A 144179-nucleotide genomic window follows, 5' to 3' on the forward strand; every position below is an offset into this window, starting at 1 on the left:
GTCCTGCAGGCCATGTCACTGGCAATTCTGACGAGTCCTCTCCTGCCTGGGATTCCTCCGATGCATCCTTGCGTGTAACGCCTACTGCTGCTGGCGCTGCTGTTGTTGCTGCTGGGAGTCGATGGTCATCCCAGAGGGGAAGTCGTAAGACCACTTTTACTACTTCCACCAAGCAATTGACTATCCAACAGTCCTTTGCGAGGAAGATGAAATATCACAGCAGTCATCCTGCTGCAAAGCGGATAACTGAGGCCTTGGCAGCCTGGGTGGTGAGAAACGTGGTTCCGGTATCCATCATTACTGCAGAGGCAACTAGAGACTTGTTGGAGGTACTGTGTCCCCGGTACCAAATACCATCTAGGTTCCATTTCTCTAGGCAGGCGATACCGAAAATGTACACAGACCTCAGAAAAAGACTCACCAGTGTCCTAAAAAATGCAGTTGTACCCAATGTCCACTTAACCACGGACATGTGGACAAGTGGAGCTGGGCAGACTCAGGACTATATGACTGTGACAGCCCACTGGGTAGATATATGGACTCCCGCCGCAAGAACAGCAGCGGCGGCACCAGTAGCAGCATCTCGCAAACGCCAACTCTTTCCTAGGCAGGCTACGCTTTGTATCACCGCTTTCCAGAATACGCACACAGCTAAAAACCTCTTACGGCAACTGAGGAAGATCATCGCAGAATGGCTTACCCCAATTGGACTCTCCTGTGGATTTGTGGCATCGGACAACGCCAGCAATATTGTGTGTGCATTAAATATGGGCAAATTCCAGCACGTCCCATGTTTTGCACATACCTTGAATTTGGTGGTGCAGAATTATTTAAAAAACGAGAGGGGCGTGCAAGAGATGCTGTCGGTGGCCAAAAGAATTGCGGGACACTTTCGGCGTACAGGCACCACGTACAGAAGACTGGAGCAACACCAAAAACGCCTGAACCTGCCCTGCCATCATCTGAAGCAAGAAGTGGTAACGAGGTGGAATTCAACCCTCTATATGCTTCAGAGGTTGGAGGAGCAGCAAAAGGCCATTCAAGCCTATACAACTGAGCACGATATAGGAGGTGGAATGCACCTGTCTCAAGCGCAGTGGAAAATGATTTCAACGTTGTGCAAGGTTCTGCAACCTTTTGAACTTGCCACACGTGAAGTCAGTTCAGACACTGCCAGCCTGAGTCAGGTCATTCCCCTCATCAGGCTTTTGCAGAAGAAGCTGAAGACATTGAAGGAGGAGCTAACACAGAGCGATTCCGCTAGGCATGTGGAACTTGTGGATGGAGCCCTTAATTCGCTTAACAAGGATTCACGGGTGGTCAATCTGTTGAAATCAGAGCACTACATTTTGGCCACCGTGCTCGATCCTAGATTTAAAACCTACCTTGGATCTCTCTTTCCGGCAGACACAAGTCTGCAGGGGTTCAAAGAACTGCTGGTGAGAAAATTGTCAAGTCAAGCGGAACGCGACCTGTCAACATCTCCTCCTTCACATTCTCCCGCAACTGGGGGTGCGAGGAAAAGGCTCAGAATTCCGAGCCCACCCGCTGGCGGTGATGCAGGGCAGTCTGGAGCGACTGCTGATGCTGACATCTGGTCCGGACTGAAGGACCTGCCAACGATTACGGATGTGAGGTCTACTGTCACTGCATATGATTCTCTCCCCATTGAAAGAATGGTGGAGGATTATATGAGTGACCGCATCCAAGTAGGCACGTCAGACAGTCCGTACGTATACTGGCAGGAAAAAGAGGCAATTTGGAGGCCCTTGCACAAACTGGCTTTATTCTAGCTAAGTTGCCCTCCCACAAGTGTGTACTCCGAAAGAGTGTTTAGTGCCGCCGCTCACCTTGTCAGCAATCGGCGTACGAGGTTACTTCCAGAAAATGTGGAGAAGATGATGTTCATTAAAATGAATTATAATCAATTCCTCCATGGAGACATTCACCAGCAGCAATTGCCTCCACAAAGTACACAGGGAGCTGTGATGGTGGATTCCAGTGGGGACGAATTGATAATCTGTGAGGAGGGGGATGTACACGGTGATGAATCGGAGGATGATGATGAGGTGGACATCTTGCCTCTGTAGAGCCAGTTTGTGCAAGGAGAGATTAAATGCTTCTTTTTTGGTGGGGGTCCAAACCAACCCGTCATTTCAGTCACAGTCGTGAGGCATACCCTGTCACTGAAATGATGGGTTTGTTAAAGTGTGCATGTCCTGTTTATACAACATAAGGGTGGATGGAATTGTCCCAAGGACAATTCCATCTTGCACCTCTTTTTTCTTTCATTTTTCTTTGCGTCATGTGCTGTTTGGGGAGTGTTTTTTGGAAGGGCCAGCCTGCCTGACACTGCAGTGCCACTCCTAGATGGGCCAGGTGTTTGTATCGGCCACTTGGGTCGCTGAGCTTAGTCACACAGCTACCTCATTGCGCCTCTTTTTTTCTTTGCGTCATGTGCTGTTTGGGGAGTGTTTTTTGGAAGGGCCATCCTGCGTGACACTGCAGTGCCACTCCTAGATGGGCCAGGTGTTTGTGTCGGCCACTTGGGTCGCTGAGCTTAGTCACACAGCTACCTCATTGAGCCTCTTTTTTTCTTTGCGTCATGTGCTGTTTGGGGAGTATTTTTTGGAAGGGCCATCCTGCCTGACACTGCAGTGCCACTCCTAGATGGGCCAGGTGTTTGTGTCGGCCACTTGGGTCGCTGAGCTTAGTCACACAGCTACCTCATTGCGCCTCTTTTTTTCTTTGCGTCATGTGCTGTTTGGGGAGTGTTTTTTGGAAGGGCCATCCTGCGTGACACTGCAGTGCCACTCCTAGATGGGCCAGGTGTTTGTGTCGGCCACTAGGGTCGCTTAGCTTACTCACACAGCTACCTCATTGCGCCTCTTTTTTTTCTTCTTTGCGTCATGTGCTGTTTGGGGAGTATTTTTTGGAAGGGCCATCCTGCCTGACACTGCAGTGCCACTCCTAGATGGGCCAGGTGTTTGTGTCGGCCACTTGGGTCGCTGAGCTTAGTCACACAGCTACCTCATTGCGCCTCTTTTTTTCTTTGCGTCATGTGCTGTTTGGGGAGTGTTTTTTGGAAGGGCCATCCTGCGTGACACTGCAGTGCCACTCCTAGATGGGCCAGGTGTTTGTGTCGGCCACTTGGGTCGCTGAGCTTAGTCACACAGCTACCTCATTGCGCCTCTTTTTTTCTTTGCGTCATGTGCTGTTTGGGGAGTGTTTTTTGGAAGGGCCATCCTGCGTGACACTGCAGTGCCACTCCTAGATGAGCCAGGTGTTTGTGTCGGCCACTAGGGTCGCTTAGCTTACTCACACAGCTACCTCATTGCGCCTCTTTTTTTTCTTCTTTGCGTCATGTGCTGTTTGGGGAGTATTTTTTGGAAGGGCCATCCTGCCTGACACTGCAGTGCCACTCCTAGATGGGCCAGGTGTTTGTGTCGGCCACTTTGGTCGCTGAGCTTAGTCACACAGCTATCTCATTGCGCCTCTTTTTTTCTTTGCGTCATGTGCTGTTTGGGGAGTGTTTTTTGGAAGGGCCATCCTGCGTGACACTGCAGTGCCACTCCTAGATGGGCCAGGTGTTTGTGTCGGCCACTTGGGTCGCTGAGCTTAGTCATCCAGCGACCTCGGTGCAAATTTTAGGACTAAAAATAATATTGTGAGGTGTGAGGTGTTCAGAATAGACTGAAAATGAGTGGAAATTATGGTTATTGAGGTTAATAATACTTTGGGATCAAAATGACCCCCAAATTCTATGATTTAAGCTGTTTTTTAGGGTTTTTTGAAAAAAACACCCGAATCCAAAACTCACCCGAATCCGACAAAAAAAATTCGGTGAGGTTTTGCCAAAACGCGTTCGAACCCAAAACACGGCCACGGAACCGAACCCAAAACCAAAACACAAAACCCGAAAAATTTCCGGTGCACATCTCTAATTATTACTAGGAATCAGCATGGATTTGTGAAGGACAGATCCTGTCAAAATAACTTAATAAGCTTCTATTAGAAAGTGAGCGATAATATTGATCAGGGTCATGCAGTGGATGTGATCTTTTTGGACATCGCTAAGGCCTTTGACAAAGTTCCACATATGAGACTAATTCTCAAATTAAGGGAGCTTGAGGCAGGGGATACTATTTGTACTTGGGTGAATAATTGGCTGTTCAATAGGGAACAGCGAATGGGGATTAATGGGATGTACTCTGAATGGGCTTCAGTGCTCAGTGGAATACCACAGGGTTCAGTACTCGGACCATTGTTGTTTAATATATTCATTAATGACCTAGGAAAGGGACTGGAAAGCACAGTGTCAATTTTCGCAGATGATACTAAGCTATGTAGAGTAATTAATTCAGACAAGGATGTTGAGTCTCTACAGAATGACTTATCTAGACTTGAGGTCTGGGCGGATAAATGGAGAATGAGGTTCAATACAGACAAATGTTAAATCATTCACTTTGGGACTAAGAACAATCAGACAGCCTATAAACTAAATGGGGAAAATGTAGGGATAACAGTAGTTGAAAAAGATTTGGGAGTGCTCATCGACAATAAACTTGGTAGCAGTATGCAGGGCCGTAACTACGTGTGTGCCAAGTGGGCTTGGCACACAGCGCAGTTGCCCTGAGGGCGCACGGCCAGCGGCATGTAATGAGTCAAATTGACTCATTACATGCCGCCTCTGCTGTGTGCGCCGCGCTGGAGGGAGAAGAGACCAGCGCCGGGCAGCGGACAAGGAGGAGGAGGGAGGGGGAGCAGGGAGCCGCAGCAGCGCTATTTCATTGGTAGTAAGCGCCGCTGCAGCATCCCCCTCTCCTTCTGTATTGGCTTCCCGGCGCTGCTATGGAATGGATGCTGGGATGCGGTTCCTTCATCCCAGCATCCACAGCAGTGCCAGGCAGCCAATACGGAAGGAGAGGGGGATGCTGCAGGGGTGCTTACTACCAATGAAATAGCGCTGCTGCGGCTCCCTGCTCCCCCTCCCTCCTCCTCCTTCTCACCTCACTGCCTGCACCAAGAGGGAGATGCCAGCACGAGGAGCCTGTCAGCGGGGAGAAGGTAAGTATATCCCTCTCTCTCTCTCTCTCTCTCTCTCTCTCAGGGGGACACCGTCTGCCGCAATGTGTAAAAAGGGGTCCTAGCTGCCGCAATGTGTAAAAAGGGGTCCTGGCTGCCGCAATGTGTAAAAAGGGGTCCTGGCTGCCGCAATGTGTAAAAAGGGGTCCTGGCTGCCGCAATGTGTAAAGAGGGGGCCTGGCTGCTGCAATGTGTAAAAAGGGGGACTGGCTGCCGCAATGTGTAAAAAGGGGGACTGGCTGCCGCAATGTGTAAAAAGTTGGCCTGGCTGCCACAATGTGTAAAAAGGGGGACTGGCTGCCGCAATGTGTAAAGAGGGGGCCTGGCTGCCGCAATGTGTAAAAAGGGGGACTGGCTGCCGCAATGTGTAAAAAGGGGGCCTGGCTGCCGCAATGTGTAAAAAGGGGGACTTGCTGCCGCAATGTGTAAAAAGGGGGACTGTCTGCTGTAATGTGTAAAAAGGGGGACGCTGTCTGCTGTAATGTATAAAAGGGGCTCTACCTGGTGTAGTGGCGCTACTGTGCAGCGTAATTTGAATAATGTAGACTACTGTGCACCGTAGTATGAATTGCTATTATTTTGTGGCCACGCCCCTTCCCCGTGAAGCCACGCCCCTATAAATTTTTCGCGCGCCTATAACGCGCACTGCCCCTATCTTACATGGGGGGGGGGGGGGGCGCCACTGTCGTTTCTTGCACACAGCGCTAAAATGCCTAGTTACGGCACTGGCAGTAAGCAATGTAAAAATGCAGCAACAAAAGCAAATAAGGTGTTAGCATGCATTAAACGGGGAATAGAGACAAGGGATGAGAGTGTAATCCTGCCACTGTATAAATCATTGGTGCAGCCGCACCTGGAATATTGTGTACAGTTCTGGGCACCTCACTATAAAAAAGATATCTTGTACTCGAAAAGGTTCAGAGGCGAGCCTCCAATCTGGTTAAGGGGTTAGAGGCACTGGATTATGAGGAAAGACTTTAAAGGTTAGATTTGTTTACACTGGAAAAGAGGCGACTGAGAGGAGACACTATTAATATTTTTATATACATTAAGGGACAATACAAGGATTTATCAAATGATTTGTTTATAAAAAAACACTACATAGGACACGAGGGCATCCCCTGGGGTTAGAATAAAACAAATTCCATACACAATGAAGAAAAGGGTTCTTCACAGTAAGAACAGTAGATATTTGGAATTCTTTGCCAGAGAAGGTAGTAATGGTGGACTCAATCAATAAGTTTAAAAATGGATTAGATAAATTCCTAGCGGAAAAAATATCCAAGCATACAGCATTTAATTAAGATTAAAAAACCAAAACCAAAACATTTATTATACAGGTTGAACTCGATGGACATCTGTCTTTTTTCAATCTCAACAACTATGTAACTATAACTATATCCGGAAGCGGCTAGACAAGATGCCAAAAGTGTTCTCTATAATTCGGCGTGCCCTGGATAGCCTATAATTGTAGATCTGCTTCTTCCTTGTCAGGTGCCTTTGGGGGTACGGCTTCATAATGTTTTTGTGGAGTGCGAAAATTGAAGCCGTGCTTGGTTTGCTCCATAGATGGCAATTTCAGGGTCTTTGTGGTGAGCCGCTCGTAGAAGGTGGTATTCTTCAGCGAGCCACTGTCTGATGCACGTCCGTTTTTTGCCAACGTCAGTGAAGATGAATTCATAGTTGGCATTCACCACTGCCATCAGCACGATGCTGAAAAACCCTTTATAATTAAAATAAAGGGAACCGCTGTTTGCAGGAGGGTTGATGCGGACGTGTTTACCATCTATCGCTCCCTCACAGTTAGAGAATTGCCAGGTGGTGGCAAATTCCTCTGCCACGGCTTGCCATTCTGATGTACTTGCAGGGAGCTATAAAAAAAGTAGAAATAAAAAATTAAAACATGTATTTGAACTAGTGATGAGCGGGTTCGGATCCTCGGGATCCGAACCCGCCCGAACTTCACCTTTTTTTGCACGGGTCCAAGCAACTTGGATCCTCCCGAACGTCATCATCCCGCGGTCGGATTCTCGCGAGAATCGTATTCTATATAAGGAGCCGCGCGTCGCCGCCATTTTTCACTCGTGCATTGGAGATGATCGTGAGAGGACGTGGCTGGCGTCCTCTCAGTTTCTATGTTCAGTGGGCTGCAAATATCTGTGCTCAGTGTGCTGCAAATATCTGTGCTCAGTGTGCTGCAAATATCTGTGCTCAGTGTGCTGCAAGTGCAAATATCTACGTTCTCTGCCTGAAAAACGCTCCATATCTGTGCTCAGTGTGCTGCAAATATCTGTGCTCAGTGTGCTAATTGCTTTATTGTGGGGACTGGGGACCAGCAGTATTATATAGTAGGAGGACAGTGCAGAGTTTTGCTGACCAGTGACCACCAGTATTATACGTTCTCTGCCTGAAAAACGCTCCATATCTGTGCTGCATTGTAGTATATAGTAGGAGGACAGTGCAGAATTTTGCTGACCACCAGTATAACTATATATATAGCAGTACGGTACAGTAGTCCACTGCTCTACCTCTGTGTCGTCAAGTATACTATCCCATCCATACCTGTGGTGCATTTCAGTTTTCCACAGTTTGCTGACCACCAGTATATAATATATAGCAGTACGGTACAGTAGGCCACTGCTCTACCTACCTCTGTGTCGTCAAGTATACTATCCATCCATACCTGTGGTGCATTTCAGTTTTGCACAGTTTGCTGACCACCAGTATATAATATATAGCAGTACGGTACAGTAGGCCACTGCTCTACCTACCTCTGTGTCGTCAAGTATACTATCCATCCATACCTGTGGTGCATTTCAGTTTTGCACAGTTTGCTGACCACCAGTATATAATTTATAGCAGTACGGTACAGTAGGCCACTGCTCTACCTACCTCTGTGTCGTCAAGTATACTATCCATCCATACATGTGGTGCATTTCAGTTTTGCACAGTTTGCTGACCACCAGTATATAATATATAGCAGTACGGTACAGTAGGCCACTGCTCTACCTACCTCTGTGTCGTCAAGTATACTATCCATCCATACATGTGGTGCATTTCAGTTTTGCACAGTTTGCTGACCACCAGTATATAATATATAGCAGTACGGTACAGTAGGCCACTGCTCTACCTACCTCTGTGTCGTCAAGTATACTATCCATCCATACCTGTGGTGCATTTCAGTTGTGCGCAGTATATATAGTAGTAGGCCATTGCTATTGATATATTACTGGCATATAATTCCACACATTAAAAAATGGAGAACAAAAATGTGGAGGGTAAAATAGGGAAAGATCAAGATCCACTTCCACCTCATGCTGAAGCTGCTGCCACTAGTCATGGCCGAGACGATGAAATGCCATCAACGTCGTCTGCCAAGGCCGATGCCCAATGTCATAGTAGAGAGCATGTAAAATCCAAAAAAATAAAGCTCAGTAAAATGACCCAAAAATCTAAATCAAATTCGTCTGAGGAGAAGCGTAAACTTGCCAATGTGCCATTTACGACACGGAGTGGCAAGGAACGGCTGAGGGCCTGGCCTATGTTCATGGCTAGTGGTTCAGCTTCACATGAGGATGGAAGCACTCATCCTCTTGCTAGAAAACTTAAAAGAGTTAAGATGGCAAAAGCACAGCAAAGAACTGTGCATTCTTCTAAATCACAAATCCCCAAGGAGTGTCCAATTGTGACGGTTGCGAAGCCTGACCTTCCCAACACTGGATGGGAAGAGGTGGTGCCTTCCACCATTTGCACGCCCCCTGCAAATGCTGGAAGGAGCACCCGCAGTCCAGTTCCTGATAGTCAAACTGAAGATGTCACTGTTGAAGTACACCAGGATGAGGATATGGGTGTTGCTGGCTCTGGGGAGGAAATTGACAAGGAGGATTCTGATGGTGAGGTGGTTTGTTTAAGTCAGGCACCCGATTAGACACCTGTTGTCCGTGGGACGAATATGGCCATTGACATGCCTTGTCAAATTACAAAAAAAATCACCTCGTCGGTGTGGAATTATTTTAACAGAAATGCGGACAACATTTGTCAAGCCGTGTGTTGCCTTTGTCAAGCTGTAATAAGTAGGGGTAAGGACGTTATCCACCTAGGAACATCCTCCCTTATACGTCACCTGGAGCGCATTCATCAGAAGTAATTGACAAGTTCAAAAACTTTGGGTGACAGTGGAAGCAGTCCACTGACAACTAAATCCCTTCCTCTTGTAACCAAGCTCCTGCAAACCACACCACCAACTCCCTCAGTGTCAATTTCCTCCTTAGACAGGAACGCCAATAGTCCTGCAGGCCATGTCACTGTCAAGTCTGACGAGTCCTCTCCTGCCTGGGATTCCTCCGATGCATCCTTGAGTGTAACGCCTACTGCTGCTGGCGCTGCTGTTTGTCACACGCCATAGGCGGCGTTCACCGCGCTTACCCCTGCGTGCCTGCTGGTCTGTGTTGCGGCCTCCGCCTTCGGTGGTCCACGGGCTCCGGCATCTGGCCGGCGCGGCTCCCGGCGGTTCCCCGGGGCAGGGGCGCTGCCATGACACCCGGCATCACGTGGGCGGGGAGCAGGTGACGTCATCAGACTGTTCCGCCAATCCAGCGGAGGCGCGAGATTCAAAGTCAGACGCCGGGCAGAGCCTCAGCGCCTGAGTATCGTCTTTTCCCCTGACGTGGATGCCAGTGCTCTTGTTCCTGACGTATCTCTCTGCAGTCGTACCCCAGTATCTCCGGCACTTCCAGGTGCCAGTTGCTGCACAGTTCAGCGTAAACTGTGGCTGGTGTGTTTCTCTGCAATCCAGTCACCAGCGCTTCTTGGACTCAGCGTGTGCTGCGGGCTAAACGCCGCTCTCAAGTTCTACAAATCACCAGCGTCTTTAAACGCCGCTCTCAAGTTCTGCAAATAATCAGTGTCTTTAATCACCGCTCTCAAGTTCTACAAATCATCAGTGTCTTTAATCACCGCTCTCAAGTTCTACAAATCATCAGTGTCTTTAATCACCGCTCTCAAGTTCTACAAATCATCAGTGTCTTTAATCACCGCTCTCAAGTTCTACAAATCATCAGTGTCTTTAATCACCGCTCTCAAGTTCTACAAATCATCAGTGTCTTTAACCACCGCTCTCAAGTTTTATAAATCATCAGTATCTTCAGTCACCGCTCACAAGTCATACAAATCATCTGTGTCTTTAACCACCGCTCACAAGTGTTTCAAATCGTCAGAGTCTTTAACCACCGTTCACCAGTTCTTCAAATCACCAGTATCTTTCAAAAAACATCACTTACAAGTTCTTTAGTCATTATTATCTTGTACCAACACTCACAAGGACTTCTTTTCCTGGAATCCTTAGCATTGCTTACAAGTTCTCCTATAGGCCTGGACATTTCCCCATACGTTCCTTCTCTGCTATGTGACATTGTGTTGCTCTCTTCCTGCAATAAAGTTCTTTAATATTTTCACCAAGCTTTACTGTCAGAGTCCTGTATGAGGAAGACCTATATTAAGCCATCCCTGTTCCGACCATCGGGAGAACCCCCGAGTTCACAATACCCCCAACCTAGGTCAGTGACACTGTTGTTGCTGCTGGGAGTCGATCGTCATCCCAGAGGGGAAGTCGGAAGACCACTTGTACTACTTCCAGTAAGCAATTGACTGTCCAACAGTCCTTTGCAAGGAAGATGAAATATCACAGCAGTCATTCTGCTGCAAAGCGGATAACTCAGGCCTTGGCAGCCTGGGCGGTGTTAAACGTGTTTCCGGTATCCACCATTAATTCACAGGAAACTAGAGATTTGCTTGAGGTACTGTGTCCCCGGTACCAAATACCATCTAGGTTCCATTTCTCTAGGCAGGCGATACCGAGAATGTACACAGACCTCAGAAAAAGAGTCACCAGTGTCCTAAAAAATGCAGTTGTACCCAATGTCCACTTAACCACGGACATGTGGACAAGTGGAGCAGTGCAGACTCAGGACTATATGACTGTGACAGCCCACTGGGTAGATGTATTGCCTCCCGCAGCAAGAACAGCAGCGGCGGCACCAGTAGCAGCATCTCACAAACGCCAACTCATTCCTAGGCAGGCTACGCTTTGTATCACCGCTTTCCAGAAGAGGCACACAGCTGACAACCTTTTACGGAAACTGAGGAACAGCATCGCAGAATGGCTTACCCCAATTGGACTCTCCTGGGGATTTGTGACAACGGACAACGCCACCAATATTGTGCGTGCATTACATGTGGGCAAATTCCAGCACGTCCTATGTTTTGCACATACATTGAATTTGGTGGTGCAGAATTATTTAAAAAACGACAGGGGCGTGCAAGAGATGCTGTCGGTGGCCCGAAGAATTGCGGACCACTTTCGGCATTCAGCCACCGCGTGCCGAAGACTGGAGCACCAGCAAACACTCCTGAACCTGCCCCGCCATCATCTGAAGCAAGAGGTGGTAATGAGGTGGAATTCAACCCTCTATATGCTTCAGAGGATGGAGGAGCAGCAAAAGGCCATTCAAGCCTATACAGCTACCTACGATATAGGCAAAGGAGGGGGAATGCACCTGACACTGAATGATTTCAACGTTGTGCAAGGTTCTGCAACCCTTTGAACTTGCCACACGTGAAGTCAGTTCAGACACTGCCAGCCTGAGTCAGGTCATTCCCCTCATCAGGCTTTTGCAGAAGAAGCTGGAGAGATTGAAGGAGGAGCTAAAACAGAGCGATTCCGCTAGGCATGTGGGACTTGTGGATGGAGCCCTTAATTCGCTTAACCAGGATTCACGGGTGGTCAATCTGTTGAAATCAGAGCACTACATTTTGGCCACCGTGCTCGATCCTAGATTTAAAACCCATGTTGTATCTCTCTTTCCGGCAGACACAAGTCTGCAGAGGTTCAAAGACCTGCTGGTGAGAAAATTGTCAAGTCAAGCGGAACGTGACCTGTCAACAGCTCCTCCTTCACATTCTCCCGCAACTGGGGCTGCGAGGAAAAGGCTAAGAATTCCGAGCCCACCCGCTGGCGGTGATGCAGGGCAGTCTGGAGCGAGTGCTGACATCTGGTCCGGACTGAAGAACCTGCCAACGATTACTGACATGTCGTCTACTGTCACTGCATATGATTCTGTCACCATTGAAAGAATGGTGGAGGATTATATGAGTGACCGCATCCAAGTAGGTACGTATACTGGCAGGAAAAAGAGGCAATTTGGAGGCCCTTGCACAAACTGGCTTTATTTTACCTAAGTTGCCCCCCCTCCAGTGTGTACTCCGAAAGAGTGTTTAGTGCAGCCGCTCATCTTGTCAGCAATCGGCATACGAGGTTACTTCCAGAAAATGTGGAGAAGATTATGTTCATTAAAATGATTTATAATCAATTCCTCCGTGGAGACATTCACCAGCAATTGCCTCCAGAAAGTACACAGGGCCCTGAGATGGTGGATTCCAGTGGGTACGAATTAATAATCTGTGAGGAGGGGGATGTACACAGTGAAAGGGGTGAGGAATCGGACGATGAGGAGGAGGTAGACATCTTGCCTCTGTAGAGCCAGTTTGTGCAAGGAGAGATTGATTGCTTCTTTTTTGGTGGGGGCCCAAACCAACCAGTCATTTCAGTCACAGTTGTGTGGCAGACCCTGTCGCTGAAATGATGGGTTTGTTAAAGTGTGCATGTCCTGTTTATACAACATAAGGGTGGGTGGGAGGGCCCAAGGACAATTCCATCTTGCACCTCTTTTTTTCTTTAATTTATCTTTGCATCATGTGCTGTTTGGGGACTATTTTTTAAATCTGCCATCCTGTCTGACACTGCAGTGCCACTCCTATATGGGCCAGTTGTTTGTGTTGGCCACTTGGGTCGCTTAGCTTAACGATCCAGCGACCTTGGTGCACCTCTTTTTTTCTTTGCATCATGTGCTGTTTGGGGACTATTTTTTAAATCTGCCATCCTGTCTGACACTGCAGTGCCACTCCTAGATGGGCCAGTTGTTTGTTTCGGCCACTTGGGTCGCTTAGCTTAGCCACACAGCTACCTCATTGCACCTCTTTTTTCTTTGCATCATGTGCTGTTTGGGGACTATTTTTTAAATCTGCCATCCTGTCTGACACTGCAGTGCCACTACTAGATGGGCCAGGTGTTTGTGTCGGCCACTTGGGTCACTTAGCTTAGTCACACAGCGACCTTGGTGCACCTCTTTTTTTCTTTGCATCATGTGCTGTTTGGGGACTATTTTTTGAAGTGCCATCCTGTCTGACACTGCAGTGCCACTCCTAGATGGGCCAGGTGTTTGTGTCGGCCACTTAGGTCGCTTAGCTTAGTCATTCAGCGACCTCGGTGATAATTTTAGGACTAAAAATAATATTGTGAGGTGTGAGGTGTTCAGAATAGACTGGAAATGAGTGGAAATTATGGTTATTGAGGTTAATAATACTATGGGATCAAAATGACCCCCAAATTCTATGATTTAAGCTGTTTTTGAGGTTTTTTGTAAAAAAACACCCGAATCCAAAACACACCCGAATCCAACAAAAAGTTTTCAGGGAGGTTTTGCCAAAACGCGGCCGCGGAACCGAATCCAAAACCAAAACACATAACTCGAAAAATGTCCGGTGCACATCACTAATTTGAACAGTGCATTTAAAAAAAAAATCTGCTACAGAGTGGAAGTGTGGAGATTCCCACCACCCCAGAACTCAGTCTCATCCAGGATATGGAGGAATCCCAGACCCTTGATCCTACCCCTGAAGTACTAGCTACCCCTGTAGCACCAGATACCCCTGCAGCACCAGCTCCTCCGCCGCACCAACCCCAAGCCCCCAAGCGAACCCCCCCAAAAAATAAAATACAGAGCAGGAGGGCAAATACCTCATCTTTGAGGAGATCAAGGCAAGACTTGCCCAGCCCCGCGACCACTACACCAAATTTGGGGAATTCATGGCGATGCGAAACCTGCCACCTGGTCAAGCGGAGCAGATTGAGAGTCTCAATTTCAAGATGCTTGACAAGGCCCAAAAAGCGCAACTACGTGACAATGTTGTATTGTTTGACTGCCTTCCTGTCACTGCTCCTCCCACCCAACCCCATCTTATTCCGCCCACCCAACCCCATCCTATTCTACCCACCCAACCCCATCTGATTCTGCCCAGCCAACCCCATCTTATTCCGCCCACCCAACCACAGCCTATTCCACCCACCCAACCCCAGCCTACTCCCCCAACCCACCTGCTCCTCAGCCATATACTCTGCTATGCTGGTGGCAGGAGGAGGACATGCCTCAGTTTTAAGTTTTGTAGGCATCTTATAATTCCCAATAAATATGGTGCGGTATAAGCTATATGGTGTTTTGGGAGCACATTTTTGGCGGAGGATACATGAGTGCATAATAATGGGGCCAGGCCCATTCATTTTGTACTTTACAGCATGTTTGTATTCTCCCAATCAAATCTGTGACCAAAACACCATATAGCCCTCCATTTTAGGAGAGAAAGTACCGCACCATGGCCCTCATTCCGAGTTGTTCGCTCGTTCTTTTTCATCGCATCACAGCGATTTTCCACAAACTGCGCATGCGCAATGTTCGCACTGCGGCTGCGCCAAGTCAATTTGCTAAAAAGTTTGGTATTTTACTCACGGCATTACGAGGTTTTTTCTTCGTTCTGGTGATCGTTGTGTGATTGACAGGAAGTGGGTGTTTCTGGGCGGAAACTGGCCGTTTTATGGGAGTGTGTGAAAAAACGCTGCCGTTTCTGGGAAAAACGCGGGAGTGGCTGGAGAAACGGGGGAGTGTCTGGGCGTACGCTGGGTGTGTTTGTGACATCAAACCAGGAACGAAACTGACTGAACTGATCGCAGTGGCAGAGTAAGTGTCGAGCTACTCATAAACTGCTTAGAAATTTCTATTCGCAATTTTGAGAATCTTTCGTTCGCAATTTTGCTAAGCTAAGATTCACTCCCAGTAGGCGGCGGCTTAGCGTGTGCAATGCTGCTAAAAGCAGCTTGCGAGCGAACAACTCGGAATGAGGGCCCATATTTGTTGGGAATGAAAAGTAAAATAAACTGTTATTTAATAATTTTATCTATTTTATAACATATGTATCCAAATTTTGATGTCATGTTTCATATTTATATGTGCCATGTTGGCAAATCATTGCATAGTTTTTGCACAGTTGTTTAAAACAAAAAAAATAAAAACTACTTTTTTTCTATAAACAGTTTAACCACTTAACTGACGATTCATTTAACGGAAAACCGCTCCAAAATTGTCGTTTTTTTTTTAAATGAGTGAATTAGGTGAAGAACATGAATTTAACCCTATCCCAAATAGGGTTAAATTCATGTCCCTTCCGGTCCCTCTAACAGCAGCAGCGGAGGGAAGTTTCCCTTCCCTGCCGCTGCTAACACTCTCTTTCTGACTGGTCGCATCCTGTGCGACCAGGTCAGATAGAGCACTTGCAGGCATGGTCGCATCTGATGCGACCATGCCAGGCAAGTGGTTAAGTAACTAAACAGGTGTGGTGTGTATTTTATTTACTTTTAAATACTAGTCATGCAGCACCTTGACAATTGCCTTGCAGGCATCAGGGATAATCCGACCCAAAGCCTGGAGGGAGATGAGGATTCCGAACTTCAGGTCCTCCGGCGACTACCCTGTAGCCAGGTACCTCAGCGTAGCAGTCAGCCTCTCCTCAGCAGGGATGGCCCTCCGCATCTTGGTATCCTGCCTCTCGATGTAGGGAGTCACAAGGCCCAGCAACTCCTGAAAGGTATCGTCATCAATTTGCAGGTAGTTGCGATAATCTTCAGGGTTATTATCCTTAATCTCGGTCAGGAGCGACATGTGAGAGAGAGTCCCCCTCTTCAGCAGCCACTCTTTGCTCCTAACAGACCTCACCCACTTCCGTTTCAGATCCCTGTCACGTTTCAGCTTCATATAGCCATAGGCTAACAGAAGTTGATACCTGTAGGAAAAATCACAGAATAGGGTATAGCACTTTGTTGAAACAAGACAAACAAAGCAGGTAGCATAGTAGCAATGTGGAACGCTCAGAAGGTATAAACCAGCCTCACTAATCACTGATCAGCAGTGTGCACATGGCTAAAATGGCTGCTGCTATTTATATGCCTATTTGGGCCAGCCCCCCTAGCACCCTAATCCAGTCCATCAGATATATATGTGAATGCTTTGCGATAAATCGCATGCAATATGTCGCCGCGTGACATATCGCATGCGATAGATTGCATGCAAAAATAGCCATACATGTACCAAATCATATGGATTCGTGTGGAACCACTCCCAGGAAGCTCCCGGGAGAGATCAAGGGAAATCGCATCCAACTTCAGCCCTAGATATATCGTTGTAGTGTATGGGGCCCTTTAGTTTCTGACATCCTGATGATTATTTCAGTGTCTTGTGACTCCTGTCCTCTGATGCAGCAATGTTAATATACTATGTATTTGTCATACATTGTCTTGTACTGTAAGTCATTGATTTCTTGTTTTGCTCATATGTTTATATACTTTGTTAGGCGCTGCGGAACCCTTGTGGCACAATATAAATAAACAAACAATCATAATAAAAATTTAAATAAGATGTATCTCTAGAAGCCATTATGTTCATGGCTGATGTGAATGGCCAATACAGTATGTGTGCGCTATATAAATAATTGGTAATAAATAAATAATAAATAAATAATGTTTATTAGTCCACTGTAAGTCAAATTGTCTATAAATGGAGAGCATTAAACATTAAAAGCAAAATAATATTACTGGACGTTTAAAGATTGCTTAGGAGCTGGATGTTCTGTGGACAAACTAAATGAAAGTTGAGTTGTTTGGAAGGAGAACTGACCTTCCACTGTTCCTAAGCTTCTATTAAGTGGTACTGAGTTGTTACCATCACAAGTATACTTTTAATTAAGGGGTAAATGTACAGTATGAAGCAGTGATAAGAGTGGAGAAATGAGCCAGTGGAGAAGTTGCCCATGGCACCCACCGCGCTCTATGATTGTAGGTCGGTGGTTGGAAGTGCTGCATGCTCAATGTGAGCAATGTCACTTGTGACATCGTTCATCACGGCATGTGTGTATGGAGCCTCCCTGGCAGAGGCTCCTTCTCCGGCAGCAGCTCACCTCCCTGGCAGCGGCTTCCTCACCGTCAGCGGCTTCCATCCTGCCAGTGGCTGCCTCCCCGGCAGCAGCTCCATCCCCACCAATGGCTTTCTAGCTGAGCCGCTGATGGTAGCTCAGCGTCTCCGTCCACTGCCCCACCAATAAATTTTTTTATACCCACTGGCCTACCAATTATATTTCCACTGTGCCATCAATGTAACAAAAAATTAACTATAATGGGTTCAATATAATATATATATATATATATATATACTGTATATATATGAACCTATTATAATACATTTTTTATTAAGTTGGTGGCACAGTGGAAATTGGTGAGGCAGTGGGTGATAAAAAAACTTAATTGGTTCCCCCTTCTTTCGTCTTTCAAATTGTTTGAAAAATTGCTTATGGGCCCTACACATTTGTCGATCCGCCGCCGAGCTGCCCGACAGCAGATACGCCCGATGGGCGACCCAGCGGCGGGGGGCAGTGACGGGGGGAATTAATTTTTTTCACTCCCCCAATCACCCGGCTCTATAGCAGTGCAGGCAAATATGGACGAGATCGTCCATATTGGCCTGCATGCACAAGTGACGGGGCACCAGCGATGAACGAGCGCGGGGCCGCGCATCGTTCATCGCTGGTGACTCCACAATGAAAGATATGAACAGTATCTCGTTCATTAATGAACGAGATCGTTCATATTTTCAGAATTCTCGGCCAGTGTGTAGTGCCCATTAGTGTGTACACTCAATTTCGTTTGTCAGGGCACTGGGGAGTTCAAGGGAAATTGCTCATCTTCCACATTGTTCATCTTTCACATTGGTCATGTATTCTTAAGGGCCCTACACACTAGAAGACATGACCAATCTGAAAGATGAACAATGTGCAAGATGAGCAATTTCCCTTGAACTTTCAAGAGCCCTGACAAACAAAATTGAGTGTACACACTAAGGCGCCCTACACATTAGGCAATGTGCCGCTGAGGTGCCCGACGGCCGATACGGCCGACGGGCGACCCGGCGGCGGGGGGGCAGTGACGGGGGGAGTGAAGTTTCTTCACTCCCCCCGTCACCCGGCTCCATAGACGTGCAGGCAAATATGGACGATCTCGTCCATATTGGCCTGCATGCACAGCCGACATGTCACCAGCGAAGTACGAGCGCGGGGCCGCACATCGTTCATCGCTGGTGACTCCACACTGCACGATATGAACGTTATCTCGTTCATTAATGAACGAGATCATTCATATCGTGCAGTGATATCGGCATGTGTGTAGGGCCTATAAGCAATTTTTCAAACAATTTGAAAGACGAAAGATATCTTTGGAATTGGCACCTTTTTTACATATTTTAATATTGGGGAGGCATTTCTGGGTGTGTGGGCAGGGCTGTAGAAGGGGGAACCGATTAAGTTTTTTTATCACCCACTGCCCCACCAATTTCACTGTGCCACCACTTAATAAAAAATTCATTATAATGGGTTTATATATATATATATATATATATATATATATCATAATTGTGGCAGCACTCCTCACTCACAGTGATTACTTGCCTGGTGCCCTCCTAGGTACCTCAATAGCTGTAAGGTCCAATATAGCAGAAAGACGGGCGGCACTCAGAAATGATGACAAGCAACAAGCAGGGTATAGCTATACCCTGCTTGTTGCTTGTCATCATTTCTGAGTGCCGCCCGTCTTTCTGCTATATATATATATATATATATATTATATGTACCTCTCCTTGATCCTGTACCCTCACAAATAAGTAAAGCTCTGTCTCTAATGGGTCTACTATATATATATATATATATATATATATATATACCTCTCCTCTTGATCCTGTACCCTCACAAATAAGTAAAGCTCTGTCTCTGGTGCTCATCCCTACCTTAACTAACATCTGTAATCTCTCTCTCTCTACTGGTATCTTTCCTTCACTCTTTAAGCATGCAGTGATTACTCCTATTTTTAAAAAAACTAAATTCTTGTCTCTCTAAGCTACTTGAAAGACTTTCCTACACTCGACTCACACACTTTCTTAACTCATACACTTTACTGGACCCACTTCAGTCAGGCTTCCAGTCCCAACACTCCACAGAGACAGCACTGACTAAAGTGGTTAATGATTTGGTCACTACGAAGTCTAAAGGCCATTACTTACTACTTATTCTTCTAGATCTATCTGCTGCATTTGACACTGTAGACCACTCTCTTCTCATGCAGACACTACAATCCCTAGGTCTTAAAGACACAGCCCTTTCTTGGTTCCTGTGGTGTATATAGTTTCCATTGCTGTATATGTGTTCTGGTGGAAGGTTACAACGGATCTTATTTTGTATTTGTATTAGTTGGTGTATGAATCTAGTTCTGTGTTCTTTAGTTTCCTGTTCTTCTCCAGTAAAGAAGCATGCAACACTCCCTGTGTCCTGGTTACATTAAAAACTCTTATTGAAATATAAGTAACAGATTTAACAGTTCCTATCCTACATATCTAACCGCTCCTTCAGTGTTCGCTTCTCTGAATCTACCTCCTCTTCGGTACCTCTTTCAGTTAGAGTACCGCAAGGCTCAGTCCTGGGTCCTCTGCTTTTCTCTATCTATACCTCATCTTGGTAAACTAATCAGCTCTTTTGGATTTCAGTATCATCTGTACGCAGATGATACTCAAATCTACCTATCCTCCCCTGACTTGTCCCTATCTGTACTGGACCGTGTCACTGAATGCCTTTCTGCCATTTCATCCTGGATGACATCTCGCCACCTCAAACTTAATATTTCAAAGACAGAGTTAATTATATTTCCACCGCCCAATAGTAGGTACCAACCTGATATCTCTATCACTGTTGAAAACTCGACTATCTACCCTACCCCACAAGCTCACTGCCTAGGTGTCATCCTTGACTCTGATCTGTCCTTTGTTCCCCACATTCAATCTGTCTCAAGATCATGTTACATGCATATAAAAAACATATCCAAAATACGACCATACCTTACACAAGACACTGCTAAAACTCTAATCCACGCTCTTATTATCTCCCGCATTGATTATTGCAATAGTCTCCTAACTGGTCTTCCCAAAACGAGACTCTCACCACTACAATCCATTCTGAATGCAGCGGCGAGGCTAATCTTCCTCGCTAGACGTTCATTGTCTGCAGATCCACTCTGTCAGTCCCTCCATTGGTTACCTGTATTCTACCGCATTCAATATAAAATACTTTTACTCACACACAAGGCCATTAACCAAACTACACCAACGTACATCACTTCGCTTATCTCAAAATATCTCCCAACCAGATCTCTTCGCTCTTCACAAGACCTGCATCTCTCATCCACACTCATTACTCGCTCCCACTCACGATTGCAGGACTTTCATCGGGCTGCACCCACTCTGTTGAATGCCCTACCACGCACAATAAGACTCTCCTCTAGTCTCCAAACCTTCAAGCGTTCCCTAAAAACTCACCTCTTTAGGCAAGCATTTGAATTTGGTCCTGGACCACAGATCCAAGATACCCCTGCAACTGTCCCAGGCACCCCAGAGTGTCACGGCACACAGTTTGAGAACTAATGCCCTTACCTTGTCTGTAGTACCTTTCTCAGAGAGGTAGGATAGATTGAAAAGCAACAGGAATGAGACAATTCCAACAGGATGTCAGTAGGACCCGCATAACTGCGCTCCCGCCGCCACTGCTGTACTACCCCAGCTACTGTTGCTCACACATCCTGTACCTCCTACTCTCTGCCTCTCCGGAGTCCCAATGTCCTCTTGTGTGCCTGCAGTTGTAGAAGTACAGAGCGCGGGTGAAAGGCCGGCAGGTGAAAGCAGCTGCTCCGGAGGCGGGCGTAATTATAACAAACACTGACACACACACACACCCTGTTGTAAAAGGGGACTCTACCTGGTACATTGTGTAAAAGGGTTCTCTACCCTGTGCAATGTGTAAAAGGGGCTCTACCTGGTGCAGTGTGTAAAAGGAAAGGGGGCTCTACCTGGCACAGTGTGTAAAAGGGGGCTCTGCCTCTCCTGAGTCCTGATTTCCTCTTGTGTGCCTGCAGTTGGAGAAGAACAGAGTACGGGTGAAAGGCCGGCAGGCAAAAGCAGCTGCTCCGGAGGCAGATGTAAGTATAACAAACACTGACACACACACACACACACACACACACACACACACACACACACACACCCTGATGTAAAAAGGGACTCTACCTGGTACAATGTGTAAAAGGGTTCTCTACCTCGTGCAATGTGCAAAAGCCCCCTTAAGTTTCTAGAGCAGAAGACCAGTAAGCAGCAGTGTAACACACTTCATTGCGGGATTTCACGGTGCCCCCTTCTTCTCTCTCTACAGCCATGTATTGTTGGACTCTGCAGACAGATAGGGCATCAGCAGACCAAGCACTTGCTGAGCATGCACTGGATAAAAATTCAGAGTAGCTGCTCAAGTGAGCTGGGTGAGGGGTGAAGTGGCCCCGGGGGCAGTCCTCCATAGCTGAGCTCTGTGGGATGAAGTTAGCTGATGGCTGGTGAGTAGGCATTGGCAGCAGCTGAGCTTGATCCCCATAGACATGTTCTACTGTGAAAAGTGAGATGGATGCCAAGTGGAGGTGGCTCGATGTTGGTAGAAGTGGCCCAAAGAGATGTAGTCAAAATGTTGATTTTTACAATGTGTACATTCATAGTATCACATTGTTAAAATGTCAACATTGAACATGTCACCATGTGCAGAATGTCAGCAAGTTCACAATGTTTATATGTGAAATGTCGTCCTGTGAAATGCCGATATTCTGCATGGACCGGCAGCAGAGGGTTAGGGTTAGAATGCGGGAGGATAGGCTAGGTTAGGTACTGGGGAGAGGGTTAGACTACATGAGGGGAGGTTAGATTAGGTACTAGGGAGAGGGTTAGGGTTAGGCTACGGGAGGGTAGTCTAGGGTTAGGCACTAGGGTGAGGTTTAGTGGTTAGGGTTTGTGACATTGCTGGAAGCACAGTTGACTGCCGGACTGGAAAGATATCACTGGAGCCGCCGTGCCAGAGAAGTCACCACTAGACCACCAGAGACAGTTTGTCGACATTCTAATCATCAATGCTGCATGTTGACATTATGACAATGTCAACATTCAGTTGTGCAGGGTTAAGGTGGGTCCTGGAAGTAGTCCATGACCCACAGTAATGGCACACCCTGCACACAGAGTAGTTACGTCCCTGGATATATATATATATATATATATATATATATATATATATACATATACATACCGTGTATGTATATATATATATATATATATATATACTGTGTATATATATATATATATATATATATATATATATATATAGCAAGTGCACAATACATCAGTGTTTATGTATACAGTCTACTTTATTAATGATGATGATTCACAGATTTATGACTCCTAGAACAATATAATAATAACATTTTATTTTTGTTGAGAAAATGCAAATTTTACTTTGTTACACATAAACTGTAATAGATAATACTTAATATTGTACTGACATCATTGTATGGAATATTTGCAATGAATATGTATATGGCACTGCAGAACTTGGAAAGCTATTCTCTCTCCCAATTTTACACTTCTCCCTCAGAGGCTCATATTTATTTTAACTCAAATGTGATGAAAGGGCATTGGCAAGCAAGTAATTCTGCATGGTTGAATGGGCAAAGTAATTTCCAGGCTTATCAGATCATGTTCCACTTGTCTGAATACTCTTGTTTTAGTTCTGTGAATATACACAAACTAAGCTGCCAACACCATATAAGACCAGGCACAAAAGGAATAAATGTGCCTCTTCTGCAGTACTCTAACCCGGATCTAACCTTTAACATCATCTTTAAAATTATTTGCTTGGTTTTTGTGGCATTGCAATATTAATCCTGTCAATTCTGCATACAAACTGATGGACAATTTAAAATAAAAATCAACTATGTGCAGAAAAACTAATAAAATGCATAGCTTGAGACAAATATGATATGCATAATAGAGATTTCCAATTTGCTGCCTATGAAACTGATGGGGTCCATCAAAGTTATTTATTGTCCCCAACCATCAAGCCAAACTCATAGCGCTTAATAAACATGTATTTACAGCATATATTTGGTCTGCCCAGTGAAAAGTAAACCCTGTAAACCCGTGACATTGTGTAGTACATAAGGAAGCCCTGGCAGCGCCACAGGCTGCAGCAGCCCTAGACTGGCCATGTAGCATTTTGGTGGCAAATATCAGAAGGGCTGATGGCCTGATGGACCAGTCCAGCATAACAGCACGGCCTAGCACATCTGCTTGGCCGTACGGCAGACTGAGTGCCAGGGTTTGGCCGAGCAGCTCCTGGTACTCTGCTTGGCTGCCCGGCGCTCAGAGACAGGGGCTGGCTGAGCAACTCCACCTACCAGTGCGCTGCTCGGCCATTTGACATACAGATAGGCTGGGGCATGCTGCTAGGCCATGCCCCCGTGAGCTGTGACCATGCCCCTTGTCATGCTCACTCTAGTTTTACACCAACAGTCTGTACCTGGGCTGCAGGGTGCCTACCTTGAGCATCCCACATGCAGGTGCCATGGGGCAGTGATGGTGCTCCACCATGGCTCTGCGTGATGTCACCACTCATATACCCCTACTTATGTCCCTGCGTTGAAGCCTCCTTCTCTGCAATTTCTGACCCACCATCCCTTTATTTAGTTGTTGACTTTGTGACGGAAAAGAATGGGAGGCCGTGTCCATTTTTTTCAGGGTAGTTCTGAGGTGCTTTCCCCTCCAGTACATGGGATAGATTTTATCCTTATAATTTATTTGCTTAGTAAAGTCATTAAATGGAACTGCAGCGGAAGGGGGGATGGGGGTGTCACAGGTTGGCATCACTGTACTGCTGAGGGACCCTGCCTCTTCCTTTGTATCTTTTGCTTGTCTTTCCTCACAATTTTGCTCTTATCACATGTAGTCCTGGCTTCACATGAGTGTAAAGGCCACTGCTGCACTCACTCATCCCCTGGATCACTATGTGCTGCTGGGAGGATCCTGGTTATCTGATTACATGTTGGATTGGTTTAAACTACCTACTCTATTTCAAACCAGGTGACAAGTGAGAAATGAAGAAGAGAGCAATAAGATGCTCAGTTTCTAAGAACCTAAAAATAAAATGTTTCTAAAAATAGGAAATACTGAAAAAATGAACGCAGTTATTTATTATTACCTTTAACTTATAAAGTGACATCATTTTCATTAAGGGTAGCATGTACATATAACTAAAATGAAAACAGAAGGTAAAAATTGTTCTGCCCAAATCGCCCAAATCATTTTGTAATGTAATCATTTCCAGTGAAAAAATTGTTTCTGTACTGTGAAAATCTTGAGGTGGCGACACACGTAGCAACGTCTGCAGCCGATGCGACAGAGTGTCCAAAAGTCGACATATAAGGCCATCCCGACACACGGGGCGATCCTGTGCCCGTCGACTATGCTGGCCCTCCTCTGCATATTGCTGCATGGGATCGTCCGCCCACATTGCTGATCATTTCAACATGCAGAAAGATCAGTGATGCCGGCGGACAACCCCACGGGTGCGCGCAATGGATGACATCATGCTCACACACAGAACAATACAGCTACTATATTGTTCCAATTTTTCGCATTGGAAGCTATATTGTGCCGTGTGTGGGGGCCTTTACTGTATGCCCCCAATTTCCCTGCCACCCAATCTACCTGTGTGCTCCACCATGGACGACATTAACCAACGCCCCAAGTGCACTGCTGGAAGGGTGAGACCATGCAAACGCCGCACCCCGCCACCTTGAAACAGCAGGTGCCGGGACATGGAAGAGACCACGTCGGTTTAGTACTTAGTATCACAACCCCCAGTCATCCCACCCGCTGCGGCCACCTCCCGCACTACAATCCTTACAGCCCTGCTTTCGTGGCTTGCTGAGCAGCAGCTGCGGCTAGATTACGCCGTAGTTGTTCATGTTGGCTGCCACATGTGACAGCAATAGCCAACGAGAATCCGGCTGATTCTTATTTGCTGAGACCAGGTGTGATAGCCGGGCAGGGCCAGGTCCATCAGTCATTTTAAAAGCATTGCACGCCAGGCCGTGTCATCACATAAGCAAGCAGTTTATTCACAGTTCAGTCAGAGTTATCACGACAATAACATTTAACTCCTTGTTCTTCTCTCCAGCGTAATATTCATATGGGTTACATCAGGTTACATCTCCTTTTATTTGCTTCACTGGCAATAACAGCATAAACAGTGATGTGACAGCATTACAGTACAGTACATACCAGCGCAGTCTCTGGGAATCAGTAGTGCGGCTTCCGCAAAATGAGATTCATTTCAGTGTGCTCTCCCCCATTCGCTAGGGGCTCTATCTAAATGGGATATCTCATGGACACGTTACTGGGGGGGCCTTCTGCCAAACGTGGTTTGCTACCACTCACCCAGGTCGTCCTCTCCCGAAGACTCACACCTCCCGTCCTGCTTCTTGGGTACCCCTGAAGGTGGGGATCCCCTTTGTTCCTGGTTCCTTCCACTGTACTCTGCATTCTGTGGTTCTCACACTGCACTCTCCATCTCTCACTGAAGCTGCTGGCTTTCCTGTTACACTGCAGATATGGGCTCTCCCTCTCTTCATAGCAACACCCACACGCTGCTCTTCTCTCCATAATGCCAGGGACTGTGGAGTACCAAGCTTGTTCCACAGTCCCCAGACTGCGTTTCTCCTGGACACTCAGCTCACACTGAATTCTCGCCTGCGCTTTGTTCCTTCTACCAAAACCCCCTACACTTCCTGTCCTAACTCCTTACATGTCACAGGGTCTGCAAGTAACTGGTTTTGGGGCCATAAACTCCCCCACTCACTGATAAGAATCAAAAGGCTTTTGGAACTTTCCAAAATCTGTTGTCTCCTAACATTCCAGTATGCCACACAGGGCTGTAAGGCTCGGTGCCACATGGACAGCAAGGCAGTAGCCCAGTCCACGTCCACAATCCTGCTGCAATATTTGTTACGCAAGCGGTGCTCACAGCTCTTCCTATCCATCTTCAGCTTCTAGCGCTCCCTGCACCTGGCCAGTGGCAGCGGCAGCTCACGAGCCCCCGAAGAGCTGTCCATTTTACCGCTGCCTACCCTCAACTTCACACTAGGGGGTCTATTCATGAAGCAGTGAAAAGTGTGGAGAAGTGAGACGGTGGAGAGGTTGCCCATGGCGACCAATCAGCTTTAATGTAACATTTATAATTTGCAATTTTGCATATTATAAAATTATACAGAGCAGCTAATTGGTTGCCTTGGGCAACTTCTCCACTGATTCACTTCTCCACACTTTTCACTGCTTCATGAATAGACCCCTTAATCAGGTGGACAGCTTTTGTGAAACACCAGGTACATTGAGAGGCTGAGGCGCTTCCTGTGGTCTCTACACGTGGTCCCCTAGAAACTGACGTGGTCCCCTAGAAACTGGTTCAAAAAGTGAAGGCAGAGAAACAGAGCAACAGCTGCTAAGAACAGGTCAGCCCCAGCAATCTGTCCCCCAGCTGCACCCCTCTTTCACAGACACCTGGTCCATGTATATACCTACACTTGCGGTTTGATGGGCAAACAAGGGCAATGTTGGAGAGATGTGATGACATACTTGCTTTTACTTGCTAAATTTTAATCAATATAAAATTTATATTTACGTTTAATTGTTTCAGAGCCCTAACAAGCTGTATGGCCATGCCCTCTTTTTTGTCTATACTTGGTAGATTTCAAAAGACTTTAAGCCTTTAGTGTACATCAAAGTCCTCTCACCACACTGTGACTGTCCCGGCTCCCTGCTCTATTAACAGGAAGTTCTGAAGCAAGAAAGCCAGGTACCATGAGGGGGCTGTTACATGTGTGTACTGGGGGGAAATATGGAGGAGGGGATCTGTTTACACTGTAGGGAGTTGTAATATCAGGGAGGAGACTGTTTTTACTGGTGTCTAATATGAGGGAGGGGGATGTGTGTACTGGGGGCTAATATGAGGGAGGGGGATGTGTGTACTGGTGGCTAATATGAGGGAGGGGGATGTGTGTACTGGGGGCTAATATGAGGGAGGGGGATGTGTGTGTACTGGTGGCTAATATGAGGGAGGGGGATGTGTGTACTGGGGGCTAATATGAGGGAGGGGGATGTGTGTACTGGTGGCTAATATGAGGGAGGGGGATGTGTGTACTGGGGGCTAATATGAGGGAGGGGGATGTGTGTGTACTGGTGGCTAATATGAGGGCGGGGGATGTGTGTACTGGGGGCTAATATGAGGGAGGGGGATGTGTGTACTGGTGGCTAATATGAGGGAGGGGGATGTGTGTACTGGGGGCTAATATGAGGGAGGGGGATGTGTGTACTGGTGGTTAATATTAGGAAGGGGGATGTGTGTACTGAGTGTTAGTATGAGGGAAGGGGGTTGTGTGTACTGGAGTGTAATATTGGGTGCTGTGGTTATTGAGGCAGTAGTATGGGGGAGGGGGGCATGTAACATAGTAACATAATAAATGAGGTTGAATAGAGGCAAAATGCCGATCGTGTTCAACCTGTGTTCTGCATTAAGTTGAGTTGATTATAATGTACCTGCTGAAGTAATGTTTTACGACTAGTTAACAACTATAAATCATGTTCCATCCGGATTGTCAACGTCAATATTTTAAATGTTATAACCTTGGATATCATTTTTAATCAGAAATTTATCCAATTCATTTTTAAATGCATTTACAGAGTCCACCATTACCACCTTCCCTGGCACGGAATTCCAAATCCTTATTGCCCTAACAGTGAAGAACCCTTTGCTACGTTGTGTACGGAATTTTCTCTCCTTTAGCCTCAGCGAGTGCCCACATGTCCTAAACAGAGTTCTTTTAATAAACAATAACTCTTTGTAATGTCCCTTTACATATTTGAAGATATTAATAATGTCTCCTCTTAGACGCCTCTTTTCCAGTGTATACATATTCAACCTAGTAAGCCTTTCCTCATAATCCAGTCCCTCTAGTCCTTTAATCAATTTAGTAGCTCGCCTTTGAACCCTTTCAAGTTCACCAATATCTTTTTTATACAGTGGTGCCCAAAATTTAACACAATATTCCAGGTGCGGACGTACCAATGATTTGTACAGCGGCATGATTACACTCTCATCCCTTGTCTAAATTCCCCGTTTTATGCACGCTAGCACCTTACTTGCCTTCTTTACTGCGCTTTGACATTGTATACGGTTATTAAGCCTATTATAAATGAGTACCCCCAAATCTTTTTCCAATACTGTTACCCCTAGACTTTCTCCATTTAATAAGTAGAATGCAAGTTTGTTTTTAGTCCCGAAATGCCTAACCATGCATTGTTCTATATTGAACCTCATTCTCCATTTAGACGCCCAGATTTCAAGTTTAGATAAGTCATTCTGTAGAGATTCCACATCTATTTCCGAATTAATTACCCTACACAGTTTAGTATCATCTGCAAGGATTGACACTGTGCTTTCCAGGCGTATTTATAGGTCTTTGATAAATATGTTGAACAGTAGTGGCCTGAGTATGGATCCTTGTGGTATTCCACTGATTACTTGTGTCCAGCTTGAGGACTTCCCGTTGACCACTACTCGCTGTACCCTGTTATCCAGCCAGTTACTTATCCACGTACAAACAGTTTTTCAAGGCCAAGCTTCTTTAATTTGATGATCAGTCTCCTGTGAGGCACTGTGTCGAAGGCTTTTGCAAAATCTAAGTAGACCACATCCACTGCTTTTCCCTGGTCAAGATTGTCGCTCACTTCATCATAGACGCTAACTAAGTTAGTTTGACATGATCTGTCCCTCACAAACCCATGCTGGTTCTTGCTAATAATCTTAGCGGTCTGCAGATACTCCTGTATGCTATCTCTTAGAATTCCTTCCAATATTTTCCCCACTATAGATGTTAAACTAACCGATCTGTAGTTACCCGGATGATTTTTGGATCCCTTTTTAAATAATGGCAATACCTCAGCTATGTGCCAGTCCTTCAGTACCATGCCTGATCTAATTAAACTATTGGAAATCAAGTATAGGGGTCTTGCTAGTTGTGACCTAAGCTCCATAAGAACCCTCGGGTGAAGTCCATCAGGGCCAGGTGATTTATTAATCTTTATTTTGCTAAGTCTCTCCCGCACTACTTCTTCACTTAAACAAGTATCTAATCACAAATCATTACTGTCACTATCATTGGCCCTCATTCCGAGTTGTTCGCTCGGTATTTTTCATCGCATCGCAATGAAAATCCGCTTAGTACGCATGCGCAATGTTCGCACTGCGACTGCGCCAAGTAACTTTGCTATGTAGAAAGTATTTTTACTCACGGCTTTTTCATCGCTCCGGCGAACGTAATGTGATTGACAGGAAATGGGTGTTACTGGGCGGAAACACGGCGTTTTATGGGCGTGTGGCTGAAAACGCTACCGTTTCCGGAAAAAACGCAGGAGTGGCTGGAGAAACGGTGGGAGTGCCTGGGCGAACGCTGGGTGTGTTTGTGACGTCAACCAGGAACGACAAGCACTGAACTGATCGCACAGGCAGAGTAAGTCTGGAGCTACTCTGAAACTGCTAAGTAGTTAGTAATCGCAATATTGCGAATACATCGGTCGCAATTTTAAGAAGCTAAGATTCACTCCCAGTAGGCGGCGGCTTAGCGTGTGTAACTCTGCTAAATTCGCCTTGCGACCGATCAACTCGGAATGAGGGCCATTATGCACTACTCCCACTGTCAGTTCTCTGGTGAACACTGATGAAAAAAATGTGTTCAGTATTTCCGCTTTTATTTCATCATCATTTATCAATACTCCAAATTCATCTTTTATTGGACCTATGGTCTCCTTTTTTAACCTTTTACTGTTTATGTATTTAAAAATTTTTTAGGATTGGTTTTACTATCTATAGCGATTTGCTTTTCGTTTTAAATTTTAGCTGCTCTTATTGCTTTTTTGCATCTTTTATTGCATTCCTTGTAGTACTGGAATGACTCCTCCTTTCCATTAGATTTAAATGCTTTGAAAGCACACTTCTTTTTATCCATTTCTGCCTTGACCTTCTTGTTAAGCCACATCGGTTTGAGTTTGGTACTCCTGTGTTTACTGCCCATGGGAATAAATTTGTGAATATTGCTATCTAGCAACCCTTTTAAAGCATCCCACATTTCCAAGTGTTCTTGCTATGAAAGAAAACTTCTCACTCAATGTCGTTAAGTGCACATCTCAGCATACTGAAATTAGCCTTCCTAAAGTTAAATGTTTTGGTTGAACCTTTATAGCTATGTTTCCTGAAACTGATGTCGAATGTGATCATATAGTGATCACTGTTACCCAAAGTCTCCCTAACTTTAGTGTTTGATATAATGTCCACATTATTAGTAATTACTAGATCCAGAGTAGTTTTACCCCTAGTTGGGTCCTCGACTAATTGAGACAAGTATGGATCCATTTACATATTTAAGAATCTGTTGCCCCTAACTTTAACACATTAATCGTTACTCCAATTTATATCAGGATAATTAAAATCCCCAATCACTAGGATGTCCCCCAATCCCGCAGCCCTTTCGATTTGCTGCAAGAGTTGTTCTTTCTCATGTATGCTAATATCCGGCTGTTTGTAGCACGTGCCTAAGACTAGTTTTTGCATCAATACTCCCACTTGAGATTTCAACCCATAGTGATTCCACATTATCGCCAGTCCCCTCATAAATAACCTCCTTTAAGTATGGTTTAAAAGATGGTTTAACATAAAGACATACACGTATGCTGGAATTTAACATGGGAGTGCTGTGTGTACTTAGGACTAGTATGGGGAAAGGGTGGATATAGTGGAATATTGTCCCCACATTACATAGTGCTGTGTTGCTTAGGAGTAGTATGGGGGAGGAGGGTTGTATATACTGAAATAAATGTAATATGGGTATGCTGTGTGTACAGAGGGTTAGTATGGTGAAGGGGGGCGGGCAAGATAAAGAGCCTTTAGATGAAATTAGGGGTACTGTTAGTAGAAAGTGTTGTGGCTCCATTTTCAAATCAAGAACCAGGTTCCAATATCGTCTGAACACTCTTCCTACTAGCAGACATGTTTGCCTCTGATATGCCAGTATTTCACTTTTTTGATGTACGTTTGATTCATCTTAAATAAACCTTTGTGCTTTTAACATATCATACTCTTTGTTCCCCCTATTTCTTTTTTGTATTTTATTTTATAGATGCTGCCCTTGAGGAAGGGTAAAGAGGGGAGCTGCAGTTGATGTTGTTACTGGACATTATACTAGACTATGATTATATTCAGTCGCTATAGACACATTTTTGTGCTGTGATTTTTGTTTTGTGATATATTATATTATTATTATATATATTATACTTTAATAATAAATACAGTAAAGCAAATGCCTAGTGGACGTTTCAGAGGACCTTTAAATCCTCTTTCGCTGTCCTGGAGTTTGCTGTACTGTATTTATTTAGTAAGGTACCCCTGAGTGCCGGCTGGATTTGCTGCAGGTTATCAGTTACACTCGAATCAGGCACCGGGAGCAGTTGCTTGAGTGTGCTGGTCTACTGTGTAATATATAATAAAAGGTTAGCACTGCGCCTCACCTCTGTGGGGTGAATTCAAGAGTTTTGCACACCAGCGGCCACTAGATGGCGCCCTATTGAGCAATTCAAGTGTTGCTCCATTTGGATGCGCACGCTGACATTACTGTTATGTTGCTCCGTCATTTTGACGGGCTGGTAACTAGAATATAAATAAATACAGGATATATACACATTTTATTTATATGTATCATCTTCCTAAATTTATGTGAGAAAATGATACATATATTTGCTATACATGATAGAGAATGCTGCAGCATGTTTGGTGTGATGGTCACCATAAAGTCACGCCAGCTGCTAACTTCTAACGTAGCAATGCCAGGCAGAATGTTTAGGATTTTTTTTTTCTGGTAATTGCAATTTTTTATTTATTGCATCTCTGTACTGTATGTTTTTACAATGAGTGAGTTCACTCATACGTAAATATGCTTATCCCTTTTTTAGTTATTTTTAAACAGTAAGCACCACTATGGCGTGGTATACACCATTATGGGCCTGATTATGAGTGAGACCCAGAGGCGAGGTGCACCGTGCATACATCCCATTGGAGTTGGTACAGCGTCTCAGTATATATTCAGTGTATTAGAAATGTATTGGGCATTACTAGGGGGGGTGGTCTTCTGTATGCCGAATGTCGGGATCCCGGCGCACAGTATACCGGCACCGGAATCCCGACACTCGGCATACCTACAACTATTCTCCCTCGTAGGGGTCCACGACCCCCCTGGAGGGAGAATAAAAAAGTGTGGCGGGCGCAGCGCGCCACCGTGCCCGCAGCGTGGCGAGCGCAGCGAGCCCGCAAGGGGCTCCTTTGCGCTCGCCGCGCTGTCGGTATGCCGGCGGTCGGGCTCCCGGCGCCGGTATGCTGGTCGCCGGGAGCCCGAGCGCCGGCATACCGTACGACACCCACTAGGGGATAACAGAGGGTTGGCTAATCAGACGCAGATGTAACTGAGGGGGACATTTACTAAGCAGTGATAAGAGCGGAGAAGTGAGCCAGTGGAGAAGTTTCCCCATCAACCAATCAGCAGCTCTGTATAATTTTATAGTATACAAATTATAGATGTTACTTCAGTGCTGATTGGTTGCCATGGGCACTCCTCCACTGGCTCACTTCTCCGCTCTTATCACTGCTTAGTAAATGTCCCCCTGAGGGGGTAATTAAGAGTTGATTGCAGCAGCAAATTTGTTAACAGTTGGGAAAAACCATGGGGGTCATTCCGAGTTGATCGCTCGCTAACAACTTTTTGCAGCGCTGCGATCAGGTTAAGTCTCAGAAAAACTGTGCATGCGTATGTACCGCAATGCACATGCGCGTCGTAAGGGTACAAAGAGGATTGGTGCTGGGCAATGGATTTAATGAAGAATCCATTCGCACAGCCGATCGCCAGGTCATTGACAGAAAGAGGGCGTTTGTGGGTGTCAACTGACCGTTTTCTAGGAGTGTTTGGAAAAACGCAGGCGTGTACAAGTGTTTGCAGGGCGGGTGTCTGATGTAAGTCCCGGGACCAAAAAGACTGAAGTGATCACAAGGGCTGAGTAAGTCCAGAGCTACTCAGAAACTGCAAAAAAACTTTTTTGCGCCGTCGGCTGCACATGCGATTGCACACTTGCAAAGCAAAAATACACTTCCCCATAGGCGGCGACTATCTGATTGCAGCACAGCAAAAAGTTAGCTAGCGAGTGATCAACTCGGAATGACCACCAATGTGCACTGCAGGTGTGGCAGATATAACACGTGCAGAGAGAGTTAGATTTGGGTGGGTTATTTTGTTTCTGTACTTGGTAAATACTGGCTGCTTTATTTTTACACTGCAATTTACATTTCAGTTTAAACACCCCACCCAAATCTAACTCTCTCTGCAAATGTTATATCTGCCCCCCTGCAGTGCACATGGTTTTGGCCAACTGCTAACAAATTTGCTGCTGCGATCAACTCTGAATTAGGCCCATAGGTGGTCATTCTGACCCGATCACACGCTGCAGGTGCGATAGGGTCAGAACTGTGCATGCGCCGGTGCCGCAGTGCGCCGGTGCATGCCAGAAGGCTGTCGTTGCCTAGCGATCGTTTCTGCCTGATTGACAGGCAGAGGCGGTCGCTGGGCGGGAGGGGGCTGGATGGCGGCGTTAAGCCACCATTTAGGAGGCATGGTCCGGCCAAGGCAGGTGTGGCCGGACTGTTGGGGGGCGGGCTGCGGCGGCTGCGTGACGTCACACGCAGCCGCTGCGACACGGGCAGCGAAGGGGTTCTCCCGGCGAGCCGCGGGAGCTGCCCTGGCCAGGAGGTACTCCTGAAATGCAGAAGCAATGCCGCTGTGCGATGCTTTTGCACTTCTGCGGGGAAGGGGGGGGGGGGGGGGGCGGCACTGACATGCGGGTCGGACTAGCCCTGTGCTGGGCGTCCCCTCGCATGTCTGAGTGCCTGATCAACTCGCAATGACCCCCAAAGTACGGGCATGTTGCTGAAAGTGGTTGCATACAGGAACACTGAATTACTCACATTGCAGGCCATAATCAGACAGATGATCTGCACCTAGCATAGGGCTGGGGAAAGTGTCAGTGGTCCGACTGCTGGTAGCCTCTAAATGATTGCAGCACCTGTAGACACTGACAGGGGGCGTCTCAGTACTTGCACATTTGGACGTACAGATGTACACCAGGGAAGGGCATTGTACCGTAGCGGCATTAGAATAAAGTCACAGCTGCAACTGCAGTCAAGGCCGGTTCTAGACCTTGTGGGGCCCAAGGCAGAAGTTTCCTTTGGTGCGCCACCCCCGAAAGGTAAAGGAGGGTTAGTAAAAAAATAGGGGTGTGGCTTCGTGGGGATGGTGCGTGGTCACAGTCATGCCCCCTGTAGTTGTGCCCCCTGTAGAGTTGTGCCCCCTGTACTGTGCCCTCTGTAGTTGTGCCCCCTGTAGCTATGCACCCAGTAGCTGTGCCCCCATTAGTTGTGCCCCCAGTACTGTGCCCTCAGTAGTTGTGCCCCCATTAGTGCCATTCTAGGGGATATATTTACTAAAGTGCACGTTTTTAGAAGTGGAGATGTTGCCCATAGCAACCAGATTCTACTTATCTAGCAACTTCTACAAGAAAATAGGGAACATCTTTACTTCTAAAATCCTTCCCCTAGGGTTGGCCTGGTGACCACTGGGCCAGGGAGCTGAGGGAGAACACACAAAGTGGGCTGCAGTGCTATAGTAAATAGTATCCCCAACACTGCCGGTCAGAGCATGCTGATGTTTGTTCCCACAACTTTGCATAAATTGCATCATGCTGTGAATTGTCCCCACCACAACTTTGGGAGCTGGCCTGCCGCTGCCGTCCGCAATGCTGCCTCAACCTGTGTGCCGCCGACGCCGTCTCCGCGATGCTGTGCTGCCACCCACGTGCTCAGTGCGCGCCTCCTGCCTCCATGCGGCCGCTCCGAGTCCCACAATGCCGTGCGCGAGGACATTAAGAGGTGTGCGATTACATCATCGTGTACCGTACGGCATTCTGTGTACGGCGGTGCGCAAGGCATCATGGGAAAGTGGGAGGGAGGGTCACCGCTGACTGCGCTGAGCTCAGCTTCATTAACATGGCGCTCTGGCTCCAGGCGCCCTGTAAACAGACGGAACAGTGCAGCAGCGCCCTCATAGCTGCGGCGAACCGGGCAAAAGTCCTGCTTGCCCGGGGCAAGAGCTGCTACTGACTGCAGCATAAGATGCAAGGAAGGCTGCAACTGCCTCCGACTCAGAATCAGGATCTATTAGGAGGGATCTTGCCCCCTCCACAAAACCCCTCAACAGAGCCTGCCCTCATTAGGGCTCTTCTAGTAATTTCACGGGCAGTTTTTTACCCAAATCTGTCCCTGGGCACTTGTAGTGGTGCTTGCTGTAAGTGTGCAGCCCAAATCTCTCATGAGGACCAAACATAACTTTATCAGTGGCACTTGCAGCCTACTGCTGCCCAGACCAGCAGTAAGGTATACCCTGCAGACCATTTTGAGCAATGTCAGATGAATGGTCCAGTGAGCAGTGTGGGGCCTACTGTCTGAGGGACTTGCCCCTTACTTTAGGGAGGCAGGGATAACCTTGTGTGCGCCTGACTGATAGAGGAGTCCTTCCAGCTATCAGCGCTGATAATCACAGACACATACTCCATGTAATTAACAGACAGCTGTACATTTTTTCTGTGAAGATCACACCTGGTGTAGCTGCCACTGTCTGCCTGACCCCTGTCTCAGTCAGAGCAGAGGTTGCTGTTTTCCTGCCCCCACCAAGGTACTTTCCCCCTTTTCTCAGCACCATGCAGGGCATTGTGCTTGTACTCCTGTCACACCCTGTCTCTCCCTGTCACCCACTGTCTCCCCCTGTCACCCCCTGCCTCCCCCTGCCTCTTGCTGTCACCTTCTGCCTCTCTATGTTAACCTCTGCCACCCCCTGCCTTACGCTGTCACCCTCTGCCTGCCCTGTCATCCACTGTCATGTGGCACATAGTGAACTTGGGTTGGGGGAGGAGGGCCCAAATAAAATTTTTGACCTGGACCCACCACTCGCAAGGTCTGCCACTGAGTGGCAGCAATGAATACCAAGAACATTGATGCATTATCAATCTACAGTATTCCAAACTCCAGGACCTTGTCCACCTCTAATAACTGAGGAGGTATTCTAATAATAATTTAATAATTAGGGCGAGAGGTACTAGTAATCTTTGTAGGCCATCGCACTGATGCTAATCGTATATATACTACCATATGCCATTAGTATCGCAATGTGATGGCAGAGGCCTCCTGCGAAGCTCTGTGGTCCACAGGAAAGGGTATGCGGGGGCCTCCGGGGGTCTCCATCACCTACCAGCACCGGGAGGTGATGTCTGCTTTCAGTCCCAGGCTCCTCTTTCTCCTCCCTGCAGCCGAAGTACAGATGGCTGTGATCCTGGGGGAGTAGGATCTGGGATACGGGTCTGTGATGGGACTGGAGGTGCCTGTATACAGGCATGGGAGGGTCAGCATGTGCGGCGCTGGGCAGCAGGCACGATGGGATGCGGTAAGAAGCACATAGGCTTCTATAGGGTATCGCCATATAAAGATGGCGATACCCTCTGCATTGAAAAGCGGTCGACCTGGGGTTAGTACATTTGAAAATGCTGTAAAACACCCCAAAACAAGGGTTTTAGGGCCTTTTTCCTTTAGTACATCCCACCCTTGGTGATTTAAAATGCCATTTCATTTCAAATATGGAGAATATTATCCTATGTTAATTTATGTATTTTATATCATTTATTTTCACAAAATTTATATAAAGAAAACAGAATTGCTTTTTCTCAGTCTCATATCAGTGATATCACTAAAAATAATTTGTTCCTAAGATGAAAATGCTGATCTGTATACAAACTAAACTTAATATAATGCAGTAATTAAGATTTATATTTATGATATCATTGACGTGGGAATTACTAACTAGAAATTAAACTAAGCAAATCACAACTTGGATTTAAAGGTTTTATTCTCAGGTTGGAAGAACAAAAAAATTAAAATGCACGGAAAAAATAGAAATCTGAAAGCAAAGTAAAATGGGTCATAGCTGTAACTCCAGTCGCTGGAGCAAATACTGTAATTTTCATGCTACATTAGGCGGACGTAATACCTAGTCTGCTCAAATATTTTACCCGTAAATTTGGAAAAGTTCATTGCAAAAAAAAAATGATAGGTACAGTAGCTTGATTTACATATTCTGCAGCTACCTCTATTAGTCAGTGGCGTAACATTTGTAACATCTATGAGAACTGATATTTCAGGTAAATAAACTGGGTAATGGGGGTCATTCCTAGTTGTTTGCTCGCAAGCTGCTTTTAGCAGCTTTGCACACGCTAAGCCGCCGCCTACTGGGAGTGAATCTTAGCTTATCAAAATTGCGAACGAAAGATTAGCAAAATTGCGAATAGACAGTTCTTAGCAGTTTCTGAGTAGCTCCACACTTACTCTGCAACTGCGATCAGTTCAGTCAGTTTCGTTCCTGGTTTGACGTCACAAACACTCCCAGCGTTCGGCCAGACACTCCTCCGTTTCTCCAGCCACTCCCGCGTTTTTCCCAGAAACGGTAGCGTTTTTTCGCACACACCCATAAAACGGCCAGTTTCCGCCCAGAAACACCCACTTCCTATCAATCACATTACGATCACCAGAACGAAGAAAAAACCTCGTAATGCCGTGAGTAAAATACCTAACTGCATAGCAAATTTACTTGGCGCAGTCGCACTGAGGACATTGCGCATGCACATTAGCGACTAATCGCTCCGTTGCGAGAAAAATATAACGAGCGAACAACTCGGAATGACCCCCAATGTATTAATCTATGTTACATCTAATGATCTGTGCTTGGGTAAATTGGCTTTTAATTTTCTCAAGCACTTAACTGGCAAATATTTTTTCCAAAAACTGTTAAGAAATTGTTAGGTTTTTATAATTGAATTACAGTAGGTTAAGAATGTTTATTTAATACATATCTAATATGATTGTAATAAAAAATAAAATAAAATAAACCTTTTTTTTAAATAAACGTTACAAACATTGATGGGCAATATGTCAAACAATTGATGATCGCGACCATTGCAACTCTATATTTTTCTGGCAGCTGCTTCTCTCTGCAGCTGTCGGGTGACAACAGGCAAGGTGAAAGGCTGCTTTTGAAATTTCCCCAGCAGCTGCTAACCGCTGCAGCTGCAGGATGGGGGGTACTGCCGGCAGTGTTCGGCTGCACAGAAGACGATGTGGGGAGGAAACCAAAGAGGCCGTGGTCCCTCTGATAGCGGCAGCTTCAGGAAGATTCTGCAGGGCTTTCTGACTGGTCTCATAAAGTATGCAGAGCCGGATTAAGAGAGTGGCGACAGGGCAGTCATCGTGGGGCCTCCACATAATGCAGTGTGAAGCACGGCCACTGAGGAGTGTTGGCAGAGTGTTACAGTGTTGGATAGGAATATTGGTCCACACAACAGCACTTACCCAGATTGTTGGTTTATTCAGAGAACAGGAGGTAACAGTTCGTTATACACATAAGAGGTTCTGCAGCAGCAGGAACTTACATCAAGGTGACATGGTAATACAGCGGTCACACATTGGCTAAACATATGCAGACTGCAGTCAGACAAGGTCTCACTACGTAGAAGACTATCAGCTGCACATCCGTGCAGTCAGACTCTCCCAGGAAGATCTCGGAAGAAGTGCGCAGTCCTGCCTGGACAGTATCATCAGGCACTAACACTAGGAGGTAAACACTAGAGCTGGGAAGCTGCCTCTAGCGCTGGGATGGAGACAGATCGCTGAGTGCTGTATTCTCCAACACCCCCCTCGCTCAAGGCTGTCTCTGGTCACATATATAAACATAACACTTTATCAAAACATTTTTCAATAAAGTTTTCCTGTAACGAAAACATATTTATAAGCATGGTAAGCAAACAGTAAAGCAAATCAACATTTAGTCAGGAACATATTCAGCAGGTGTGATGACAGTCCCTTGGTTAACAACATTAACATATCAGCAGCATTGTTCTCGCTTGCTATGTAATCAACATTGACAGACTTATTTTGCACTAACTCACGGATAAAGTGATGTCTAATGCCAATGTGTTTGGACCGTCCATAATGCTTGATGCTGCAAGACAAATCAATTGCACCTTTATTATCACAAGCAATGTTGATGGTCTCCTTTATCCATAAAGCTTCGTTTGCAGTTTCTGTAAGTGCCATGTACTCCGCCTCAGTGGTGGATAGGGCAACAGTGGGTTGCTTCTTGCTCGCCCAGCTGGTGGCTGTGCCTGCCAAAACGAACAAGTATCCAGTATAGGAACTACGGTCATCCTCATCTGATCCCCAATCGGCATCACAAAAAACTTTTAAAGTTGAATCTTCTGATTTTAGAAATACCAACTTTAATGAACTTGTACCTTTCAGATATCTTAAGATTCTTTTGACTGCAATCCAGTGTTGCCTCCCAGGATTGATTGCAAACTGGCTTGCCGGGCTCACTGCATGTGTGATATCGGGGCGAGTCCCAATACTTGCATACATCAAGCTACCAACAGCATTTTGATAAGGAATCTCATTTCCTCTATCTCCTCCTGGCTGATTGGCCCTTTTTATGCTTTTATCAATAGGAGGGCTCACTGGATTTGCATCAGACATTCTATACTTGCTAAGTATTGTCTCAATGTATGTCTGATGATTAATTGTAACAGTCTCATCTTTCAGGTTTTGTACAATCCTCATGCCTAACAAATGATTTGCAGGGCCTAGATCTTTTAGCTTGAATCTTTGTTTCAGCTGCTGTTTTACATCAGTAATGTGCTCTTCTTGACCTGCTAGCAATGGATCATCTACATTTTCAACTATGATTAACAGTTTATCCTCTATAGTTTTGTGATATAAGCAGTGATCAGTCTGTGACCTAACAAAGGGCCTAATTAATTTCTGATTGCAGCAGCAAATATGTTAGCTAATGGGCAAAACCATGTGCACTGCATGGAAGTAAGATATATAACATGCGCAGAGAGAGTTAGATTTGGGTGTGGTGTGTTCAAACTGAAATCTAAATTGCAGTGTAAAAATAAAGCAGCCAGTATTTACCCTGCACAGAAACAATATAACCCACCCAAATCTAACTCTCTCTGCACATGTTATATCTGCCCCACCTGCAGTGCACATGGTTTTGCCCATTAGCTAACAAATTTGCTGCTGCAATCAGATCCGAATTAGGCCCAAAGTTCATCTCTAGCAGCACAACATCCAGCTTTACATACCAAGAACGACCACTTTGCTTCAGGCCGTATAAAGATTTCTTTAAGAGGCAAACTTTTCCCTCTTGGAACATACTCTCATCATAATGCTCAGGTGGTTCCATATAAATCTCCTCAATTAACTCTTCATTTAGGAATGCAGAATCAAAGTCTAACTGGTAAAACAATAAATCATGAACTTTAGCAATGGCAATAATTCACCTCAAGGTGGTGTACCTTGCAACAGGCGAAAAGATCTCTCTGTAGTCGATCCCAGATTTTTGTGTGTATCTTTTAGCAATAAGGAGGGCTTTGTAATGAGCAATAGTCCCGTCCGCATTCAGCTTTTTAGAAAAGACCCACTTGTTCTTGATTGTCTTACGGTTACTCAGCTTGTTAACTACAGTCCATGTACTGTTATCATCCAGAGGTGACAGCTCTGTATCTATTGCTGACTTCCATTCTTTCCAGTCACTACTTGATTTTGCTTCCTGTATATTTTGGGGTTCACAGTAAGCTATATTTGCATATTCCTCACTGTATCTCTTGGATGGAACACCTTTATTGCTCCTTATGGAACTACTGTTTCCTGATTGGGTGTCCACACTTTCAGGTTCAGACACGCTTTCTGCTGCCTGTATATCCAGCAATACATATTGTTACTGTGATTCTTGTTCTACTGTTCCAGTGATTGGTGCTGTCTCATGTAACACCACATCTCTAGACTTTAGAAGAAGTTTATTTGTAATGTCCCAAAGCCTGTATCCTTTGCTTTCCTCACAGTATCCTAGCATAATACATTCCACTGACTTTGGATCTAATTTTCATCTTTTCTCCTTAGGTATATGTGCATAAGCTTTACAACCGAAAACACGGAGATGATTGACAGTTGGCTTTTTCCTAGACCACTCCTCCAGTGACGTTTTACCTTTTACAGCTTCTGTAAGCACATGGTTTTTAATATATACTGCAGCAGACACTGCTTCCACCCAAAAACAATTCTCCAGACCTGCGTCACTCAACATAGTCCGTGCTCTCTCAACAATTATACAGTTTGCTCGCTCACTCACACCATTTTGTTCTGGCGTGTAGGCAATTGTTAGTTGATGCTGTATGCCATATTTCTTCAGGAACGCAGCTAAAACTCTGTTGTCATACTGTCCGTCATTGTCGGATCTCAAGACTGTTTATTTCAGACCCGTCTGAGTCTCCATCGGGCTCTAGTATTCCATAATTTTACTGACAACTTCACTTTTAGCTTTAATAAAATATACATGTGTCATCCTTGTGGCATCATCAATAAATGTTATAAAGTATCTGTATCAACTAATTGATTCCATCTCCATTGGACCACATATGTCAGTATGCACTAGAGCTAGTGGTATTTCTGCTCTGCTAACCGCCTTTGGAAATGGGGTGCGAGTCTGCTTTCCTTTAATACAACTCTCTCACACAGGTCTATCAGTATTACTTACAGTAATTCCAGTTGCCATTCCATTGAGTAGTTTCTGGATGTTGTCATATCCCAAATAACCTAGGCACCTGGGCCACAACTCCATTTACTGGTTTGAATCAGAGGCCACCATTGCAGAACACTGCTCGGTGTCCAGGACATACAGTTGGTTGCACTGGGTTGCTGAAGAAATTACAGTCCCTTTCTCATTTTGCACCATACATTTGCCCTTTGCAAACTGAACTCTGTAACCCTTTTTCTCCAGGACACTTAAAGCAATAAGATTGCTCCCCAAATCTGGCACGAACAAGACGTCTTGGATGTCTGTAATAACTGTTTCACCTTATTTCTTAGACGCACTGTGATTGTCCGAAATTTTGAAGCAGTAAGGACTTTGTCTCCAATCCCTTTTACTGTAATGGGTTTACATGCTGTCAGTGAATTGAACCACTCCTGATTACAACTGAAATGCCTAGTGGCACCCGAGTCCATGTACCAGCAATCCTTCTTGTGACTATCTGCTATATTCAATGCTGACTCATTTGGTTTGTCACGCATTTTCTGCGTACCACTGCAATTTCTCAGTCTGCAAAATGAGGCCTTGTGTCCCACCTTGTGACATACAAAGCTCTTAAACGTGAGCTTTTTGGACTTGGTACCTTTTGTAAGTAAGGCAGAACCCTCAGCATGTGTCTCGACAGGAATACGTTCTTGGAACTGTAGCAGCTTGGCTCTTACAACTTCTGTTGTCAGCTTGGTATCGTTAGATTCTAAAGCTACTACCAGAAAATCGAACTCTGGTCCACCTGTGCTTCTACAGATGCCAACTGCTGAGCTATAGACAATATTTTATCAATGTAATCGTTCATGTCTTTACAGGCCCTTAACTTTGTCCCGTGCAGCATACGCCTCAAGTTTATTCTTCTCATCAGACCTTTGTCCTCATACGCCATTTGCAGAGCTGCTCACATGTCTTTGGCTGACACTTTCCCGCTGATAATGTAGTAGACCTGTTGTTCCACGGCCAAGCCTATCGTCCCGATGGCTCTATCCACTTCAACAGGGTTTGGATCTGCTCCTGGCTCAATTGTGACTTTCCACAACTGTTCCCGCTTAAGATGCATTTTCATGGTGAATTTCCACATTGTGTAATTCTCTGAGCCTTTTTGTTTTGTGAAGTTCACACTGTTCCGTTTACTGTACATTCTTTCTTGTGTTTGATAAAATATTCCTTTCTTAATCAAATGCCCTTTTATTTCTGTGTACCTCTGTTTTAGAATGCCTTTCCAACTTGGGGTACTGGGCCCATAACCTGTTGGCAGAGTGTTCCGGTGTTGGATAGGGATGTTAGTCCACACAACGGCACTTAACCAGATTGTTGGTTTATTCAGAGAACAGAAAGTAACAGTCGTTATACACATAAGAGGTTCTGCAGCAGCAGAAACTTACATCAAGGTGACAGGGTGATACAGCGGTCACACAGCGGCTAAATATATGCAGGGTGCGGGTGCAGTCAGACAAGGTCTCACTATGCAGGAGACATCAGTGCAGTCAGACTCTTCCAGGAAGAACTCGGAAGAAGTGTGCGGTACCGCCCGGACAGTATCATCAGGCACTTCCTCCCGCATGAGCTAACACTAGGAGGTAAACACTATAGCAGGAAGTTGCCTCTAGCGATAGGACGGAGACAGATTGCTGAGTGCTGTATTCTCCAACAAGGAGCACCTCTATCTATAGTCAGTCTCATGGGAGATGGAATCCCGTGAGACAGTGACTCTGAGCATGCCGCGTCTGTTCTGTTACTGGTGCAGCTCACTGTCCCTGGTAAGCTGCAGTTGTGGTGTGTGTGTGCATGGGTGTGTTTGTGTGTACGTGGGTGTGTGTATGGTACAAGGGCGGTGGTGGTGGTAATGGTGGTGGGGGGCGGATATGACCATGTTAGAGAAAGCTCAGCCTGGTGTGGTTGAATCTGATACGACCACGCCAGGCAGGTGATTAATAAAACTAGCAATAGCTTGATTTTCAAGACTTATTCTCCAGATATACACAGTATCAATAGCATAGTGCAACAGCTTCTACACAATACAAAGAACAATACTGTAATAGCAAATATCATGGTTCCGCTTCCTGTATGTTTGTTCAGTCCAGACCATTATTATAATTTTATTTACATTTGCCACCATGATTTGCAACTGTGGAAGCACAATTAGTGTGTAAGGACTAGAGATAAGATGAGGTGAGAGGTTCGGTTTTGTTGAAAACCGAACACACCCGAACTTTGGGGCCTCAAGTTGGACTGTTTCCCAGCCTGGGTCATCCCGGTAAGTTCAGATCTTTGACTTAAATTGCATGTAAGTCCCTACCTTATAATTTCAAGAGCCACCTCACACTGAAATCATGAATGTTATTGACCAAAAACAGGTTACATGATTTGAGCTGTTTTAATAATTTATTAAAAAAATCCAGATCCAAATCCAAAACTGAAACACTTGAAGCCGAAGGTGGTTTTGGCAAAACCAAAACACAGCAATGATTTAGAACCAAAATCAAAGCCATATCACTGGGGTGAGCACATCTCTAGTAAAGACAGATGGTCATTTTGAATGGAATGATCATTGAGTAGTCTGTACGCTTGATATCTGATGTAGCTCCAAAAATGTTCTAGTTACTTGGTCAGATGTACAGTATACCTAGTTTGGTATATGTCAGCACAAACCTGTGTCTTGCTCTATCTGAGGCCAGCTACACATCAGAACAATGGGGGTCATTCAGACCTGATCGCACGCTAGATTTTTTCTCTGTAATCAGGTCACAACTGCGCATTCGTACGCAGGCGCGTCGTACGGATGCAAAGCGGATCGTTGCTGTGCGATGGATTTTACGAAGAATCCATTTGCACAGCTGATCGCAAGGAGATTGACAGGAAGAGGGCGTTTGTGGGTGGCAACTGACCGTTTTCTGGGAGTGTTTGAAAAAACGCAGGCGTGTCCAAGCGTTTGCAGGGCGGGTGTCTGACGTTAATTCCAGGACTTGACAGGCTGAAGTGATCACAGCGGCTGAGTAAGTTCTGGGCAACTAAGAAACTGCACAAAACTTTTTTGTAGTGATCGGCTGCACATGCGTTCACACACTTGCAAAGCAAAAATACACTCCCCAAGGCCCTCATTCCGAGTTGATCGCTCGCTAGCTGCTTTTAGCAGCAGTGCAAACGCTAAGCCGCAGCCCTCTGGGAGTGTATCTTAGTTTAGCAGAAGTCGACCGAAAGGTTAGCAGTTCTGCTACTAAAAAATTTCATGCAGTGGGTAATTCCAAGTTGATCGCAGCAGGAAATTTTTTAGCAGTTGGGCAAAACTATGTGCACAGTGCACTGCAGGGGAGGCAGATATAACATGTGCAGAGAGAGAGAGAGATTTGGGTGTGGTGTGTTCAATCTGCAATCTAAATTGCAGTGTAAAAATAAAGCAGCCAGTATTTACCCTGCACAGAAACAAAATAACACCCAAATCTCTCTCTCTCTGCACATGTTATATCTGCCTCCCCTGCAGTGCACATGGTTTTGCCCAACTGCTAAAAAATTTCCTGCTGCGATCAACTTGGAATTACCCCCGCAGTTTCAGAGTGGCTCGATACTTACTCCTAGCTTGCGATGACTGCAGTATGTTTAGTTCCTGGTTTAACATCACAAACACGTCCTGCGTTCGGCTAGCCACTCCCCTGTTTCTCCTGCCACTCCTGCGTTTTTACCTGGCACGCCTGCGTTTTTTAGCACACTCCCAGAAAACGCTGAGTTGCCGCCCAGAAACACCCACTTCCTGTCAATCAAACAACGAACACTCGAGCGACTGAAAAGCGTTGCTCGAGCTTGTGTAAAACTACAAAGTTTTGTGTGAAAGTACTTAGCGCATGCGCTCTGCGTACCATGCGCATGCGCATAAATGCAGTTTTTTCACCTGATCGCTGCGCTGCGAAAATCGGCAGCGAGCAATCAACTCAGAATGAGGGCTTATATGCGGTGACTATCTGATCGCAGCACTGCAAAAAATAGCTAGCAAGCGATCAGGTCTGAATTAGGCCCAATGTGCACCCGGCCGATCCAGCAGGCGACAGGACCCTGCTAATGATGCCATGCCCCCCTGCATCGGTAAGCAATCATCTGGTTGAGCCTGCAGCAGGGCTGACCAGAAGACATTGCGAACGAACGCGGGAGCGTGCAAATCGGGCATATATACTGCCCAATATGCCTGATCTGTTGTTTCGATTTATTTGCCTAGAAATTACATATCGGGCCGATATCGGCAAAGTGTGTAACCGGCCTCAGAGGAGAGGAAAATTACTCAAAGTGCTGCCATAAAGTCCTTCTCCTTTTGGAGAGATTATCTCTATATGTGCACCTTTAGGTCTGCTGCTGATAACAAGCCCGGAGCTTGCTGGATTCTATAATACACCATTGATGTTGTCATGTGAGATAATGGGGGTCATTCCGAGTTGATCGTAGCCCTGCAAAATCTGACCCATATTCAGCTGTGTATGCGGAGCTGGGTGACTCTGGGTTTCTAACTGAGGGCATTAGCTGGAGTGTCTGTGCGTCAGAGGTAGGTACCTGCTTTCAGCGGCCTTACCCACTCCCCTGAGACCTTTCCCAGCAACTTCTCTCTGTACTGGGCAGGCTGGTGTCACTGCAGCGGCTGGTGGCTCTCACAGTGGTCTCAGCAGCAGCGGCTCCGCTCTCCACGGCGTGTCTCCTCACAGCGGTCTCCTCAGCAGCGGCTCCGCTCTCCACAGCATGTCTCCTCACAGTGGCAGCTCCACAGCCTGTCTCCTCTCACACACACTGGTGCGAACCCTACCTCCTCTTTTTCCCGCTCTGCCACAGCCAATCAAAACTCCATCAGCCTTCTCACTCCCTCCTCCATTATAAGTAAGTCCAAGGGTGCTAGTGCCTGTTTGCTCACTGGTCCTGCTGGCATCCTCCAGACAACAGCAGAAGGGAGTGTTAACTAGAGATGAGCGCCGGAAATTTTTCGGGTTTTGTGTTTTGGTTTTGGGTTCGGTTCCGCGGCCGTGTTTTGGGTTCGACCGCGTTTTGGCAAAACCTCACCGAATTTTTTTTGTCGGATTCGGGTGTGTTTTGGATTCGGGTGTTTTTTTCAAAAAACACTAAAAAAACAGCTTAAATCATAGAATTTGGGGGTCATTTTGATCCCAAAGTATTATTAACCTCAAAAACCATAATTTCCACTCATTTTCAGTCTATTCTGAATACCTCACACCTCACAATATTATTTTTAGTCCTAAAATTTGCACCGAGGTCGCTGGATGACTAAGCTAAGCGACCCTAGTGGCCGACACAAACACCGGGCCCATCTAGGAGTGGCACTGCAGTGTCACGCAGGATGGCCCTTCCAAAAAACACTCCCCAAACAGCACATGACGCAAAGAAAAAAAGAGGCGCAATGAGGTAGCTGTGTGAGTAAGATAAGCGACCCTAGTGGCCGACACAAACACCGGGCCCATCTAGGAGTGGCACTGCAGTGTCACGCAGGATGGCCCTTCCAAAAAACCCTCCCCAAACAGCACATGACGCAAAGAAAAAAAGAGGCGCAATGAGGTAGCTGACTGTGTGAGTAAGATAAGCGACCCTAGTGGCCGACACAAACACCGGGCCCATCTAGGAGTGGCACTGCAGTGTCACGCAGGATGGCCCTTCCAAAAAACCCTCCCCAAACAGCACATGACGCAAAGAAAAAAAGAGGCGCAATGAGGTAGCTGACTGTGTGAGTAAGATAAGCGACCCTAGTGGCCGACACAAACACCGGGCCCATCTAGGAGTGGCACTGCAGTGTCACGCAGGATGGCCCTTCCAAAAAACCCTCCCCAAACAGCACATGACGCAAAGAAAAAAAGAGGCGCAATGAGGTAGCTGACTGTGTGAGTAAGATAAGCGACCCTAGTGGCCGACACAAACACCGGGCCCATCTAGGAGTGGCACTGCAGTGTCACGCAGGATGGCCCTTCCAAAAAACCCTCCCCAAACAGCACATGACGCAAAGAAAAAAAGAGGCGCAATGAGGTAGCTGACTGTGTGAGTAAGATAAGCGACGCTAGTGGCCGACACAAACACCGGGCCCATCTAGGAGTGGCACTGCAGTGTCACGCAGGATGGCCCTTCCAAAAAACCCTCCCCAAACAGCACATAACGCAAAGAAAAAAAGAGGCGCAATGAGGTAGCTGACTGTGTGAGTAAGATAAGCGACCCTAGTGGCCGACACAAACACCGGGCCCATCTAGGAGTGGCACTGCAGTGTCACGCAGGATGGCCCTTCCAAAAAACCCTCCCCAAACAGCACATGACGCAAAGAAAAAAAGAGGCGCAATGAGGTAGCTGACTGTGTGAGTAAGATAAGCGACCCTAGTGGCCGACACAAACACCGGGCCCATCTAGGAGTGGCACTGCAGTGTCACGCAGGATGGCCCTTCCAAAAAACCCTCCCCAAACAGCACATGACGCAAAGAAAAATAAAAGAAAAAAGAGGTGCAAGATGGAATTGTCCTTGGGCCCTCCCACCCACCCTTATGTTGTATAAACAAAACAGGACATGCACACTTTAACCAACCCATCATTTCAGTGACAGGGTCTGCCACACGACTGTGACTGATATGACGGGTTGGTTTGGACCCCCACCAAAAAAGAAGCAATTAATCTCTCCTTGCACAAACTGGCTCTACAGAGGCAAGATGTCCACCTCATCATCATCCTCCGATATATCACCGTGTACATCCCCCTCCTCACAGATTATCAATTCGTCCCCACTGGAATCCACCATCTCAGCTCCCTGTGTACTTTGTGGAGGCAATTGCTGCTGGTCAATGTCTCCGCGGAGGAATTGATTATAATTCATTTTAATGAACATCATCTTCTCCACATTTTCTGGATGTAACCTCGTACGCCGATTGCTGACAAGGTGAGCGGCGGCACTAAACACTCTTTCGGAGTACACACTTGTGGGAGGGCAACTTAGGTAGAATAAAGCCAGTTTGTGCAAGGGCCTCCAAATTGCCTCTTTTTCCTGCCAGTATAAGTACGGACTGTGTGACGTGCCTACTTGGATGCGGTCACTCATATAATCCTCCACCATTCTTTCAATGTTGAGAGAATCATATGCAGTGACAGTAGACGACATGTCCGTAATCGTTGTCAGGTCCTTCAGTCCGGACCAGATGTCAGCATCAGCAGTCGCTCCAGACTGCCCTGCATCACCGCCAGCGGGTGGGCTCGGAATTCTGAGCCTTTTCCTCGCACCCCCAGTTGCGGGAGAATGTGAAGAAGGAGATGTTGACAGGTCGCGTTCCGCTTGACTTGACAATTTTCTCACCAGCAGGTCTTTCAACCCCAGCAGACTTGTGTCTGCCGGAAAGAGAGATCCAAGGTAGGTTTTAAATCTAGGATCGAGCACGGTGGCCAAAATGTAGTGCTCTGATTTCAACAGATTGACCACCCGTGAATCCTTGTTAAGCGAATTAAGGGCTCCATCCACAAGTCCCACATGCCTAGCGGAATCGCTCCGTGTTAGCTCCTCCTTCAATGTCTCCAGCTTCTTCTGCAAAAGCCTGATGAGGGGAATGACCTGACTCAGGCTGGCAGTGTCTGAACTGACTTCACGTGTGGCAAGTTCAAAGGGCATCAGAACCTTGCACAACGTTGAAATCATTCTCCACTGCACTTGAGACAGGTGCATTCCACCTCCTATATCGTGCTCAATTGTATAGGCTTGAATGGCCTTTTGCTGCTCCTCCAACCTCTGAAGCATATAGAGGGTTGAATTCCACCTCGTTACCACTTCTTGCTTCAGATGATGGCAGGGCAGGTTCAGTAGTTTTTGGTGGTGCTCCAGTCTTCTGTACGTGGTGCCTGTACGCCGAAAGTGCCCCGCAATTCTTCTGGCCACTGACAGCATCTCTTGCACGCCCCTGTCGTTTTTTAAAAAATTCTGCACCACCAAATTCAAGGTATGTGCAAAACATGGGACGTGCTGGAATTTGCCCATATTTAATGCACACACAATATTGCTGGCGTTGTCCGATGCCACAAATCCACAGGAGAGTCCAATTGGGGTAAGCCATTCTGCGATGATCTTCCTCAGTTGCCGTAAGAGGTTTTTAGCTGTGTGCGTATTCTGGAAAGCGGTGATACAAAGCGTAGCCTGCCTAGGAAAGAGTTGGCGTTTGCGAGATGCTGCTACTGGTGCCGCCGCTGCTGTTCTTGCGGCGGGAGTCCATACATCTACCCAGTGGGCTGTCACAGTCATATAGTCCTGACCCTGCCCTGCTCCACTTGTCCACATGTCCGTGGTTAAGTGGACATTGGGTACAACTGCATTTTTTAGGACACTGGTGAGTCTTTTTCTGACGTCCGTGTACATTCTCGGTATCGCCTGCCTACAGAAGTGGAACCTAGATGGTATTTGGTAACGGGGGCACACTGCCTCAATAAATTGTCTAGTTCCCTGTGAACTAACGGCGGATACCGGACGCACGTCTAACACCAACATTTTTGTCAAGGCCTCAGTTATCCGCTTTGCAGCAGGATGACTGCTGTGATATTTCATCTTCCTCGCAAAGGACTGTTGGACAGTCAATTGCTTACTGGAAGTAGTACAAGGGGGCTTACGACTTCCCCTCTGGGATGACCATCGACTCCCAGCAGCAACAACAGCAGCGCCAGCAGCAGTAGGCGTTACACGCAAGGATGCATCGGAGGAATCCCAGGCAGGAGAGGACTCGTCAGAATTGCCAGTGACATGGCCTGCAGGACTATTGGCATTCCTGGGGAAGGAGGAAATTGACACTGAGGGAGTTGGTGGGGTGGTTTGCGTGAGCTTGGTTACAAGAGGAAGGGATTTACTGGTCAGTGGACTGCTTCCGCTGTCGCCCAAAGTTTTTGAACTTGTCACTGACTTATTATGAATGCGCTGCAGGTGACGTATAAGGGAGGATGTTCCGAGGTGGTTAACGTCCTTACCCCTACTTATTACAGCTTGACAAAGGGAACACACGGCTTGACAAATGTTGTCCGCATTTCTGTTGAAATAGTTCCACACCGAAGAGCTGATTTTTTTGGTATTTTCACCAGGCATGTCAACGGCCATATTCCTCCCACGGACAACAGGTGTCTCCCCGGGTGCCTGACTTAAACAAACCACCTCACCATCAGAATCCTCCTGGTCAATTTCCTCCCCAGCGCCAGCAACACCCATATCCTCCTCATCCTGGTGTACTTCAACACTGACATCTTCAATCTGACTATCAGGAACTGGACTGCGGGTGCTCCTTCCAGCACTTGCAGGGGGCGTGCAAATGGTGGAAGGCGCATGCTCTTCACGTCCAGTGTTGGGAAGGTCAGGCATCGCAACCGACACAATTGGACTCTCCTTGTGGATTTGGGATTTCGAAGAACGCACAGTTCTTTGCGGTGCTTTTGCCAGCTTGAGTCTTTTCAGTTTTCTAGCGAGAGGCTGAGTGCTTCCATCCTCATGTGAAGCTGAACCACTAGCCATGAACATAGGCCAGGGCCTCAGCCGTTCCTTGCCACTCCGTGTGGTAAATGGCATATTGGCAAGTTTACGCTTCTCCTCCGACAATTTTATTTTAGGTTTTGGAGTCCTTTTTTTACTGATATTTGGTGTTTTGGATTTGACATGCTCTGTACTATGACATTGGGCATCGGCCTTGGCAGACGACGTTGCTGGCATTTCATCGTCTCGGCCATGACTAGTGGCAGCAGCTTCAGCACGAGGTGGAAGTGGATCTTGATCTTTCCCTAATTTTGGAACCTCAACATTTTTGTTCTCCATATTTTAATAGGCACAACTAAAAGGCACCTCAGGTAAACAATGGAGATGGATGGATACTAGTATACAATTATGGATGGACTGCCGAGTGCCGACACAGAGGTAGCTACAGCCGTGGACTACCGTACTGTACTGTGTCTGCTGCTAATATAGACTGGATGATAATGAGATGTAGTATGTATAAAGAAGAAAGAAAAAAAAAACCACGGGTAGGTGGTATACAATTATGGATGGACTGCCGAGTGCCGACACAGAGGTAGCTACAGCCGTGGACTACCGTACTGTACTGTGTCTGCTGCTAATATAGACTGGATGATAATGTGATGTAGTATGTATAAAGAAGAAAGAAAAAAAAACCACGGGTAGGTGGTATACAATTATGGATGGACTGCCGAGTGCCGACACAGAGGTAGCTACAGCCATGGACTACCGTACTGTACTGTGTCTGCTGCTAATATAGACTGGATGATAATGAGATGTAGTATGTATAAAGAAGAAAGAAAAAAAAACCACGGGTAGGTGGTATACAATTATGGATGGACTGCCGAGTGCCGACACAGAGGTAGCTACAGCCGTGGACTACCGTACTGTACTGTGTCTGCTGCTAATATAGACTGGATGATAATGAGATGTAGTATGTATAAAGAAGAAAGAAAAAAAAACCACGGGTAGGTGGTATACAATTATGGATGGACTGCCGAGTGCCGACACAGAGGTAGCTACAGACGTGGACTACCGTACTGTACTGTGTCTGCTGCTAATATAGACTGGATGATAATGAGATGTAGTATGTATAAAGAAGAAAGAAAAAAAAACCACGGGTAGGTGGTATACAATTATGGACGGACTGCCGAGTGCCGACACAGAGGTAGCTACAGCCGTGGACTACCGTACTGTACTGTGTCTGCTGCTAATATAGACTGGATGATAATGAGATGTAGTATGTATAAAGAAGAAAGAAAAAAAAACCACGGGTAGGTGGTATACAATTATGGATGGACTGCCGAGTGCCGACACAGAGGTAGCTACAGCCGTGGACTACCGTACTGTACTGTGTCTGCTGCTAATATAGACTGGATGATAATGAGATGTAGTATGTATAAAGAAGAAAGAAAAAAAAACCACGGGTAGGTGGTATACAATTATGGACGGACTGCCGAGTGCCGACACAGAGGTAGCTACAGCCGTGGACTACCGTACTGTACTGTGTCTGCTGCTAATATGGACTGGATGATAATGAGATGTAGTATGTATAAAGAAGAAAGAAAAAAAAACCACGGGTAGGTGGTATACAATTATGGATGGACTGCCGAGTGCCGACACAGAGGTAGCTACAGCCGTGAACTACCGTACTGTGTCTGCTGCGACTGGATGATAAATAATGATATAAAAAATATATATATATCACTACTGCAGCCGGACAGGTATATATTATATAATGACGGACCTGCTGGACACTGTCTGTCAGCAGAATGAGTTTTTTATTTTATAGAATAAAAAAACACCACACAAGTCACACGACGTGTGTTTAACTTTTACAGGCAGACATTCACAATACAATATAGTATACTATATACTGGTGGTCAGGTCACTGGTCAGTCACACTGGCAGTGGCACTCCTGCAGAAAAAAAGTGTGCACTGTTTAATTTTAATATGTACTCCTGGCTCCTGCTATAACCTAACTGCTCCCCAGTCTCCCCCACAATTAAGCTGTGTGAGCACAGTCAGATATTATACATAGATGATGCAGCAGCACACTGGGCTGAGCACAGATATGGTATGTGACTGAGTCACTGTGTATCGTTTTTTCAGGCAGAGAACGGATTATATTAAATAATATAAAACTGCACTGGTGGTCACTGGTCAGTCACTAGTATAACTAACTAATACTATCAGCAAAATTCTGCACTCTCTGTCTGAGTACTCCTCCTAAGCTCCAGTAAATGAAGTGTCACTGTCTCACTCTGTCACTAGTATAACTAACTAATACTATCAGCAAAATTCTGCACTCTCTGTCTGAGTACTCCTCCTAAGCTCCAGTAAATGAAGTGTCACTGTCTCACTCTCACTCTCCTATCTATTTCTTCTCTAAAAACGGAGAGGACGCCAGCCACGTCCTCTCCCTATGAATCTCAATGCACGTGTAAAATGGCGGCGACGCGCGGCTCCTTATATAGAATCCGAGTCTCGCGATAGAATCCGAGCCTCGCGAGAATCCGACAGCGTCATGATGACGTTCGGGCGCGCTCGGGTTAACCGAGCAAGGCGGGAAGATCCGAGTCGCTCGGATCCGTGTAAAAAAAGCTGAAGTTCGGGCGGGTTCGGATTCCGAGGAACCGAACCCGCTCATCTCTAGTGTTAACCCCTTCAGCATTAACAGGATGGGTAGTAATCGAAGCTCAGCAAGGGAAAAATTAGGGGACCTTACTCATGTCTTATCTAGTCCGACAGTGGCCTGCAATGCATACCCTTTGTAGTACAAATTAAGGGGGTCCAGTTCAGAGTGTCACACTATAATATGTAATACATTACATTAGAGATGAGCGGGTTCGGTTCCTCGGAATCCGAACCCCCCCGAACTTCACGCTTTTTACACGGGTCCGAGGCAGACTCGGATCTTCCCGCCTTGCTCGGCTAACCCGAGCACGCCCCGAACGTCATCATCCCGCTGTCGGATTCTCGCGAGGCTCGTATTCTATCGCGAGACTCGGATTCTATATAAGGAGCCGCGCGTCGCCGCCATTTTCACACGTGCATTGAGATTGATAGGGAGAGGACGTGGCTGGCGTCCTCTCCGTTTAGATAGAGAGTGAGACACTTGATTTACTGGAGCATTAGGAGTACTCAGAGAGTGCAGAGTTTTGCTGATAGTTATACTAGTGGTGACCACCAGTTTTATTTATTATTTAATATAATCCGTTCTCTGCCTGAAAAAAAACGATACACAGTCACATACCATATCTGTGCTCAGCCTCAGTGTGCTGCATGATAATATCATCTATGTATATCTGACTGTGCTGAGTAGTGCTCACTGCTCACACAGCTTAATTGTGGGGGAGACTGGGGAGCAGTTATAGCAGGAGTACATATTTAACAGTGCACACTTTTGCTGCCAGAGTGCCAGTGTGATTGACCAGCAGTGACCACCAGTATATTGTCTGCCTGAAAAAGTTAAACACTCGTGTGGTGTTTTTTTTATTTATTCTATAAACGCATTCTGCTGACAGTGTCCAGCAGGTCCGTCATTCATTATATTTCTATCTTCTTCATACTAGTAGTTTAGGAGTCTGCAGTGCTGACAGTGTCCAGCAGGTCCGTCATTATACAATATATACCTGTCCTGCAGTAGTGATATATATATATTTTTTATATCATTATCATCCAGTCTATACTAGCAGACGCAGTACGGTAGTCCACGGCTGTAGCTACCTCTGTGTCGGCAGTCGCTCGTCCATAATTGTATACCTACCTGTGGTGGGTTTTTTTTTTCTATCTTCTTCATACTAGTAGTTTAGGAGTCTGCAGTGCTGACAGTGTCCAGCAGGTCCGTCATTATACAATATATACCTGTCCTGCAGTAGTGATATATATATATTTTTTATATCATTATCATCCAGTCTATACTAGCAGACGCAGTACGGTAGTCCACGGCTGTAGCTACCTCTGTGTCGGCAGTCGCTCGTCCATAATTGTATACCTACCTGTGGTGGGTTTTTTTTTTCTATCTTCTTCATACTAGTAGTTTAGGAGTCTGCAGTGCTGACAGTGTCCAGCAGGTCCGTCATTATACAATATATACCTGTCCTGCAGTAGTGATATATATATATTTTTTATATCATTATCATCCAGTCTATACTAGCAGACGCAGTACGGTAGTCCACGGCTGTAGCTACCTCTGTGTCGGCAGTCGCTCGTCCATAATTGTATACCTACCTGTGGTGGGTTTTTTTTTTCTATCTTCTTCATACTAGTAGTTTAGGAGTCTGCAGTGCTGACAGTGTCCAGCAGGTCCGTCATTATACAATATATACCTGTCCTGCAGTAGTGATATATATATATATATTTTATATCATTATCATCCAGTCTATACTAGCAGACGCAGTACGGTAGTCCACGGCTGTAGCTACCTCTGTGTCGGCAGTCGCTCGTCATCCATAAGTATACTAGTATCCATCCATCTCCATTGTTTACCTGAGGTGCCTTTTAGTTGTGCCTATTAAAATATGGAGAACAAAAATGTTGAGGGTCCAAAAATAGGGAAAGATCAAGATCCACTTCCACCTCGTGCTGAAGCTGCTGCCACTAGTCATGGCCGAGACGATGAAATGCCATCAACGTCGTCTGCCAAGGCCGATGCCCAATGTCATAGTACAGAGCATGTAAAATTCAAAACACCAAATATCAGTAAAAAAAGGACTCAAAAATCTAAAATAAAATCGTCGGAGGAGAAGCGTAAACTTGCCAATATGCCATTTACCACACGGAGTGGCAAGGAACGGCTGAGGCCCTGGCCTATGTTCATGGCTAGTGGTTCAGCTTCACATGAGGATGGAAGCACTCAGCCTCTCGCTAGAAAAATGAAAAGACTTAAGCTGGCAAAAGCACAGCAAAGAACTGTGCGTTCTTCGAAATCACAAATCCACAAGGAGAGTCCAATTGTGTCGGTTGCGATGCCTGACCTTCCCAACACTGGACGTGAAGAGCATGCGCCTTCCACCATTTGCACGCTCCCTGCAAGTGCTGGAAGGAGCACCCGCAGTCCAGTTCCTGATAGTCAGATTGAAGATGTCAGTGTTGAAGTACACCAGGATGAGGAGGATATGGGTGTTGCTGGCGCTGGGGAGGAAATTGACCAGGAGGATTCTGATGGTGAGGTGGTTTGTTTAAGTCAGGCACCCGGAGAGACACCTGTTGTCCGTGGGAGGAATATGGCCATTGACATGCCTGGTGAAAATACCAAAAAAATCAGCTCTTCAGTGTGGAAGTATTTCAACAGAAATGCGGACAACATTTGTCAAGCCGTGTGTTGCCTTTGTCAAGCTGTAATAAGTAGGGGTAAGGACGTTAACCACCTCGGAACATCCTCCCTTATACGTCACCTGCAGCGCATTCATCATAAGTCAGTGACAAGTTCAAAAACTTTGGGCGACAGCGGAAGCAGTCCACTGACCAGTAAATCCCTTCCTCTTGTAACCAAGCTCACGCAAACCACCCCACCAACTCCCTCAGTGTCAATTTCCTCCTTCCCCAGGAATGCCAATAGTCCTGAAGGCCATGTCACTGGCAATTCTGACGAGTCCTCTCCTGCCTGGGATTCCTCCGATGCATCCTTGCGTGTAACGCCTACTGCTGCTGGCGCTGCTGTTGTTGCTGCTGGGAGTCGATGGTCATCCCAGAGGGGAAGTCGTAAGACTACTTTTACTACTTCCACCAAGCAATTGACTGTCCAACAGTCCTTTGCGAGGAAGATGAAATATCACAGCAGTCATCCTGCTGCAAAGCGGATAACTGAGGCCTTGGCATCCTGGGCGGTGAGAAACGTGGTTCCGGTATCCATCATTACTGCAGAGCCAACTAGAGACTTGTTGGAGGTACTGTGTCCCCGGTACCAAATACCATCTAGGTTCCATTTCTCTAGGCAGGCGATACCGAAAATGTACACAGACCTCAGAAAAAGACTCACCAGTGTCCTAAAAAATGCAGTTGTACCCAATGTCCACTTAACCACGGACATGTGGACAAGTGGAGCAGGGCAGACTCAGGACTATATGACTGTGACAGCTCACTGGGTAGATGTATGGACTCCCGCCGCAAGAACAGCAGCGGCGGCACCAGTAGCAGCATCTCGCAAACGCCAACTCTTTCCTAGGCAGGCTACGCTTTGTATCACCGCTTTCCAGAATACGCACACAGCTAAAAACCTCTTACGGCAACTGAGGAAGATCATCGCAGAATGGCTTACCCCAATTGGACTCTCCTGTGGATTTGTGGCATCGGACAACGCCAGCAATATTGTGTGTGCATTAAATATGGGCAAATTCCAGCACGTCCCATGTTTTGCACATACCTTGAATTTGGTGGTGCAGAATTATTTAAAAAACGAGAGGGGCGTGCAAGAGATGCTGTCGGTGGCCAGAAGAATTGCGGGACACTTTCGGCGTACAGGCACCACGTACAGAAGACTGGAGCAACACCAAAAACGCCTGAACCTGCCCTGCCATCATCTGAAGCAAGAAGTGGTAACGAGGTGGAATTCAACCCTCTATATGCTTCAGAGGTTGGAGGAGCAGCAAAAGGCCATTCAAGCCTATACAACTGAGCACGATATAGGAGGTGGAATGCACCTGTCTCAAGCGCAGTGGAAAATGATTTCAACGTTGTGCAAGGTTCTGCAACCTTTTGAACTTGCCACACGTGAAGTCAGTTCAGACACTGCCAGCCTGAGTCAAGTCATTCCCCTCATCAGGCTTTTGCAGAAGAAGCTGGAGACATTGAAGGAGGAGCTAACACAGAGCGATTCCGCTAGGCATGTGGGACTTGTGGATGCAGCCCTTAATTCGCTTAACAAGGATTCACGGGTGGTCAATCTGTTGAAATCAGAGCACTACATTTTGGCCACCGTGCTCGATCCTAGATTTTAAACCTACCTTGGATCTCTCTTTCCGGCAGACACAAGTCTGCAGGGGTTCAAAGAACTGCTGGTGAGAAAATTGTCAAGTCAAGCGGAACGCGACCTGTCAACATCTCCTCCTTCACATTCTCCCGCAACTGGGGGTGCGAGGAAAAGGCTCAGAAGTCCGAGCCCACCCGCTGGCGGTGATGCAGGGCAGTCTGGAGCGACTGCTGATGCTGACATCTGGTCCGGACTGAAGGACCTGCCAACGATTACGGACATGTCGTCTACTGTCACTGCATATGATTCTCTCCCCATTGAAAGAATGGTGGAGGATTATATGAGTGACCGCATCCAAGTAGGCACGTCAGACAGTCCGTACGTATACTGGCAGGAAAAAGAGGCAATTTGGAGGCCCTTGCACAAACTGGCTTTATTCTACCTAAGTTGCCCTCCCACAAGTGTGTACTCCGAAAGAGTGTTTAGTGCCGCCGCTCACCTTGTCAGCAATCGGCGTACGAGGTTACTTCCAGAAAATGTGGAGAAGATGATGTTCTTTAAAATGAATTATAATCAATTCCTCCATGGAGACATTCACCAGCAGCAATTGCCTCCACAAAGTACACAGGGAGCTGTGATGGTGGATTCCAGTGGGGACGAATTGATAATCTGTGAGGAGGGGGATGTACACGGTGATGAATCGGAGGATGATGATGAGGTGGACATTTTGCCTCTGTAGAGCCAGTTTGTGCAAGGAGAGATTAATTGCTTCTTTTTTGGTGGGGGTCCAAACCAACCCGTCATTTCAGTCACAGTCGTGTGGCAGACCCTGTCACTGAAATGATGGGTTGGTTAAAGTGTGCATGTCCTGTTTATACAACATAAGGGTGGGTGGGAGGGCCCAAGGACAATTCCATCTTGCACCTCTTTTTTCTTTCATTTTTCTTTGCGTCATGTGCTGTTTGGGGAGTGTTTTTTGGAAGGGCCAGCCTGCCTGACACTGCAGTGCCACTCCTAGATGGGCCAGGTGTTTGTGTCGGCCACTAGGGTCGCTGAGCTTAGTCACACAGCTACCTCATTGCGCCTCTTTTTTTTCTTCTTTGCGTCATGTGCTGTTTGGGGAGTATTTTTTGGAAGGGCCATCCTGCCTGACACTGCAGTGCCACTCCTAGATGGGCCAAGTGTTTGTGTCGGCCACTTGGGTCGCTGAGCTTAGTCACACAGCTACCTCATTGCGCCTCTTTTTTTCTTTGCATCATGTGCTGTTTGGGGAGTGTTTTTTGGAAGGGCCATCCTGCCTGACACTGCAGTGCCACTCCTAGATGGGCCAAGTGTTTGTGTCGGCCACTAGGGTCGCTGAGCTTAGTCACACAGCTACCTCATTGCGCCTCTTTTTTTTCTTCTTTGCGTCATGTGCTGTTTGGGGAGTATTTTTTGGAAGGGCCATCCTGCCTGACACTGCAGTGCCACTCCTAGATGGGCCAGGTGTTTGTGTCGGCCACTTAGGTCGCTGAGCTTAGTCACACAGCTACCTCATTGCGCCTCTTTTTTTCTTTGCGTCATGTGCTGTTTGGGGAGTATTTTTTGGAAGGGCCATCCTGCCTGACACTGCAGTGCCACTCCTAGATGGGCCAGGTGTTTGTGTCGGCCACTTGGGTCGCTGAGCTTAGTCACACAGCTACCTCATTGCGCCTCTTTTTTTCTTTGCGTCATGTGCTGTTTGGGGAGTGTTTTTTGGAAGGGCCATCCTGCGTGACACTGCAGTGCCACTCCTAGATGGGCCAGGTGTTTGTGTCGGCCACTTGGGTCGCTGAGCTTAATCACACAGCTACCTCATTGCGCCTCTTTTTTTCTTTGCGTCATGTGCTGTTTGGGGAGTGTTTTTTGGAAGGGCCATCCTGCGTGACACTACAGTGCCACTCCTAGATGGGCCAGGTGTTTGTGTCGGCCACTTGGGTCGCTGAGCTTAGTCATCCAGCGACCTCGGTGCAAATTTTAGGACTAAAAATAATATTGTGAGGTGTGAGGTGTTCAGAATAGTCTGAAAATGAGTGGAAATTATGGTTATTGAGGTTAATAATACTTTGGGATCAAAATGACCCCCCAAATTCTATGATTTAAGCTGTTTTTTAGGGTTTTTTGAAAAAAACACCCGAATCAAAACACACCCGAATCCGACAAAAAAAATTCGGTGAGGTTTTGCCAAAACGCGTTCGAACCCAAAACACGGCCGCGGAACCGAACCCAAAACCAAAACACAAAACCCGAAAAATTTCCAGTGCACATCTCTACATTACATATCACTCATACTTCGTGCCTTAGGGGCATATTAATTACAATGCACATCTCAGATGCGGTGGGTTGTGATACATTTAACCAAAATCGCATTGCTAATATTAAATACTCCACAAGGATGTATACATTATAACATGCAGGGGGAAAGCCCTGTCCCTGCAAACTTCACACACTTTTCACAAAAAATACAGTTAGAACGATTCCATGCATGTGCCGCTGCCGGATAGTACTATCCCCCCACCCCCCTTTGCCCCTCTGCTTACACTTACTAGCCCAGTGATCAGTGCTCACTGAGGGGTCTATTCATAAAGCAGAGGAAAGCCCTGTTTTGCATCCCTGACTTTTCCAGTGGCACCCCTGCTCCGTGCCTGAATCGCATCACCATACTTTAGTATAGTGAGTGCGATTCATGAAGGAGCGTAAAGCTCAGCTTTCCTCTTCTCCATGGAGATCAGATTCGCCATCTCAGGATGGCGTAACCTAACCTGTGGTGCGGTAACAGGTGGGAAGCTCAACGCTTCCCTGTTGTATGCCCGGCACCCGCTTCGCCCCCTGACTTCCCAACAGCCACTGCGGCCTGCCGGGGTGTTAACAGGCGGTGCATGCACAGAGGGACCCACCGGCTGACTCTGGACATCGCAGGAGAGGACTGCAGGAGGAGACAACGTCGCTGGAGCCCTAGACACCGCAGCGCTTCACCGGAGAGGTGAGTATATGTGAACTGCTACTTATCCCAGCTATACATCTAATCGAACCGATGTGATGTATGTATAGTGATAAGTAACAATTCACTTTTCATTTTCCTTATCAATATATCCCTGAGTCTTTCCTCTGGTTTATTGACTTCTCAGTTTACAGCATAGAGCAGCTGACCGGGGTCACAGAGCAGGAGCCCGGCGACCAGCTGACCGGAGGAGAGAGCTCACTAATCACCAATCACGAACCCCTGGATGCAGGTAAGTATTTTTTTTACAGTGATCAGCTTGTGGTCTATTTACCATAAAGCTGATCACAGGGGCCGACTCCAAGCTCTGCTCTGCCTTTAAGACCAGGAGTCGGGGAACAAGGGGAAACTCCTGTTTAACGCCATCTCCAGATAGCATTGTCATCACATGGTTCCCCTTCCCTTGTATTTTTTCACAATTCCCCTTAGTAAATGACAAGAATGGGAAATGCAATCTGCTTATTTAAAATATGTGAATTAAAGGGATAGGAGTAGTTTTTCCTGAAAACGGCTTCAAAAACCCTTTAATACATTCAGGCGATACTAAAATAACGTGAAATGTTTTTTCACATTATTTTAGTTAAAAATTATTTAGATAAATATACCTGTTAGAAACTTACTAGGAACTGTCTTTGGCATTAATTTGTGTAATGTTTTATAAATCAAAATGAATAATTATGAACAAGTCTTACCTCCCAAAATCTGGAGATGCTAAAGCGGGACCAAAAGGGTCCGTGTCCTATGGAAAAGAGGCGTGGTTTTGCAGCAGTGCCCCACAATCATGAGCCATGTCCCATTTTCATCATTATGGTAGCATGCCCAGCGCTATGTGAGCTGCTGGCATGCCTCCAGTTCCTCTGTCTCCTGTGAATAGACGGGTGTAGTATGGCTGACCGGCGGTCTCCTGACCGCCGGTCAGCTTACCGACGCCGGGATCCTGGCAGCATACCGACGCCGGGATCCCGGCGGGGAGGGGCGAGTGCAGCAATTCCCTTGCAGGCTCGCTGCGCTCGCCACGCTGCGGGATCGGTGGCGACCTGCGGTCGCCACGGGTTCTATTCCCACTCTATGGGTGTCGTGGACACCCACGAGTGGAAATAGTCCCTGTTGGTCGGCATGCCGACCATCGGGATACTGAGCCGGCGGGATGGTGGAGGAGGTCATGTGACTGTCGGTCAGCAGACTGCCGGTCACATGAATACCACCCGAATAGACGCTATGCATAAGTAGCAAGTGACAGGAGCCTCCCAACTGCCCACCAAGGGGCACTTCGGCCCGCAGGTGCAAAAAATGGGACTGTCCCATGAACATTTAGACAGTTGGGAGGTATGGACAAGCGCAATATCAATAAGGCTATGTCGAAGACAGAGCACACTATTGGTCACACTTATATATTATTGTTAATAATAATAATACTATAATTACTTAGTTTAATAAACATTTATCCAGTGCCTCCGTTACCTTTGTTTCCCTGCAACTGCAATTTCTTCTTTTCTGTCATGACAGCCCCAAGTCCCTATTTCCTTCTTCCTTTCATAGAAATAATCATTTTTGTTTAAGGTTTATTACATGGAAAAGTACATGATCCCAGATTGAATAGTGAGGTTGTAATTCAGTCTCAGAGCTGCAAAATTTGCAGCTCTATCCAAACCCTTAAGCCATATTGTTGCAGACTTGGACATTATCCGTATCTCTAGATTGAATTACAGTATTGTACACATCCCAGTTGTCACATTGTACTATACAATTAGGACTGGGAGGAATGGACTTTTCTTGCATCGGGAGATTTTATGATCATTTTCTTAAATCAAAAGTTAGATACTATGACATACTGTTATGTGACATAAAATAATAAAGTCTGGTTAAAAATACTGTTCGTGGCTCTGAGGAGACTGCAAATAAAACATTTTGCTGTTTTGCCTGAATCATTGTCTGCTTTGGAACTCCAAAACCATTAAATATAAGAGTAAAGCACGGCTCAGGGTTACTGTGGTGTTTACTGCAATGTGCTTTGGACTATCTCACTATGAAGGGACATTATTAATAATAGTATTATTTATTATATGATCATTAATATAGCAGGAGTATATTCCACTGCTCTGTGCAAAGGCTGATGGAAACTAAAAGCCAGAATGAAGCATCAAACAACTTTTATCCTGTTAGATTGCTAGTTCTGGCGAACAGGAAACTATAGGAAGAAAATTATCGTATAAATATTTCGGGCCCGATTCAGACCTGATCGCTGTTGTTCGATTTGGCACAGCGGCCGATTATCGAATGACTGCGCATGCGTATGCACCGCCAAACAGCGACAGGATGGTGCGAAAAATGTTTCGATCTCAAGGCGTTCGCAATGTGATTGACAGAAAGAGGACAGTTGTGGGTGGTAACTGGCCATTTTTAGGGAGTGTCAGGAAAAACGCAGGCGTTCCCAAGCGTTTTAAGGGCGGGTGTGTGACGTCAGCTCCGGCCCCGATCAGCCTGTTTGTATCGCACTACGTACAGACTGCTCAGACTGGAAAAATCATTAGATGGTGAGTGAGTTGAGAACAGATTTGTAGCTGTCCGCTGTCTGGTGGAATTTCCGCACGGCGTACACATGCATTCGCACACTTGCATGGGGCAGGTTTTCACTCTGTATGGGCGGCGGCTATCTGATTGCAGACGGCTGCAAAAAAGCACAGCAGTGATCGATCAGGTCTGAATCGGGCCCTTCGTTTTACAGTCAGTAGAAAAATAACGTGATCTACATAAAGAAATCCGAAGGGTAGGACATAACCAGACATTTAGAGGAAGAAATTGGAACACAGCTATAGGTTCAAATTATCTGCAGTTCCCGTAAGAAGTTTTCATGATAAGGTTGCAATAAATGTAGTTTTATAACTAATCCCGTGGAGTTTCTGCTAAATGCTTCAGTTTGTCCATGGGGAGCTGAAACATGCTGTGCATACAGTATATCTAGAGAGTATAGCAAATTAGTATCGTTGAAATTATCAGTGCAAAACCACATGGAGACACTACTAAAAGAAAAACTTTGACGTTCTGGATGGTACATTTTAATCATGACCGCCAACATATACTCACGAAATAACCACCCCAGAATGCCTCGCAAGCAAGTGGCATTCCGGAGAACTGGCGCTGGAGCTTAAAGTGCTTGGACGGGAATGATCAAGTACCCCCTGCCCCACGATCTCTGCAGTAAGGTGAGGGGGTAGGACTATACGGAGGAAGGGTGTGTGTAATTGGGGTGTGATCACGTGACATGAGGTGGTGTAGGGGAGGTCCCATAAATACATTTTACTAGCTTGGGGGGAGGGGGGGGATTATATAATAAAAGGGACACATGGGGGCACTAAACAGTGGGTGGCCCATTGACACTGGAGTGAGGGGGCTCTGCCACTGGGATCTACAGTATTAAAACTAGAGGGGTGGGTATTGTTAAAGCTGGGAATCTTTTGCCATTGAGGAATCTATTTCTGACGGGGGAGGAAAGTAATTTTACAGGGGGACAAGGGATGGGGGGGGGGGGGGGGTATAACCCCCACATGTCTGAGTAAATGATCGTAGATGTGCTTAATTTAGTACATCTACGATCAGATCTGAATTACCCTTTGTGACGGATACATAAAGAAGGTGCAGGTTTTGTCAATATGTTGCCAGCAGAGAGATTGCAGAACACATGGTCTCAGCAGGACAATGCACAGCCCATACAGCCAGAAAGAAGAATGGATGCAGCATGCCTAAAAACTAAAAAGTAGTGATGTGCACCGGAAATTTTTCGGGTTTTGTGTTTTGGTTTTGGATTCGGTTCCGCGGCCGTGTTTTGGATTCGGACGCGTTTTGGCAAAACCTCCCTGAAAACTTTTTGTCGGATTCTGGTGTGTTTTGGATTCTGGTGTTTTTTTACAAAACCCCCTCAAAAACAGCTTAAATCATAGAATTTGGGGGTCATTTTGATCCCATAGTATTATTAACCTCAATAACCATAATTTCCACTCATTTCCAGTCTATTCTGAACACCTCACACCTCACAATATTATTTTTAGTCCTAAAATTTGCACCGAGGTCGCTGGATGACTAAGCTGAGTGACCCAAGTGGCCGACACAAACACCTGGCCCATCTAGGAGTGGCACTGCAGTGTCAGACAGGATGGCACTTCAAAAAAATAGTCCCCAAACAGCACATGATGCAAAGAAAAAAAGAGGCGCACCAAGGTCGCTGTGTGACTTAGCTAAGCGACCCAAGTGGCCGACACAAACACCTGGCCCATCTAGGAGTGGCACTGCAGTGTCAGACAGGACGGCACTTCAAAAAATAGTCCCCAAACAGCACATGATGCAAAGAAAAAAAGAGGCGCACCAAGGTCGCTGTGTGACTAAGCTAAGCGACCCAAGTGGCCGACACAAACACCTGGCCCATCTAGGAGTGGCACTGCAGTGTCAGACAGGATGGCACTTCAAAAAATAGTCCCCAAACAGCACATGATGCAAAGAAAAAAAGAGGTGCACCAAGGTCGCTGGATGACTAAGCTAAGTGACCCAAGTGGCCGACACAAACACCTGGCCCATCTGGGAGTGGCACTGCAGTGTCAGACAGGACGGCACTTAAAAAAATAGTCCCCAAACAGCACATGATGCAAAGAAAAAAAGTGGTGCACCAAGGTCGCTGGATGACTAAGCTAAGCGACCCAAGTGGCCGACACAAACACCTGGCCCATCTAGGAGTGGCACTGCAGTGTCGAACAGGATGGCCGATTAAAAAATAGTCCCCCAACAGCACATGATGCAAAGAAAAAAAGAGGCGCACCAAAGTCGCTGGATGGCTAAGCTAAGCGACCCAAGTGGCCGACACAAACACCTGGCCCATCTAGGAGTGGCACTGTAGTTTTCTAGCGAGAGGATGAGTGCTTCCATCCTCATGTGAATCTGAACCGCTAGCCATGAACATAGGCCAAGGGCCTCAGCCGTTCCTTGCCACTCCGTGTCGTAAATGGCATATTGGCAAGTTTACGCTTCTCATCAGACGCTTTTAATTTTGATTTTTGGGTAATTTTACTGAACTTTTGTAGTATACTTGACGACACAGAGGTAGAGCAATGGACTACTGTACCGTACTGCTATATATATACTGGTGGTCAGCAAAATTCTGCACTGTCCTCCTACTATATAGTATACTGCACACAACTAAAATGCAGCACAGGTATGGATGCATAGTATACTTGACGACACAGAGGTAGAGCAGTGGACTACTGTACCGTACTGCTATATATATACTGGTGGTCAGCAAAATTCTGCACTGTCCTCCTACTATATAGTATACTGCGCACAACTAAAATGCAGCACAGGAATGGATGCATAGTATACTTGACGACACAGAGGTAGAGCAGTGGACAACTGTACCGTACTGCTATATATATACTGGTGGTCAGCAAAATTCTGCACTGTCCTCCTACTATTTAGTATACTGCGCACAACTAAAATGCAGCACAGGTATGGATGCATAGTATACTTGACGACACAGAGGTAGAGCAGTGGACTACTGTACCGTACTGCTATATATATACTGGTGGTCACCAAAATTCTGCACTGTCCTCCTACTATATACTGCGCACAACTAAAATGCAGCACAGGTATGGATGCATAGTATACTTGACGACACAGAGGTAGAGCAATGGACAACTGTACCGTACTGCTATATATATACTGGTGGTCACAGCAAAATTCTGCACTGTCCTCCTACTATATACTACAATGCAGTACAGATATGAAGCGTTTTTCAGGCAGAGAACGTAGATATTTTCAGCACACTGAGCACAGATATTTGCAAGCACACTGAGCACAGATATTTGCAGCACACTGAGCACAGATATTTGCAGCACACTGAGCACAGATATTTGCAGCACACTGAACACAGAAACTGAGAGAACGCAGCCACGTCCTCTCGCTATCATCTCCAAAGCACGAGTGAAAATGGCGGCGACGCGTGGCTGCTTATATAGAATACGAATCTCGCGAGAATCCGACAGCGGGATGATGACGTTCGGGCGCGCTCGGGTTAACCGAGCAAGGCGGGAAGATCCGAGGCTGCCTCGGAACCGTGTAAAATGGGTGAAGTTCGGGGGGTTCGGATCCCAAGGAACCGAACCCGCTCATCACTACTAAAAAGACGGGTTATATGAACAAATCTCACTCCTCTGTGGTCTTTTCATTAGAGATGAGCGCCTGAAATTTTTCGGGTTTTGTGTTTTGGTTTTGGGTTCGGTTCCGCGGCCGTGTTTTGGGTTCGAACGCGTTTTGGCAAAACCTCACCGAATTATTTTTGTCGGATTCGGGTGTGTTTTGGATTCGGGTGTTTTTTTCCAAAAACACTAAAAAACAGCTTAAATCATAGAATTTGGGGGGTCATTTTGATCCCAAAGTATTATTAACCTCAAAAACCATAATTTACACTCATTTTCAGTCTATTCTGAATACCTCACACCTCACAATATTATTTTTAGTCCTAAAATTTGCACCGAGGTCGCTGTGTGAGTAAGATAAGCGACCCTAGTGGCCGACACAAACACCGGGCCCATCTAGGAGTGGCACTGCAGTGTCACGCAGGATGTCCCTTCCAAAAAACCCTCCCCAAACAGCACATGACGCAAAGAAAAAAAGAGGCGCAATGAGGTAGCTGTGTGAGTAAGATTAGCGACCCTAGTGGCCGACACAAACACCGGGCCCATCTAGGAGTGGCACTGCAGTGTCACGCAGGATGGCCCTTCCAAAAAACCCTCCCCAAACAGCACATGACGCAAAGAAAAAAAGAGGCGCAATGAGGTAGCTGACTGTGTGAGTAAGATTAGCGACCCTAGTGGCCGACACAAACACCGGGCACATCTAGGAGTGGCACTGCAGTGTCACGCAGGATGTCCCTTCCAAAAAACCCTCCCCAAACAGCACATGACGCAAAGAAAAAAAGAGGCGCAATGAGGTAGCTGTGTGAGTAAGATTAGCGACCCTAGTGGCCGGCACAAACACCGGGCCCATCTAGGAGTGGCACTGCAGTGTCACGCAGGATGTCCCTTCCAAAAAACCCTCCCCAATCAGCACATGATGCAAAGAAAAAGAAAAGAAAAAAGAGGTGCAAGATGGAATTATCCTTGGGCCCTCCCACCCACCCTTATGTTGTATAAACAAAACAGGACATGCACACTTTAACCAACCCATCATTTCAGTGACAGGGTCTGCCACACGACTGTGACTGATATGACGGGTTGGTTTGGACCCCCCTCAAAAAAGAAGCAATTAATCTCTCCTTGCACAAACTGGCTCTACAGAGGCAAGATGTCCACCTCATCTTCACCCTCCGATATATCACCGTGTACATCCCCCTCCTCACAGATTATCAATTCGTCCCCACTGGAATCCACCATCTCAGCTCCCTGTGTACTTTGTGGAGGCAATTGCTGCTGGTCAATGTCTCCGCGGAGGAATTGATTATAATTCATTTTAATGAACATCATCTTCTCCACATTTTCTGGATGTAACCTCGTACGCCGATTGCTGACAAGGTGAGCGGCGGCACTAAACACTCTTTCGGAGTACACACTTGTGGGAGGGCAACTTAGGTAGAATAAAGCCAGTTTGTGCAAGGGCCTCCAAATTGCCTCTTTTTCCTGCCAGTATAAGTACGGACTGTGTGACGTGCCTACTTGGATGCGGTCACTCATATAATCCTCCACCATTCTATCAATGTTGAGAGAATCATATGCAGTGACAGTAGACGACATGTCCGTAATCGTTGTCAGGTCCTTCAGTCCGGACCAGATGTCAGCATCAGCAGTCGCTCCAGACTGCCCTGCATCACCGCCAGCGGGTGGGCTCGGAATTCTGAGCCTTTTCCTCGCACCCCCAGTTGCGGGAGAATGTGAAGGAGGAGATGTTGACAGGTCGCGTTCCGCTTGACTTGACAATTTTGTCACCAGCAGGTCTTTCAACCCCAGCAGACCTGTGTCTGCCGGAAAGAGAGATCCAAGGTAGGCTTTAAATCTAGGATCGAGCACGGTGGCCAAAATGTAGTGCTCTGATTTCAACAGATTGACCACCCGTGAATCCTTGTTAAGCGAATTAAGGGCTGCATCCACAAGTCCCACATGCCTAGCGGAATCGCTCCGTGTTAGCTCCTTCTTCAATGCCTCCAGCTTCTTCTGCAAAAGCCTGATGAGGGGAATGACCTGACTCAGGCTGGCAGTGTCTGAACTGACTTCACGTGTGGCAAGTTCAAAGGGCATCAGAACCTTGCACAACGTTGAAATCATTCTCCACTGCACTTGAGACAGGTGCATTCCATCTCCTATATCGTGCTCAATTGTATAGGCTTGAATGGCCTTTTGCTGCTCCTCCAACCTCTGAAGCATATAGAGGGTTGAATTCCACCTCGTTACCACTTCTTGCTTCAGATGATGGCAGGGCAGGTTCAGTAGTTTTTGGTGGTGCTCCAGTCTTCTGTACGTGGTGCCTGTACGCCGAAAGTGTCCCGCAATTCTTCTGGCCACCGACAGCATCTCTTGCACACCCCTGTCGTTTTTTAAAAAATTCTGCACCACCAAATTCAAGGTATGTGCAAAACATGGGACGTGCTGGAATTTGCCCATATTTAATGCACACACAATATTGCTGGCGTTGTCCGATGCCACAAATCCACAGGAGAGTCCAATTGGGGTAAGCCATTCCGCGATGATCTTCCTCAGTTGCCGTAAGAGGTTTTCAGCTGTGTGCGTATTCTGGAAAGCGGTGATACAAAGCGTAGCCTGCCTAGGAAAGAGTTGGCGTTTGCGAGATGCTGCTACTGGTGCCGCCTCTGCTGTTCTTGCGGCGGGAGTCCATACATCTACCCAGTGGGCTGTCACAGTCATATAGTCCTGACCCTGCCCTGCTCCACTTGTCCACATGTCCGTGGTTAAGTGGACATTGGGTACAACTGCATTTTTTAGGACACTGGTGAGTCTTTTTCTGACGTCCGTGTACATTCTCGGTATCGCCTGCCTAGAGAAGTGGAACCTAGATGGTATTTGGTAACGGGGGCACACTGCCTCAATAAATTGTCTAGTTCCCTGTGAACTAACGGCGGATACCGGACGCACGTCTAACACCAACATAGTTGTCAAGGACTCAGTTATCCGCTTTGCAGTAGGATGACTGCTGTGATATTTCATCTTCCTCGCAAAGGACTGTTGAACAGTCAATTGCTTACTGGAAGTAGTACAAGTGGGCTTACGACTTCCCCTCTGGGATGACCATCGACTCCCAGCGGCAACAACAGCAGCGCCAGCAGCAGTAGGCGTTACACGCAAGGATGCATCGGAGGAATCCCAGGCAGGAGAGGACTCGTCAGACTTGCCAGTGACATGGCCTGCAGGACTATTGGCATTCCTGGGGAAGGAGGAAATTGACACTGAGGGAGTTGGTGGGGTGGTTTGCGTGAGCTTGGTTACAAGAGGAAGGGATTTACTGGTCAGTGGACTGCTTCCGCTGTCACCCAAAGTTTTTGAACTTGTCACTGACTTATTATGAATGCGCTGCAGGTGACGTATAAGGGAGGATGTTCCGAGGTGGTTAACGTCCTTACCCCTACTTATTACAGCTTGACAAAGGGAACACACGGCTTGACACCTGTTGTCCGCATTTCTGGTGAAATACCTCCACACCGAAGAGCTGATTTTTTTGGTATTTTCACCTGGCATGTCAACGGCCATATTCCTCCCACGGACAACAGGTGTCTCCCCGGGTGCCTGACTTAAACAAACCACCTCACCATCAGAATCCTTCTGGTCAATTTCCTCCCCAGCGCCAGCAACACCCATATCCTCCTCATCCTGGTGTACTTCAACACTGACATCTTCAATCTGACTATCAGGAACTGGACTGCGGGTGCTCCTTCCAGCACTTGCAGGGGGCATGCAAATAGTGGAAGGCGCATGCTCTTCACGTCCAGTGTTGGGAAGGTCAGGCATCGCAAACGACACAATTGGACTCTCCTTGTGGATTTGGGATTTCAAAGAACGCACAGTTCTTTGCGGTGCTTTTGCCAGCTTGAGTCTTTTCAGTTTTCTAGCGAGAGGCTGAGTGCTTCCATCCTCATGTGAAGCTGAACCACTAGCCATGAACATAGGCCAGGGCCTCAGCCGTTCCTTGCCACTCCGTGTGGTAAATGGCATATTGGCAAGTTTACGCTTCTCCTCCGACAATTTTATTTTAGGTTTTGGAGTCCTTTTTTTTCTGATATTTGGTGTTTTGGATTTGACATGCTCTGTACTATGACATTGGGCATCGGCCTTGGCAGACGACGTTGCTGGCATTTCATCGTCTCGGCCATGACTAGTGGCAGCAGCTTCAGCACGAGGTGGAAGTGGATCTTGATCTTTCCCTAATTTTGGAACCTCAACTTTTTTGTTCTCCATATTTTATAGGCAGAACTAAAAGGCACCTCAGGTAAACAATGGAGATGGATGGATTGGATACTAGTATACAATTATGGACGGACTGCCACGGTTAGGTGGTATAAAAAAACCACGGTTAGGTGGTATATATTGTAATACAATTATGGATGGACGGACTGCCTGCCGAGTGCCGACACAGAGGTAGCCACAGCCGTGAACTACCGCACTGTACACTGGTTGATAAAGAGATAGTAGTATACTCGTAACAACTAGTATGACACTATGACGGTATAAAGAATGAAAAAAAAACCACGGTTAGGTGGTATATATTATAATAATACAATTATGGATGGACGGACTGCCTGCCGAGTTCCGACACAGAGGTAGCCACAGCCGTGAACTACCGCACTGTACACTGGTTGATAAAGAGATAGTAGTATACTCGTAACAACTAGTATGACTGACTATGACGGTATAAAGAATGAAAAAAAAACCACGGTTAGGTGGTATATATTGTAATACAATTATGGATGGACGGACTGCCTGCCGAGTTCCGACACAGAGGTAGCCACAGCCGTGAACTACCGCACTGTACACTGGTTGATAAAGAGATAGTAGTATACTCGTAACAACTAGTATGACTGACTATGACGGTATAAAGAATGAAAAAAAAACCACGGTTAGGTGGTATATATTGTAATACAATTATGGATGGACGGACTGCCTGCCGAGTTCCGACACAGAGGTAGCCACAGCCGTGAACTACCGCACTGTACACTGGTTGATAAAGAGATAGTAGTATACTCGTAACAACTAGTATGACTGACTATGACGGTATAAAGAATGAAAAAAAAACCACGGTTAGGTGGTATATATTATAATACAATTATGGATGGACGGACTGCCTGCCGACTGCCGACACAGAGGTAGCCACAGCCGTGAACTACCGCACTGTACACTGGTTGATAAAGAGATAGTAGTATACTCGTAACAACTAGTATGACACTATGACGGTATAAAGAATGAAAAAAAAACCACGGTTAGGTGGTATATATTATAATACAATTATGGATGGACGGACTGCCTGCCGACTGCCGACACAGAGGTAGCCACAGCCGTGAACTACCGCACTGTACACTGGTTGATAAAGAGATAGTAGTATACTCGTAACAACTAGTATGACACTATGACGGTATAAAGAATGAAAAAAAAACCACGGTTAGGTGGTATATATTATAATACAATTATGGATGGACGGACTGCCTGCCGAGTGCCGACACAGAGGTAGCCACAGCCGTGAACTACCGCACTGTACACTGGTTGATAAAGAGATAGTAGTATACTCGTAACAACTAGTATGACTGACTATGACGGTATAAAGAATGAAAAAAAAACCACGGTTAGGTGGTATATATTATAATACAATTATGGATGGACGGACTGCCTGCCGACTGCCGACACAGAGGTAGCCACAGCCGTGAACTACCGCACTGTACACTGGTTGATAAAGAGATAGTAGTATACTCGTAACAACTAGTATGACACTATGACGGTATAAAGAATGAAAAAAAAACCACGGTTAGGTGGTATATATTATAATACAATTATGGATGGACGGACTGCCTGCCGACTGCCGACACAGAGGTAGCCACAGCCGTGAACTACCGCACTGTACACTGGTTGATAAAGAGATAGTAGTATACTCGTAACAACTAGTATGACACTATGACGGTATAAAGAATGAAAAAAAAACCACGGTTAGGTGGTATATATTATAATAATACAATTATGGATGGACGGACTGCCTGCCGACTGCCGACACAGAGGTAGCCACAGCCGTGAACTACCGCACTGTACACTGGTTGATAAAGAGATAGTAGTATACTCGTAACAACTAGTATGACTATGACGACGGTATAAAGAAAGAAAAAAAAATACCACGGTTAGGTGGTATATAATTATACAATTATGGATGGACGGACTGCCTGCCGAGTGCCGACTGCCGACACAGAGGTAGCCACAGCCGTGAACTACCGCACTGTACTGTGTCTGCTGCTAATATAGACTGGTTGATAAAGAGATAGTATACAACAATATACTACTATACTGGTGGTCAGGCACTGGTCACCACTAGTCACACTGGCAGTGGCACTCCTGCAGCAAAAGTGTGCACTGTTTAATTTTAAATTAATATAATATTATGTACTCCTGGCTCCTGCTATAACAACCTGCAGTGCTCCCCAGTCTCCCCCACAATTATTATAAGCTTTTATACATTGATGTGCAGCACACTGGGCTGAGCTGAGTGCACACAGACTGAGTCACACTGTGTGACTGCTGTGTATCGTTTTTTTCAGGCAGAGAACGGATATAGCAGAGAACGGATATATTAAATAAAAGTTAACTTAACAACAACTGCACTGGTCACTGTGGTAAACTCTGTCTGCACAATCTCTCTCTCTCTCTCTCTCTTCTAATCTATTCTAATGGAGAGGACGCCAGCCACGTCCTCTCCCTATCAATCTCAATGCACGTGTGAAAATGGCGGCGACGCGCGGCTCCTTATATAGAATCCGAGTCTCGCGAGAATCCGACAGCGTCATGATGACGTTCGGGCGCGCTCGGGTTAACCGAGCAAGGCGGGAAGATCCGAGTCGCTCGGACCCGTGAAAAAAAAAGTGAAGTTCGTGCGGGTTCGGATTCAAAGAAACCGAACCCGCTCATCTCTACTTTTCATCTAAGTATAATAATTCTGCAGGTGAAGTTACTAGAATCATAAAAATAGGATTTTAATTACCTACCGGTAAATCCTTTTCTCGTAGTCCGTAGAGGATACTGTGAAACCATGTAGTACCATGGGGTATAGACGAGTCCACTAGGAGCCATGGGCACTTTAAGAATTTGATAGTGTGGGCTGACTCCTCCCTCTATGCCCCTCCTACCAGACACAGTCTAGGAAACTGTGCCCGAGGAGACGGACATACTTTGAGAGAAGGATATAAAAGGATAGTGGTGAGATTCTGAACCAGCACACACAAACAATAGGAAAGCCATGCTAACCAACTTTGAAACATGCAACAGCTGAACAAACCAGAATACTTAACCAAGTAACAGTGCATGAAGACCGAAGCACCAGGTGGGCACCCAGTATCCTCTACGGACTACGAGAAAAGGATATACCGGTAGTTAATTTAAATCCTATTTTCGCTTACATCCTAAAGCAGGCCTGGCCAACCTGTGGCTCTCCAGATGTTGTGAAACTACACATCCCAGCATGCCCTGCCACAGTTTTAGCCTTCCCTAATAGCAAAACTGTAGCAAAGCATGATGGGACTTGTAGTTTTACAACAGCTGGAGAGCCACGGGTTGGCCAGGCCTGTCCTAAAGGATACTGGGGATCCATTTAGTACCATGGGGAAGTACCAAAGCTCCCAAACAGGGTGGGATAGTGCTGAGGTTCCTGCAGAACTGATTGACCAAACTGAAGGTCCTCAGAGGCCAAAGTATCGAACTTGTAAAACTTTGCAAACATGTTCGAACCTGACCAAGTAGCTGCTCGGCAGAGCTGTAAAGCCGAGACACCCCGGGCAGCCGCCCAAGAAGAACCCACCGAACTAGTAGAGTGGGCCTCTACAGATCTTGGAACCAGCAGTCCTGCCGTGGAATAAGCATGCTGGATCGTGAATTGATCCAGCGTGCAATAGACTGCTTTGAAGCAGGACACCCAATTTTATTGGGATCATAGAGAACAAACAGCGAGTCTGATTTTCTGTGATGAGCTGTTCTTTTCACATACAAAGCCCTCACAACATCCAAATACTTTGATGTAACAGAAGTGTTGGTCACAACCGGAACCACAATTGGTTGGTTGATGTGAAACGCCGACACCACCTTACGAAGAAATTGCTGACAAGTCCTGAGTTCAGCTCTATCCTCATGGAAGATTAAATAGAGGCTCTTGACAACACCCCCAGCTCCGACACACGTCTTGCAGAAGCCAAGGCCAACAGTGTGACAGTTTTCCACGTAAGATATTTTACGTCTACCTTGTCACGATCCGGGTATCTGGACGCCATTACTTACCCTTCAGATGCCTCCTAAGGCGGGCTCAGCGTTCCAGGACCGGATTCCGCTGTTCCTGAGTTTCCACATACAGAGTGGTCTTTTCATCAGCCGCGGCCTCCACTGTGCCCGCGTGGTTAAATGTGCATCTATCAGCCTGGCGTCTCCTGTCTCCGGTGGCCGGCGCCGCCATTACTGTTTCCCAGACCACATGGATTACAAACCAAACTTCCCTCCAAGTGTCTGCATGGGCGCAGCCATCTTGGATTCTGTCATCTGATCATTTCCACCAATCTGCTGTCTGTGTTGTTGATTTGCATAATTGCCTAGCCAACCCCTTCCTTGCTGCAGGTATAAGTAAGCTGTACCTGAGCAAGGAAGACGTCAGTGCTTTGGTTGTCAAACCTAGTTCCTGTTTGTCTCTCTTCTATGATTGTCTTCCAGGTTCCAGCTCCTGTCTCAAGACTTCCACCATAGAGACCCGCACCAGCATTCCACCTGCGGTGTAGCCTGACTCTCCAATCCATTGTGGATTCATCTGTTTCCAGCTACAACACTACCTGCTTCCAGCCTCAGCTTCCAGCAGAGTACAGCTTCCCTTAAAGGGCCGGTGTCCTTTCTACACTTTACCACTCTCCACCGGAATTATTATTTCTCCGCTCTCAAGTTCTACATTTCAGTTCACATTTCATCGCTCCCAAAGTTCATTTATTATTTAACTGGTTCCAGCCAGTATCCACTCCGTGCTAACAACAGTCTGGTTCCAGCCAGTATCCACAGCAGCTGTTTTACCTTCAGCAACCCAGCTCTTCCTGGAACACCAGCTGGTACAATCCTGGGTTATCTCCATTGCTACAGCCGGGCCTGGTAAGGACTTTCCATCTAGAAGATCATAAGAACTATCTCACACTACCAGTGCCCTGTGGCTCCTGCCATGCTGTAGTACTCAGGAACTGTATTTATTCTTTGCTGACTTTTACGTTTTCTTTTATTGCTGCTGTGATGCGGAGTTGTCATAATAAACATCATTGACTTTTATCTAAGTTGTCGTGGTCACGCCTTCGGGCAGTTATTATTCATGTTACTTACATGTCCAGGGGTCTGATACAACCTCCCAGGTTCCGGTACATCTCAGCCCCTACAACTGAGGCTGCCTCCCGTCAGCTCAGGCCCTCAGTTGTGACAGTAAGCACTGACCTAATGAATCCAGCCGGAGACCAGGATCAAGCGGCCAGGCCGATGCAAGAACTGGCAGCCCGACTAGAACATCAGGAGGCTGCACAGGGCCACATCATCCGCTGTCTCCAGGATCTCTCTACTCGGCTGGATGGGATTCAGACAACTCTCCGTGGATCAGGCGCGTCTGGTGCGTCAACCACAGTGACTCCAGCTATAACCCCACCCACCTTACCCATTTCTGCTCCACGTCTTCATCTTCCAACGCCAGCAAAATTTGACGGATCTCCAAGATTCTGCAGGGGATTTCTCAACCAGTGTGAGATTCAGTTTGAGCTACAACCTGGCAATTTTCCCAGTGACCGTACAAAAATTGCCTACATTATTTCTCTTCTCAGTGGCTCAGCCCTTGATTGGGCATCACCGTTATGGGAGAGGTCCGACACCCTGCTATCTTCTTACACTGCATTTGTGTCAACATTCAGGCGCATCTTCGACGAGCCAGGCCGGGTAACTTCAGCTTCGTCTGAGATTCTCCGTTTACGCCAGGAATCACGTACTGTAGGACAATATCTTATACAGTTCCAGATCCTGGCATCCGAACTGGCATGGAACGACGAGGCCCTGTATGCTGCATTCTGGCATGGTTTATCCGAGCGTATTAAAGATGAGTTAGCTACCAGAGACTTACCCTCCAAGTTAGATGAGCTAATCTCACTTTGTACGAAAGTTGACTTACGTTTCAGAGAGAGAGCAACTGAGCGTGGAAGATCATCTGCTCCAAAATCTTCTGCTCCTCCTCCTCGCCAACTGTCACCATCTAAAGATGAGCCCATGCAAATTGGCCGTTCCCGTTTAACTCCTGCTGAGCGCCGAAGACGTCTCTCCGAGTTTCTCTGTCTGTATTGTGCAGCTCCGTCTCACACCATTAATGCCTGTCCCAAACGTCCGGGAAACTCCAAATCCTAGCTCGCCAAGGAGAGGGCCGGCTAGGAGTAATGATCTCCTCTCCATCTCCTCAAGATTGTAACCTCCCAGTCTCGCTTCAAGTTGCTCAACGTTATCAGAACGTCATTGCCCTCCTGGATTCCGGAGCAGCTGGGAACTTTATTACTGAAGCCTATGTTAAACGGTGGTCCCTACCCACCGAGAGACTTCCTTCGTCCTTTTCCTTAACTGCTGTGGATGGCAGTAAAATTTTTGATACAGTTATTTCTCTAAGGACTCTACCAGTTCGTCTGAGAGTGGGAGTTCTTCATTCCGAACTTATTTCATTTTTAGTGATTCCAAGAGCCACACATCCTGTGGTCCTGGGCCTTCCATGGCTCCGTCTTCACAATCCTACAATTGATTGGACGACTACGCAAATCCTGGCATGGGGTTCCTCCTGTACTAAGACATGTTTGTTTAAAGTGTTGCCTGTCTGTTCTTCCTCCCCCAGGTCGTCTGATGTTCCACCTCCTCCATATCAAGATTTCACGGATGTGTTCAGTAAAGCTTCTGCTGATATCCTTCCTCCTCATAGAGAATGGGACTGCCCGATTGATCTCGTTCCAGGGAAGGTTCCACCTCGAGGCCGAACTTATCCGTTGTCTCTCCCCGAGACACATTCTATGGAGGAATACATTAAAGAGAACCTAGCAAAGGGGTTCATTCGACCTTCTTCTTCTCCAGCCGGCGCAGGCTTCTTTTTTGTAAAGAAGAAAGATGGTGGTCTGCGGCCGTGCATCGACTACAGAGGTTTGAACGACATTACCATCAAGAACCGCTATCCTTTACCCCTGATTACTGAGCTCTTTGACAGAGTTAGCGGAGCTACCATCTTTACAAAGCTGGACCTGAGAGGTGCATACAATCTCATCCGGATCCGTGAGGGTGACGAGTGGAAGACCGCATTTAACACCCGTGACGGACATTATGAGTACCTCGTCATGCCCTTCGGATTGAGCAATGCTCCAGCTGTCTTCCAGCATTTCGTCAATGAGATCTTCAGAGACATTCTATACCGTCATGTCGTGGTCTATCTAGATGATATCCTCATTTTTGCCAACGATTTAGAGGAACATCGTTTCTGGGTAAAGGAGGTTCTGTCCCGTCTCCGTGTCAATCATCTCTACTGCAAATTAGAGAAATGCGTCTTTGAAGTCAAGTCCATTCCGTTTCTAGGGTACATTGTGTCCGGTTCCGGACTAGAGATGGATCCTGAGAAACTACAAGCAATCCAGAATTGGCCGGTACCCTTAACCCTCAAAGGGGTCCAGAGGTTCTTAGGGTTCGCCAATTATTACCGAAAGTTTATACGAGACTTTTCCACCATTGTGGCGCCTATTACTGCTTTCACCAAGAAGGGTGCTAACCCGTCCAAGTGGTCTGAAGAAGCCATGCAAGCTTTTCATCTTTTAAAACAGAGGTTCATCTCTGCACCTGTCCTGAAACAGCCTGACATCGACTCTCCTTTCATCTTAGAGGTGGATGCCTCCTCCGTTGGAGTAGGAGCGGTGTTATCTCAGAGGGCTAAAGATGGTCATTTACATCCTTGCAGTTTCTTCTCACGGAAGTTCTCCCCAGCGGAGCGCAACTATGCCATTGGCGACCAGGAGTTGCTAGCCATCAAGCTCGCTCTAGAGGAGTGGAGATATCTGTTGGAGGGAGCTTCTCATTCAATCACCATCCTTACAGACCACAAGAACCTTCTATATCTAAAAGGCGCACAATGTCTCAACCCTCGTCAGGCCAGATGGGCACTTTTCTTTTCCAGGTTCGACTTTAAACTCCAGTTCTGTCCGGGCTCTCAGAATCGCAAGGCCGATGCCCTTTCCCGCTCATGGGAGCAAGAAAATGAGTCAGAGTCTTCAGACAAGCATCCTATTATAAATCCGTTGGCATTCTCCACGGTAGGGATGGACTCTACGCCCCCATCAGGGAAAAGTTTTGTGAAGCCGACACTAAGGAAGAAGCTCATGCATTGGGCCCATGCTTCCCGTTTTGCCGGACATACAGGTATCCAAAAAACCCTGGAGTTTATCTCTAGGTCCTATTGGTGGCCAACTCTGAAAAAGGACGTTTTGGAGTTTATTGCATCTTGCCCAAAGTGTGCTCAACATAAAGTATCCCGCCAGTCGCCTGCGGGGCAACTGGTTCCACTATCTGTTCCCCGTCGACCATGGACCCATTTGTCGATGGATTTTATTACAGATTTGCCCATGTGCAACAAGTTCAATACCATCTGGGTGGTAGTTGACCGGTTCACCAAGATGGCACACTTCATTCCTCTCTCCGGTCTTCCGTCAGCTTCCAAGTTGGCTCAAGTATTCATACAAGAGATCTTCCGACTCCACGGTCTTCCAGAAGAAATTATCTCAGATCGAGGAGTTCAATTCACAGCCAAATTCTGGCGAAGTTTATGTCAAGTCCTCCAAGTCAAGTTAAAGTTTTCCACGGCTTACCATCCTCAGACCAATGGTCAAACTGAGAGGGTGAATCAGGACTTGGAGGCCTTCCTCCGCATCTATGTGTCCTCCTCTCAAGATGACTGGGTTCAATTACTTCCCTGGGCCGAGTTCTGTCATAACAACCAGTATCATTCTTCATCTTCCTCAACACCATTCTTCACCAACTTTGGATTCCACCCTAAAGTCCCTGAGTTCCAACCGCTTCCAGCAACTTCTGTTCCCGCAGTGGATATCACCTTGCATCAGTTTGCCAATATCTGGAAGAGCGTACGATCAGCTCTGCTCAAGGCATCGTTCAGGTACAAGAAGTTTGCGGATAAGAAGCGTCGAGCAGTTCCTGCTCTCAAGGTCGGTGATCGGGTATGGTTATCCACGAAGAATTTGAGGTTAAGAGTTCCCAGTATGAAGTTTGCACCTCGCTACATCGGTCCTTTTAAAATTGATCAAGTCATCAATCCTGTTGCTTACAGACTCCAGTTACCTCCCTTCTTAAAAATACCCAGGACATTCCATGTTTCCCTGTTGAAACCGCTAATCTTGAATCGGTTTCATTCCTCACTTCCACCAACTCCGAAAGTCCAAACTCAACGAGGCGTTGAGTATGAAGTGGCCAAGATCCTGGACTCACGTCACCGTTACGGTCAACTTCAGTATCTCATTGACTGGAAGGGCTATGGTCCTGAAGAACGCTCTTGGACCAATGCCTCTGACGTCCATGCTCCTGCCTTGGTCCGAAATTTCCACGCAAAGTTTCCTTTAAAGCCTAAGAAGTGTCCTGGGGCCACTCCTAAAGGGGGGGGTGCTGTCACGATCCGGGTATCTGGACGCCATTACTTACCCTTCAGATGCCTCCTAAGGCGGGCTCAGCGTTCCAGGACCGGATTCCGCTGTTCCTGAGTTTCCACATACAGAGTGGTCTTTTCATCAGCCGCGGCCTCCACTGTGCCCGCGTGGTTAAATGTGCATCTATCAGCCTGGCGTCTCCTGTCTCCGGTGGCCGGCGCCGCCATTACTGTTTCCCAGACCACATGGATTACAAACCAAACTTCCCTCCAAGTGTCTGCATGGGCGCAGCCATCTTGGATTCTGTCATCTGATCATTTCCACCAATCTGCTGTCTGTGTTGTTGATTTGCATAATTGCCTAGCCAACCCCTTCCTTGCTGCAGGTATAAGTAAGCTGTACCTGAGCAAGGAAGACGTCAGTGCTTTGGTTGTCAAACCTAGTTCCTGTTTGTCTCTCTTCTATGATTGTCTTCCAGGTTCCAGCTCCTGTCTCAAGACTTCCACCATAGAGACCCGCACCAGCATTCCACCTGCGGTGTAGCCTGACTCTCCAATCCATTGTGGATTCATCTGTTTCCAGCTACAACACTACCTGCTTCCAGCCTCAGCTTCCAGCAGAGTACAGCTTCCCTTAAAGGGCCGGTGTCCTTTCTACACTTTACCACTCTCCACCGGAATTATTATTTCTCCGCTCTCAAGTTCTACATTTCAGTTCACATTTCATCGCTCCCAAAGTTCATTTATTATTTAACTGGTTCCAGCCAGTATCCACTCCGTGCTAACAACAGTCTGGTTCCAGCCAGTATCCACAGCAGCTGTTTTACCTTCAGCAACCCAGCTCTTCCTGGAACACCAGCTGGTACAATCCTGGGTTATCTCCATTGCTACAGCCGGGCCTGGTAAGGACTTTCCATCTAGAAGATCATAAGAACTATCTCACACTACCAGTGCCCTGTGGCTCCTGCCATGCTGTAGTACTCAGGAACTGTATTTATTCTTTGCTGACTTTTACGTTTTCTTTTATTGCTGCTGTGATGCGGAGTTGTCATAATAAACATCATTGACTTTTATCTAAGTTGTCGTGGTCACGCCTTCGGGCAGTTATTATTCATGTTACTTACATGTCCAGGGGTCTGATACAACCTCCCAGGTTCCGGTACATCTCAGCCCCTACAACTGAGGCTGCCTCCCGTCAGCTCAGGCCCTCAGTTGTGACATACCTCTTGTAACGGTTCAAACCAGTCCGATTGGAGGAACTGCAGCACCAAATTGAGATCCCAAGGTGCTGTGGGAGGCACAAAGGGAGGCTGAATGTGCAGAACCCCTTTCAAGAACGTGTGGACTTCAGAAAGAGACGCCAATTGTTTCTGAAAGAAAATGGACATGGCCAAAATCTGGACTTTTATAGAGCCCAGACGTAGGCCCACATCCACACCTGACTGCAGAAAAAGCAGGAAACATCCCAGAGGAAATTCCACAGCAGAATATTTTCTACTCTCACACCAAGAGACGTATTTCTTCCAAATATGGTGGTAATGTTTAGCATTTATCCCCTTCCTGGCTTGGGTCATAGTCGGGATGACCTTGTCAGGAATCCCTCTCCTGGCTAGAATCAGCCGTTCAACTTCCATGCCGTCAAACGTAGCCATGTTAAGTCTTGATAGACGAATGGCCCCTGTTGCAGGAGATCTTCGCGAAGAGTTAGAGGCCACGGATGTTTCAGGAGCATCCCCAGAAGGTCCGCGTACCAGGCCCTTCTTGGCCAGTCCGGAGCAATGAGAATTGCTTGAACTTTTGAGAATTCTTGGGATCAGCGGAAGTGGAGGGAACATGTACACCATCTGATAGACCCATGGAGTTGTCAGAGCGTCCACTGCCACTGCCACTGTCTGTGGGTCTCTCGACCTGGAACAATACCGCTTGAGCTTTTTGTTGAGACGAGAGGCCATCATGTCGATTTGTGGACAACCCCATCGACGTGTCAAGCACCTAAACACCTCCGAGTGAAGGCCCCACTCCCCCGGGTGCAGGTCATGTCTGCTGAGGAAGTCTGCTTTACAGTTGTCTACTCTCAGAATGAAGACCACCGACAATGCCACAGTGTGTTTTTCTGCCCATAGGAGAAATCTTGATACCTCTGACATTGCTGCTCTGCTTTTCGTTCCTCCCTGTCGGTTTATGTACGTTACCGCTGTCACATTGTCCAACTGAACCTGAATGGCCCGATCTTGAAGAAGATATGAGGCCTGCAGAAGGGCGTTGTATACAGCCCTGAGTTCCAGAATGTTGATTGGAAGGGCGACTTCCTGACCATCTTCCTTGAAACTGCATCCCCTGGGTGACCGCTTCCCAACCTCTGAGGCTTGTATCTGTAGTTAGCAGAATCCAATTCTGAAACTCGAACCTTCGGCCCTCGATTAGGAGAGAAGTCTGTAGCCACCACAGAAGGGAGATCCTGGCCTTCGGCAGACGGATCCTCTGGTGCATGTGAAGATGCGATCTGGACCATTTGTCAAACAGATCCAGCTGGAAGGGCCTCGCATGAAACCTTCCCTACTGAAGCGCCTTGTAAGAGGCCACCATATCAAATGCATAGATGCACAGATATCCGGGTTGGCTTCAGGACATCCCGAACCATTGACTGGATTACCAATGCCTTTTCCAATGGAAGAAAAACTTTCTGCAACTCTGAATCCAGAATCATTCCCAGAAATGTGAGCCTCTGAGTTGTCTCTAAATGAGATTTGGGGAGATTTAGAATCCACACGTGACCCAGGAGTAGTTTGGTCGTGAGACCAATGCTGCTCAACAACCTTTCCCTGGACGGTGCCTTTATCAGAAGATCGTCCAGGTACGAAATTATGTTCACTCCCTGCTTGTGAATGAGAAACATTATCTCTTCCATCACCTTGGTGAACACCCTCGGTGCCGTGGAGAGACCAAATGGCAGGGCCTGGAACTGGTAGTGACAGTCCTGTAGTGCAAAGCATAGATAAGCCTGGTGAGACGGCCAGATTGGAATTTGAAGTTTCGCATCCTTGATATCCAGAGACACTAGGAATTCCCCCTCCTCCAGACCTGAGATCACCGCTCTCAGAGACTCCATCTTGAATTTGAACACTCGTAAGTACGGGTTCAATGATTTTAGATTCAAAATCTCACCAAACCGTCCGGTTTCGGTACTACAAGTAAGTTGGAATAGTATTCCTTGTTTTGTAAATGAGGTGGAACTGGAACAATGACCTGAGTCTGTATCAGTTTTTGAATGGCATCCTGTAAGGTTATACTTGCCTCTTGTGAAGCTGGTAAGCCTGATTTGATGAATCTGTGAGATGGGAGCTCCTGAAACTCCAGTCTGTAGCCCTGGGAAACAAGATCTATGATCCAGGGATCCTGGCATGATGTTGTCCAGATGTGACTGAAATTTCTTAGTCGGGCTCCCACCCACCAGTCTTCCAGGCCATGCGGTCCACCGTCATGCAGAAGGCTTTGAGGAAGCAGAACTGGAGCTCTGTTCCTGAGAACCGGCAGTTGCTGGTTTGCGTAGTTTACCTCTAGTGCCTCTGTTGGCAGTAGATGATCCTCTGACTTTGCCCTTAAACTTGGCAGTCCGAAAGGACTGTAGGGTAGGTCCTGAGTAGGTCTATGTGGATTTATCCGCAGTAGCTTTTGAAATCCATTTGTCCAGTTCATCTCCAAATAAGGCCTTTCCTGTGAAGGGTAGGCCTTCCACTCCTTTCCTGGAGTCCGCAGTCCACTGGCATAACCATAAGCCCCTGCGTGCTGACACTGCCATAGCAGGGGTGCGTGCATTCAGCAAATCTACTTCTTTTATGGCTTCCACCATAAAATTCGCAGTGTCCTGTATATGCTGCAGGAGTAACACAATCTCCCCCCTAGATAGGAAATCCAATCCTTCAATAAGGTTACCCGACCATTTAGCAATGGCTTTAGTAATCCACACACATGCTATAGTGGGTCACTGAGCCACCCCAGCAGCTGTGTACAAGAATTTGAGTGTAGTCTCAATCTTTTTTTAAAAGAATTTTCCTTGCACCTTTGCGCTACCACCTGATATTATATGCAGCTCTGTATACTTAGAGAGATTTCACACAGACTCTCAAAGAACATATAGCAAACAAAAATTAAATACACAAGAGCGCAATTATCAGTAACAAAAAATGTAAACAATAATCCCCTTATAAATATTGAGTCAGGGTCACAGGATTAGTGTAGTATAAATGTTAGCAGCATGTTTCCACAGTATCCATGGGTTCCACTCATGGGGAACATAGATTGCATATATATATGGAGAAAAAGAAATTATAGTAATAGTGCACACCTTTTATATAAAGGTTTAAAAGAATTTAATACAAATGCACTCACAAACATGAAAAGATTAGAAGCATGTAACAAATAGGATGCTCTGGTTACAGAGTGGAAATACTTAACGGCCAGGTCTCCAAGCACGGAAATCGGGGTCCCCGGATAGCCCTTCCTCTCATGAACGATCACCGTCAGCAGTATCTTAGTCCGCAACCAGTCTTATACAAACTAGCGCCACCATTAGCTTAACGCGTTTCGGATCAAGATGTGATAATGCCGATATTATCTTAGACCGAAAAGCTATACCTCTAGATACACTATTACCGTGGAGCCGCTATGGCCGCTAGACTGAATACACGTGCTACGCACTTTGTATGCTATTTGCGTACAGAGTCCTGTACATGGTACGTACTTGGCGTAAACACGCCTCGCTCAGTGTACAGAGTACACACAGCGCACGCACACACAATTGATAACCTTTAAACCTTGTTAATGATACAATGCAATGATATGATTACACTTTAAACCCTTAGCAGCAAAGTACTGCAACGATGTTATACCTTAAACCTTAAGTAGCGCTGACGGTATAAAGTAACCGCAGTGCGTACACCTTATCAATACTTATACACCTTATACAGATAAATACACTCTAAAACCATTGCAGGAAAGTGAAGACACAGCACCGATTTGTAGTTGAAACCACAGGGTTCTAAGGCCACTGTGGATTATTCCAAAAGGTAAAACAGTACAAATCATACACTACAGGCTAACAAGATAAATCTAAACAGAATAATGGCTACAGAGAATGTACATACGTGAGAATGTTCGCAAGCGCAACCCGGACGGTCCTTCGCTAGTCAGATAGAAAGCGTTCAGAGTCTTCTGACCGGCCAGACAACAATGGGCTTTTTATACACAACTTACATACACAATACAATGGTCACTGTAATCTCATTGTTCATTGGACACAGAGATGTGTCTTTTCATTACAGAAGAGGTCATAGGTTGATTTGAATAGATGGGCGATGTCTTTCCCCAACTGCTCTTGTGGGTGGTATCCTCTGGATTCCCGCCGCATACATAATATACAGTAAATACAGTTAATATCTATATTCTACTTCTGCACATAACTATACGCTGGAACATGTGATCTTTCTCTAACCAACACCGGAATGTTACCCTCAAAATACCCTACAGCTGGATACTAGACATCACCTTCCAACCTTTATCTGACCCTTCCTATCATGCAAAGGCAAATCTCTTAGTCCTGGAACTTTTTAAACTATTAATACTCGCTGATGTGGTGCAAGGGAGTTATATCTAAAAAGTAGTGATGAGCGGGTTCGGTTCCTCTGAATCCGAACCCGCCCGAACTTCAGTTTTTTCTTCACGGGTCCGAGCGACTCGGATCTTCCCGCCTTGCTCGGTTAACCCGAGCGCGCCCGAACGTCATCATCCCGCTGTCGGATTCTCGCGAGACTCAGATTCTATATAAGGAGCCGCGCGTCGCCGCCATTTTCACACGTGCATTGAGAGTCATAGGGAGAGGACGTGGCTGGCGTCCTCTCCGTTTAGAGAAGAGAGAGACACAGTAGAGACGAGAGAGACACAGTATTTTGGGGAGCATTATTACTATTAGGAGGAGTACTACTATACTACTATACTACTTGCTGAAGTGATATAGATTAGATAGTGTGACTGTGTATTGTATTAATTATCTGACTTGTGGGGGAGACACTGACAGTGGGGAGCAGTTAGAGTCTGAGAGCAGGACTCAGGAGTACATATAACGTACAGTGCACACTTTTGCTGCCAGAGTCAGTGCCACACTGCCATTGTTGTGACCACACTGACCACCAGTATAATAATATATTTTGTGATTGTCTGCTTAGGACTCGGAGTACTAGTTGCAAGTTGCAACGTGACCTGACCACCAGTTTAATAATCAATCACCACCAGTTTAATATATATATATATATATATATATATATATATAATTGTATATAATATATATATATATATATATATATATATAATAAAGTATACCACCTACCCGTGTTTTTTTTTTTTTTCATTCTTCTTTATACATACTACTATAGTAGCTTACTGTAGCAGTCTGCGGTGCTGCTGACCTGACAGTGTCCAGCAGGTCCGTCATCAGTCATTACATAATAAATATATATAGTACCTGTCCGGCTGCAGTACTAGTGATATTATATTGATTTCATCTCATTATCAATAATTTATCATCCAGTCTAGACTCTATATTAGCAGCAGACACAGTACGTTAGTCCACGGCTGTAGCTACCTCTGTGTCGGCACTCGGCAGTCCATCCATAATTGTATACCACCTACCCGTGTTTTTTTTTTTTCTTTCTTCTTTGTACATACTACTATAGTATAGTAGCTTACTGTAGCAGTCTGCGGTGCTGCTGAGCTGACAGTGTCCAGCAGGTCCGTCATCAGTCATCATTACCTAATAAATATATTATCTACCTGTCCGGCTGCAGTACTAGTGATATTATATATACATACATATATATATTGATTTCATCTCATTATCAATCATCCAGTCTATATTAGCAGCAGACACAGTACGTTAGTCCACGGCTGTAGCTACCTCTGTGTCGGCACTCGGCAGTCCATCCATAATTGTATACCACCTACCCGTGGTTTTTTTTTTCTTTCTTCTTTGTACATACTACTATAGTATAGTAGCTTACTGTAGCAGTCTGCGGTGCTGCTGAGCTGACAGTGTCCAGCAGGTCCGTCATCAGTCATCATTACCTAATAAATATATTATCTACCTGTCCGGCTGCAGTACTAGTGATATTATATATACATACATATATATATTGATTTCATCTCATTATCAATCATCCAGTCTATATTAGCAGCAGACACAGTACGTTAGTCCACGGCTGTAGCTACCTTTGTGTCGGCACTCGGCAGTCCATCCATAATTGTATACCACCTACCCGTGGTTTTTTTTTTTTCTTTCTTCTTTGTACATACTACTATAGTATAGTAGCTTACTGTAGCAGTCTGTGGTGCTGCTGAGCTGACAGTGTCCAGCAGGTCCGTCATCAGTCATCATTACCTAATAAATATATTATCTACCTGTCCGGCTGCAGTACTAGTGATATTATATATACATACATATATATATTGATTTCATCTCATTATCAATCATCCAGTCTATATTAGCAGCAGACACAGTACGTTAGTCCATGGCTGTAGCTACCTCTGTGTCGGCACTCGGCAGTCCATCCATAATTGTATACCACCTACCCGTGGTTTTTTTTTTTTCTTTCTTCTTTGTACATACTACTATAGTATAGTAGCTTACTGTAGCAGCCTGCGGTGCTGCTGAGCTGACAGTGTCCAGCAGGTCCGTCATCAGTCATCATTACCTAATAAATATATTATCTACCTGTCCGGCTGCAGTACTAGTGATATTATATATACATACATATATATATTGATTTCATCTCATTATCAATCATCCAGTCTATATTAGCAGCAGACACAGTACGTTAGTCCACGGCTGTAGCTACCTCTGTGTCGGCACTCGGCAGTCCATCCATAATTGTATACCACCTACCCGTGGTTTTTTTTTTTCTTTCTTCTTTGTACATACTACTATAGTATAGTAGCTTACTGTAGCAGTCTGCGGTGCTGCTGAGCTGACAGTGTCCAGCAGGTCCGTCATCAGTCATCATTACCTAATAAATATATTATCTACCTGTCCGGCTGCAGTACTAGTGATATTATATATACATACATATATATATTGATTTCATCTCATTATCAATCATCCAGTCTATATTAGCAGCAGACACAGTACGTTAGTCCACGGCTGTAGCTACCTCTGTGTCGGCACTCGGCAGTCCATCCATAATTGTATACCACCTACCCGTGGTTTTTTTTTTTCTTTCTTCTTTGTACATACTACTATAGTATAGTAGCTTACTGTAGCAGTCTGCGGTGCTGCTGAGCTGACAGTGTCCAGCAGGTCCGTCATCAGTCATCATTACCTAATAAATATATTATCTACCTGTCCGGCTGCAGTACTAGTGATATTATATATACATACATATATATATTGATTTCATCTCATTATCAATCATCCAGTCTATATTAGCAGCAGACACAGTACGTTAGTCCACGGCTGTAGCTACCTCTGTGTCGGCACTCGGCAGTCCATCCATAATTGTATACCACCTACCCGTGGTTTTTTTTTTCTTTCTTCTTTGTACATACTACTATAGTATAGTAGCTTACTGTAGCAGTCTGCGGTGCTGCTGAGCTGACAGTGTCCAGCAGGTCCGTCATCAGTCATCATTACCTAATAAATATATTATCTACCTGTCCGGCTGCAGTACTAGTGATATTATATATACATACATATATATATTGATTTCATCTCATTATCAATCATCCAGTCTATATTAGCAGCAGACACAGTACGTTAGTCCATGGCTGTAGCTACCTCTGTGTCGGCACTCGGCAGTCCATCCATAATTGTATACCACCTACCCGTGGTTTTTTTTTTTCTTTCTTCTTTGTACATACTACTATAGTATAGTAGCTTACTGTAGCAGTCTGCGGTGCTGCTGAGCTGACAGTGTCCAGCAGGTCCGTCATCAGTCATCATTACCTAATAAATATATTATCTACCTGTCCGGCTGCAGTACTAGTGATATTATATATACATACATATATATATTGATTTCATCTCATTATCAATCATCCAGTCTATATTAGCAGCAGACACAGTACGTTAGTCCACGGCTGTAGCTACCTCTGTGTCGGCACTCGGCAGTCCATCCATAATTGTATACCACCTACCCGTGGTTTTTTTTTTCTTTCTTCTTTGTACATACTACTATAGTATAGTAGCTTACTGTAGCAGTTTGCGGTGCTGCTGAGCTGACAGTGTCCAGCAGGTCCGTCATCAGTCATCATTACCTAATAAATATATTATCTACCTGTCCGGCTGCAGTACTAGTGATATTATATATACATACATATATATATTGATTTCATCTCATTATCAATCATCTAGTCTATATTAGCAGCAGACACAGTACGTTAGTCCACGGCTGTAGCTACCTCTGTGTCGGCACTCGGCAGTCCATCCATAATTGTATACCACCTACCCGTGGTTTTTTTTTTCTTTCTTCTTTGTACATACTACTATAGTATAGTAGCTTACTGTAGCAGTCTGCGGTGCTGCTGAGCTGACAGTGTCCAGCAGGTCCGTCATCAGTCATCATTACCTAATAAATATATTATCTACCTGTCCGGCTGCAGTACTAGTGATATTATATATACATACATATATATATTGATTTCATCTCATTATCAATCATCCAGTCTATATTAGCAGCAGACACAGTACGTTAGTCCACGGCTGTAGCTACCTCTGTGTCGGCACTCGGCAGTCCATCCATAATTGTATACCACCTACCCGTGTTTTTTTTTTCTTTCTTTCTTCTTTGTACATACTACTATAGTATAGTAGCTTACTGTAGCAGTCTGCGGTGCTGCTGAGCTGACAGTGTCCAGCAGGTCCGTCATCAGTCATCATTACCTAATAAATATATTATCTACCTGTCCGGCTGCAGTACTAGTGATATTATATATACATACATATATATATTGATTTCATCTCATTATCAATCATCCAGTCTATATTAGCAGCAGACACAGTACGTTAGTCCACGGCTGTAGCTACCTCTGTGTCGGCACTCGGCAGTCCATCCATAATTGTATACCACCTACCCGTGGTTTTTTTTCTTTCTTTCTTCTTTGTACATACTACTATAGTATAGTAGCTTACTGTAGCAGTCTGCGGTGCTGCTGAGCTGACAGTGTCCAGCAGGTCCGTCATCAGTCATCATTACCTAATAAATATATTATCTACCTGTCCGGCTGCAGTACTAGTGATATTATATATACATACATATATATATTGATTTCATCTCATTGTCAATCATCCAGTCTATATTAGCAGCAGACACAGTACGTTAGTCCACGGCTGTAGCTACCTCTGTGTCGGCACTCGGCAGTCCATCCATAATTGTATACCACCTACCCGTGGGTTTTTTTTTTCTTTCTTCTTTGTACATACTACTATAGTATAGTAGCTTACTGTAGCAGTCTGCGGTGCTGCTGAGCTGACAGTGTCCAGCAGGTCCGTCATCAGTCATCATTACCTAATAAATATATTATCTACCTGTCCGGCTGCAGTACTAGTGATATTATATATACATACATATATATATTGATTTCATCTCATTATCAATCATCCAGTCTATATTAGCAGCAGACACAGTACGTTAGTCCACGGCTGTAGCTACCTCTGTGTCGGCACTCGGCAGTCCATCCATAATTGTATAACACCTACCCGTGGTTTTTTCTTTTTCTTTCTTCTTTGTACATACTACTATAGTATAGTAGCTTACTGTAGCAGTCTGCGGTGCTGCTGAGCTGACAGTGTCCAGCAGGTCCGTCATCAGTCATCATTACCTAATAAATATATTATCTACCTGTCCGGCTGCAGTACTAGTGATATTATATATACATACATATATATATTGATTTCATCTCATTATCAATCATCCAGTCTATATTAGCAGCAGACACAGTACGTTAGTCCACGGCTGTAGCTACCTCTGTGTCGGCACTCGGCAGTCCATCCATAATTGTATACCACCTACCCGTGGTTTTTTTTTTTCTTTCTTCTTTGTACATACTACTATAGTATAGTAGCTTACTGTAGCAGTCTGCGGTGCTGCTGAGCTGACAGTGTCCAGCAGGTCCGTCATCAGTCATCATTACCTAATAAATATATTATCTACCTGTCCGGCTGCAGTACTAGTGATATTATATATACATACATATATATATTGATTTCATCTCATTATCAATCATCCAGTCTATATTAGCAGCAGACACAGTACGTTAGTCCACGGCTGTAGCTACCTCTGTGTCGGCACTCGGCAGTCCATCCATAATTGTATACCACCTACCCGTGGTTTTTTTTTTTTCTTTCTTCTTTGTACATACTACTATAGTATAGTAGCTTACTGTAGCAGTCTGCGGTGCTGCTGAGCTGACAGTGTCCAGCAGGTCTGTCATCAGTCATCATTACCTAATAAATATATTATCTACCTGTCCGGCTGCAGTACTAGTGATAATATATATACATACATATATATATTGATTTCATCTCATTATCAATCATCCAGTCTATATTAGCAGCAGACACAGTACGTTAGTCCACGGCTGTAGCTACCTCTGTGTCGGCACTCGGCAGTCCATCCATAATTGTATACCACCTACCCGTGGTTTTTTTTTTCTTTCTTCTTTGTACATACTACTATAGTATAGTAGCTTACTGTAGCAGTCTGCGGTGCTGCTGAGCTGACAGTGTCCAGCAGGTCCGTCATCAGTCATCATTACCTAATAAATATATTATCTACCTGTCCGGCTGCAGTACTAGTGATATTATATATACATACATATATATATTGATTTCATCTCATTATCATCCAGTCTATAATAGCAGCAGACACAGTACGGTAGTCCACGGCTGTAGCTACCTCTGTGTCGGCACTCGGCAGTCCATCCATAAGTATACTAGTATCCATCCATCTCCATTGTTTACCTGAGGTGCCTTTTAGTTGTGCCTATTAAAATATGGAGAACAAAAATGTTGAGGTTCCAAAATTAGGGAAAGATCAAGATCCACTTCCACCTCGTGCTGAAGCTGCTGCCACTAGTCATGGCCGAGACGATGAAATGCCAGCAACGTCGTCTGCCAAGGCCGATGCCCAATGTCATAGTACAGAGCATGTCAAATCCAAAACACCAAATATCAGTAAAAAAAGGACTCCAAAACCTAAAATAAAATTGTCGGAGGAGAAGCGTAAACTTGCCAATATGCCATTTACCACACGGAGTGGCAAGGAACGGCTGAGGCCCTGGCCTATGTTCATGGCTAGTGGTTCAGCTTCACATGAGGATGGAAGCACTCAGCCTCTCGCTAGAAAACTGAAAAGACTCAAGCTGGCAAAAGCACCGCAAAGAACTGTGCGTTCTTCGAAATCCCAAATCCACAAGGAGAGTCCAATTGTGTCGGTTGCGATGCCTGACCTTCCCAACACTGGACGTGAAGAGCATGCGCCTTCCACCATTTGCACGCCCCCTGCAAGTGCTGGAAGGAGCACCCGCAGTCCAGTTCCTGATAGTCAGATTGAAGATGTCAGTGTTGAAGTACACCAGGATGAGGAGGATATGGGTGTTGCTGGCGCTGGGGAGGAAATTGACCAGGAGGATTCTGATGGTGAGGTGGTTTGTTTAAGTCAGGCACCCGGGGAGACACCTGTTGTCCGTGGGAGGAATATGGCCGTTGACATGCCTGGTGAAAATACCAAAAAAATCAGCTCTTCAGTGTGGAGGTATTTCAACAGAAATGCGGACAACAGGTGTCAAGCCGTGTGTTGCCTTTGTCAAGCTGTAATAAGTAGGGGTAAGGACGTTAACCACCTCGGAACATCCTCCCTTATACGTCACCTGCAGCGCATTCATAATAAGTCAGTGACAAGTTCAAAAACTTTGGGTGACAGCGGAAGCAGTCCACTGACCAGTAAATCCCTTCCTCTTGTAACCAAGCTCACGCAAACCACCCCACCAACTCCCTCAGTGTCAATTTCCTCCTTCCCCAGGAATGCCAATAGTCCTGCAGGCCATGTCACTGGCAATTCTGACGAGTCCTCTCCTGCCTGGGATTCCTCCGATGCATCCTTGCGTGTAACGCCTACTGCTGCTGGCGCTGCTGTTGTTGCTGCTGGGAGTCGATGGTCATCCCAGAGGGGAAGTCGGAAGACCACTTGTACTACTTCCAGTAAGCAATTGACTGTCCAACAGTCCTTTGCGAGGAAGATGAAATATCACAGCAGTCATCCTGCTGCAAAGCGGATAACTGAGGCCTTGACAACTATGTTGGTGTTAGACGTGCGTCCGGTATCCGCCGTTAGTTCACAGGGAACTAGACAATTTCTTGAGGTAGTGTGCCCCCGTTACCAAATACCATCTAGGTTCCACTTCTCTAGGCAGGCGATACCGAAAATGTACACAGACCTCAGAAAAAGACTCACCAGTGTCCTAAAAAATGCAGCTGTACCCAATGTCCACTTAACCACGGACATGTGGACAAGTGGAGCAGGGCAGGGTCAGGACTATATGACTGTGACAGCCCACTGGGTAGATGTATGGACTCCCGCCGCAAGAACAGCAGCGGCGGCACCAGTAGCAGCATCTCGCAAACGCCAACTCTTTCCTAGGCAGGCTACGCTTTGTATCACCGCTTTCCAGAATACGCACACAGCTGAAAACCTCTTACGGCAACTGAGGAAGATCATCGCGGAATGGCTTACCCCAATTGGACTCTCCTGTGGATTTGTGGCATCGGACAACGCCAGCAATATTGTGTGTGCATTAAATATGGGCAAATTCCAGCACGTCCCATGTTTTGCACATACCTTGAATTTGGTGGTGCAGAATTTTTTCAAAAACGACAGGGGCGTGCAAGAGATGCTGTCGGTGGCCAGAAGAATTGCGGGACACTTTCGGCGTACAGGCACCACGTACAGAAGACTGGAGCACCACCAAAAACTACTGAACCTGCCCTGCCATCATCTGAAGCAAGAAGTGGTAACGAGGTGGAATTCAACCCTCTATATGCTTCAGAGGTTGGAGCAGCAGCAAAAGGCCATTCAAGCCTATACAATTGAGCACGATATAGGAGGTGGAATGCACCTGTCTCAAGTGCAGTGGAGAATGATTTCAACGTTGTGCAAGGTTCTGATGCCCTTTGAACTTGCCACACGTGAAGTCAGTTCAGACACTGCCAGCCTGAGTCAGGTCATTCCCCTCATCAGGCTTTTGCAGAAGAAGCTGGAGACATTGAAGGAGGAGCTAACACGGAGCGATTCCGCTAGGCATGTGGGACTTGTGGATGGAGCCCTTAATTCGTTTAACAAGGATTCACGGGTGGTCAATCTGTTGAAATCAGAGCACTACATTTTGGCCACCGTGCTCGATCCTAGATTTAAAGCCTACCTTGGATCTCTCTTTCCGGCAGACACAAGTCTGCAGGGGTTGAAAGACCTGCTGGTGAGAAAATTGTCAAGTCAAGCGGAACGCGACCTGTCAACATCTCCTCCTTCACATTCTCCCGCAACTGGGGGTGCGAGGAAAAGGCTCAGAATTCCGAGCCCACCCGCTGGCGGTGATGCAGGGCAGTCTGGAGCGACTGCTGATGCTGACATCTGGTCCGGACTGAAGGACCTGACAACGATTACGGACATGTCGTCTACTGTCACTGCATATGATTCTCTCCCCATTGAAAGAATGGTGGAGGATTATATGAGTGACCGCATCCAAGTAGGCACGTCACACAGTCCGTACTTATACTGGCAGGAAAAAGAGGCAATTTGGAGGCCCTTGCACAAACTGGCTTTATTCTATCTAAGTTGCCCTCCCACAAGTGTGTACTCCGAAAGAGTGTTTAGTGCCGCCGCTCACCTTGTCAGCAATCGGCGTACGAGGTTACATCCAGAAAATGTGGAGAAGATGATGTTCATTAAAATGAATTATAATCAATTCCTCCGTGGAGACATTGACCAGCAGCAATTGCCTCCACAAAGTACACAGGGAGCTGAGATGGTGGATTCCAGTGGGGACGAATTGATAATCTGTGAGGAGGGGGATGTACACGGTGATATATCGGAGGATGATGATGAGGTGGACATCTTGCCTCTGTAGAGCCAGTTTGTGCAAGGAGAGATTAATTGCTTCTTTTTTGGTGGGGGTCCAAACCAACCCGTCATTTCAGTCACAGTCGTGTGGCAGACCCTGTCACTGAAATGATGGGTTGGTTAAAGTGTGCATGTCCTGTTTATACAACATAAGGGTGGGTGGGAGGGCCCAAGGACAATTCCATCTTGCACCTCTTTTTTCTTTAATTTTTGTTTGCGTCATGTGCTGTTTGTGGAATGTTTTTTGGAAGGGCCATCCTGCGTGACACTGCAGTGCCACTCCTAGATGGGCCCGGTGTTTGTGTCGGCCACTAGGGTCGCTTATCTTACTCACACAGCTACCTCATTGCGCCTCTTTTTTTCTTTGCGTCATGTGCTGTTTGGGGAGGGTTTTTTGGAAGGGACATCCTGCGTGACACTGCAGTGCCACTCCTAGATGGGCCCGGTGTTTGTGTCGGCCACTAGGGTCGCTTATCTTACTCACACAGCTACCTCATTGCGCCTCTTTTTTTCTTTGCGTCATGTGCTGTTTGGGGAGGGTTTTTTGGAAGGGACATCCTGCGTGACACTGCAGTGCCACTCCTAGATGGGCCCGGTGTTTGTGTCGGCCACTAGGGTCGCTTATCTTACTCACACAGCTACCTCATTGCGCCTCTTTTTTTCTTTGCGTCATGTGCTGTTTGGGGAGGGTTTTTTGGAAGGGACATCCTGCGTGACACTGCCGTGCCACTCCTAGATGGGCCCGGTGTTTGTGTCGGCCACTAGGGTCGCTTATCTTACTCACACAGCTACCTCATTGCGCCTCTTTTTTTCTTTGCGTCATGTGCTGTTTGGGGAGGGTTTTTTGGAAGGGACATCCTGCGTGACACTGCAGTGCCACTCCTAGATGGGCCCGGTGTTTGTGTCGGCCACTAGGGTCGCTTATCTTACTCACACAGCTACCTCATTGCGCCTCTTTTTTTCTTTGCGTCATGTGCTGTTTGGGGAGGGTTTTTTGGAAGGGACATCCTGCGTGACACTGCAGTGCCACTCCTAGATGGGCCCGGTGTTTGTGTCGGCCACTAGGGTCGCTTATCTTACTCACACAGCTACCTCATTGCGCCTCTTTTTTTCTTTGCGTCATGTGCTGTTTGGGGAGGGTTTTTTGGAAGGGACATCCTGCGTGACACTGCAGTGCCACTCCTAGATGGGCCCGGTGTTTGTGTCTGCCACTAGGGTCGCTTATCTTACTCACACAGCTACCTCATTGCGCCTCTTTTTTTCTTTGCGTCATGTGCTGTTTGGGGAGGGTTTTTTGGAATGGACATCCTGCGTGACACTGCAGTGCCACTCCTAGATGGGCCCGGTGTTTGTGTCGGCCACTAGGGTCGCTTATCTTACTCACACAGCTACCTCATTGCGCCTCTTTTTTTCTTTGCGTCATGTGCTGTTTGGGGAGGGTTTTTTGGAAGGGACATCCTGCGTGACACTGCAGTGCCACTCCTAGATGGGCCCGGTGTTTGTGTCGGCCACTAGGGTCGCTTATCTTACTCACACAGCTACCTCATTGCGCCTCTTTTTTTCTTTGCGTCATGTGCTGTTTGGGGAGGGTTTTTTGGAAGGGACATCCTGCGTGACACTGCAGTGCCACTCCTAGATGGGCCCGGTGTTTGTGTCGGCCACTAGGGTCGCTTATCTTACTCACACAGCTACCTCATTGCGCCTCTTTTTTTCTTTGCGTCATGTGCTGTTTGGGGAGGGTTTTTTGGAAGGGACATCCTGCGTGACACTGCAGTGCCACTCCTAGATGGGCCCGGTGTTTGTGTCGGCCACTAGGGTCGCTTAGCTTAGTCATCCAGCGACCTAGGTGCAAATTTTAGGACTAAAAATAATATTGTGAGGTGTGAGGTATTCAGAATAGACTGAAAATGAGTGTAAATTATGGTTTTTGAGGTTAATAATACTTTGGGATCAAAATGACCCCCAAATTCTATGATTTAAGCAGTTTTTTAGGGTTTTTTGAAAAAAAACCCCGAATCCAAAACACACCCGAATCCGACAAAAAAAATTCGGTGAGGTTTTGCCAAAACGCGGTCGAACCCAAAACACGGCCGCGGAACCGAACCCAAAACCAAAACACAAAACCCGAAAAATTTCCGGTGCACATCACTACTAAAAAGTACACTATTTGGGTTAAATATGTAATGTTCTAATAACCCTCTACGCGCTCACAAACTCCGCCGTAAATACCCGTATCACGCGCATGGTCGCCGGAGCGATCCTACGCAAATTGCGGATATGTGCACGCACGGCAGACTGAGTGCACGAGCAGCGGGCATGTGCATGGGGTTAGTACAAGGCATATGCATTACAATATTTTTCGACTTTGACAGTCCACCCTTTGGCAGTCAACAATAACTGCCACTATCTAAACATTAAACAGAAAAATATACAATACAATATCTACAGATGGTTTAGATAAAAATATACAATACATTATCCATAGATGGGTGGATGGTAGGAGGAGAGGTGTAGGCGGGAAATGTATGACCTAGTGGGATAGTAAAAGCATGTATGTATGAAATTCGTTATATGAGGGGCATGTATCATCGTGCCGTATATGTTCTAGATAAGCTTCGAGGTATTGCGAAGTATACATTAAATCCTCATCCCGTATTAAGGGTCTGTAAGTGGGCCAACAAACACTACTGAGCTCTTTTTGGCTTCTTGTTCCAACAAATGGGGTGCACATTTAGTTGATGATACATGGAGGGGGAACACATGTGAATGCTAATATATGTATATATACCACCTGTCGACTATGTGTGTCACTACCTGAAGGTTGTAGAGATGAAGATAAGACACGTATCACAAATACAATCACATAACATTTTCGTAATCATTCTCGGGTGTTTATTGAAGTCTTCTCCGGATGGGTGTATTTTTGCTAAGAGTGTTCATCAAAGTCTTTTCTGGATGGGTGTATTTTTGCTAAGGGAAAACAAAGGAGAAACGGGTGAAAGAAACGGACCGTGGAATCACGTTTTATCACAACATTGTCTCTATTGATGGGTCATAAATTAAATCAGTTGCTGTAACAATGCCCCCGCTCCTTAAACTCATCACTTTGGTACCGCGCTTGCACCACATTAAAATTCGAACACACCTAAATATTAAACCAATCATTATGACAACTCCCAGGATACAAAGGAGAAACTTTCCCACACTCACGATAACATTTTGAGCCCATTCTCCTAAACCTGAGAACCAATTGCGTGGGTTCAACCATGAGACCCAGCCGGTCAGTTCATTACTCACAGCAGTAAGGGTAAGGTTGTGTCTCCTCCGGAACTCCCACTTCAACTGCAAGATATCGTCCATCTTTTAATCTATGACCTCGGTTGGGTCATCAGTGCTGTTTGTAATGTACGTGCAACACTTCACACCATACTGAGTTGCCAAGGTGACACAGTACCCGCCTGTCACCGCTGTGATATAATTTAGAACCATCCTGTGCTGGATCAGTTCTGTTTTGTAAGCTTGCAACTCCCTCCCTGTATACCTGAAGGTGTCATCATACATCTCGGTGATATTATCTATTAGGTTCGCTAGCGCATGAATATACCTATAATTTATAATTCCTCTGGCGGTACGGGTGATGTCTAACGCGAGTAGGAATTGAATCCCGGTGGATTCGTGGATCAAATCAGAGGCTGCGTGCTCTGTCCTATCTATAAGGTGTCTCTTAACGATGTGTTCATAGTGAGTGTGAGTGTAAGGAGCTTGAGCATTGCGGTGAACGTCTTTCATCTTATTATGGGTTATGGTCATAACTTCTGGCAACACTCTTCCAATGTAACACAATCCCTCTGAGTTTGGGGCAAGCCACTTATACGCCTTCCTCCCGCATATGAAATAAGCATCATCGGGGAGAACATATGGGACAGAATATGACATTACCATATTGCAAACCTTCCAAGTGAAAAATCCTATCCCTAACTCTCTCATTTGTTCAGTACACGTATCAGGCTGTATGATATGCGCACAGTACCCTGGTGATACTTCTCCAACCCGCATGGTCCTACTTCCTAGAGTATACCTGTACCGAAAATACCTTCCACCGTCGGCTATTTGGCGTATAAGTTCAGTGTCTATGGGTATTCTATCGGCTCTGTGTGAAAATGCCATGGTTTGGTTATTCCATGTCACTTCCCAATTTCCCGGCTTTCGGGAATTGGAAATGTTGAAACATACTAAGGATCTATCCACGTGATATTAGTGGAGCTTCAAACTAGGGGGCCTAGAAATATTAAATTTCTTGTCCACCGGTCTCCCACCCCGTAATTCAAGTACCTCATCTATTGTTAAAGGATACGGTACTAGTCCTGACTTGCTCTGACCTTGAGATACTTGTGAGCACACCCAGCATTCTATTTGGTTTAAAACCTTACCCACTAATGAGTGATAATCACTCAATGGATGACGGTCCATGTTGATATTAAGATTGGACTGACATCTCTGGATGCACCCGTCCTCAACTATGTTTTCACAGTTTCTACAAATACAATTTTCCTCAGCCAATAACCCTTCACAGTGCCTCCTAGTTTCTTGACTACCAGATCGTTTTCTGATACTCGCCTTTGCTGGGTGGATGTGTTGCTCTTGGAATTCTATCAATCCGTCCTTGTCATCAGAACCCATTCCAGATCCTTTCTCAACCTCTCTGGTACTCTCACCAAAACAGACTGCTCTGGTCAACAACAGGGTCAACAGGAAAACCCGGAATGCAGTCTCTTGGGGTAAGTCCATCTTGTTAAGGGGGGAGAAAAAGGAGCAAGGAAGGGGGGAAAGGAGGGTAATGGGAGATGGAGAAAATAATAAAAAGGAAAAAGAAATTTTGTGCAACAACCGCCTCTGGTCTTGTAGTTCTCCGTGCTCAGGTGCCGTGACAACAGTCCTGCCTCTCAACCTTCCCGGAACAGGCACTCCAGTGATACGATTTCCTCTACACTCTGCTCTTTGTCACGGGCTTTCTCTGGGTCAGCAACCTTCTTACAGTGGGACGAGTGGACCCAAGTCTCTCTCTCGGCAACCTTTAATGCTGTCGTGCTGGTTAGTAAGACTTGGTACGGTCCTTCCCACCTGTCAATGAGGCAACCTGAGCGTAGAAAATTTTGAATCATTACATAATCCCCAGGTTCAATGTCATCTGTATGGTAGGTCAGGAATCACCAGCTTTAGATTTCTGTTTTGATTCCTCAACTGCTGGCTCATCTTTACCATATATTTTACAGTCACCTCATTATTGCATTTCAAATCATCCTGGGGGTCAATCATTACATGGGGTTGTCGACCAAAAAGAATCTCAAAGGGTGATAGGTTAAGGGGGGACCTGGGAGTGGTTCTGCTGCTGTACAATACAAGTGGCAAAGCTTCATGTCCATAACAATCCAGTTTCAGCCATCACTTTGCTCAACTTGTTCTTAATAGTGCTGTTTACTCTTTCCACTTTCGCACTCGCCTGTGGGCGGTACGGAGTATGCAGCTTACTATTAATTCCCATTAGTTTGCACATAACCTGAAAGACTTCACCTGTAAAATGGGTACCCCTATCGCTTTCAATTATCCTAGGGATACCATATCTGCACACAAATTCCTGCACAATTTTCTTTGCAGTGAACGTAGCAGTATTTGTGGCAGCGGGGAACGCTTCTACCCAATTTGAAAACACGTCAATACAAACTAACACATACTTTAAATTTCTGCAGGGTGGCAACTGTATGAAATCAATTTGTATTACCTGAAAAGGGCCGTCTGTCGGCGGGATATGGGATGGTTCTGTTGGTATTGACTTTCCAATATTCTTCCTCAAGCAGATAAGACATGTCATTGCTCTCTTACCCGCATGAGAAGAGAATCCTGGTGCACACCAGTAGGCTCTCACCAGCTTACACATACCTTCTTTGCCCAGATGAGTCAGACCGTGTGCCACCTCAGCTAAGCTTGGAAGATATGCTCTGGGGGCTACTGGCTTACCTTGTCCATCTGTCCAGAGTCCTGAGGACTCCTGGCCATATCCTTTTGACCTCCAGACTGCCTTTTCCTGTGGAGAACACAAATTTTGCATTTCACTTAATTTTTGTGTGTTGACGGTATTGAATACCATCAGTTGTGTGATATCTGTCTGTATGGGGGTGCTGGCTGCTGATTTAGCAGCTTCGTCTGCCCGGCTGTTACCAAGTGACACTAGGTCTTGACTGTAAGTGTGGGCTTTGCACTTGATAACAGCCACTCTGTCAGGTTCCTGTATCGCTGTTAGAAGCCTTTTTATATGGGATGCATGCGCTACAGGTGTGCCAGCTGCCGTCATGAAATTTCTGAGGCGCCATAGGGCCCCGAAATCATGCACTGCTCCAAAGGCATACCTAGAATCTGTATATATATTGGCTGACTTACCCTTAGCCAATTCACACGCTCTGGTTAGGGCGACCAGCTCAGCAACTTGTGCTGAGTGCGGTGGGCCCAGGGGTTCAGCTTCTATGATACCTTTGTCATCTACGACTGCGTATCCAGTACACAAGTCTCCCGAGTCCGTCTGTCTGTGGCAACTAGCGTCAGTGTAAAAAGTAAAATCTACGCCTTCCAGTGGGTTGTCACTAATGTCGGGTCTTGCAGTGAAAGTTTGGTTCAGATATTCCATACAATCATGTGTGTCAGTGTCTGTACTAAATCCTCCTTCACCATCAGTCTCATCCTCCACCCTTTGTGCCTGTCCAGGCACACCTGGGAGATAAGTTGCAGGATTTAGTGCGCTGCATCTCTTTATGGTGATGTTTACAGGTGCCATTAGTGCTAATTCCCACCTTGTAAACCGTGCTGATGAGACATGTCTGGTTTGGGCAGAGTTCAGTAAGGCTGATACTGCATGAGGTGTATGGATGGTCAGGTTGTGTCCTAACACTACATCTTTACTTTTACTCACTAGCAATGCTATCGCTGCAACACTTCGCAAGCATGTGGGGAGAGACCGTGCTACGGTGTCCAACTGTGCACTGTAGTAAGCTAACGGCCAGCTGGCATCACCATGTTTCTGGGTTAGGACACCTGCCACACACCCAGCACTTTCCGTACCGTACAACTCAAAAGGTTTCCCATAATCTGGCATGCCTAATGCAGGTGCCTGTGATAGGCATTGTTTAAGTCTCTCAAATTCCAGTTCGGACTCGTCTGTGTGAGAGATCCGATCTGGTTTGTTCGAGGAGACCATTTCCTGCAAAGGTAAAGCCAGTACGGAGAACCCTGGGATCCAGTTTCGGCAGTACCCACACATTCCAAGGAAAGTGCGGATCTGCTGCTGGGTTTGTGGCAGAGTCATGTCGCGAATCGCCTGTATTCTATCTGCGGTGAGGTGTCTCAGTCCTTGTGTCAAGCAATGTCCCAAATATTTTACCTTGGTCTGGCACAACTGTAACTTATCCTTTGAAACCTTGTGTCCTGTATTAGAAAGGTGAAACAGAAGCTGTTTCGTGTCTTTCAAGGACGACTCGAGTGAATCTGAACACAGCAGTAAGTCATCTACATACTGTATTAATACTGATCCGCTCTCAGGTTGAAAGGATTGTAAACAGTCATGCAAAGCCTGGGAGAAAATACTTGGGCTGTCAATGAGACCTTGGGGTAGGCGAGTCCAGGTGTACTGTACTCCCCTGTATGTAAATGCAAACAAATATTGGCTGTCAGGGTGCAGAGGGACCGAAAAGAAAGCAGAACAGAGGTCAATGACAGTGAAAAATTTTGCAGTAGGGGGAATTTGCATGAGGATGACAGCTGGATTTGGCACTACGGGGAATTGGCTCTCAACTATCTTGTTTATCCCCCTTAGATCCTGCACTAGCCTGTAACACCTCCCCACACTCTTTTTCACAGGGAAGATGGGACTATTGGCAGTGCTGGATGTCCTAACTAGGATGCCCTGTTGTAGCAAGCGCTCTATGACTGGGTACACTCCTAATTTTACCTCTGGCTTCAGAGGATACTGTGGGATTTTTGGAGCTATCCTACCATCTTTTACTTGCACTACTACAGGAGCTACATTTGCCATCAATCCAGTGTCTTGTCCATCTTTGGTCCAGAGGGATTCCGGTATCTGGGAGATCATTTCCTCTACCTTGGATGGACACCTGTCTATAACAGCAGAGTGTGACATCAACCTTTGTGGGGTGTTTAACATATCCTGCACTTCCTGAACGTGATTCTCGGGTATATCTAAGAAGACACCCTCAGGAGTACAATATATGACATACCTCATCTTACACAATAAATCTCTCCCAAGTAGATTAGTCGGAGCCGATGCAGCTAGCAAAAAGGAGTGCTTGGTCTGCAAAGGCCCTATTGTAATCTCCGCTGGTTTACTTAAAGTGTAGTGTTGCACTGCTCCTGTTACCCCCATTGCTGAAATTGTTTTACCCGTGGTTTTCATACCTACCGTTGAATTTAACACTGACCTGGCCGCCCCTGTATCTACAAGGAAAGGTAGTGATCTACCAGCTACATCAACTGTAACCTCGGGTTCATTTCCAAGGCTAGCAATCAACTTCACTGGCTGCAAACTACAGGTGTGGCTTAACCCCTATTGTATGTTGTGACCCTCCCGCAGCGTGCTGGCCGCTACAATATGTGAGGGGGGTAGCTGAGAATTTCCAGAGGTCTGCCAGTCCCTCCTAGGTGGGTACCTCCTTGTTTCCCCTGCGTGTGGCTCATAATTCCTCCTATGCGATCCCTGATCCCAATTACGTGTGTTATGCTGTGAGTCATGTTCTGGTCTAGGGGGTCGATATACGTTATGTATGCTTTTATAATCACAGTTCCGTGCGTAATGTCCTTCTCTCTGGCAATTATAACATTTTACTACATACGACTTACCATCAGGATTCTGGGGTTTTGGCTGATGTGGCTTCGTTGTCAGGGCTTTGATACTAACGGTCATCAGCTTATCCCCCTGTGACTCCCTGTGCTTAATGATGTTCCGATCGTGCTCGATAGCGGACTCTCTTAATGCAGCCACCGTAATACCTCTCCAGTTAGGTTCAGTGGTTTGTACCCTTGTTCTCAACGTTTCTTTCAAGCCGTCCATTAATACGGACACAGCTACCTCTCTATGATTTACATTTTCCTTAATGTCCTCGACCCCAGTGTATCTAGCCATTTCCTGCAGTGCTCGATGGAAATATTCAGAAGCAGTTTCACCTTCTTTTTGTCTTATGGAAAAGATTTTATTTCACTTGACAACAGTAGGGAAATATACTCCTAACTGCAGATTGATCTGTCGTACATTCTCCTGAGTGTATTCATCAGTGAGAGGTACTTCTGCATCTAATTTACAATCAGCAATGAATTTCACAGGGTCAATATTGGAGGGCAAACATGCCCGTAGCACTGTCCGCCAATCTTTGTTTGTGGGTTCGGTGGCGTTACCTAGTTCTCTAATAAACCTCTGACATGCGGCTAGATCCTTTCTGGGATCGGGAAATTCAGACATAATTGTCGGACCAAGCACAATGCATAGCAATGTTCCTGACGGGAGTGATTCCCTGAGCGTCAGTCTTCCCATTGGGGACTGCGATCACCCTAACAGGATTTAGTTCAATTACATCATTCTGGGTTGCTTCTACAATGTGAGGTGCAATTGTCTCTGCATAATGTACTGTACCGTACTTACCTGTGGACACGACCTCACCTGTCCCTCCGCTAGGGGCCTTTGCTACTGTTCTTACTGGTTGGGCTGTGCCCACTTGTGTGTCTTGTATGATGGCTGCTAGAGAGAGTGCCGATATCATGCTGGGCTCATCTTCTTGATCGCAGTCCTGAGGGAAGTTTAAGATGGGATACAACTTGCACGGGTTAGCATTAATACATTTATCAAGTTCACTCTTATCATATATTAGTATGCCATTGTCTGTAGCCACTTTCTCCCCTGTAATATACGGTGGTGGTGGTGCAGTTGCAATCAGTTTCCTGCTAGGGTTGGAACCGGCTGCGTGAGCTGGTTCCCTTTGCATATCACTCTCTCGTTGCCATAAATGTAAACAGTTTGAGTATCTGATCCTTTCTTTTCAGGATTTTAACAGACATATCCTAATCCTTAAATTCTGCAACACCTCTGGATTAAAACTGCCTACCTTAGGGAATGGTTCCCTATCTTCCGCAGTCATACGTTCCCATTCATTGCATAAAACCTCTGCGTGTGATCCATATTTCTCACACATTATGTACCTCGCCGACCCCTTGGGCCGCGGAATATCAACCTGAACCCTGGTTGATCGTCCCTTACTTGAGCAACTGGCCTCCATCTTTTGCAGGTATTGCCTTCTCAGCTAATTCCTACAAAAAAACAAAATACTCAATTATAAGGCAACGGTGAAAGTCCTCCGAGTGCTTTCACCCACTCACGCCCACGTTGGCCAATACACCTAAACACTGTCGTCAGCGCCGGTACGTACCCAACCTAGGGCCCCTGTGTAACCTCTATTTACTGGAAATGTGTGGGAGTGACTTACCCTTCCCAGTAAATATTGGTCGTTAGAGATTTCCTGAGTGACCAGCGAAAACTCCCTTAAAACAAAAAAATTGTTACACAAATCACGTTGCGTGTGCTACACCTAGCGCTTATGATCCCGCGATTTTACGCAATGGTTGTAAAAGGGTATCACGTTGAGCTAAATTTTGCACCCACGAACGCGCGGTCCAATCGTACAGCGTATAGGTAACTGTTACTTATCCGCCGTACGACCAATGGAATCGTTTTTCAGGCTGCGAAACCTCAGCCGGAGCGTATCTGAACGGGCCTATATGGGTTCTACGCCAACCACCTGGGCTGCGCTCTCTACACAAAAACCTCGCTGACCTTTTAGGCCGCGGTATTCAGAGCTTCGCTTGACTTTGTCAGCGGTTTTCTGACTTCGCTGACCTCTTGGTCTGCTGTTCTCTACTACTTTGCTCCTTTGTACCTTAATCAATGTTAACGTGAGCAAGCCACTCTCACACCACCAAGTGTCCACTCACCTGGTGTGGTCTCCTACGGGATCCCGAATTCCCTGGGTCCACAAAACCTTTATTGTTTACACACTCACGCTCGTTCACTCATATACACTTTGGTTTTTCTGTACAGAAAATTAACTTTCATTCAGGTAAAACAGCCTTAGTTCCAGAGGTAATACAGTAAAAAAGGTTTTTAAACTAAAAACTGATCAATTTGTGCTATTATCGCGTGGCTACCGTCTCGCGCCTGAACTAAAACAATGCTATTGTGTGATTTGTACTTAGCGGTCGTACTTTTACGCACGTTGCGTGAACCCACCACGTGTGTATGCCTTTACGTTGCATACGCAGTCCCGTACTCTGTCTGAGACACATGTACAAAGGCCGTACGTCCGCAGTACTACAAATCCCACACTTCTATAAATGTAAGCGATATTTAACTATAATCACTTACTTAACACAACACACAGTTTCTACTGTATAAACCTTTACAACTAGGCCATGCTGCGTGTGCGTCTTACACTTACTTCCTTAACTATTAACTATATTTTAACTAAATAGCAACAAATTTTCTCAGTACAGGTCAAAATGAATCTAGTAATCAATGCTTACGGCAATAATGCGAGCAGATATGCAAAGTACAAAATACAGGTGTATGCGTGTGTTGCGTGTGCATTTGGAGCCAAACAGAAATTTGCAGATTTTAAAAATAGCTTTTGCGTTCTTACCTTCCGGATCCCTCCAGCATCCCTTCAAACCATGCAGGGCAGACGCTTATCTGATCAGCACTAGTGTATCCACCAACCAAGAGAAGGTTTACGGGGGATACCTTTCTGCCCTTTGCTGATAGATAAAGTCTGCGAAAACCTGCTAGGCTGCGGGTATGAGGAAGAACCGGACGAGCTCCCAATTGATAATGCCGATATTATCTTAGACCGAAAAGCTATACCTCTAGATACACTATTACCGTGGAGCCGCTATGGCCGCTAGACTGAATACACGTGCTACGCACTTTGTACGCTATTTGCGTACAGAGTCCTGTACGTGGTACGTACTTGGCGTACACACGCCGCGCTGAGTGTACAGAGTACACACAGCGCACGCACACACAATTGATAACCTTTAAACCTTGTTAATGATACAATGCAATGATATGATTACACTTTAAACCCTTAGCAGCAAAGTACTGCAACGATGTTATACCTTAAACCTTAAGTAGCGCTGACGGTATAAAGTACCCGCAGTGCGTACACCTTATCAATACTTATACACCTTATAAAGATAAATACACTCTAAAACCCTTGCAGTAAAGTAAAGACACAGCACCGATTTGTAGTTGAAACCACAGGGTTCTAAGGCCACCGTGGATTATTCCAAAAGGTAAAACAGTACAAATCATACACTACAGGCTAACAAGATAAATCTACAGAGACTAATGGCTACAGAGAATGTACATACGTGAGAATGTTCGCAAGCGCAACCCGGCCGGTCCTCCGCTAGTCAGATAGAAAGCGTTCAGAGTCTTCTGACCGGCCAGACAACAATGGGCTTTTTATACACAACTTACATACACAATACAATGGTCACTGTAATCTCATTGTCCATTGGACACAGAGATGTGTCTTTTCATTACAGAAGAGGTCATAGGTTGATTTGAATAGATGGGCGATGTCTTTCCCCAACTGCTCTTGTGGGTGGTATCCTCTGGATTCCCGCCGCATACATAATATACAGTAAATACAGTTAATATCTATATTCTACTTCTGCACATAACTATACGCTGGAACATGCGATCTTTCTCTAACCAACACCGGAATGTTACCCTCAAAATACCCTACAGTTGGATACTAGACATTACCTTTCCTACCTTTATCTGACCCTTCCTATCATGCAAAGGCGAATCTCTTAGTCCTGGAACTGTTTAAACTATTCATACTCGCTGATGTGGTGCAAGGGAGTTATATCTAAAATTTACACTATTTGGGTTAAATATGTAATGTTCTAATAACCCTCTACGCGCTCACAAACTCCGCCGTAAATACCCATATCACGCGCATGATCGCCGGAGCGATCCTACGCAAATTGCGGATATGTGCACGCACGGCAGACTGAGTGCACGAGCAGCGGGCATGTGCATGGGGTTAGTACAAGGCATATGCATTACAATATTTTTCGACTTTGACAGATGGATACTTCCTCAGAAGCATATGGTGGTCCAGTGAATAAGTCCATATATTTATACCCCTATCTATTAACATACATGACAGTGTAACAGATGCATTCATTACGGCGCCGGTGATTGACTTCCGTGTTGTCTACATGCTCTTCCGCGGTATGCGTTCCACTTTGCGTTCCATATGTCACATGACCAGAACCTCCGCCTTCGCATCCCGATCATCATATGCGGTCCACCAAGACTTCCTTATTTTGCGCTCCACTATATATTCCACACGGCGATATACACGATCAGGACTTCAGTTCCACATCCTAATTACATATAAGGAGCCGCGCATCGCCGCCATTTTCACTCCAGCATTGGAGATTGTAGCGAGAGGACGTGTCTTCGTCCTCAGTGTCCTGCATCAGTACAGAGGTAGTGTCTTGTGCTGCATCAGTCCAGTCATATCCTCTGCTGCCATATTTCCAGTGCTGCTGTATAAGTCCAGTACAGTGGCGCTGTGTTGTGCTGCATCAGTTCAGTGGTGGTGTATTGTGCTGCATCAGTCCAGTCACAGTGGTGGTGTCCTCTGCTGCCATATGTCCAGTGCTGCTGTATAAGTCCAGTCCATTGCAGTGGTGCTGTGTTGTCCTGCATCAGTACAGTGGTAGTGTCTTGTGCTGCATCAGTCCAGTCACAGTGGTGGTGTCCTCTGCTGCCATATGTCCAGTGCTGCTGTATAAGTCCAGTCCATTGCAGTGGTGCTGTGTTGTCCTGCATCAGTACAGTGGTGGTGCCGTATTTGTCCAGCAGTACTGCCGTATAAATCCAATGATACTGACATATATGTCCAGTGGTACTGCCATATAATTCCAGTGATACTGCTGTATATGTCCAGTGGTACTGCCGTATATGTCCAGCGATACTGCCATATAAATCCAGTGATACTGCCGTATAATTCCAGTGATACTGCCGTATAATTCCAGTGATACTGCTGTATAATTCCAATGGTACTGGCGTAGAAATTCAGTGATACTGCCATATAATTCCAGTGATACTGTCGTATAATTCCAGTGGTACTGGCGTATAAGTCCAGTGATATTGCTGTATAAATCCAGTGCAGTGGTACTGCCGTATAATTCCAGTAATACTGCCGTATAATTCCAGTGATACTGCCATATAATTCCACTGATACTGCCGTATAATTCCAGTAATACTGCCGTATAATTCCAATGGTACTGGCGTATACATCCAGTGATACTGCCATATAAATCCAGTCCAGTGGTACTGCCATATAAGTCTAGTGGTACTGCCGTATAATTCCAGTGATACTGCCATACATTTCCAGTGATACTGCCGAATAATTCCAGTGATACTGCCGTATAATTCCAGTGGTACTGGTGTATAAATCCAGTGGTACTGGTGTATAAATCCAGTGGTACTGCCGTATAAGTCCAGTGATACTGCTGTATAATTCCAGTGGTACTGTCGTATAAGTCCAGTCCAGTGGTGCTGCCATATAAGTTCAGTGGTGTTGTCCCGTGCTGTATATTATTTACTCCAAATAAAGGGGTTATTAATATTTAATCCAAATAATTTTCACAGGGTTTGCCCTGTGTGGTGTAGAGGTACGCTCTCCTGTACCGCATATTGGGGGTCAATCTGAGTTGCGCAGAGATCAGGTCAAAAAATGGCAATTCTGCGCATGCGTATGGGGCACACTGCGCACGTGCGTCGTACTGTCACAAAAGCTGATGTAGTTTTACACAAGCTCTAGCGACACTTTTCAGTCGCACTGCTGATCGTTGAGTGATTGACAGGAAGTGCGTGTTTCTGGGTGGTAACTGACTGTTTTCGGGGAGTGTGTGTAAAAATGCAGGCGGGACAGATAAAAACGCAGGAGTGGCTGGGGAAATGGGGGAGTGGCTGGCCGAACGCAGGGCGTGTTTGTGACGTCAAAACAGGAACAAAATAGTCTGAAGTGATTGCAAGGTAGGAGCAGGTCTGCAGCTACTCTGAAACTGCACAATTTTTTTTTGTATCAATGCTGCGATCCTTTCGTTTGCACTTCTGCTAAGCTAAGATACACTCCCAGAGGGCGGCGGCTTAGCGTTTGCACTGCTGCTAAAAGCAGCTAGCGAGCAAACAACTCGGAATGAGGGCCATTGTTATATAACTCCAGAAAAATAATGGAGAACAAAAATTTGGAGGATAAAATAGGGAAAGATCAAGAACCACTTCCTCCTAGTGCTGGAGCTGCTGCCACTAGACATGACATAGATGATGAAATGCCATCAACGTCGTCTGCCAAGGCCGATGCCCAATGTGATAGTAGAGGACATGTAAGATCCAAAAAGGCAAAGTTCAGTAAAAAGACCCCAAAAAAGAAATTTAAATGGTCTGAGGAGAAACGTAAACTTGCCAATATGCCATTTACGACACTGAGTGGCAAAGAACGGCTAAGGCCCTGGCCTATGTTCATGACTAGTGGTTCAGCTTCATATGACAATGGAAGCCCTCATCCTCCCGCTAGAAAAATGATAAGAGTTAAGCTGGCAAAAGCACAGCAAAGAACTGTGCATTCTAAGATGGTATCACAAATCCCCAAGGAGAGTCCAAGTGTGTCGGTGGTTGCGATGCCTGACCTTCCCAACACTGGACGGGAAGAGGTGGCTCCTTCCACCATTTGCACGCCCTCTGCAAGTGCTGGAAGTAGCACCCACAGTCCAGTTTCTGACATTCAAATTGAAGATGTCACTGTTGAAGTACACCAGGATGAGGATATGGGTGGTGCTGGTGCTGAGAAGGAAGTTGAAGATGAGGTTTCTCATGGTTATGTGGTTTGTTTAAATCAGGCACCAGGGGAGACATCTGTTGTCCATGGGATGAATAAGCCTATTGTAATGCCTGGGTAAAATACCAAAAAAGCCACCTCTTCGGTGTGGAATTATTTCTCCACAAATCCGTGTGTTGCCTCTGTTTATCTGTAAAAAGTAGGGGTAAGGACATTAACCACCTAGGAACATCCTCCCTTATAGGTCACCTGCTGCGCATTAATCAGAAGTCAGTGTAAAGTTGTGAAACTTTGCGTAAGCAGTTCACTGAAACCTAAATCCTTTCTTCCTGTTGTACACAAGCTCCTGCAAGCCACACCACCAACTCCCTCAACGTCAACTTCCTCCTCAGTCGGGAACGTCAGTAGTCCTGCAGACCGTGTCACTGGCAAGACTGAGGAGCCCTCTCCTAACCGGGATTCCTCCGGAGGATCCTTGAGTGGTATGCCTACTGCTGCTGTTGCTACCGCTGCTGTTGTTCCTGCTGGGAGTCGATCGTCATCCCAGAAGGGAAGTTGGTAGACCACTTGTACTACTTCAACTAAGCAATTGACTGTCCAACAGTCCTTTGTGAGTAAGATGAAATATGACAGCAGTCATCCTGTTGCAAAGTGGATAACTGAGGCCTTGACAGCTATGTTGGTGTTAGACGTGCGTCCGGTATCCGCCATTAGTTCAGTGGGACTTAGAGAATTGATGGAGGTAGTGTATCCCCGGTAACAAATCCCATCTAGGTTCCACTTCACTAGGCAGGCGATACCAAGAATGTACAGACTCGTCAGAAAAAGTATCCTCAGTTGTACCCACTGCCTACTTAACCACGGACATGTGGATAAGTGGAACAGGGCCGACTAAGGAAAATATGACTGTGACATCCCACTGGGTAGATGTATTGCCTCCCGCAGCAAAAACTGCAGCAGCACCAGTAGCAGCATCTCTCAAACGCCAACTCGTTCCTAGGCAGGCTACGCTATGTATCACCGCTTTCCGTAAGCGGCACACCGCTGTCAACCTCTTACGGAAACTGAGGGACATAATTGCACAATGGCTTACACCACTTAGACTCTCCAGGGGATTTGTGATATTGGACAACGCCACCAATATTGGGGGTCATTCCGAGTTGATCGCTAGCTGCCGTTGTACGCACGCAGCGATTAGTTAAAAAAACAGCAATTCTGCGCATGTGTATGGGGCGCAGTTCGCACGCGCATCGTACTTTCACAAAAGCTGATGTAGTTTTACACAAGCTCTAGCGACGCTTTTCAGTCGCACTGCTGATCATTGGGTGATTGACAGGAAGTGGGTGTTTCTGGGTGGTAACTGACCGTTTTCGGGGAGTGTGTGTAAAAACTCAGAATTTTTTGAAAAATGACAGGGGCGTGCAGGAGATGCTGTCGGTGGCCTGAAAAATTGCGGGCCACTTTCGACATTCAGCCACTGCGTGCCAAAGACTGGAGCGCCAGCAAACACTCCTGAATCTGTCCTGCCATCACCTGAATCAAGAGGTGGTAACGAGGTGGACTTCAACACTCTATATGCTTCAGAGGATGCAGGAGTAGCAAAAGGCCATTAAAGCCTATACATCCACCTACGCAGTAGCGGATCTTGACACAGGCAAGCAGGACTTTTGCCCGGGGCGCCGCTTTCCGGAGAGCGCTGGCGCCGTCCGGAGGGTGCCGCACCATGGCAAAATCCGTTACTGTTTTGCCCCCCGCTGCCCGCTGTCCCCCCCGCCGGTCCCGCTGTGAAGGGAACTAGACGCTACGTGTCTAGTTTCCCTTAGTGGAGAGGACCTTTGCTGTGCGGTGCGCGATGATGTCATCACGCACCACACAGCAAAGGTCCTCTCCACGAAGGGAACTAGACGCTACGCGTCTAGTTTCCCTTCGTGGAGAGAACCTTTGCTGTGCGGTGCGCGATGATGTCATTGCGCACCACACAGCATTTCAGCGGCGCTACTCTACAGTACAGGGGGCGTAACTGGCTACGCTCCCTGTATGAAGCCACACCCTTATTTCCCGCCCGGGGCGCAAGAAGGGCTAGAATTGGCCCTGCACCTACGATATAGGCAAAGGAGGGGGAATGCACCTGACTCAAGTGCAGTGGAGTATGATTTCCGTCTTGTGCAAGGTTCTCCAACCCTTCGAACATGCCACACGTGAAGTCAGTTCAGACACTGCCAGCTTGAGTCAGGTCATTCCCCTCATCAGGCTTTTGCAGAATCAGCTGGAGAAATTGAAGGAGGAGCTAATATGGAGCGATTCTGCTAAGTATGTGGGACTTGTGGATGGAGCCCTTCATTCGCTTTGCCAGGATTCAAGGGCGGTCAATCTGTTGAAATCAGAGCACTACATTTTGGCCACCGTGCTCGATCCTAGGTTTAAAGCCTACATTGTATCTCTCTTTCCGGCAGACACAAGTCTGTAGAGGTTCAAAGACCTGCTGGTGAGAAAATTGTCAACTCAAGCGGAACGTGGCCCATCAACAGCTTTTCCTTTATTTTCTCCCGCAACTGGGGCTGCGAGGAAAAGGATAAGATTTCCTAGCCCACCCGCTGGCGGTGATGTAGGGCAGTCAGGAGCGAATGCTGACATCTGGTCCGGACTGAAGGACCTGCCAACGATTACAGACATGTCTAATGTCACTGTATGTGGTTCTGTCACAATTGAAAGAATGGTGGAGGATTATATGAGCGACAGCATCCAAGTAGGCATGTCAGACAGTCCATATGTATACTGGCAGGGAAAAGAGGCAATTTCGATGCCCTTGCACAAACTGACTTTATTTTACCTAAGTTGCCCCCCCTCCAGTGTGTACTCCGAAAGAGTTTTCAGTGCAGCCGGTAACCTTGTCAGCGATCGGCATAGGAGGTTACTTCCACTAATTGTGGAGAAGATGATGTTCATCAAAATGAATGATAAATTCCTCCGGGAAGACCTTGACCAGCAATTGCCTCCAGAAAGTACACAGGGACCTGTGATGATGGATTCCAGTGGGGACGAATTAATACTCTGTGAGGAGGAGGATGTACACACTGAAAGGGGTGAGGAATCGGAGGATGAGGATGAGGTGACATCTTGCCTCTGTAGAGCCAGTTTGTGCAAGGAGAGATTGATTGCCTCTTTTTTGGTGGGGGCCCAAACAAACCACTCAGTTCAGCCACAGTCATGTGGCAGACCCTGTACCTGAAATGATTGGTTTGTTAAAGTGTGCATGTCCTGTTTATACAACATAAGGGTGGGTGGGAGGGCCCAAGGACAGTTCCATCTTGCACCTCTTTTTCATCTTTGCATCATGTGCTGTTTGGGGACTAGTTTTTTAAAGTGCCCTCCTGTCTAACACTGCCGTACAACTCCAGGGGTACTGCCATATAAGTCCAGGGGTACAGCTGTATAAGTTCAGTCCAGTTGTGCTGTCTTGTGCTGCATCAGTCCAGTGGTGGTGTCTTGTGCTGCCATAAGTCCAGTGGTGGTCTCCGGTGCTGTATATTATTTACTCCAAATAAAAGGCTTATATACTTTACTTATATTATTATCCAAATAATTTTTACAGGGTTTGCCCTGTGTGGTGTAGGGGTAAGCTCACCTGTGCTGCATCTTATTATTATAGCTCCAAATAAAAGGGTTATTATTATCCAAATTAATTTTACAGGCTTTGCCGTGTGTGTGTGTGTGTGTGTGTGGTTTAGGGGTACGCTCTCCTGTGCCACCAAAATTGTGCGTGTATTACATCTGGGCAAATTCCAGCATGTCCCATGTTGTTTGTGCAGCATACTTGTGTTGCTTAGCTTAGTCATACAGCTACCTCATTGCACCTCTTTTTCGTCTTTGCGTGATGTGCTGTTTGGGGCCTAGTTTTTTTTTAAGTGCCATTCTGTCTGCAACTGCATTGCCACTCCTAGATAGGCCAGGTGTTTGTGCCGCACACTTGTGTCGCTTAGCTTAGCCAACCAGCTACTTAATTGCACCTCTTTTTCTTCTTTGCATGATGTGCTGTTTAGGGCCTTTTTTTAAATCTGCCATCCTGTCTGTCACTGCAGTGCCACTCCTAGATGGGCCAGGTGTTTGTGCCGCACACTTGTGTCGCTTAGCTTAGTCATACAGGCACCTCGGTGCAACCTATTGGCTTAAAAACAATATTGTGAGGTGTTCAGAATAGACTGGAAATGAGTGGAAATTAATGTTATTGTGGTTAATAATACCGTAGGATCAAAATTGCCCCCAAATTATGTGATTGTAGCTGTTTTTATATTTTTTTCAAAAATCATCCAGATCCAAAACCAGAACACAAAAGGGTGGTTTTGGCAAAACCAATCCAGATCCAAAACATGAGCATGGAACCAGAACCAAAACCAAGACACAAAACACGAAAAGTGCCCATCGCACATCTCTAATTAGAAATCATTCTTTTGAGGGAATCTAACCACACTGGTTCAGCCCCGCTAGCCTGAGAACATACTGCACTACATACTGTAGTAGTGAGCTCCCTGGGGAAGAGGAACACTCTGCCGTACATGAAACACACTCTTTGCCTGACATATTGCAAATGTGACAGCACGCGCACACACACACACACACACACACACACACACACACACACACACACACACACACACACACACACATGATTAAAAACATAATTAACCCACAAAGAGCCCTTTCAGGGAGACACAGAGGTATTTGGAGCCAGCACACCGCGCCCTTATTGCTAATGTCAAGCTTGGCCGGGTCGCAGACTAAGTACCCAGATTGGGGACTTAGTACACTAATAATCGCTCCCCCACTGCTATGACCCCCTGGTACCGCTGAGGTAATCTGGAGTCATACCGAAGGAACTGCGCGTCCCTGTCAGTCAGCGTCTGTGTCCGCTGCAGAGGGAAAATGGTGAGCTGCTGGTTCCGCTCATAGTTAAGCACCGCTTCAATGGCGCATGGTCTTCCCGCTTTTTTATACTGGCTGAGGTAAATTGTGCTTAAAATGGAGATAGAACCGTTTTAAGGCTTTGTTTGCCAGTGTGGGTACTGTGTACAGTGTACTGAGACGCACTTGTGTACTGAGTCTGGAGTCTGGAGACGCAATCCGCCCCAGTTAGATCCCGTGCGTCTCTGTACCCTCATGCCACCATAATGGACGGCGACCCGCTAACCGGGACACCGCCTTTGTTCTGGCTCTTTTAGGGGTGGCGGCGTGCTGCGGGAATGTATGCTCGCCGTGGTGGGGCTTGCAAATAGTTCCCTCAGGAACTAGTGTCCTTTCAGCGGGGAATGGGACCATTAACCCTTCAAGAGGTTGGACCATTCCCCCTCCCTAAGTCACACAAAGCAGGCAGGCTGGTGCCATCCAGTCCTGCTTGAAAATAACAAAAAGAAAAATAAATGCAGAAAACTCTTCAGGAGCTTCCATAAGCGTGACCCGCTCCTCCGGGCACATTTTCTAAGCTGAGTCTGGAAGGAGGGGCATAGAGGGAGGAGCCAGCCCACACTATCAAATTCTTAAAGTGCCCATAGCTCCTAGTGGCCCCGTCTATACCCCATGGTACTAAATAGATACCCAGTATCCTCTAGGACGTAATAGAAAAATTATTACCCACTGTTCCTATTGGATCCCCTTTTAAAAGAAAAATTTTAAACTAAATCATCCATTATTTTCAAAAAAAGCAAAAAATGCAGAATTAGCTAGCTCCCGGTGTATTTATTTTGGCAGATCTACAGTTACTCGGAGGGTTGCAATCCAAGCCAGGAGGGACCTACCGATGCAACCATACTTAGCACCCTATCCATTAAGGATTGCAAATTCTGATTTTTAGCAGAATTTGCAATCCTTTGACTCGCATGCTGGGGGACGCCCATTGCAGGGCAAGGGCACCCAGCATGCTAACTACCGCCCCCATCAGCGGCCCGCACTAATTGCGATCATACCGCAATTAGTGTGCTGTCGCAGAAACCTGAATGAGGTCCTAAGTGTATAACTTGTTCATTTATGCAAAACAAAGCCAAAATTTGTGTATCTACTGTTACTACAGAGGCACAGGAAAATGCTGTAAACCGTTTACCGCATTTTCCATATGCACTAACCCCCAGTCACTGGGACAGCACCGGAGGGGAACAACAGCTTTTGGTAAATTAGCAAAACTGCAGGGGAAGCTGCATGAGGGCCCATATCCTTGTTCAATTCTTCCCACAGTTCAGAATTCAGATTTTAAATCAAAATTTCAGGCTTTGGACTGCAAAAATTACATGATTTTACTGTTTTCATGAATTTTTATAGATTTTTTTTAATCAACGATTATGTATTTTAAACTGAATTGCCATGTTCTATTTGTATAAGTATGTTCCCAATGCAGCACGCTTCACTTTACATTGTCACCATCACTACAGCTCTGCTACCTACAGTGGGAATTTTACAATAGGATGATTTGCAGATCATTTGCATTCTACTTTCTGATGCCTTATTGTGGAAAAAAGATTGGATGGTAAACATAGCATCTCTGCAGCACACATACAGTACTGCAGGTAACTGGATGGTAAACCTCTCAGTCTGCCGCTGCTGCGCGCATAGCCGCATACTGTAGGTATCTGGATGGTATAGCATCTCTGCTGCACACATACTGCGGGTAACTAGATGGTAAACCTCTCAGTATGCCTCTGCTGCGCGCATACTGCAGGTAACTGGATGGTAAACATAGCATCTCTGCTGCACACATACTGCAGGTAACTAGATGGTAAACCTCTCAGTCTGCCTCTACTGCGCGCATACTGCAGGTAACTGGATGGTAAACCTCTCAGTCTGCCTCTGCTGCGCGCATACTGCAGGTAACTTGATGGTAAATCTTTCAGTCTGCCTTTGCTGCGCGCATATGTAGGTAACTGGATGGTAAACCCCTCAGTCTGCCTCTGCTGCGAGCATACTGCAATTAACTAGATGGTAAACCATACTTACCTACATTTTATTTCTCCTCTCCGGGAGAAGCCCAGAGAGGAGACGCTGCAGTGTCTCCGGGGGGGGTACGACGACTGTGACATCACTAAGCCCCGCCCCCACATCGGGAAATGCTGCGATTCACGGGTCCGCGGGAAGGGCTAAAATGACGCGATTTGCGACATTTTAACCCCTTCTCCACCCGACGGACCCGCGAATGCGGGAGGTTATCTCTCCATCCTGCTCGCATCACTAGGGTGCGAGCAGGATGCGGGAGACCTGCCCACTCTTCCGGGGGTGCGGGGGGGTACCCCAAAAAACGGGAGCCTCCCACAGCTTCCGGGAGAGTAGGTAAGTATGTGGTAAACCTCTCAGCCTGCCTCTGCTGCGCGCATACTGTAGGCAGTGTCGGACTGGGGCATGAACGGCCTACCAGGGAAATGCAGTGGTAGGGGCCCATATTTAGGGGTATGGCCCATATGCAGAGGCGGTGTGGCCAGCCACCACATAAGTTTGGCTAATCATTAGAGAGAGCATGGCCTGGCCCTTTGATTAAATATATATCTAAATATAGTAAATACTGCTAGTCCATGCATGATAATGTACCAGATTAGTAACAGCAATGCACTGTAGAGAATAAACCATAGTCCTGTGCAGTATAAGGTAACATATGTATACTGTATAATTAAAGTGCACAGCCTGGAACCTGATCCATAGAAGAGGAGGCAGTGGGGCCCATCAGGGGGTTCCCCTGTGCGCCTGTGGGCCAGTCCAACCCTGACTGTAGGTAACTGAATGGTAAACCTCTCAGTCTGCCTCTGCTGCGCGCATACTGCAGGTAATGATGGTAAAAACATCAGCCTCTTTGCTGCGAGCATACTGCAGGTAACTGGATGGTAAACACATCATTCTCTCTGCTGCAGGCATTCTGTAGATAAATGTAAAAGGTATACGGTCGTTGGGTTGACACAGCTTAGGTCGACAGTCATTAGGTCGACCACTGAAGGTCGACATGCATTAGGTCAACATGGTCAATAGGTCGACATGGTCATTAGGTCGACATGTACTAGGTCGACAGGTCAAAAGGTGAAAAATTTATTTTTCCATACTTGACGATCCACGTGGACTACGATTGGAACGGTAACCTGTGCCGAGCGAAGCGAGGGGACATGGTACACTAATTGTGGTTCCCCGTCACTTTACGAAGAAAACGACACCAAAAAAAGTCCAAAAACTCATGTCGACATTTTCACCTGTCGACCTAGTACATGTCGACCTAATGCCCATGTCAACCTTCAGTGGTCGACCTAATGACTGTCGACCTAAGTTGAGTCGACCCAATGACCCATACCCATGTAAAATGTGAATAAAAATTTATTTTATAAGTATCCAAAATCAAACAGTTCTTATGAATGACTGCCAACATATTGTAGTGACTGTAAAAGATCAGATTGGCCTCTTGTCATAATCACTTGATACATAAAGGTTAATGAAAAGACATCTTATCAGCTGATCAATATATATGATGAAATATTGTGTTTTGACTTCACCTTTCAATTCTGTTTTGACTTCACTTTTCTAATTTTAATAAATGAGTGCAATGAAAGCACAAACATACAAAAATAAATAAATAGCTTAAACGTAACCTAACAATCTTATTGAATCAGTTTTCCATTATTGATACCAAGTAGGATGTCATCCTGCAGTGACAACTCTTTGACCTCGGGGAGGCAGAACAGGGCAGACTCAGGGCATGCAAACATTGACTGAGTACAGTAAGAGCATGTTTACTGAAATATCAATCATCAGTGCAGGCCCGTACGCACCTGGCAGGAGGCATATATTTTTATGGTGTATGTCCCACGGTGCAAAATATACACTGATGATGATGATGATGATGATGATGAGTACCAGCAGTCACTTCTGATTGACTCAGTGTGTCTTTGTGCCTCTCACTAATTCTAAGTAAATTCTAAGTAAATTAATCATGTGGCTGTTGCAGTGTATGCTGCCAGACGGACCGGTGCACAGGGGCTATTTCCGCTTGTGGGTGTCCACAACACCCACAGAGTGGGAATAGGACCTGCGCTCGCCACCGAGCCTGCAGCGTGGTGAGCGCACCGAGCCCACAAAGGAACTTGTACCATTCGCCCTGCTACCGGCATTCTGCCGGGCGAGATGCCGCTGTCAGGATATTCAGCATTCCACCCGGTGGGATTACGTAATCCCTCCATATATATATAGTTTAGCCCCCAGTGCTGTGAGGTAGTAGTGCTAACCACTAGGTGTTGACTGTTTGCATTATTTAATTGATATTTGCAATTTGTCAAAAAAACGCTCAGAAATTGTAATTTTTTTTAATGACTGAATAAGGTTAAGAACATTTATTTAAACTATGTCCAATACAATTTTCTTTACAAAAAACATTTAAAAAAATATATACAATTGTAAACAATTGGTTCAAACATCGATGGTCAGAACATCATGACCATCGATGATTAAATCATCGTGACTATCGCAGCTTCAGTTTCCCAGCACGTGATCCTCTCTGCAGCCTCCAGAGCTCCGCAGGAAAGGTAAGGGGTACCTTTAAAAATTTTCCCCCGCAGATGCTAATGTCTGCAGCCAATGGGTGTGGAGGGTACAGCCAGGCTGACTAATCAACAGTGACCAGCAGGCACTGGAGGGGGAGGGGGAGGGAACCAAGAAGCAGAGAGCCCGGAGGTCCCTCTGAGAGCGGCAATTGCAGGAATCTTCTCTTCCTGCAGCCGCACAGGGAGCATTCTGACAGTGGTTAAGCCCATAGTTATTACATTTATACTGTGTTATGGTTGAAAGGAACATTAAAACCTGGTGCGGGGTACCTTGGTGTCACAGCTGAATCTCACTAGGGGGCCTGGGGTATCTTAGGTTATAGGATTGTATTGTACATTACATTGCCGCCCCCATCGCATTCGCCACCCCCCTGCCACCTGCCGGTGTCATTCAAAGTGTGATCGCATCCCATCAGGATGCGATCACACTTTACTAGTAGTGCATGCGCTGTGCAAACGCAGCACATGTGCAGAAGTACAAAAATCACTCAATTGCGATTTTTGTACTTTTTTATACAGTATAAATATTAAGTGCGCAGTTTCATTTTAATATGTTCTACTTTGTAAACCTGGCTCTTAGGGGTTATTGGACTATGTGATACTAACAATGTTTACACCAAGACCTTTAACCTACCACCTCTGAGAGATAAGTTATGGTGTCAAGACAAGTCTCTTTTTCTCCTACTTTTTAATTAATATTTCATGCTCTGATAATCTACCATGTGCATAGATCCAAGCCGAAAATATATTCATTACCTAATTTATATTCTTTAATTAGCGTGAAATCTCTTAACATGCTTTTGCAGAATCAACACATGATTAGGAAATAAAAAAATGACTTTTTACATTGTAGAATAACTGCCTAGCCTCTTTGGGTTTACAGGTGTAATGATTCAGAAGAGTGAACATACCGAGATGAAATACACCTCAGTAGGCAGTTATGTGCCCTGCTGGCTGTTATATTACATACACGTAATGATAATACTCTGGGGTCTATTTACTAAGCCTTGGATGGAGATAAATCCGACGGAGATAAAGTCCCAGCCAATCGGCTCCTAACTGCCATGACACAGGTTTGGTTTGAAAAATGACAGTTAGGAGCCGATTGGCTGGGACTTAGGATTTATCTCCATCTAAGGCTTAATAAATAGACCCCTTAGTTACCAACTGTCCCTAATTTCTAGAGACAATATTGTTTTTAAAGTCTCGTCTCTGGAAAGGTCCCTGTTTTTCAACAATGACCAAAGCATAATCAAACTATTTTTTTTCTGTATATCCTTACGGCTTTTCTTTATTTTATAAGTTTACATTTTTTGGGAAAAAAGCATTAAAAATGCAAAGACTACACTATCATAATATTCATGAAATAGGTCAGAACACAGGCGTCACTATGGGGGCATGGACTGCACCCAGGTGTCACCTCTAGAGGGGGTGACACCAAAAAGTGGACTACTCTGTAGTGATAGGGACCTGGGCGCTGCAGTGTGACATTAGGGTATATTTAGAAGTGGAGATGTTGTCCATAGCAACTAATCATATTCTACTTATCATTTATCTAGCTGCTAGCACCTTCTTAAAGATAATAGCTAGAATCTGATTGCTATGGGCAACAATCTCCACTTCTAAAAACCTGCTGTTTAGTAAATATACCCCATTATCTGCAGTGCCTGACTCCTGTCACTGAAAAGAAGCCAACAGTGAAGTCAAAGTCTGTCTGGGAATGCTGGGCACGCCCCCGGAGTGATGTAAATGGAGGCAAGGCCACGTCCCCTTACCAAGAGACCACTCTTTCAGAATGCACGGAGGGCTCTACTTTGTGCACCAGGAGACACCTCACTCGGTGACGCCTCTTTGTCAGAAAACACTTTTAATGAATGTGAAGCTCCCTCTTCCACCACACAAGTCAAAAATATACTAAAGGACACTTGCAAATTATCCCTAGGATTCTCCTGTAAAACAAAGCAGCTCTCGCTTTAGGATTTAAGTGCTACTGTGCTCTACATGTTCCTCTATTTAGCGTCATACTGTGGGGGAGATTGATCAAAGCTTGGAGAGCGATAAAGTACCAGCCAATCAGCTAGCTCCTAACTGCCATGTTACAGGCTGTGTTTGAAAAATGACAGGAGCTGATTGGTTGTTACTGTATCTCGCTCCACTTTAATTTCTGCCTATGGATTGTTATGAGTTGGGGGCATACTTGCCTAGTTTGCCTACTTTTGAAAAAGCATTTCAGGGAGATTGTGAAAGTAACATCTAAAAGTGCGGGCGCGTACTGCTACATCTGAGAGGCGTGTTATGAAAATTACTTACATCCAAATGTAAATGAGCCCCAAAACTTAGTAAGGTCTATTTGTTGAAGAAAACACACTGATATTTTTCAGGACTTGTTTGTGTATTGTGTCTTACAAGAGGTTCCATATACTGTAAGTGGCCACAGAAACCTTATTTAAAATGCATGTAGCCATAGGGATCAGAGGGGCAGATGTATTAACCTGGAGAAGGCATAAGGAAGTGATAAACCAGTGATATGTTCAAGGTGATAAAGGCACCGGCCAATCAGCTCCAATATGTAAATTAACAGTTAGGATCTGATTGGCTGGTGCCTTTATCACCTTGCACATATCACTGGTTTATCACTTCCTTATGCTTTCTCCAGGTTAATACATCTGCCCCATTGTGCCTTATAACCAATGCAGGGAAATGGCACTGATGAGCCCATTTGAATGTATTTATCTCTGATTTCTTTTTCCCCCTAAGAATGTAATAGCTACAATGAGGATAAGGTGCAATCAGGGAGATTGCTGGACCATTCAGGGAGTGAGGGAGATTGCTGCTGTTTCAGGGGGAGGTCTTCTGTATGCCGAATGTCGGGATCCCAGCGCACAGTACACCGGTGCCGGAATCCCGACACCCGGCATACCTACAACTATTCTCCCTCGTGGGGGTCCACGACCCCCCTGGAGGGAGAATAAAATAGTGTGGAGGGTGTAGCGCGCCACCGTGCCTGCAGCGTGGCGAGCGTAGCGAGCCCGCAAGGGGCTCCTTTGTGCTCGCCACGCTGTCGGTATGCCGGCGGTCGGCTCCCGGCACCGGTATGCTGGTCGCCGGGAGCCCGAGCGCCGGCATACCGTACTACACCCGTTTCAGGGAGTCTCCTGCAGAATAAGGGAGAGTAGGTAACTATGGTTGGGGGACAAAGAGTGTTTAGAGGATGGAAATACAGATACTGTACTCTTTAAACTCCAGATCCTAACTTGGGGCCTAATTCAGGTCTGATCGCAGCAGCAAATTTGTTAGCAAATGTGCAAAACCATGTGCACTGCAGGTAGTGCATACCCTCCAACATTTTACACATAAAAATCGGTACAAATTGGAAAGGGGGGCGTGACGCCGCCTATGGGGGAGTGTATTGTAGCTTAGCAAGTGTGCAATCGCATGTGCCGGGGAGCGGGGCAAAAAAGTTTTATGTAGTTTCTTTCTGAGTAGCTCTGTACTTACTCAGCCACTGCGATCTCTTCAGCCTGTCAGGTCCCGGAATTGACGTCAGACACCCGCCCTGCAAACGCCTCAACATGCCTGTATTTCCCTCACCACTCCTAGAAAACGGTCAGTTGACACCCAGAACCGCCTCCCTGCTGTCAATCTACTTGCAGGCTCCTATGCGATGGCTTCCCTTGCGGTTCTTGTCGCTGCCTGCCCCCACGCATGCGCAGTTGTGACCACGTTCACACGGCTGCGAAAAACTGCAGCGTGCGAACGGGTCGGAATGACCCCACATGTGCAGAGAGAGTTAGATTTGGGTGGGGTGGTTTCAAACTGAAATCTAAATTGCAGTGTAAAAATAAAGCAGCCAGTATTTACCCTGCACAGAAACAAAATAACCCACCCAAATCTAACTCTCTCTGCAAATGTTATATCTGCCCCACCTGCAGTGCACATGGGGGGTCATTCTGAGTTGATTGCGCGCCAGCTACTTGCAGTGCATATGCATGTGCAGTAGTGACCTCATCGCTGCTCTGCGAAAAACGGCAGCGTGTGATCAGGTCGGAATGATCCCCATGGTTTTGCCCAACTGCTAACAAATTTGCTGCTGCGATCAATTCAGAATTACCCCCATAGTTTTGCCCATTTGCTAACAAATTTGCTGCTGCGATCAGATCTGAATTAGGCCTTTGCTTTTTCATGAAAAGGCGGTGCTTCTTGGTTTTCTTCATGGCAAAGGAACAGCTAACTTTTATAATATTTATTAATGCAACAGAAAGGAATACAACTCTACTACCTGTTTTCTTACTGTGCGCAACTGGGATTTTTGTATGCAGATGAATTACTGTCTAAATAAATATGCATTTAGATATGTCCTTATTGTGTATACTGTATGCAACATTTTCCAGAGGGGTGGTGATGTTTTATAAAGCACCTGACTGGGTGGACAGTGCACCATAGCTAAGGCTTACCTCAAGGAAATGCTAATTTATATTCAATATACAACTAAACATAAAATATAAAGCTGTTATGACTTATGACGGGATCAGTATGAGTTACAGACGATCGGGATGCCAGCCGTCAGTATACCAAAAACGGCACCCCAATTGTCAGTATGCCGGCAGCGGGGCGAGCACAAAGAGTCCCCTTGCTGATCTCGCGACAGGTTCTATTTAGTGATGAGCGGGTTCGGTTTCTCGGAATCCGAACCCGCCGAACTTCAGCTTTTTTTACACGGGGCCGAGCAGGCTCGGATCCTCCCGCCTTGCTCGGTTAACCCGAGCGCGCCCGAACGTCATCATCCCGCTGTCGGATTCTCGCGAGGCTCGGATTCTATCGCGAGACTCGGATTCTATATAAGGAGCCGCGCGTCGCCGCCATTTTCACACGTGCATTGAGATTGATAGGGAGAGGACGTGGCTGGCGTCCTCTCCGTTTATAGAGAAGAGAGTAGAGAGTTAGAGACACTATTTACTAATTTTGGGGAGCATATTAGGACTGGAGTACTACTACTTGCTGATAGTGTGACCAGTGACCATTGACCACCAGTTTAATTAATCCGTTCTCTGCCTGAAAAAAAACGATACACAGTGTGACACAGTCACATACCATATCTGTGCTCAGCCTCAGTGTGCTGCATCATCATATGTAATACTGTATATCTGACTGTGCTGAGTGCTCACTGCTCACACAGCTTAATTGTGGGGGAGACTGGGGAGCAGTTAGAGCAGGAGTACATAAATAATATATTTTAAGTACAGTGCACACTTTTGCTGCCAGAGTGCCACACTGCCAGTGTGACTGACCAGTGACCACACTGACCACCAGTATATTGTGATTGTCTGCTTAGGACGGAGTACTACTTGCTGATAGTGTGACCAGTGACCAGTGACCACCACCAGTTTAATTAATCCGTTCTCTGCCTGAAAAAAAGCGATACACAGTGTGACACAGTCACATACCATATCTGTGCTCAGCCCAGTGTGCTGCATCATATGTAATACTGTATATCATTATCTGACTGTGCTGAGTGCTCACTGCTCACACAGCTTAATTGTGGGGGAGACTGGGGAGCAGTTATAGCAGGAGTACATATTTTAAGTACAGTGCACACTTTTGCTGCCAGAGTGCCACTGCCAGTGTGACTGACCAGTGACCACTTACCACCAGTATATTGTGATTGTCTGCTGACCACCAGTATATTGTGATTGTCTGCCTGAAAAAGTTAAACACTCGTCGTGTGGTGTTTTTATAAACGCATTCTGCAGACAGTGTCCAGCAGGTCCGTCATTACATAATATATACCTGTCCGGCTGCAGTACTAGTGTGATATATATATATTTTAATTTTATCTCATTATCATCCAGTCTATATTAGCAGCAGACACAGTACGGTAGTCCACGGCTGTAGCTACCTCTGTGTCGGCAGTCGCTCGTCCATCCATAATTGTATACCACCTACCCGTGGTTTTTTTTTTCTTTCTTCTTTATACATACTACTATAGTAGCTTACTGTAGCAGTCTGCGGTGCTGCTGAGCTGACAGTGTCCAGCAGGTCCGTCATCAGTCATTACATAATAAATATATATACCTGTCCGGCTGCAGTACTAGTGATATTATATATATATATATTGATTTCATCTCATTATCATCCAGTCTATATTAGCAGCAGACACAGTACGGTAGTCCACGGCTGTAGCTACCTCTGTGTCGGCAGTCGCTCGTCCATCCATAATTGTATACCACCTACCCGTGGTTTTTTTTTTTTCTATCTTCTTGATACTAGTAGCTTACTTTAGGAGTCTGCAGTGCTGACAGACAGTGTCCAGCAGGTCCGTCATTACATAATATATACCTGTCCGGCTGCAGTACTAGTGTGATATATATATATATTTTAATTTTATCTCATTATCATCCAGTCTATATTAGCAGCAGACACAGTACGGTAGTCCACGGCTGTAGCTACCTCTGTGTCGGCAGTCGCTCGTCCATCCATAATTGTATACCACCTACCCGTGGTTTTTTTTTTTTCTATGTTCTTGATACTAGTAGCTTACTTTAGGAGTCTGCAGTGCTGACAGACAGTGTCCAGCAGGTCCGTCATTACATAATATATACCTGTCCGGCTGCAGTACTAGTGTGATATATATATGTATTTTAATTTTATCTCATTATCATTCAGTCTATATTAGCAGCAGACACAGTACGGTAGTCCACGGCTGTAGCTACCTCTGTGTCGGCAGTCGCTCGTCATCCATAAGTATACTAGTATCCATCCATCTCCATTGTTTACCTGAGGTGCCTTTTAGTTGTGCCTATTAAAATATGGAGAACAAAAATGTTGAGGTTCCAAAAATAGGGAAAGATCAAGATCCACTTCCACCTCGTGCTGAAGCTGCTGCCACTAGTCATGGCCGAGACGATGAAATTCCATCAACGTCGTCTGCCAAGGCCGATGCCCAATGTCATAGTACAGAGCATGTAAAATCCAAAACACCAAATATCAGTAAAAAAAGGACTCAAAAATCTAAAATAAAATTGTCGGAGGAGAAGCGTAAACTTGCCAATATGCCATTTACCACACGGAGTGGCAAGGAACGGCTGAGGCCCTGGCCTATGTTCATGGCTAGTGGTTCAGCTTCACATGAGGATGGAAGCACTCAGCATCTCGCTAGAAAAATGAAAAGACTCAAGCTGGCAAAAGCACAGCAAAGAACTGTGCGTTCTTCGAAATCCCAAATCCACAAGGAGAGTCCAATTGTGTCGGTTGCGATGCCTGACCTTCCCAACACTGGACGTGAAGAGCATGCGCCTTCCACCATTTGCACGCCCCCTGCAAGTGCTGGAAGGAGCACCCGCAGTCCAGTTCCTGATAGTCAGATTGAAGATGTCAGTGTTGAAGTACACCAGGATGAGGAGGATATGGGTGTTGCTGGCGCTGGGGAGGAAATTGACAAGGAGGATTCTGATGGTGAGGTGGTTTGTTTAAGTCAGGCACCCGGGGAGACACCTGTTGTCCGTGGGAGGAATATGGCCATTGACATGCCTGGTGAAAATACCAAAAAATCAGCTCTTCGGTGTGGAAGTATTTCAACAGAAATGCGGACAACATTTGTCAAGCCGTGTGTTGCCTTTGTCAAGCTGTAATAAGTAGGGGTAAGGACGTTAACCACCTCGGAACATCCTCCCTTATATGTCACCTGCAGCGCATTCATAATAAGTCAGTGACAAGTTCAAAAACTTTGGGCGACAGCGGAAGCAGTCCACTGACCAGTAAATCCCTTCCTCTTGTAACCAAGCTCACGCAAACCACCCCACCAACTCCCTCAGTGTCAATTTCCTCCTTCCCCAGGAATGCCAATAGTCCTGCAGGCCATGTCACTGGCAATTCTGATGATTCCTCTCCTGCCTGGGATTCCTCCGATGCATCCTTGCGTGTAACGCCTACTGCTGCTGGCGCTGCTGTTGTTGCTGCTGGGAGTCGATGGTCATCCCAGAGGGGAAGTCGTAAGACCACTTGTACTACTTCCACCAAGCAATTGACTGTCCAACAGTCCTTTGTGAGGAAGATGAAATATCACAGCAGTCATCCTACTGCAAAGCGGATAACTGAGGCCTTGACATCCTGGGTGGTGAGAAACGTGGTTCCGGTATCCATCATTACTGCAGAGCCAACTAGAGACTTGTTGGAGGTACTGTGTCCCCGGTACCAAATACCATCTAGGTTCCATTTCTCTAGGCAGGCGATACCGAAAATGTACACAGACCTCAGAAAAAGAGTCACCAGTGTCCTAAAAAATGCAGCTGTACCCAATGTCCACTTAACCACGGACATGTGGACAAGTGGAGCAGGGCAGGGTCAGGACTATATGACTGTGACAGCCCACTGGGTAGATGTATGGACTCCCGCCGCAACAACAGCAGCGGCGGCACCAGTAGCAGCATCTCGCAAACGCCAACTCTTTCCTAGGCAGGCTACGCTTTGTATCACCGGTTTCCAGAATACGCACACAGCTGAAAACCTCTTACGGCAACTGAGGAAGATCATCGCGGAATGGCTTACCCCAATTGGACTCTCCTGTGGATTTGTGGCATCGGACAACGCCAGCAATATTGTGTGTGCATTAAATCTGGGCAAATTCCAGCACGTCCCATGTTTTGCACATACCTTGAATTTGGTGGTGCAGAATTTTTTAAAAAACGACAGGGGCGTGCAAGAGATGCTGTCGGTGGCCAGAAGAATTGCGGGACACTTTCGGCGTACAGGCACCACGTACAGAAAACTGGAGCACCACCAAAAACTACTGAACCTGCCCTGCCATCATCTGAAGCAAGAAGTGGTAACGAGGTGGAATTCAACCCTCTATATGCTTCAGAGGTTGGAGGAGCAGCAAAAGGCCATTCAAGCCTATACAACTGAGCACGATATAGGAGGTGGAATGCACCTGTCTCAAGCGCAGTGGAGAATGATTTCAACGTTGTGCAAGGTTCTGCAACCTTTTGAACTTGCCACACGTGAAGTCAGTTCAGACACTGCCAGCCTGAGTCAGGTCATTCCCCTCATCAGGCTTTTGCAGAAGAAGCTGGAGACATTGAAGGAGGAGCTAACACAGAGCGATTCCGCTAGGCATGTGGGACTTGTGGATGGAGCCCTTAATTCGCTTAACAAGGATTCACGGGTGGTCAATCTGTTGAAATCAGAGCACTACATTTTGGCCACCGTGCTCGATCCTAGATTTAAAACCTACCTTGGATCTCTCTTTCCGGCAGACACAAGTCTGCTGGGGTTCAAAGACCTGCTGGTGAGAAAATTGTCAAGTCAAGCGGAACGCGACCTGTCAGCATCTCCTCCTTCACATTCTCCCGCAATTGGGGGTGCGAGGAAAAGGCTCAGAATTCCGAGCCCACCCGCTGGCGGTGATGCAGGGCAGTCATGAGCGACTGCTGATGCTGACATCTGGTCCGGACTGAAGGACCTGCCAACGATTACGGACATGTCGTCTACTGGCACTGCATATGATTCTCTCCCCATTGAAAGAATGGTGGAGGATTATATGAGTGACCGCATCCAAGTAGGCACGTCAGACAGTCCGTACTTATACTGGCAGGAAAAAGAGGCAATTTGGAGGCCCTTGCACAAACTGGCTTTATTCTACCTAAGTTGCCCTCCCACAAGTGTGTACTCCGAAAGAGTGTTTAGTGCCGCCGCTCACCTTGTCAGCAATCGGCGTACGAGGTTACTTCCCGAAAATGTGGAGAAGATGATGTTCATTAAAATGAATTATAATCAATTCCTCCGTGGAGACATTGACCAGCAGCAATTGCCTCCACAAAGTACACAGGGAGCTGAGATGGTGGATTCCAGTGGGGACGAATTGATAATCTGTGAGGAGGGGGATGTACACGGTGATATATCGGAGGATGATGATGAGGTGGACATCTTGCCTCTGTAGAGCCAGTTTGTGCAAGGAGAGATTAATTGCTTCTTTTTTGGTGGGGGTCCAAACCAACCCGTCATTTCAGTCACAGTCGTGTGGCAGACCCTGTCACTGAAATGATGGGTTGGTTAAAGTGTGCATGTCCTGTTTATACAACATAAGGGTGGGTGGGAGGGCCCAAGGACAATTCCATCTTGCACCTCTTTTTTCTTTAATTTTTCTTTGCGTCATGTGCTGTTTGGGGAGTATTTTTTTGAAGGGCCATCCTGCGTGACACTGCAGTGCCACTCCTAGATGGGCCAGGTGTTTGTGTCGGCCACTAGGGTCGCTTAGCTTACTCACACAGCTACCTAATTGCACCTCTTTTTTTCTTTGCGTCATGTGCTGTTTGGGGAGTAGTTTTTTGAAGGGCAAGCCTGCGTGACACTGCAGTGCCACTCCTAGATGGGCCAGGTGTTTGTGTCGGCCACTTGGGTCGTTGAGCTTAGTCACACAGCTACCTCATTGCGCCTCTTTTTTTCTTTGCATCATGTGCTGTTTGGGGAGTGTTTTTTGGAAGGGCCATCCTGCGTGACACTGCAGTGCCACTCCTAGATGGGCCAGGTGTTTGTGTCGGCCACTTGGGTCGCTGAGCTTAGTCACACAGCTACCTCATTGCGCCTCTTTTTTTCTTTGCGTCATGTGCTGTTTGGGGAGTGTTTTTTGGAAGGGCCATCCTGCGTGACACTGCAGTGCCACTCCTAGATGGGCCAGGTGTTTGTGTCGGCCACTTGGGTCGTTGAGCTTAGTCACACAGCTACCTCATTGCGCCTCTTTTTTTCTTTGCGTCATGTGCTGTTTGGGGAGTGTTTTTTGGAAGGGCCATCCTGCGTGACACTGCAGTGCCACTCCTAGATGGGCCAGGTGTTTGTGTCGGCCACTTGGGTCGCTTAGCTTAGTCATCCAGCGACCACGGTGCAAATTTTAGGACTAAAAATAATATTGTGAGGTGTGAGGTGTTCAGAATAGACTGAAAATGAGTGGAAATTATGGTTTTTGAGGTTAATAATACTTTGGGATCAAAATGACCCCCAAATTCTATGATTTAAGCTGTTTTTTAGGGTTTTTTGAAAAAAACACCCGAATCCAAAACACACCCGAATCCGACAAAAAAAATTCGGTGAGGTTTTGCCAAAACGCGTTCGAACCCAAAACACGGCCGCGGAACCGAACCCAAAACCAAAACACAAAACCCAAAAAATTTCAAGTGCACATCCCTAGTTCTATTCCCACTCTATGGGGGATATCCAATTATCCACGGTAAAACACCGGGTCTGAAAAATGGCCGATTTCAGCGGTTTTCTGACTTTTTTCCAATGTTTCACTGATTTTTTTTTACAGGTTATCCAGATTCATCGCCTGTTAAAAAAAAAAAACCTTTCTCCCGAAAACACACAGGTTCAGTGAAACCTGTGTGTTTTCGTGTGAAACAGCCCCGTTTTCGGACGAAAAGGGGGCTATTCCCAGGGACTCTGCTTCGCCTGCCGGAGGCAGGTAAAACAAAATCACTGATAAGCCGCGGCACGCGCCGGCTTATCGGTGCTAATTAGATATCCTCTGGCGGGACAATTACCGGGGCTAATTGGATATCTCCCTATGAGTGTCTTGGACACCCAGGAGTGGGAATAGCCCCTGTTAGCTGGCTGGTGGTATTGTCAGTGGTCGGGATCGCAGCGTTGGTATCGTAACCGTCAGGATCCCGACTGCAAGCAAATTAACTACATACCCGTTATGACAACCAGATAAAGAGTATGCAGTGGAGTTCCTTTGGTATTATAATAGTAGAAATATTGCGTACTTATATAAGACCACAAATTTATTCAGCACTGTACACAGAATATATGTCATTCATATCAGACTTCAACGTGCAAATGCATTAACGGCCCTACACACTCGTTCATCGTTGGTGCCGGCTCATTCATACCTGCAGGCCAATATGGACAATCTCGTCCATATTAGCATGCAGGCAGGAGCGGTTCTTGGTGCGGGCAAGCAGTGCCTGCCCCAACCCGCACCCCGCTCCACGGCTGCAGCGGACGCCGTGGGCTGTGTAGGCCGGCGGTCAGACAGAGCAGCAGCAGCAGCGGTCGGGAAGCAGGAGCGGGGCAGTGGTACTGGTAAGTATTGTTTTTTTAAAAATTTTGTGTGTGTGTGGTGTTTGTAAGCGGTGACAGGGGGCAAAGCAACAGGGGGCACAATTACTGGGGGCACAACTACTCGGGGCAATGAAAGAGGGGGCACAACTACTGGGGGCAAAGAAAGAGGGGGCACAACTACTGGGGGCAAAGAAACCGGGCACAACTACTGGGGGCAAAGCAACAGGGGGCACAACTACTGGGGGCAAAGCAACAGGGGGCACAGCGACAGGGGACACAACTACTGGGGGCAAAGCAACAGGGGGCACAACTACTGGGGGCATATCTACAGGGTGCATAGCTACTGGGGGCATATCTACTGGGGGCACAGCTACAGGGGGCATATCTACTGGGGGCAAATCAACTGGGGGGCACAACTACTTGGGGCAAATCTGGGGGCACAGCTACTGGGAGCATAACTGTGGCCACGCCCCTCTCCTATGAAGCCACACCCCTATTTTTTGGCGCGCACAAACTGTTTTGCTGGGGGGGGGGGAACACTTTCGCACTGGGTGCCACAAGGTGTAGCACCGGCCCTGCATGCAGGGCTATGGAGCAAGGTGACTGGGTAAGTGAAGAAACTTCATTAGTGTTTTTTGTTTAGTGTTTAGAGTTATGTTAGAATCAAACGAACCTATCATTAGGCCCAATGAAACCATGCACATACAGGGAGAGCATACAAATGCCACACTAATGTCTCTTTTGACTGAAAATTAAACTCATCACCAGAGCCAGCGCTACCCGCTCAGCGAGGGTATGCAACGCAGGGAGGTGCTGAGCTGAATAGGCGCTCTCCCTGCTCTGCTACCTTGCTGCTGCCGGCTGCCGCTGCGCCTGTCAGACTGGATGACAGGTAGCGGCGCTGGCAGCGGGTAGCTCAGCTCCCTCCCCCTCCTCCTCCCCAAAGAGACTGCATTCACAGCTCCGCTGCCGCCGCCGACATCCCTCGCTCGTTTTGTATTGGGGCGTGGCCTAATCGTGAGAGGCGTGGTCACGACCCCTTATGGGGAAAAAAAATCTTTGTAGTGCCTGATCCCTGAGCTTCCAGCCCTCAGCCCCTCAGCCAGGGTCAATTCGGTGGGGGAGCGTGATCAGTGTGATCACCCCCTGCCCCCCTCCCCACCTGTACAGAAAAAGGCAGAGGCTCAGCAGCCTCTCTGCCTAACTGCAGCATGTGCAGTGCTCCCAGGATGAGAGCTTATGCTGCTGCCTAGTAAAGAGGGATGGTGGTGGGAGTGCGGCAGACCAGAGTCCCTGCTGGGCCACTCCATTAGTGCCAGGCCCGGGTAATCAGTAGAGATGAGCGCCTGAAATTTTTCGGGTTTTGTGTTTTGGCTTTGGGTTCGGTTCCGCGGCCGTGTTTTGGGTTCGACCGCGTTTTGGCAAAACCTCACCGAATTTTTTTTGTCGGATTCGGGTGTGTTTTGGATTCGGGTGTTTTTTTTCAAAAAACCCTAAAAAACAGCTTAAATCATAGAATTTGGGGGTCATTTTGATCCCAAAGTATTATTAACCTCAAAAACCATAATTTACACTCATTTTCAGTCTATTCTGAATACCTCACACCTCACAATATTATTTTTAGTCCTAAAATTTGCACCGAGGTCGCTGTGTGAGTAAGATAAGCGACCCTAGTGGCCGACACAAACACCGGGCCCATCTAGGAGTGGCACTGCAGTGTCACGCAGGATGTCCCTTCCAAAAAACCCTCCCCAAACAGCACATGACGCAAAGAAAAAAAGAGGCGCAATGAGGTAGCTGACTGTGTGAGTAAGATAAGCGACCCTAGTGGCCGACACAAACACCGGGCCCATCTAGGAGTGGCACTGCAGTGTCACGCAGGATGGCCCTTCCAAAAAACCCTCCCCAAACAGCACATGACGCAAAGAAAAAAAGAGGCGCAATGAGGTAGCTGACTGTGTGAGTAAGATAAGCGACCCTAGTGGCCGACACAAACACCGGGCCCATCTAGGAGTGGCACTGCAGTGTCACGCAGGATGTCCCTTCCAAAAAACTCTCCCCAAACAGCACATGACGCAAAGAAAAAAAGAGGCGCAATGAGGTAGCTGACTGTGTGAGTAAGATAAGCGACCCTAGTGGCCGACACAAACACCGGGCCCATCTAGGAGTGGCACTGCAGTGTCACGCAGGATGGCCCTTCCAAAAAACCCTCCCCAAACAGCACATGACGCAAAGAAAAAAAGAGGCGCAATGAGGTAGCTGACTGTGTGAGTAAGATAAGCGACCCTAGTGGCCGACACAAACACCGGGCCCATCTAGGAGTGGCACTGCAGTGTCACGCAGGATGGCCCTTCCAAAAAACCCTCCCCAAACAGCACATGACGCAAAGAAAAAGAAAAGAAAAAAGAGGTGCAAGATGGAATTGTCCTTGGGCCCTCCCACCCACCCTTATGTTGTATAAACAGGACATGCACACTTTAACCAACCCATCATTTCAGTGACAGGGTCTGCCACACGACTGTGACTGATATGACGGGTTGGTTTGGACCCCCCCCAAAAAAGAAGCAATTAATCTCTCCTTGCACAAACTGGCTCTACAGAGGCAAGATGTCCACCTCATCATCATCCTCCGATATATCACCGTGTACATCCCCCTCCTCACAGCTTTGCTGCTGCTGGGAAGACGATAGGCTGCTGGTAATAATTAAAATTGAAGGAATAGAGGAGAAAGACAGCGGAAAACATCGAAAGAAACCTTTGATGTGAAAGTACACCGCACCTTGAAGTAAGCATACACGTGAGCATCCTATATACCCAGAGACCTACTCGTGGGTGCTTGATTATTTTGGATACTGCATTTGTATAGGTGAAAGAAACCTTGATGTGATTTATACAATTGTTTTAGAAGTAAGCACATGTAAGCAGTCCATTTATGCGAGTCACTGAGGTGGACCTTACGAGTAGAACTGCACATCCCAAGTACTGAATAGTCGAAGGAACCTGGGTGTACATTTTGTTCCTCTAATACCCACAGAGACTGTACTGAACATTTGTGTTTATATTGTGTTTTTTTTCATACATCATCTTTGGACGACGGATTCATATATGAACTCACTTGTATGAAAAGGAACGGACTTTAGCCCACACGGGTAATTTCTTTGGACTTTTTACTATTTGCGCCACCTAGGGATTATTCTAATATTCCCTTTCTAGCATTATTTCAGTGTGTTAGGTGACACACTAGGATAGACCTTGGGTTGGCGGCATTTGTGCGCAGGGACATATCCTAACCCCTTTGTTACCAGATTATCAATTCGTCCCCACTGGAATCCACCATCTCAGCACCCTGTGTACTTTGTGGAGGCAATTGCTGCTGGTGAATGTCTCCACGGAGAAATTGATTATAATTCATTTTAATGAACATCATCTTCTCCACATTTTCTAGATGTAACCTCGTACGCCGATTGCTGACAAGGTGAGCGGCGGCACTAAACACTCTTTCGGAGTACACACTTGTGGGAGGGCAACTTAGGTAGAATAAAGCCAGTTTGTGCAAGGGCCTCCAAATTTCCTCTTTTTCCTGCCAGTATAAGTACGGACTGTGTGACGTGCCTACTTGGATGCGGTCACTCATATAATCCTCCACCATTCTTTCAATAGTGAGAGAATCATATGCAGTGACAGTAGACGACATGTCCGTAATCGTTGTCAGGTCCTTCAGTCCGGACCAGATGTCAGCATCAGCAGTCGCTCCAGACTGCCCTGCATCACCGCCAGCGGGTGGGCTCGGAATTCTGAGCCTTTTCCTCGCACCCCCAGTTGCGGGAGAATGTGAAGGAGGAGATGTTGTTGACAGGTCGCGTTCCGCTTGACTTGACAATTTTCTCACCAGCAGGTCTTTCAACCCCAGCAGACTTGTGTCTGCCGGAAAGAGAGATCCAAGGTAGGCTTTAAATCTAGGATCGAGCACGGTGGCCAAAATGTAGTGCTCTGATTTCAACAGATTGACCACCCGTGAATCCTTGTTAAGCGAATTAAGGGCTCCATCCACAAGTCCCACATGCCTAGCGGAATCGCTCCGTGTTAGCTCCTCCTTCAATGTCTCCAGCTTCTTCTGCAAAAGCCTGATGAGGGGAATGACCTGACTCAGGCTGGCAGTGTCTGAACTGACTTCACGTGTGGCAAGTTCAAAGGGCATCAGAACCTTGCACAACGTTGAAATCATTCTCCACTGCGCTTGAGACAGGTGCATTCCACCTCCTATATCGTGCTCAATTGTATAGGCTTGAATGGCCTTTTGCTGCTCCTCCAACCTCTGAAGCATATAGAGGGTTGAATTCCACCTCGTTACCACTTCTTGCTTCAGATGATGGCAGGGCAGGTTCAGTAGTTTTTGGTGGTGCTCCAGTTTTCTGTACGTGGTGCCTGTACGCCGAAAGTGTCCCGCAATTCTTCTGGCCACCGACAGCATCTCTTGCACGCCCCTGTCGTTTTTTAAAAAATTCTGCACCACCAAATTCAAGGTATGTGCAAAACATGGGACGTGCTGGAATTTGCCCAGATTTAATGCACACACAATATTGCTGGCGTTGTCCGATGCCACAAATCCACAGGAGAGTCCAATTGGGGTAAGCCATTCCGCGATGATCTTCCTCAGTTGCCGTAAGAGGTTTTCAGCTGTGTGCGTATTCTGGAAACCGGTGATACAAAGCGTAGCCTGCCTAGGAAAGAGTTGGCGTTTGCGAGATGCTGCTACTGGTGCCGCCGCTGCTGTTGTTGCGGCGGGAGTCCATACATCTACCCAGTGGGCTGTCACAGTCATATAGTCCTGACCCTGCCCTGCTCCACTTGTCCACATGTCCGTGGTTAAGTGGACATTGGGTACAGCTGCATTTTTTAGGACACTGGTGACTCTTTTTCTGAGGTCTGTGTACATTTTCGGTATCGCCTGCCTAGAGAAATGGAACCTAGATGGTATTTGGTACCAGGGACACAGTACCTCCAACAAGTCTCTAGTTGGCTCTGCAGTAATGATGGATACCGGAACCACGTTTCTCACCACCCAGGATGTCAAGGCCTCAGTTATCCGCTTTGCAGTAGGATGACTGCTGTGATATTTCATCTTCCTCACAAAGGACTGTTGGACAGTCAATTGCTTGGTGGAAGTAGTACAAGTGGTCTTACGACTTCCCCTCTGGGATGACCATCGACTCCCAGCAGCAACAACAGCAGCGCCAGCAGCAGTAGGCGTTACACGCAAGGATGCATCGGAGGAATCCCAGGCAGGAGAGGAATCATCAGAATTGCCAGTGACATGGCCTGCAGGACTATTGGCATTCCTGGGGAAGGAGGAAATTGACACTGAGGGAGTTGGTGGGGTGGTTTGCGTGAGCTTGGTTACAAGAGGAAGGGATTTACTGGTCAGTGGACTGCTTCCGCTGTCGGCCCAAGTTTTTGAACTTGTCACTGACTTATTATGAATGCGCTGCAGGTGACGTATAAGGGAGGATGTTCCGAGGTGGTTAACGTCCTTACCCCTACTTATTACAGCTTGACAAAGGGAACACACGGCTTGACACCTGTTGTCCGCATTTCTGGTGAAATACTTCCACACCGAAGAGCTGATTTTTTTGGTATTTTCACCAGGCATGTCAACGGCCATATTCCTCCCACGGACAACAGGTGTCTCCCCGGGTGCCTGACTTAAACAAACCACCTCACCATCAGAATCCTCCTGGTCAATTTCCTCCCCAGCGCCAGCAACACCCATATCCTCCTCATCCTGGTGTACTTCAACACTGACATCTTCAATCTGACTATCAGGAACTGGACTGCGGGTGCTCCTTCCATCACTTGCAGGGGGCGTGCAAATGGTGGAAGGCGCATGCTCTTCACGTCCAGTGTTGGGAAGGTCAGGCATCGCAACCGACACAATTGGAGTCGGACTCTCCTTGTGGATTTGGGATTTCGAAGAACGCACAGTTCTTTGCGGTGCTACTGCTTTTGCCAGCTTGAGTCTTTTCATTTTTCTAGCGAGAGGCTGAGTGCTTCCATCCTCATGTGAAGCTGAACCACTAGCCATGAACATAGGCCAGGGCCTCAGTCGTTCCTTGCCACTCCGTGTGGTAAATGGCATATTGGCAAGTTTACGCTTCTCCTCCGACAATTTTATTTTAGGTTTTGGAGTCCTTTTTTTACTGATATTTGGTGTTTTGGATTTGACATGCTCTGTACTATGACATTGGGCATCGGCCTTGGCAGACGACGTTGCTGGCATTTCATCGTCTCGGCCATGACTAGTGGCAGCAGCTTCAGCACGAGGTGGAAGTGGATCTTTATCTTTCCCTAATTTTGGAACCTCAACATTTTTGTTCTCCATATTTTAATAGGCACAACTAAAAGGCACCTCAGGTAAACAATGGAGATGGATGGATACTAGTATACAATTATGAATGGACTGCCGAGTGCCGACACAGAGGTAGCTACAGCCGTGGACTACTGTACTGTGTCTGCTGCTAATATAGACTGGTTGATAAAGAGATGTAGTATGTATGTATAAAGAAGAAAGAAAAAAAAACCACGGGTAGGTGGTATACAATTATGGACGGACTGCCGAGTGCCGACACAGAGGTAGCTACAGCCGTGGACTACCGTACTGTACTGTGTCTGCTGCTAATATAGACTGGTTGATAAAGAGATGTAGTATGTATGTATAAAGAAGAAAGAAAAAAAAACCACGGGTAGGTGGTATACAATTATGGACGGACTGCCGAGTGCCGACACAGAGGTAGCTACAGCCGTGGACTACTGTACTGTGTCTGCTGCTAATATAGACTGGTTGATAAAGAGATGTAGTATGTATGTATAAAGAAGAAAGAAAAAAAAACCACGGGTAGGTGGTATACAATTATGGATGGACTGCCGAGTGCCGACACAGAGGTAGCTACAGCCGTGGACTACTGTACTGTGTCTGCTGCTAATATAGACTGGTTGATAAAGAGATGTAGTATGTATGTATAAAGAAGAAAGAAAAAAAAACCACGGGTAGGTGGTATACAATTATGGATGGACTGCCGAGTGCCGACACAGAGGTAGCTACAGCCGTGGACTACTGTACTGTGTCTGCTGCTAATATAGACTGGTTGATAAAGAGATGTAGTATGTATGTGTAAAGAAGAAAGAAAAAAAAACCACGGGTAGGTGGTATACAATTATGGACGGACTGCCGAGTGCCGACACAGAGGTAGCTACAGCCGTGGACTACCGTACTGTACTGTGTCTGCTGCTAATATAGAATGGTTGATAATGAGATGTAGTATGTATGTATAAAGAAGAAAGAAAAAAAAACCACGGGTAGGTGGTATACAATTATGGATGGACTGCCGAGTGCCGACACAGAGGTAGCTACAGCCGTGAACTACCGTACTGTGTCTGCTGCGACTGGATGATAAATAATGATATAAAAAATATATATATATATCACTACTGCAGCCGGACAGGTATATATTATATAATGACGGACCTGCTGGACACTGTCTGTCAGCAGAATGAGTTTTTTATAGAATAAAAAAAAAACACCACACAAGTCACACGACGAGTGTTTAACTTTTTCAGGCAATCACAATATAGTATACTACTAACTATACTGGTGGTCAGTGTGGTCAGGTCACTGGTCAGTCGCACTGGCAGTGGCACTCCTGCAGCAAAAGTGTGCACTGTTTAATTTTAATAATATGTACTCCTGGCTCCTGCTATAACCTATAACTGGCACTGCTCCCCAGTCTCCCCCACAATTATAAGCTGTGTGAGCACAGTCAGATATATACATAGATGATGCAGCACACTGGGCTGAGCAGTGCACACAGATATGGTATGTGACTGAGTCACTGTGTATCGTTTTTTTCAGGCAGAGAACGGATTATATTAAATAAAACTGCACTGTCTGGTGGTCACTGTGGTCAGTCACTACTAAACTCTGCACTCTCTACAGTACTCCTAAGCTCCAGTAAATCAAGTGTCTCTGTCTCAAATCAATCTCACTCTCTCTCTTCTAATCTAAATGGAGAGGACGCCAGCCACGTCCTCTCCCTATCAATCTCAATGCACGTGTGAAAATGGCGGCGACGCGCGGCTCCTTATATAGAATCCGAGTCTCGCGATAGAATCCGAGCCTCGCGAGAATCCGACAGCGTCATGATGACGTTCGGGCGCGCTCGGGTTAACCGAGCAAGGCGGGAAGATCCGAGTCGCTCGGACCCGTGAAAAAAAACATGAAGTTCGGGCGGGTTCGGATTCCGAGGAACCGAACCCGCTCATCTCTAGTAATCAGTACCCGCTCCCTCCCCCCGCCCTTTCCCCTCCCGGCGTCACTGACGACATCCTTCAGCCGCTGCTGCTGGAGTAACGGAGCCTGCGAGAAACCGGAGGCGGAGAAGGGAGAGGAGGAGCAGCGCCCGAGCCGGGCCCTTCTGCAGGTACTGGGGCCGCACTGTGGAGGGAATGAGGGCTGTACCTGGCATAGGGGGTTATTCAAAGATGAACGCAGATGGCTGCATATGCAGCCAGATCTGCATTCATCTCTGCACATACTGAGGGCCGCCCAGCACAAGGCAAGGCCCCCCAGCAGGGACGTGCGGTGAGCTAAATGGCTCAGGAGGCACTGGCTAACCCCAGAGCCAGATTTACATGCAATATATGAGCCAAAGGGTACATCTGGGCATTATACACAGGTGCAGCAGTATAAACTCCTGGAAATCTGGTGAGTTTTGATTAGAGATGTGTGGAAAGGATACACAGGTGAGGCACTGCCTCACCTGCCATAGACTTTTTACTCCAAAGTTTGGGCTATAAAAAATATTAGAATAATGTAAAGAAGATATTTAAAACAAATTACTAGTATTTTTCATATACTTTATTCAGACAAAATTCTGCTTTAAATGTAAGTATGACAGGAAAGGCTCTGCCTCACCCCTCCGCACGTCACTGCCGCCCAGCATGTGTAGCGCCGCCTCCCGATGCATCCACAATTTGATTGAGGACGCATCTGATCTAAGGTTGACTCCTGGCAGCGCAGCCTGGTCAGCAGCCATTTTTTTTTCGGAGCAGCTGTGTGTGACGTCCCGTCCCTGTTTTTCCAGCGCCACCCCCGCAACACCTTAACTCCGCTACGCTGTCACCTGTCAATCAGATTGTGGTCGCATCCATCGGGGAAGCAGCCGCAATGTGTGTGGCCTCACGCCCACTGCGCATACACGGTTTGCTGCCGCTGGCAAACTGTGCTGAGGGCCGCTATTGCAGCGGGATGTTAATGACCTTCATAATGTGTATAATGGGCTGTATCTAGCATAATGTGTATAATGGGCTCTACTCTGGCGTAACGTGTATAAGCGGCTCTCCTGTGTGGTGTAATGTGTATAACGGTACTACTGTGCAGTGTAATGTGACTAACGGACACTGCTGTGTGGTGTAATGTGACTAATGGACACTGCTGTGCGGTGTAATGTGACTAACGGACACTGCTGTGTGGTGTAATGTGACTAATGGACACTGCTGTGCGCTGTAATGTGACTAATGGACACTGCTGTGCGGTGTAATGTGAGTAATGGACACTGCTGTGTGGTGTAATGTGACTAATGGACACTGCTGTGCAGTGTAATGTGACTAATGGACACTACTGTGCGGGGTTATGTGAACTGGTACTATTCTGTGGCCCTATATTTTTGGCACGCGTCTTCGGTGTGCACTGTCCCTGTTGTGATCATGGCCAAAGGAAACTGTTGCCCTGAGCTCTTCAAGATCTAGAACTAGGCACTATTATTATGTGGCATAATATGAATCAGGGGCACTATGTTTGGGTTAATGTGCATAAGATTGTATTACTGTGTGGCGTAATTTGAATTGTGGGTACCATTGTGGTCACGCCCCTTCCTTGTGTGACCACACTCCTTTTTGCAGTGTGCGCTATCACTTTTTTACGAATGGGAGGGTGCAAATTTATTTTCTGCAGGGGGGTACACTGTGTTCCACAGGGAATACATTGGGGTGTAGAGATGGATCTTG

The sequence above is a fragment of the Pseudophryne corroboree genome, chromosome 5 (genome assembly GCF_028390025.1).
Source record: "Pseudophryne corroboree isolate aPseCor3 chromosome 5, aPseCor3.hap2, whole genome shotgun sequence".
NCBI classification, from domain to species: domain Eukaryota; kingdom Metazoa; phylum Chordata; class Amphibia; order Anura; family Myobatrachidae; genus Pseudophryne; species Pseudophryne corroboree.